This window comes from Carcharodon carcharias, chromosome 2, assembly GCF_017639515.1.
Source record: "Carcharodon carcharias isolate sCarCar2 chromosome 2, sCarCar2.pri, whole genome shotgun sequence".
Lineage (NCBI taxonomy): Eukaryota > Metazoa > Chordata > Chondrichthyes > Lamniformes > Lamnidae > Carcharodon > Carcharodon carcharias.
The window spans coordinates 69,866,604-70,010,782 of NC_054468.1; the positions used below are offsets into that span (position 1 = coordinate 69,866,604).

Genomic DNA, 144,179 nt, shown 5'->3' on the forward strand with positions numbered 1-144,179 from the left:
TTCATTCCTCTGCTTTAGCCTAAACTAAAGACATAAACCTGAAACACACAAATCTCATATTTGTAACATTCTGTCAAATGGAATCATCCACACAAGCAGCATAGAGGGAGACCTGAAGAATAAGACATGAATTGGAATGTCCCAAGGATGATCCAGGATGGCCCCACTGGTTTATTGATGCCTCCCTTCAGCTTCTTATTCAAGCTGTTTGCCCAAGGAGGGAGGACCTCTTCCTCGGGAAGGGATGGGGATACCACTCCAGCAGAGTCAGCGAGCCTGGACAGAGATCACAGAGGATGTCAGCAGTCATGGGATCATCTCTTAAAGCTTGGAAGAGAAGCTTTGTGCTGTAAGAAGGTTAATGACCACATGCAATCCACTAAAGTAAGTGCACCACACATTGTTTACCCTATCACCTTCCATGTGGCTAGGCATGAAAGTAACATCGGTAGAAAAGGCATGTACACTTGGTCACTGATAACAGCCAGGCAGTAGCACTGGCTGCCAGGGCATGTCAACCTCTCGGTGCTGTGCCCCAGTCCGTCAGCGTTGACTCTTGCACTACTGCTACAGAGTGACATTTCTGTGGCACTACCATGGACAGTCAGTCTGTCACCAGGCATTGGCCACGCTTTTGTCTGGCAACTAGTAATGAACATTCATCTGCCTACAAGAGAAGATAATGCATAACGTGAAGGAGAAAAGATGGGTGAAAGCATCTCTTTCCTAGCAATCCTGATGTTGATAAAGGGAGACGCTCTGGAACTAGGGCCAGAATTTTACGTCCTGTGGGTGGGCACAAGCCTGACTCGTCCAGCTGCAAAATAGCGCGAGCTGATGTCGGGCAAGCATCCTGACGCATCGTGCACTCGCATGACATCTTGCTCAGTGGGAATATGCGGCAGTCAGAAGCACGTCCACCAACAATTAAGAGGGCAATTAAGCCCATTATGGAGGCACTTGAAAGTGATTTTTCTTGACCCGTACTGTTTTACGGTTGGCGGATGGGCTAATTGGCCAGACACCCTTTACAATTTTGTTCAAACCTCGACCAAGGGCGGGATGAAATCTCTGTGGGGAAATAAAATAAAGAGATATGTGAGCACTGTTTTTTTATGGGAAATGCTTTCTGGTGCTTGATTGTGCTGCATGGACATATTTTGCAGTATTTTTGTAGTTTTGTTTATTCTGTGGAGGTCTGCAGCTCCCTGGGAGCTGCCTTCAGGGAGCTCACTGGAAGTGCTCACCAGCGCCCGCGGTGACCTCGGCACCTGCCCTCTTCCTGCCCCCACCAGCAGTGCCGAGCCTTTCTCAGCACATGTTTCATGCTGGCAGGCTGTTAATTGGACAGCCAGTGAAGGGGGACCGTTTCTTGTCCGTTCCTGGGCCTGCTGATTGTACGTGTCCGATAAGCGAAAAATTCAGGCCTAGGAGGCCAGAGACAGGTCAGTTCATTGCTGTTGGTGAGATGGAAGTGGAGGCCTGAGAGAGTAGTAACCTAATGGATTGGCACAACAAAGCCTCTGGCAAATATGAGGCATAATGTTTATATCGCCACCACTGGTTAGAATCTCCACACTCAGTGCTGTGAAGGAAGTGGCGGAATGCACATAACCCTCTAATCACTCTTCTCTCTCACGCAGGTCAAAGTCAAGATCAGCCAGCTGTAGTGATCAAGGAACACCCGTTCACCTCTGGGAAGAGATGGAGACCTCAAAGGGTGCAGCATCATATCATTCCCCAAAAAACCCTCCACCTGTGCAGATAATATCATGTGGATAGGTATTTGTGCATGTGTTGCTTCGGGATCACAACTTGGTGAGCACAGCATTGATGTGCTTGAGCAGCTGATGGATGCTGAGACAACTCACACTCAGAAACTGTGGGAGGCCAGGGCAATACTAAACTTCAGACTAATGACATGCCTCTGGAGATGTCAATAAGGCAGCAGATACTGGACCTGCAACGTGAGTTGACAGAACATCTGCCGGAGCTTCCAGCAGTTATGTGCAACCATGCATGAGCAATGGAGGAGCCATCCAGGCAATGAGTGAGCCACACTTCTGGCATTTGGGTGCACAGTTACCTCCATGTCGAAAGTGGTGAACCTCTTGGAAAGCCACATCCAGCAAAACCACATAGCGGGTGTCAGAGATGCACACAGACCTGTGTTCCTTCACCACCTCCATGAGTTCTACGGATCAATAGATGCCAGGGTTGTGGGATGGGGGGTGGTGATGAGGAGGCTAGAGTGACCATTAGGTCCTTGCTGGGCAGAGAGGGACAAGTGTGCCATGAAAGGATTGCAGTACGGCTCCCTGCAGCTTCTGAGGGCTCCTTTCAGGCTCTCCTGGCATGGATAGTGGGTCCTTGCCCCCACTGTCGGTGACATGATCACCTCAACAGGCAACGATGGCAGATGTGGCTCCTGCACCTTTGCAGGAGGCACCCAATGTGCCGGGGCTGTCCAGGCCTCAGGCAGCCGGAGGACAACTGCCAGCAAGCGAGATGAATAACAATAGGTAGTGTTTCACATAAAACAATGAAATTTCTCCATAATCTGAGAGTGAATTAAAATTAACTCTAAAAGAATGGGAAAATATTCCAGTTTAAATTATTTGGCCTGGTGTTCTTATAATTTTCTTATTATACAGATGAAGACATAATATCACTGTTTCTGATCAGTAGTTAACCCACATGTGTTTGTTGCGGATGGACAGCGTGCTGTTGTAGGGGTAAAACACAGGTCATCTCGTGCCTAGCAGTGAGAGCCAAGTTAGCCTGCTCCCTGCTGGCTGCCCTTTCTCTGCAGTGGGCAGGCCCAATATGTACCAAGCTGAGTCCTCTGGGATCATGGAACAGGTCATGTTCAAAGTGACCTCAGGAATACTGTCCAAAACGGCTAGATGTGAGCACATGGCGGAATATGCAGAGGAAGTTGTCCTTATGTCCACAACCCCTCAAGCAGTCATTTGGTGTGGAAGGATGGAATACGTGAAACAAATGGAGTGTCCAAACCTACTCTGCTGATAGCTCTAGTTTAAATTAAAACTTTCACTTACACGGACATGGGAATATAGAATTCCAACTGAAGTACTGAAACAAGAACAGGTTGTTGTTAAGTATCTGCATGATGTTCTGGAGGAAGGAAAGGGAAGCACAAGACATATAGAATGTCAATGTCTTTCCCTGTACTGAAAGAAAGGAGACTGGAATGATTACAACAACAAGAGGGAAAGTTCTTTATGTCGTGTTGCCAGGAAAGCAAACACATGGTTAAAAGATTGCAAGCACAAACTGCATATGTTTACCCAGAGAGTCAGTGTGAGTTTCATGCTGTTAGATTAACAATTAACATTGTCCTCACACTAGGCCACTGCAGGAGAAGTGTCAAGAGCAGGGAAAACTTCTTCATATGGTCTTTATGAATCTTACAAAGATTTTTTGACCTGGTGAGCAGAAGGGCCTTTTTCAATTGTTGGAAAGATTTGGTTTCCTTTCAATTTGATTTGCTCCTTCCATAGTGGAATTTTTGTTGGGCAATCGTATTTAGGGTTAGAAAGCAAAGTCAGGTAAATGGGGTTAAGGCAAAGTTCAGCCATGACCTAATTGAGTAATAAAACAAGCTTGAGTTGCAGAATGGCCTACACCTGTTCCTATGTTTCTATATCTATATATTTATGTATATATATTCCAATTTATGAAATTTATAATCCAGTACAATGGTAATCAATCTGACAGTTTGCATTAATCTCAGGAAGGCAGTGATCTACAGAGGAAATAAAAACAGAAAATGCTGGAACTCATGAAAGGTCATCAAGCTGAAATGTTGACTCTGTTTCTTTCTCCACAGATGTTGTCTGAGCTGCGGAATATTTCCAGCATTTTCTGTTTTCATTTCAGATTTCCAGCATTTGCAGTATTTTACTTTTGCATGGAATGAAAAAGCTGTGTTCCCCATAAGATGTTTCCATAGCTAAAACTATGCTAGAAACTGCTGAACTGCTGTCTAGTATCAACTGAATTGGATAGTTTATCTCTAGATAATGAGCTAAGCTCGAGCACTGGAAAGGCAGCAAAAATATTTGGCCAATTGACTAAATCTGTGGAATAATAAGAAATTAACATTGAGCACCAAGATACAGATCTATTTAATATGTATTCTGAGCTTACTATTATATGGTAGCAAGCTGAACCACCTACAACAGGCATGAGAGAAGGCTAAACTCTTTCTGCACCTGCTGACTCCATCATATTCGGAATATCAAATGAGAAGATAAAAAAATTCCTGATTTTGGGATGAAGAAGCTAAATTGCCAAGTTTAATAACTTTTCTCAAAGACACCCCTCCATTGGATTGGTTACCACTATTGGAGTGGAAGATGGGAGTATTCCAAATGATCTTTTGTATGGAAAACTAACAGATGCTTCAAACCGACTGACCGGACCTGGACTCAGGTTCAAAGATATTTCGAGATTGATACTGCAAGCTGGGAAAATATGACTAATAAGCAATCTTATTGGAGGACTGCGCTACATTAAAAAAGATTTGCATTTATCTAGCGTTTTTCATGACGACCATCTCAATGTGCTTGACAGCCAATTAAGTACTTTTGGGGTGTAGTCACTTTTGCAATGTAGGAAATGCAACAGCCAATTTTGCACATAGCAAGCTCCCAAAAACAGCAATTTGATAATGACCAGATAACGTGTTCTTTTGTTATATTGATTGAGGGATAAAGATTGGCTGATACATTGAGATAATTCTCTTGCTTTCCTTTGAAATCGTGCCAGCGATTTTTTTACATGATCCAAGCAGGCAGATGGGGCCTCTGTTTAACATCTCATCTGAAAGACCACATCTCTGAAAGTGCATTAGAACTATACTGGAGTATTAGCCCTGATTTTTGTGTTCAGGCCCTGAAGTGGGATTTGAATCCAGAACTGTGTAACTCAGAGGCAAGAGTACTACCAGTTGAGCCACAGCTGACAATGAGAGAAAAAAAAGTGTAAAAAGACCAGACAAGAAAGCACATTAGATCTCAAGAATTAATACTGTATATAATTCATCATACACCCTTGTGGTTTGTGCCTGCAGAATCTGTGGCAATGACTGGTGCTCACGAATTGCACCCTTCAGCCGTTTACAATGCTGCAGGCATGACAAAATAATCAAATTGGGGGCTTACACCATCTCCTTTTGAGATGGATAGTAGCCATGAGTTTCACCTACACAGACTTTAAATAAAAACAGGAAGCGCTTTTTTATTTCAGATCTCCAGCATCCGCAGTATTTTGCTTTTACTTTTGTCTTTAAACCTGGCCATTCTACCGTACTCTGCCAATCCAAATAACATACTACTGTCAGATGGACATTTTCATTCATGCTGATCATGTGGAGAGTGAATGCTGGAGCAGTAAGAGGGGCGTGACTGCTGTGTGTCTCCCAGTGTTATTGGGTATAAGAAAAAAAGACAGCCAGTAAAATTATAAAGGAGAGGGTACTGAGATGTAACTTGTGTTGCAGATTAATAATAATAGCCAGAGCCTCCCTCCCCTCCAGTGGAGGTCAGCAGGAGCGTCAGACTGAGTGAGAGAGAGGGTACAGATCAGTGGGAGCAGGACTGGAGCAGAGGAAGTAGGAGAAGAAGGAGGAGGAGGAGAGGTGGGAGGCAGAGCAGAAGCTGCTCCCAGGCAAACCGTATTCGGCCCCGCTCAGGGTAATAATGATTCACAATGAATCAGAGAGACCCCTTGATACATCTGTTTGCTGGCGGGTAGGTAACGGCCGGACACATTATATATTTAATGGGTTTTGTGAGGAGGTGAGTTAATTGAGCGACATGTCTAATGTTTTGAAGCTTCATTTATTTTTTTTATTTGTTTCTTCCGCCCCCACCCCGCTCTCCCTGTACAAGGTGCACTGTTTATTTTCTGTGTAAAATGTGTTGTTCTTTGCTGATCCCTCGCTATATGAGCAGAAGCCGGTTTATATTTTATATTTATTTATATCATGGCAGTGGGTGTGTGTTGGCAACTATTTAGTTCTCACCTTTCAGTCACCCGGGGGGAGGGGGGATTGTGTTTTTTTTAAACTGCAATTGTTTTGAAGCCGGGTTTTAAACACTTAAGAGGTCACCTCCCTGAGATTGTAGCCCTGGGAGAGCAGGCCTCGCCAGTCCCCGGCTCTCTCCTGGCGGCTCTCCCGCTCTGGGAACACACAACCTGGGCTGTCAGAGGCTGACCGATGGCGGCGAGCTGAAAACCTGGTAACTCTTCCCTGACACTTCAGCATTGGGAGGAAAAATAGCTTCAGTTTAAAATTAGATATGCCTGGTAGTGATGCCGTCTCTCTCTTTCTCTCTCTCCCGTTTAAATTATTCTCACAATTTGACAAATGACAAGAGCTAAAGCTATGGTTTCCTATCCTCGAATTTCTTCCATAACCCATTTGGTTTAACAACTCAGGAGTTTGGGGGGGTGGGAAGGCTTCTCATTTTAAAGCAAGGTTCTGTGACACAAAAAAAAACTGCACTGTTTACTCTTAATTTTCAGTAGTAGCCTCTAAACTGCCATTGAAGGGAGTGAAACTTACAGCAAGGTTTACATAAACTGCAAGTTATCCTGTGTGTCTGATTTCAGATTCTTCTAGCAGTTATCTTACTTCCATCAATATTTAATGTGAATGGTAGAATAATTTATTTGACCTAGTTCAATTATGGTAGCTTTGAGGCTAAGCTGTACATATTTTATATTCTATCTGTCTCTGCTAGCTCCCCCACATGCCCTTTCCAAGCTCATCTTGTCCATGAGATCCATCTCCTGCTCCCTTGACCTTATTCCCACTGAACTGCTGACTACTTGACCAACTTCCCTTGTGGCTCCTATGTTTGTTGATGTTGAAAACGGTTCTCTCCTGATGTCCCCCTCTCCTTTAAATCTGTGATCATCCCAAAAAACAACCCTTGACCCCATTATCCTTACAAACTACTACCCCACCGTCAACCTCTCTTTCCTGTCAACTACTTGAACATGTCACTTCCCAAATCCCGGCCTATCTTTTTTAAAAACTCCATGTTTGAACCCCTTCAATTAGTTTTCTGTCTTCACAGTAGAGAAACAGTTTTTATCAAAGACATGAAATTAATCTCGCATGACTGTGACAAAGCTAAACTATCCCTCCTCGCCCTTCTGCAGCCTTAGATACAGTTGATTACAACCACCACCTTCAGTGCTCCTCCACTGTTATCCAGCTGAGTGGGATTGCTCTCTCATAGGACTAGGGCTAGGACTTGAGAGCAGGAGTAGGCCATTCGGCCCTTCAGGCCTGTTCCGTAATTTGATAAGATCATGGCTGATCTGATTGTGGCCTCAACTCCTCTTTCCTATCTGTCCCCACATAATCTTTGACTCTCATCCTATCAAGAATCTAACTAAATTAGCCTTGAATTAATTTAATGGCCACAGACTAACAATCCTCTGAGAGAAAATAATTTATCTTCATCTCTGTCTTAACCGGGAGACCTCTTATTTGTAAATTCGTCCCCTAGTTCTAGTCACCCCTTTAACAGCAAACATCCTGCTGGCATTCAAGCTGTCAAGTCCCCTCAGGACCTTACATGTTTCAATAACAATCAACTCTTGTTCTTCTAAACGCCGATGGGTATAGGTCCACTCTTGTTTAACCTTTCTTCATAAGATAAGCCCCTCATCTCTGGAATGAGTCTCCTGAATCTTCCCTAAACAGCTTCTAATGTCATCATATCCTTTTTCGAATAACAAGACCAAAACTGTACACACTATTCAGATGCAGTCTCACCAAGTACAGCTGCAGCAAAACTTCCCTACTTTGATATTTCATTCCCTTTGCAATAAACACTAATTTTCCATTTACCTTCCTAATCAGTTACTGTACCTGCACACTAACCTTTTGTGATTTATGCATCAGGATACGGAGATCCCTCTGTCCAACAGACTTCTGCAGTCTCCTCTCCATTTAAATATTAAACTGTTTTTCTGTTTTTCCTGCCAAAGTGGACAAGTTCACATTTTCCCACAATATACTCTACCTGTCAAAGTTCTGTCCCCTCACATAACTTAACCATATCCACTTGTAGGCTCTTTACCTCTTCTTGACAAATTTCTTTCCTACCCACTTTTGTGTCATCAGCAAATTGAGCTACCATATATTCGGTCCCTTCATCCAAATCATTAATGTAGATTGTAAATAGTTGAGACCCCAGCACAGATCCCTGTGGCACACCACTAGTTATAGCTTGCCAACATGAAAATGACCAATCTATCCCCACTCTCTGCTTCCTGTTAGCTAACCAATCTTCTGCCCATGCTAATATATTACCCCCGACACCATGAGCTCTTATTTTGTGGAATAATCTTTGATGTGGCACCTTATCAAATTCTTTTGGAAATCCAAGTACTTCACATCTACCTTGCATGTTACTGCCTCAAAGAACATAATTCGTGTGTTTATGATAAATTAGATAAACATAGTTTCCCTTTCAGAAAACCCTGTTGACTCTGCCTGATTGCATTATGATTTCCTCCCTCCCTTTCACCTCTTGATTTTCAAGTAACTTTAGGAAGTTTTTTAAGTCTTCTACAATGAAGACAGATTCAAAATACCCATTTAACACTTTTCTCCCCCCTCATCTTGTTTTCCCATTATTAGTTCGCCAAAATCACTCTCCAGAGGACCAATGCTTACTTTAGTTACTGTTTTACTTTTTAAATACTTGTAGAAACTTTTGTATTTTGAGCTAGTTTTCTTTCATAACTAATTTCTAGCTCATTATTATTTTAGTTATTCTTTGCTGGTTCTTAAACTCTTCCAATCTTCTGACCTTCTAATCTTCGAGGAATTTACAGTGTTTCTTTCAATTTGATACTATCCTTATCTTCCTTAATTAGCCATGGATGATACATCCTTCTCATAGGGTCTTTCTCACTGGGATATAACTTTGCTGAGAGTTATTAAATACCTCCTTAAAAGCTTGCCACTGCTTTTGCATTGTTCTATATTTTTAACATAGTTTTCCAAGTTCACTTTAGCCAACTCTGCCTTTGTACCCTTATTAAGGTTTAAAATTTTTATTTAGGTTTAAAATACTAGTCTTAGACCCACACTTCTCAACTTCAGGCTGAATTTGAAATTCTATCATGATATGATCACTGCTGCCTAGAAGTTCCTTTACTATGAGACTATTGATTAACCCTGTCTCATTGCATGATACCAGGATTAGGATAGCCTATTCCCTGGTTGGTTCTAGAATGTATTGTTCTAAGAAGTTGTCCCGAATGCACTCTTTGAACTAATTTCCAAACTACATTTTCCAACCTGATTCTCCCAATCTATATGTAGATTAAAATCACCCATGATTGTTGCAGTACCTTTCTTACATGCACCATATATTTCTTCCTGTACACTCTGTCTTACAGTATAGCTACCGTTAGGGTATCTGTAAACTACTCCCACAAGTGACCTCTTACCTTTCCTATTTCTCAACTCTACCCAGACTTATTCTGCATCTTGCTCTTTTGCACTAAGGTCTTCTCTCACAACTGAACTAATGTAATCCTTAATTAACAGAGCTACTCAATCACCTTTTCTGAACTTCCTATCTTTTCAAAATGTGAAAATGTCCTGTTTCCCTCTGCTCTCTCCTGGTTCTATTCTTATCTGTCTAATTGCAGCACATACAATGTTATTGTCGCTGCTGCACCATTAATCCCCTTTATTTTGTGGGTACATGCTGCTCCTTGATGACATCAATTGAAAGCACAGCATTGGTTTTCACATGTACGCTGATGACCGTTCCACCTCACCACCACCACCTCTTTCGCCTCTTCCACTGTTATTAAATTATCAGACTGGTTCACCGACATCCAGTACTGGATCAGAAGAAATTTCTTCCAGTTAAATATTGGGAATACTGAAGCCATTGTTTTCTTTCCCCGCTCTAAACTCCTTTCCCTAGATGTTACTACATCTCTCTTGTCTGGCAACTGTCTGAGACTAAACCAGACTGTTTGCAACCTTGGAGTCATATATGACTTTGAGATGAGCTGCTAACCACATATTCGTGCTTCACCTAAAAGGGTCATTTTCCAATTCTGTAATGTCATCTGGCTTTTCCCCTGCCACAGTCCTGCTGCTGAATCCCTCAACCATTTTTTTGTTACTTCTAGGCTTGACTAATTGAACTCACTGCTAGCTGGCCTCCCACATTCTACCCTCCATAAATTTGAGGTAATCTAAAGTGCTACTGCCTGAGTACTAACTTGCACCAAGTCTTGTTCACCTATCACTCCTGTGCTCATTGACCTGTGTTGGCTCTGACAGGCAATGTCTTCATTTTAAAATTCTCATCCTTGTTTTCAAATCTCTCCATGGCCATGCCCCTTGCTATCTCTGTAATCTCTTCCAGCCCTACAACCTTCTGAGATATCTGCACTCCCCTAATTCTGGCCTCTTGAGCATTCCTGATTTTAATTGCTCCACCATTGCTGGCCATGTTTTCAGCTGTGTAGGCCCTGAGCTCTGGAACCCCATCCCTAAACCTCTCCACCACTTCACCTTACTTTGCTTCTTTTAAGACACTCCTTAAAATCTATCTCTTTGACAAGCTTTTGATCATCTGACTTAATATCCCCCATTATGTGGCTCAGAGTCATATTTTGTTTTGCATTGCTCCTGGAAATCGCTTGGATGTTTTAATACATGATAGATGCTATGTGAATATAAGTTGTCGCAATTTTATTGTTCACAGTAATTCAGAACTGAGTTATTGTTACTATATTCTGAGGTGGCATTAGGACCATGCAATTGCACAGGTCCCCTAGCCAGTTAAGAACCCTGATTTGAGCGGCTGCAATGACACCTCTGCAATAGGAAAAGATGATGTCTATACATCCAACCGTTTTCTTTCCATCACATTTGGTTGAGCCTTAAGGTATAGAGGTGGTGAGAGGAAATTTGTATGATATATAAATAATTAGGGATTGACAGCATTTGATTTGATTAATGAGAGAAAGGGGAGATGTTTTTATTCTTTCATGGAATGTGGGCATCACTGACAAGGCCTGCATTTGTTACCCATCCCTAATTTTTTTTTTTGAAAAATTTACTTTATTCATAAAATATCTGAAAGAACATTACAAAACATTTCTAAATGGCCATCACAAAAAGTGCAATCAGATTCAACTTTTACACATGGATCGCGAGGTGTTTCAATACAATCAATGAATATTACAATCATTTCAATATGGTCATTACAGACAACTCCAGTACCATTGCATGATCGGCATACATCATCTTGCACTCTGAGGTGCTTCAATACAATTATGATACATTAAGTATTCACTACATACAATCTTTGTGAGTTGTACAGCCCCTCGGTGCACTATGGCAGAAAGGCCTTAGGCAGCGACCCTTCCCCATTGTGCCTTTGCAGTGGCTGCCCCAAGCTTTAGTGCGTCCCTCAGCACATAGTCCTGGACCTTGGAATGTGCCAGTCTGCAACACTCAGTCGGGGACAGGTCTTTGCACAGGAAGACCAATAAGTTTTGGGCAGACCAAAGAGCGTCTTTCACCAGTTGATGATCCTCCAGCTGCAGTTGATGTTTGTCTCGGTGTGTGTCCCTGGGAACAGCCCGTAGAGCACAGAGTCCTGTGTCAAAGCACTGCTTGGGATGAACCTCAACAGAAACCACTGCATCTGTCTCCAGACCTTCTTTGCAAAGGCACATTCCACAAGGAGATGAACAATGGTCTCTTCCCCACCACAGCCACCTTAAGGGCAACCTGCGGAGGAGGTGAGACTCCTGGCGTTTAGGAAGGATCTGACGGGGAGGGCCTTTGTCACCACCAGCCAAGCTACATCTTGGTGCTTGTTGGAAAGTTCTGGAGATGAGGCATTCTGCTAAATTACTTTGACAGTCTGCTCGGGGAACCATCCGACAGGATCCACCTCCTTTACCCATCCCTAATTGCCTTTGAACTGAGCGGCTTGCAAGGCCATTTCAGAGGATAGTTCAGAGTCAACAACATTGCTGTACGTTTGGAATCACATCACATGTAGGGTAAGCATGGCAGATTTCCTCCCCGAAAGGAACCTTGAACCAGATGGGTTTTTACAACAATCAATGATAGTTTCATGGTCACCATTACTGAGACTAGCTTTATATTCCAGATTTATTAATTGAATTCAAACCCATTTGCTGCCATAGTGAAATTTGAATCTACAACCTCAGGGCATTTGCCTGGGCCCCTGGATTAGCAGTTTAGTGACATTACCATTATGCCACCATCTTCCTGTGGGGGAGAGCAGAGGATTTTTAGTTCTCTTATAATAGTTGTAACCAGGGGACATGCAGCAGCCACCAACCTCAGCACTTGAATTCTTGCTTGGCTCAATATCCAGCAGTCATAACAACTGGATTTCAATGTGTGCAAATCTGAGGTGATTCATTTTAGATTGAGAAAGAATCAAAAATGGTTCTTTCTAAAAGACAAAAAGCTAGAAGCAATAGAATCCCAAAGTGATGTAAGGGTCCAAGTGCATATATCATGAAAATGTCATGGACAGATATAGAAAATAATTTTAAAATGCTAATGGAGTGCTGGCCTTTATATCTGGAGGGCTAGAATACAACAGGGTTGTGGATAGGGTGGGGTGGGGTGAGGAGTGGAAGTCATACCTCAACTCCACAAAACTCTAGTGAACCATACCTGGAGCACTGTGAGCAGTTCTGGGCAACACTCTTTAAGAAGAACATATTGGTCTTGCAAGGAGTGCAGTGTATATTTTTGGAATGAAAACTGAATTCTAATGGTTAGATCACAAGGAGAGATTACACACATTTAGGCTTGTATTCTCTGGAATTTAGAAGAATAAATGATGATTTAATTGAAGTTTTCAAAATATTAAGGGGAACAAATAGGGCAGATAAAAAGAAACTATTTCTGTTGCTTAGGAAGTCTGGGACTTTGGGGGCATGGTCTAAAATTAGAAGCAGACATTTCAGGAGTGAATTTAGGAAATGCTTCAACACACAGTGTTAGAAGTTTGGAACTCTCTTCCGTAGATGGTAATTGATGCTAAATCAACTGTTAAATTCAAAGCTGCGATTGATCATTTTTTTGTTCATCAAAAGTATTAAGGGATATGGGCAAAGATGGGTATATGGAGTTAGGTCACAGATCAGCCCATGATGTCAGTGAATGGTGGACAGACTTAATGGGCTAGGAGTCTTCTGTTCCTATGGCTAAGGCAGTGGGAGAAGAAGAAGAAATTTAGCTGTTACAAGCTGTGAGCACTTGACTGCTTGGACAATACATAAGATTTTGCTACAACTGAAGCACAAAAATCTAATTTCTCATTTATAGTACATCATATGTACTGACGGTGTTTGAAGTTCTTTTTATAATTGTCATTTACTTTTGTGTCATCAATCACTGATCATTTTGTCATCTGTATTTATATTATCTATTGCAGACATGACTTTTCATGACATATATTTGCAGATTCAACATTAAATGAAGTACAGAAAAACTGCGGATGCTGGAAATCCAAAACAAAAACAGAATTACCTGGAAAAACTCAGCAGGTCTGGCAGCATCGGCGGAGAAGAAAAGAGTTGACGTTTCGAGTCCTCATGACCCTTCAACAGAACTTGAGTGAATCCAAGAAAGGGGTGAAATATAAGCTGGTTTAAGGTGTGTGTGTTGTGTGTTGTGTGTTGTGTGTGTGTGTTGTGTGTGTGTGTTGTGTGTGTGTGTTGTGTGTGTGTGTTGTGTGTGTGTGTTGTGTGTGTGTGTTGTGTGTGTGTGTTGTGTGTGTGTGTTGTGTGTGTGTGTTGTGTGTGTGTGTGTGTGTGTGTGTGTGTGTTGTGTGTGTGTGTTGTGTGTGTGTGTTGTGTGTGTGTGTTGTGTGTGTGTGTTGTGTGTGTGTGTTGTGTGTGTGTGTTGTGTGTGTGTGTTGTGTTGTGTGTGTTGTGTTGTGTGTGTGTGTTGTGTGTGTGTGTTGTGTGTGTGTGGTGTGTGTGTGTGTGTTGTGTGTGTGTGTTGTGTGTGTGTGTGTGGAGAGAAGTGGAGGGGGTTGGTGTAGTTGTAGGGACCAAAAAGCAGTGATAGATAGAAGCAGATCATCAAAAGATGTCTCAGACAACAGAACAAAAGAACACATAGGTGTTAAAGTTGGTGATATTATCTAAATGAATGTGCTAATTAAGAATGGATGGTAGGGCACTCAAGGTATAGCTTTGTTTTTATCTCTGTGTTTAATTGACTGCCACTGCTGTTCAAGAAATGCCTACCTCCTTGAAGAAGTTCTGTTCGTCTCTACGACAAGATTTCCGTATCTCTCTTTTGCCTTGCTCACCTTCATTGCTTTCCATTTCTCTCCTGGTGTTTGACAAGGTGTTTACTAAAACCCACTTTCACAGCCATATCTCCTTTCTCAGTGACTGTCTCCGTCTCCAACTTACCCCACGTGGATTTCAACTGAAATTCCACCTCATGTTTCGAACCCACCCAGGATTACAGGTAACACCGGGACATAAAACGTTTCTCGGACAGCTGTTCCCGTTACATTCTGAGATCCACACTCAGTGCCATGCGCCGCCATATGAACACACTCGACCTCTCCCTCCAGCAGCACCGCTGTACCCTTTTTCAAAGCTGCGCGTGCCCCCAGTTTCATTTTATTCTTCGTCTCATCCGACGCCTCAACAAGAAACTTTTTCTCTTTCTCTCAAGTGCTAAGGAACGCAAGCTGCAACAACTCATCGACACCAACACCCATCTAGGACCCTCCACTCCTGCCTGTCCCTCCGTCCCCACCCCATCTTCCAATCCCAGCCACAGCCGTGTATTCACTATACCCCCGACCTTCCCCCTCTCTGATGCTGAACGTTCAGTGCTCAGCAAAGGACTTAGTTTCATACCCTTACGCCCTCACCTCAATGAATTTCGGGCTCGGCATGACGCTGAACTCTTCTTCCGCCGTCTTCGTCTCCGGGCTCACTTCTTTGGGCAGGAGTCCTCTCCCAGTTCAACGAATCCTTTCACCCACCTCCAATATTCTCCCTCCACCTGGCCCCTCCCTCTGGATTCTTACCTTCTCTTGATCTTTTCATTGAGAACTGTCGGCGCGACATTAGTTGTCTCAATGTCTCTGCTCCTCTCACCCATTCTAATCTCTCTCTTTCTGAACTTACTGCACTCCGTTCTCTCAGGTCCAACGCTGACATTGTCATCAAACCCGCTGACAAGGGTGATGCTGTTGTCTGGCACACTGACCTCTACCTCGCAGAGGCTGAGCGTCAACTCGCAGACACTTCCTCCTACCTCTCCCTGGACCATGACCCCATCACTGAACATCAAGCCATTGTTTCCAGGACTGTCACTGACCTCATCTCCTCTGGGGACCTTCCACCCACAGCTTCCAACCTGATAGTTGCCCAACCTCGGACGGCCCGCTTCTACCTCCTACCCAAAATCCACAAACAGAACTGTCCCGGTAGACCGATCATCTCAGCTTGCTCCTGCCCCACAGAACTCATTTCTCGTTATCTTGACTCCCTTCTCTCTCCCCTTGTCCAGTCCCTTCCCACCTACATCCGTGATTCCCCTGACACCTTACGTCACATCAACAATTTCCAGTTCCCTGGCCCCAACCGCTTTCTCTTCACCATGGACGTCCAATCCCTCTACACCTCCATCCCCCACCAGGATGGTCTGAGGGCCCTTAGCTTCTTCCTCGAACAGAGGCCCGAACAATCCCCATCCACCACTACTCTCCTCCGTCTGGCTGAACTTGTTCTCACACTGAACAATTTCTCCTTCAACTCCTCTCACTTCCTCCAAATAAAAGGTGTGGCTATGGGTACCCGCATGGGCCCCAGCTATGCCTGTCACTTTATGGGGTATGTGGAACATTCCTTGCTCCAGTCCTACTCCGGCCCCCTTCCACAACTCTTTCTCCGGTACATCGATGATTACTTCAGTGCTGCTTCATGCTCTCGTCGGGACTTGGAAAAATTTATTAATTTTGCTTCCAGTTTCCACCCCTCCATCATTTTCACGTGGTCCATCTCTGACACTTCCCTTCCCTTCCTTGACCTCTTTGTCTCAATCTCTGGTGATAGACTGTCCACCAATATCCATTACAAACCTACTGACTCCCACAGCTACCTTGACTACAGCTCCTCACACCCCGGTTCCTGTAAGGACTCCATCCCATTCTCTCAGTTCCTTCGCCTCCGGCGCATCTGTTCTGATGATGCTACCTTCAAAAACAGTTCCTCTGACATGTCCTCCTTCTTCCTTAACCGAGGTTTTCCACCCACGGTCGTTGACAGGAACCTCAACTGTGTCCGGCCCATCTCCTGCGCATCAGCCTTCACGCTTTCTCCTCCCTCCCAGAAACATGATAGGGTCCCCCTTGTCCTCACTTATCACCCCACCAGCCTCCGCATTCAAAGGATCATCCTCCGCCATTTCTGCCAACTCCAGCATGATGCCACCACCAAACACATCTTCCCTTCACCCCCCCTATCAGCATTCTGTAGGGATCGTTCCCTCCAGGACACCCTGCTCCACTCCTCCATCACCCCCTACTCCTCAACCCCCTCCTATGGCACCACCCCATGCCCACGCAAAAGATGTAACACCTGCCCCTTCACTTCCTCTCTCCTCACCGTCCAAGGACCCAAACACTCCTTTCAAGTGAAGCAGCATTTGACTTGCATTTCCCCCAACTTAGTCTACTGCATTCATTGCTCCCAATGTGGTCTCCTCTACATTGGAGAGACCAAACGTAAACTGGGCAACCGCTTTGCAGAACACCTGCGGTCTGTCCGCAAGAATGACCCAAACCTCCCTGTCGCATGCCATTTTAACACTCCACCCTGCTCTCTTGCCCTCATGTCTGTCCTTGGCTTGCTGCATTGTTCCAAACTGGACGAACAACACCTCATCTTCCGACTAGGCACTTTACAGCCTTCCGGACTGAATATTGAATTCAACAACTTTAGGTCTTGAGCTCCCTCCTCCATCCCCACCCCCTTTCTGTTTCTTCCCTCTTCCTTTTGTTTTTTCCAATAAATTATATAGATTTTTCTTTTCCCACCTATTTCCATTATTTTTAAATAATTTTAAATCTTTTATGCTCCCCCCACCCCCACTAGAGCCATACCTTGAGTGCCCTACCATCCATTCTTAATTAGCACATTCGTTTAGATAATATCACCAACTTCAACACCTATGTGTTCTTTTGTTCTGTTGTCTGTGACATCTTTTGATGATCTGCTTCTATCTATCACTGCTTGTTTGTCCCTACAACCACACCAACCCCCTCCACTTCTCTCCCCCAACCCAAATACCACCCCCCCACACACACACACCTTAAACCAGCTTATATTTCACCCCTTTTCTTGGATTCACTCAAGTTCTGTCAAAGGGTCATGAGGACTCGAAACGTCAACTCTTTTCTTCTCCACCGATGCTGCCAGACCTGCTGAGTTTTTCCAGGTAATTCTGTTTTTGTTTTAAATGAAGTACATAGCATTTAATCTTATTATTCTGTGAAGTATAGGCACCCCAAGCCAAACCTTTTGCAAGGTACCTCTGCAAGCAAATGTCACTTCTGGATATATTTGTTGTGAATAAGCTACAGTCTATATAAAACTATCAAAACATTTCACAATAATTCTATCTTGTTTAAAGGTGGGTGAGGGAGATAAGAATGATTTCCTGACTGGCTATGATTATCATTTGTTGTAACATAATCATAGTGACATCTTATGTAAAGTGCCCCAACTTAATTTCTTTTGTATAGCTCATGAAAGTTATGGCGTAAAGTGGTTATTTATATTTAAAATGCGGGCATGAGTGAAAAATAGTACCACTACTTTCCTTCATACTTATGCCACCTGTTTTTCCTAAAACTAGTTAAGACAAATTCAACCCCCACCCAGCCCTTATATTGGCAGTGGGCTTTTGGCATAGCACCTGCTGGTGATTCTATGGTGATGCTGAGTGAAAAGTCATCTTTCTTTTTAGGAGTAATACAGGATTAGTGAATGATGACATTTATAACAGATGCACAATAAGGATAAATAGGTGCCCATCAGCAAGGAAAACTTAATGTCTCAAGAATATGCAATTCCCTGATTACAAGATTTAGAGTTGGGTTCATGATCATGGCTGCTGTTGACTTCTGAAAGTTCCACTTTCCCTCTCACTTCCCCCAAGCAAAGCAATTTCCTCAACCAGTCGACCCATCTGCAGCACCATGCCAGTGCATTGTTACTCTGCTTCTCTTGTCCAATAATCTTTAAAATGTTAATTTTCCTTCTTGACCTCTGATAGCCTAAGCTGTTGGCTCTAAATTGAAGATGACCTAGAAGAACAAATGTAAGGAGACTAGAGTGAAACTAACAGCAAGAATCATGAGAGAGGGTTACTGTTTAGATATTTGTGAATATCTAAATATTCATAACTATGCAACGATGGACATCAACACACTAGTTGAAACAAGCAAAATGGAGAGAAAATATGTAGTGCCAGCTGACAGGAAATTGAGAATCCTGATGGCTAGGAGCTTTGTAATTATGGCCCTCATAACCGAGTAATGGATTTTACTTTTGGATTTGATGGGCAAAGTCACCTTGCATGTAGGTCATCTTGTTTATGATGATTTACTGTATCCTGTTTTTAAACACACATCTGCATTTGTTTGAAATTATTACAAGTAACCAGTTTATTATGGTTTCAATTGTCTGACAATTTCACATCTCCGGATGCAATTTATTAGCATCTTGAATAACTTCAAATGCCAAGTATTCAATTTACATGATTTGCTTAAGCCCGAATTCCTGCTGCTTTCATGAATGAGTCATGAGCTACTCGCGCTTTTAGCTCCATATAGCTGTCTGTTGCATGGCAAAAGAATTGAATCAGTGCAGAATTTTTGAAGTCTTGGTGATCTTTAACATACTATTTTGCCCAGATGCACCCCTGATGCACAATGAGCAGTGTGATCTAAGAGCCTACATTTCCCCTGAATATTGTCTATTGCAGTATTTAATCTTCCAAATGTGATGGTGTGAATCTAGAAAAAAACCTATGTGACGCCACAACAATTTTTGTAAGTAATTATTTTTTGCTTGGATATTGCATTTTTGTGTCAATTTCTGCTTCTTCCTCTCGCCACACCTTCCCTGTTTTTTTTTTTGAAAAGCACTGATTCCCTGCTGATATACCATTCTGGTCCCTTGACCCAATGATATTCTTAGCTGAGAGGTTGACTGTCAGAAGGCAAATTGACCACTTTGATATTGCAGCACAGCCTGGTCTATACTTGTCCTCACTCATGAATACCCAGGAGGAATTGCTGGATAGTGTTGAACAGTGGGAATTCTGACCAACTTTTCTTTTCTCTCCGTTCTCCTCTCTAATCGTATTGTACTGAGGCCAATTCTATTGCTGGTGCCTTTGCCTTGATTGGAATCAGTTTACTTAACATTGGCTGTGTCATTCAATCCTGAGACCTTACTGATCTGGATGGCTCAAATACTTGCTTGAAGCATTGAGGGAGCTATTGTCATGCTATAACTGGAATTACTCATTTAGTTTTCCAAGGTGTTAAACCAGTTCTGCAGTGCACAAGAAGAAATGTGATGTTCATTGCAATTGCAGAGGAGTAGCCCTACAATAAGTTTTTTGCTTCCTTGTTAACGTGCCAAAATAGGTATTTGAGTCAGGCAGCAATTGCCAGGAGGTTATTTAAATTTAATTGCATCAGTTCTGTTGAAGGGTCATGAGGACTCGAAACGTCAACTCTTTTCTTCTCCGCCGATGCTGCCAGACCTGCTGAGTTTTTCCAGGTAATTCTGTTTTTGTTTTGGATTTCCAGCATCCACAGTTTTTTGTTTTTATCAAACTAAATCATATTGGGCAAGATCTTACCTGTGTCGGGCAGGCTGGGCAGGAGCGGGTGGGGGCTGATGCGGAGCCACTCACTGCCCACGATCGGCTGTGCGCTGCTATTTTACATGGGTAGGCCAATTAAGGTCTGCCCAGTGTGACGCACAACCGGTAGCACTGTGTTACCTGTGCAGGTGGGGGAGGAGGGAGAGTTGGGGCCTGTGCTCTTTTGCACATGCGCACGAGAGAACGCAGCAATCTCCTTGAAGCACGGAGCTACCTCAAGCAGATTAAGTTGATAGTACAAATTTTTAATAAATGATCTGAAAAATTATTTAAACATGTCCCCTCGTGACAGTGGATGAGCTGGGACATGTTTGTGATGTGTGCAAAAATTAATTAATTTTCTAAAACCTTCAGGGAATCTTATCCCGCCTGTGGATGAGGTTTCCTGAAAAACGCAAAGGCTGCTCGGGCTCTTCGCCTGCTCTCCAACCTTAAGATTGGGCGGTAGTATTGATAACTACTTTAATTGTTATTTTAATGGCCTTAGTAGGCCATTGACAGTTTGGGTGTGCAGCTGCCTCCAGCGCACGCGCGCTGAATGAAATATCTAAATGACGTTGGGATGCACGCCCGACGTCATTTTGCACGCCAGCATGTCGGGTCATTATTCTCACTATAAGCAATCCGTTTGTTTAGCATTTAGCATTGATATTTTTACTACAGTCAAGACACTATATAAATAGTTGTTAGATTGTTAACTTATTCTGGTTTGCTACTCATTGCTAAATCTGGTATAGCCTGCTTTTTTATTGATCTGTACATTGACCCAGATAATTGTCCCTTTGCTACTTGAACTGTTCTTCCCCGAAGTCAATAGAAAATTGAAATATCCCATTATAACCATGCAGTTTGTGCTACATGCTTCTCTGTCTGCCCGTCTCTCCTTTGTTCCTCTCACTACGTCACTACTATTTGGAAGTCTCCCATCAGAGTCTTTGCAGCCTTTATTGTTTTTTAGTTCTATTGGCTGCATTTCAACAGCATGTCTTTTATCAAAATTGCTACTTTTCCTTTCCCAATTTTCCTGCCCTTGCTATAACTGGGAATATTTGTCATGCATTCATGCTCGTCTTGTAGTCAGGTGTTTATAATGGTTACTGCATCATATTCTGTAAGCTGACTTTGTGCTGTGTTTCATTTATTGTGCTATAGGCATTTATATGCAGTATTCTTACCTTGGGCAGCTATCTTCTTGATGTCATCGCATTTGCTATATAAAGCTCTGCTCACTTTGGGGTTAACAGGCTTGTTGCCTTCATTCTTTCTGGCAGAGCCCATTGTGGTCCTGAAATTCAGAGTTGAGAGGGTGTGTGTACTACATTTTTAGTATTTCTAATGTATTCTCTGTATAGATATAGTTGCCTGAGTTTAATGCCCAATTAAAATCAATTTTGGGATGCCTTTGCAGTTTGTCATAGCTGAAGCCTGGACTTCGGTCAAATTATTTAGTCGGGGTGGGGGGGGAGATAAAAACTCTGTAAAGCTGCCCAATCTCACGATCGTGATGAGTTAATGGTCCAAAAACTCATGTGACTGTTCAATAAATGGTGCCTCAGTTAGTTAGGCTGGTTCATGTGTTTTTAATTTTCATGGTTAATTTGCATAGCATGTTGCTGGAGGTAAAAGATGAAAATGGCCCTGCAACCTCTACAGGGCATCTGGAATCTGAACAAACAGTACAAGCAATTGTGTAACTCCATAACTAACCAGCTTGAAGATTCTGAAATTAACAGTGCAGGACAGTGAATTCAATGTTGCAGATTACAATGTTAAATAAGGTATAGAAGGAGAAATAGTGGGAAAGAAAGTTGAACTACCAGAGAGGATAATTCTTGAAAAAATTCCAACAGTTAAAACCCAAAGGAATGACACTCTGTATTTTAAAGGATAATTTGAGTGTCAGATAGGTTGACTGACTGTGATTAACACATCATGCCTTTAAAAGGGTACTTAGACTAAAATGGGCAAGCCCAAACTTTCTGTGGCAAGTTTACTTTGTATTTACAGTGAGATGCAGCATCTGCACGCCTTTCAAGGCATTTGAATGAAGAGGCATACAGAGAGATGCAGTTTTTGCATGTTCAGCGGCAGAGCAGCACACCTCTGACAGAAATTCCTTGCTTTCTGCACTTAATCGCACATCTGGCCTCAGCTTGAGTTGCTGCAGCATTTGCACTTAAATACCTGGACCAGTTAATAACTTCTGGCTCAAGCTGGAGTGGCATGCAAATAGCACCACTCCATAAACTTTTGTTTAATTCACAGTATTTAATGCCCTAAAAGCTGTTTTTCATTTGAGTAGTGTTTCATTATATATCATGGCAAGTTTACATACAAACATATGAGTTAAAAGCAGGAGTGGGCCATTTGGCCCTTATAGCCTGCTCTGCCATTTGATAAGATCATGGCTGATCTGCTTGTGACCTCAGCTCTACTTTGCTGCTTACCCCCTATACCTTTTGACTCCCTTGTCAACCAATAATCTGTCTAACCCAGATTTATTATTCAATAGCCCTGCCTCCACTGCTCCCTGGGGAAGAGAATTCCACGTACTAACAACCCTCTGAGAGAAAAAATAAATCCTCATCTCTATCTTAAATGGGAGACCCCTCATTTTTAAACTGTGTCCCCTACTTCTAGCCTCCCTCATAAGGGGAAACATGGACAAAAGAGCTGAACTCCCGAGGTGAGGTGAGAGTGACTGCCCTAGACCTCAAGGCAGCATTTGACCGAATGTGGCATCAAGGAGTCCTAGCAAAACTTGAGTCAGTGAGAATCGGGGGAAAGCTCTCTGCTGGTTGGAGTCACATCTAGCACAAAGGAAGATGGTTGTGGTTGTTGGGGGTCAGTCATCACAGCTCCAGGACATCACTGCAGGAGTTCCTCAGGGTAGTGTCCTCAGCCCAGCCATCTTCAGCTGCTTCATCAATGACCATCCTTCCATCAGAAGGTTAGAAGTGGGGATGTTCGTTGATGACTGCATAATGTCTAGCACCATTCGTGACTCCCCAGATACTGATGCAGTCCGTGTCCAAATGTCAGGTCCCCTCAGGATCTTGTATGTTTCAATAAGATCACCCCTCTTCTAAGCTGCAATGGATACAGGACCAGCCTGTCCAATTTTTCCTCATAAGATAATCCCATTCACCCCATGATTCAGTTGAGTGAACCTTCTCTGAACTGATGACACAATTATATCCTTTCTTAAGTAGGTAAACCAAAACTGTGCACAATACTCCAGATGTGGTCTTACCAACATTCTGTACAATTGTAGCAAAGCTCCTCTACTTTTAAGTTCCATTTCTTACAAATGAGAAACAGAGATTGCAAAATATGATGGTACAGTAATCTACACAGCGTCTCATATCGGATTTTTTTTGCAATGTGCTTCTGACCTCAAAGGATAAACTGTTTCCAATGATTACACAGTTTTTCAGACTGCTCAATGCTATTTAGGATCTACTTTTGACATCTATGTGTGGAATTTCTGCAGAGTTGTTATCAATCTCTAATCTCAATTCTGTGAGAAACAGTAAAACAATGACCATTTACACCGTTTCTCCACAGATTTTGCCACATTACTATGGGAGATTGGTAGATTTTTGTTTCCCAGGATTTTTATTTCTTGTCATGAGGATTTCGTTTCAGGCATGCTAATCTTTATGGGGTTTCATAAACAGTTTGATTTTAAAAATACCAGAAAACACAAAAAAACCATTAGACCAGAGTTTGCTGTAGCAAGGCATCTGCAATTCGTTAGACTGTACCCTTCAGTCAAAATTGTTTTTCCACTAAGTTGCTGGAAGTGTAACTGGTAACGGTGCAGCAAGGGAAACAGGTCACCTGGGACCTGAGTGATCAGAGCAACCAACAGGGTTTCTCCTTTAACCAATGTGATTTTTAAGGATTGAGAAGGAAGCAGCAGAAGGACTCCGAAGGAGGTGTAGCTTTGGGTGAAACCAATGTCCGCTCCATCAAATGGAGATGGAAAGAACAATTTGATTGAGAGCACAAAAAAAGACAAAGGAAAATTACACTTTATTACAAAATTTTAGAAATAGACTTTTAAAATCTCCAACAATTAATAGCTGAAGGACTGAGAGTCCACACTTGTAATTCATTTTCAGAGCCAGAGAGGTTGTTTGGAAGTAATTAACAATTATAATATTATTAAAATGGTACTTGCACTACAAATAACGACTTGCCTTTCTGTGGTGCATTTAATTTGTATCTACCACACAAGTGCAGCAACTTCATGATGTTCCGTGGTGGAACATACAGTGAAATGATTCTTCGTAAAGCTAATCGCAAAATAGCACAAACTGGACAGCAGCTGTTACATATAACTGCGCATCTGCTTCTTGCCAAAAATTGCCGGATCATCAATGCATAAATAATGCTGAGTGCCATATACTTTACCATTATTTTGGCAGTGAAATCTGACCCATCATAGAATAGCAAAATTAACATAAACAAGTTAGGAAAGCGGAGAATTTGTGAGTTAATGAAATAGAGAAATATTCTGTTCGGAATTCATTTCTTAATCAAATTCATTATGGTTAGTGTCAGCAATGTAACTTTGGCTACAATTGTAGAGCTTTTCACTGTGTATCATATACTGTTTATACCTTCCTTTCTCACTGCTTCTTAACCTTCAGAAAGTGACTACCCTTGTTGCATTGAACTGTCCTTGCTAATCCTGGACCCATTCAAATTTCTTCAGTCTTTGATCTCCAGCTCCTTTTAAATTCTGCAGTCATTTTCAGTTTTGAATCTTTTTATAATCTTAGTCCTTTTTAATACGTGGCTTATGCCTTCTGACATCAGTATCTCACATTTTGCTTCAGCCGGTTTGAGGTGGCTTTGGAGGCTCAACACTTTTGGACCTTAGTCATCCCTGATTTAATTTGGTGTTGATGAGCACCATTTTGAGACCATATAATGCATCATATGAATTAAATCATTCTCTATTTTAATCATATAATTAAATTTCTTGATCATTGAAATGCATTCATATTTATTAACTTCACAAAGTATCTCTGATTTGAATTGTATGCTTTTCAAATCACATGCTAACTTTTGATTAACATTAAATTTCAAGCAGATTTTTATATACAGACCATTTAAGTTATAGCGCACATACGTTTGCTTTTCAGAATTGCGTCTAAATGTTTATCAAATTAAACCCAAATAGAACCTTCTGAAAAACTAGTTCTAAATATTTAAAACCTTGCACTTTTGGTCTATAAAATATTACTTATATTTAACCTTGCATCCCCATAAAAGATCGTATGAAATCGGCAATAGAGTAGGCCACTTTCTTGCCCGACTCCCCTTGACTACCTTGCCAATCAAAAATCTGTCTAATTTTGCCATGAATATATTCAACGATGCAGCCTTCACTGTTCTGTGGGCAGGAATTTGAAAGGAGATCTGTCTTAAATGGAAGATGCCTTATCTCTAAAACGTGCTCCCTAGATTCTGCCACAAGAGGAAACCTCATCTTGGCATCTACCCTATCAACCTCCCTCAAAATCTTTTATGTTTCAATAGATCGCCTTTCATTCTTCTAAACTCCAGTGAGAATAGGTCCAATGTATTGAACCTTTCCTCACTGGACAGATTCCTGGGAACGAGGTGTTGTCTTATGAACTTTCTCTGAGCTGTTTCTAATGCAAGGATATCCTTCCTTAAGTGAAGTGACCAAAACTTTACACAGTACCCCAAGTGTGGTCTCACCAATGCCCTGTACAGACTTCCCTACTTTAATGCCTTATCCCACTTGTATTAAAGGCCAATATTTCATTGGCCTTCCTAATTACTAATGCTAACTCCTTATAATTCATGTACCAGGACATCCAGATCCTTCTGTACTGCAGCATTCTGCAGTCTCTCTTTGAAATCTATCACTGTAGCCAAATTTGCTGATGATGCAATATGGTTGGTCCTTTCATCCAAGTCATTAATATAGATTGTAAATAGTTGAGGTCCCAGCACTGATCCCTGTGGCACTCCAACCTGAAGATGACCCATTTATCCCAACCCTCTGTTTCCAGTTAGTTAGCCAATACTTTATCTATGCTCATATATCACCACCAATACCATGAGCTCTTATTTTGTGTTGTAACCTGTTATGTGGCACCTTACTGAATGCCTTTTGGAAATACAAATACACTACATGCACTGGTTCCCCTTATCCATCTAGCTTGTTACATCCTCAAATAACTCTTATTGTTAAACACTACCACCTTCAAATGGATTCTAGAATTTTCCCAATGATAGACATTAGACTAACTGACCTATAGTTTCCTGCTTTCTGCCTCCTTCCTTTTTTGAATAGTGGTGCTACATTTGTGACTTTCCAATCTTCTGAGACCTTTCCAGAATCTAGGGAATTTTTGGAAGATTACAATGAATGCATCCATTATCTCTGCAGAAAATTCCTTTAGGACCCTAGGATGCAGGCCATTAAGTCTTGGGGACTTGTCAGCTTTTAGCCTCATCAGCTTTCCCAGTACTTTTTCTCTGGTGATTGTAATTGTTTTAGCTTCTACTCTTCCCCTTTAACCCCCCCAAGTTTTCTGCTATTCTTGGGATGCTTTTTTGCGTCTTCTATGTGGAAACAGATACAAAATATTTGTTCAAAATCTCTGCCATTTCTGTGTTTTCCATTATTAGTTTCCCAGTCTCACCATCCAAGGGACCAACACTCTCACTGTACTTGTGGAAGTTTTTACTGTCTGTTTTTATATTTCTTGCTCATTTTCTTTCATACTCCAACTTCTCTTTATTTTTTTGGTCATCCTTTATTGGTTTCTAAGAATGATTCCAATTTTCTGGCCTACCACTAATTTTGTGCAGCATTGTACATCTTTTCTTTCAACTTGATACCATCCTTAACTTTCTTAGCCACAGGTGGTGCATCCTTCTCATAGCCTTTCTTTTTCAATGGAATGTATTTTTGTATTTCCTTAAATGCCTACTGCTTCTTCCCTACCTTTTAACCTATTTTCACAGTCCACCATAGTCAACTCTGTCTTCATATCCTTTTTATTTGCCTTTATTTAAGTTTTATGATGTGAATTTCAGATGCAAATATTTTCACCCTCAAACGGAAAGTGAAATTCTATCATGTTGATACATAGAGGTTCATTTATTAATCCTGTCACATGACATGGTCTAAAATAGCCTGTTCTCTGGCTGGTTCCAGAACATATTGTTCTAAGAAACTCCTGAGTACACCCCACGAATCCACCTCCAGACTACTTTAGCAATTTGATTTGTCCAATCCATGTGGAGATTAAAGTCACCCGTGATTATTGCAGTACATTTTGTTAAAGCTCCCATTATTTCTTGATTTATACTCTGTCCTACAATGTAACTACTGTCAGACAACCTATTAACCACGCCCACAGTGACTTCCCTTTGCTATTTCTTATCTCCACCCAAACTAATTCTACATTTTGATCTTCTGAACCAAGATCATTTCTCACTACTGTACTGATTTTATCCTTGATTAACCCACTTCCGTCCTTCCAAAATGTCAAATACCTTTTGAATATTCAGGTCCCAGCCTCAGTCATTTTGCAACCATGTCTCTGCAATGCTTATCATATTATACTGATTTATTTCTATTTGTGCTATCAATTCATCCATCTTGTTGTTCATGCTGTGCCCATTCAGATTAAGAACCTTTAATTTTGTTTTTTTTTCTCCATTATTCCCTACTCTAACCTCATTTCCTGGTGCACTTTTTATGTTTGTACGCTCTGTCCCCTCCTGTCACACTCCGGTTATCAATACCCTCCTTGCTACCCTGCACTGTTGCCTTGTCCTTTCACTTTAACTTTCCAAATCTTCTGTTGCTTGAACCCACCCCCTATTATTTCCTTTAAAACCCTCTTCAAGCAAGATCAGCATCCCAGGAGTTCTATTTTATATTTACTTGAAGTGCCTTTTTGGTGATTATAAACTCAAAGTAGTATTAATTGGCAATTTTTGTGTTGGAAATTTATATTTATTTGGTGCTTTTTTTAAATTCAGTAATTTGATAGGATTAAAATGTAAAATGAATTAGATATATCTCCAGATATTATTCCCACCTACCCATGAAAAGTTAACTTTACTTGGGAAAAGTAATTGATTGGTGCTGTGAGTTGGGTGTTGAACTTTGACCAGTGACGTTTGAATTCAAAACCTGCTTAGACTAGTGAACAGGTAATTTATCACCTGACTTTAATGGGTCCTACGTAAAATAAGATCAGGTAATCTCAATCTAGCTTCTGATGGACTTGGGTCCACAAAACAAAAACTGTTAATTTTGTATTAAAATAGGAACTTGATTCAGAGGTTGCAGGATGAGTAATATGGGAAATGCAAAATAATCACACTCTTGTTGTTAGAACAGAGTAACATGAGCTCCATTCTAATCATGTGATCACCAATGAGAAAAGCTAATACTGGAAACCCTTAATGATGCCCATTTCCTAGTTAACAGTAACAACTTACATCTTGATCAGGGACAAAAATAATTGACTTGAGTACTTTACATCGAGTATGATCTTTGCAGTACATGCAATGTATTTTTTTTGTAGCAAATGTAATTTTGTTGTTTCAGTTGTGGATCTGAGTTGCGTAAGGAAGTGAACTATTGTAATGAGGGGCAAATGTGAGAGGGTAAAGAGAGAAGGGGTTCTACTGCACATCTACTCAGGCTTACGTTTATTTACATGACAAAGCTATAAATACTGAAGTTCATAGCTGATGACAGTAAGCTGGCTTAATTGGAGACCTCATGTTAATTTGCCTTTAAAACTTGACAATAAGACACAACAGCTAGTTTTCATCTTCCTCCTAAATTCTGTGGTAACAGGATTCCCCTTATGAAGTTTTATTTGAAATCAAATGTGTCCTTTTTAAAGCTATTATGTTAAGTCTACACTTAAGGCTGCACATGTGCATGCAAGTATGGTTCCTGTTATATCTAATTGTGAAAAGGCTCTTGTCTTCTGAAGCACTGCAACTATATTATTCAGTTCAACATTTTTAGACACATGGTAGAGAAACCTTGCAAGTTCAGGCTACGATTCTAACTGGCAGTAACATTTTTTTTCTCCCTGATTTTTTCAATCTTCAGTTTTCACTCCGTTTCTGAAGGTAATGAGGTATGGCTTTCAAAGATATTGGAAGGTCTCCAGTACCAAATCAGCTGCTCTTCACATGGGAACCTGCATAGTACAGCCTGTCAATGGTTACTATGAACAGCATTCTAGCCAGGTCTAATTCTTTTTATCACGTAATACCCACACGCATTCACTTTCGGCAGGCATCACAAGATAGCATGAGGTTGATGTTTTCCTTTGTCTATTCAAGGGGCACTGAACCAACTATTGTGTCCCAACTCCGGTCCTGGCTGAGGTTAGTTAACATTATCAAATCCGAAGTCTTCTGCTTTGTGTGGCACTTTGTAACATATACCATAATATATAAATATACTCCGTAACATATTCTGTGTACCAGGCATTGCCAGAGATGCTGTTTCCTATATTCATTTTTAAAACAAAAAATATTTCATTCCGTCAGTTACTGAAAAAGTTGGTAATAGGGGAGATCATCTAATCTTTTCTCTTCCTCAACTGTTTTCCACTTTGAACCCCAAAATGAAGAAACTATGGAATTTGTGATTAGTCAAGACCGTAAATGTGAACGGTTTAACAAATTGATGATTCTTACTTGGGTTTTCCAAATCTCTGTTCTAACTAACAATATAAACCACTTTCATACAGATACAATGAAAAATGCATTTTAAAAGCTGAAACAGTTGTCAGTACTTAAAGGGATTCTTCAGGAAGTGAATAAAGGAAAACAAGAATCAGTTTCTCTCCTTTAATCCTTCCTTCCTTCCTTCCTCTAGTTTTCACTGAAAAGTTGACTGGTTATGTTTTTGGAGAGAAAATAATTGAGATTGTCTATAGCATGGTACCCAACAAAAAAGTCAAAAAGTCAGTTTCCTCCTAGCTTATGACAATATTTGGATGCTGCAGTTGGTTTTTGGACCCCAGGTTTTAGGGAGGAGGAAAATCAGCTATCACTTGATTTCTTATCTTTAAAAAATATCTTTTCATTGAGCACATCAATGTAAAATGCTGCATGCAAAACCTGATTTAACTAGCCAGATTATAGTAACATAATAGCTAAATGAAAACTGGTGTATATGCTCACCAATTACCCACATATTCTTATTATGGTATATTTTTATTCTCTTCTCTCTTTGGTTGGGAGGAATTTCAGATGCATACTGTGCCTCACCATTTTGATTTCCAGAATGTTGGTGTCTGAATTCCTTGGTCTCCAGAAAGTATAGAATTCCAGATTTTTCTGCGGTAACTAAAATATCTTGCTTGAAAGACAGTTGAACCTAGCGCATTTGTGATACAGAGGAAATGTTATTGAGCTGTTTACTTAAGAGCAGTGGTAGACCTTTATGCTCGTGAGATTTAAGGGCATAATCCTGTTCATGAATGAAATGATTTCCCATATTCTTAAACAGGCAATTTGCCTTCTGTAATTGAGCTTGGAGTTGCCATTTTTTTTGAAGTTTTTTTCATATATGATAGACTTAATTAGAACCTGTTGTTTGATTCATTTGAAAGGACTTGAAGCTGTAATCATGAATGTCAAAATGTGCCTAGACATTTGTAAATGTTTATCTTCCATGCAGTTTGTAATTGTTTCATTTTTAAGGTATTTTTCTTTTTATCTGATTTACATTAGGACAAAAAAAACTTAACTTTCCTGTTCCAGAATAAATCGGCCAGTGTCCATTCATTTGCTTGAAGAAAAATCAATCCTGCTGCATTTTATTTCCTGCAAGGTCCTTGTTTCTTGAATAATTGCTTAACAAATACTTTATTTTCTGCCTCCTCTCTTGTTCCTGCTATTAGAGAAGTTTACCAGTTTTTAATTTTAAGTGAAATATCCTTCTGTTTAGTTTTAATTCTTGGATTTAAGATAATAAACAGCACTTTATAATGCAGTTACTGGTATGCAAAAACATTTAAACTACCTTTAGCTTTTTTGATTCAAGTGCTGAGGAGTCATGTGTTCACTTTTAATCCTGCAATTTGTTCTGCATTTTAATACACAGAGTTTTATTAGGTCATGGCCATAATCGTTACATTGTACTTTTTCATTCCCCTAATCTGACTACTTTGAGAGTAGCAGTATACGATGTGTCCAACAGCTTAAACAGAACGTGATGAAAGAAGAAATACTTTTTTGGACAGGATGTCTGTTCAGCATTTACTTTTAAGTTTCTTTTCCATGTAGTTTATAATCTTTCATTTGTACTGAAGTTTTTAAAAGCCTTTAAATTCCCCTATTTACATGAAATCCCGTTTCTGTTAAGTAAACTTTGTTTAGATTTTCAGTTCGTCATCACTTAACAAATCTGTTGTATCTAATAAAATGTTCTGACCTTGTTCCGGTTTTATGGTCAATAAAACTGCAATATTCTAAATTGCGCACATATTAAAAATTATTAATTAATACTAGTGAATATCCTATGACCTTGTTTGTATTTAGAGGGGAAAGTTTGTCTTTTAAATGTTATATTCTGTAATAACTGGTTACAGTGTCTGTGGGATAAGTGAGAATGATTGGTGTTAGAATTACAACATTGACTTCAACGTCCTGTCACCAACTCAAGAATTTTACTATATTTTAGATGAGTTAAGTACTATTTCAGTAGTACACAGATATTCTACTATTTCAGTAGTACTTAAGATATCATTGATCTTGAGGGGTATTTCATGCTGTATCATTCATCAGTGTTTCAGAGGAAGATGAGTTCCAGGCTCCCTTTACCAGGATGTGAAAAACTGCTGACTATCTATTTGTGAAGTTCAATATTTTTACAGATATCAGTCTTTAATTTGGATTATGCAGCTCACCCAAAAGACTAAAGATATTATCCACTGCACCATTTAAGCCTTCCATCCAAAAGGATCCTGCTTTGATTCCAGGTCTTGTTCATTGAGACAGCAATCTGAATACTACAATTTCTCTCTGACCTGTTGGACTAAGAAGAGGGAATAATTGCATATTCCCATGGGTAAATTTTAATCAGGTTTTGAATTTTTTTTACAGTTCCAGTCAAGTTTTTTTTCCTTGAAGGCTCCTGACTCTTCCAAAAACCATTTTTTGCCCACAAATGCAACTCCGAACAGAATTTGGATTGTACAATCTGACCAGGATTCAGTTAGCTGTTTTTATGGATTTTTGTTCTTCCACTTCCAATGCTTTACAGTCAATAAATTTTTCCAATTTTGTAAACCAAGTGGTCAGATTTTGAGCATTTTATTAAGGTAAAATAAATATTGAAGTGTGGTTTTTGAAAATTGGGCTTTGTCCAAGCGGGATAAATTAGCTTTTGAAATGTCTAGTGTAGCTTTTGTTTTATGTTCTAGTATTCTAGTGTACTATACAGTAAGTGAGACTGGGGTTAGGGGGTGGGGAAGAGAGTTTTTCATTTATAATTTGTTTTGGGAGAAAGGTCAATGCCTATGAGAAATTTGAGGGAGAGAGAAAAGTCAAGGCCAATGGGAAGGCATACCCAGTTTCTTTCCTCATTCGTAGTAGTTTTTCTTCTTTTTAATATTGGTATCCATTCTTACTGTGGTCACAGTTCTCTCAAAATTTGACCTAGTGCAGATTTGCAGATAGATTTCCATTTTTCCAGATAAAAAATATATTATTGCTTAACAAAACATGACCTATTGATTAATGGAAAGAAATAGAGCTTAATCCTGATTGATAAGATCTAATCAATAAGATTTCAGTTTTGATGTGAATTTTATTTTCTGTTTTGTAAATACATGATTGTACTGCATTTTGTTTTCAATGTACTTGTGCTCACTAGCTTTTCCACTCCGATTCATCCTTAATCATACTCTCTACATTTTTCTTTGTATAATCTTTTATGGTCTTTAAGTTGTTCCATTAAATGTACCACTGTACCTCTGACCATTTCTAGTACCTTGAATTCTAATCTGAAAATAAATGTGAAATGCTGTCCGACACTACATATACACAAAGTAGACCTAATGCCTCTACAGGTTACATCGATTATCATTCTCTAGTCAAATACATGATTTAAATTTCTTATGCTGTAAGTGTCTTTACATAGTAGGCTTTTGAAACTCAAAGCCCTTGATATATAATTTAAATGATTTAGGAAATCATTCACTACTTGTAACAGCTTTCATTTTGGTAACTTAACACTCATTTGTTCAACCCCCAAGTACAAATGAAAATTAGTTATGTTACAGAGGAACTCACCTGGATGCTGCACATTGTGTGATTGACTTCAGACACTTAAGAGTCTTCCTCTACTGCATGCACATTTTTGTTTACTGCTACAACACAGTTGCAGCCACGATAGCTGTTTTGTTTTGCTCTTGGGTACTCTGTCTAACTCACTCTAGTTTGTTCACCTGTACCCTGAAATACCAACCTTCTGGTTAATTACCTTCTTTAAACGGAGAATTTTGGCTTGATGCACGGATGGCTTTAGCTGTTATGTGGATGGTGTGTGAAGTCTTCTGTATGTACAGCCTCAAATAACCCAGAAGTTGTAATTGTTAGTCACTCCACAGTTTAAAAACAAATTACTGTATTGAAAGATGAGTGGTGCAAGATATGCTACTTAAATATTCAATGGTTAAGACCATAATGATAAACAATACTTAATTGTTCTATGGTTAATCTTTCATTGTGATTCTGCATCTGCCTGCTCTTTATTATCTAGTATTACAAAATCTCCATGATCAGCCATTTAGGGGGAAACTTCTTTCCCTGGATGGATAATGGAAATTGGAGTCACCTAACTTAGCACTTGTATGTATAAAAGAGCAGTACCTTAGGTATGGGAATGAAGATCATTTCAAGTGAGAAAGTGAACTTAGCCTTGGGTTGTGATTTCTCTCTTGCAGGAGGTGACAGTTGCCAATAGGCAAAGTTACTGTACAAAGCATCTCATTGTGCATTGGTTCACTTGGGATTTTGTCCCATGAAAATTCTGCCAGATAACTGGGAAGGCAGACTGCAAGTAGAAGTATCTACACAAGATTGAGTTTAATCTAGTTCTTTTGATTTTGTATCAAGGTAAAAACTGCCCATTTGATTGCCTATGCATTTGTGTATATATAAACTTGAAGTCTAACTTGATTTTTGTGTTAACCATTTTTGTGTGGAAAGGGAGCTGATTGTTCTTTGTTTTTTGCTGCTGAAGTCTTTGTGTAAATGGCACTATATAGCTACCTGAACCAGTACAATAACTGAAATTGTTGTGTCGAATGTATTCACTCCTATTAATTGGTATTCTTTTTCTTCCTCATTTTTGCTCAGCTCTTCAGCTTTTTCCATTGTTCAGATGTGGCTAGACAGGGACTATTGATATACCAGTTAAATAATGTGTAACATTGCACATCTGCAAAAAATTTACAGTGAGATTTCTTTTGATCTTTAAGGGGAACTGATAAATTGAAAAGGAAAACAAGATGATCACAAACCAAGGGTTGATCCTGGGACCATTCAAGTTTCTATGCCTCAATACCATAGAATCACAGAAAGTTTACGGCACAGAAGAAGGCTACTTGGCCTTTTGAGTCTGCTCCGGTCAAAAAAGCAAGCTACCCAACCGGATCCCACTCTGCGGTATTTGGTTCGTAGCCCTGCATGTTACTGCACTTCAGGTGCACATCCAGCCACCTTTTAAATGAGATGAGGTTTTCTGCCTCTACCCTTTCAGGTGGTGAGTTCCAGACCCCTACCACACTCTGGGTGAAAAGCCTTTTCCTCATTTCCCCTCTAATCCTTCTAACCATTTTAAATTTATGCCCTCTAGTCATTGATCTCTTCTAAGGTAAATAATCCCTTACCATCCACTCTCTCCACGCCACTCATAATTTTGTACATCTCAACCAAATTTCCCCTCAACTTCCTCTGTTCCAAGGAGAACAACCCCAGCCTATCCTCATAGCTGCAGTTTATCAGTCCTGGCAACATCCTTGTAAATCTCCTTTGTACCCTCTCTAGTGCAGTTATATGCTTTCTATAATGAGGTGCACACAGCATTCAAGTTGTGGCCCATTACCTCCCTGCTCTTGGATTTTAAGCTTCGGTTAATAAAGGAAAGTATTGCACATGCCTTCTTAACCATCTTATCGACTTGCTCTTCTGCCTTCAGGGATTTGTGGGCATTCACTCTGAGGTCTCTCCCTTCCTCTACACCTCTCATTATCTTCCCATTTATTGTGTATTGCTTTGCCTTATATGACATCCCCAAATGCATCACCTCACACTCTTCTGGGTTAAAGGTCACTTTGCTGCGTAACTGACCAGTCCATTGCTACCTTTCTGCAGCCTGCAGCAATCCTCCTAACTATCAACCATGCGACCAATTTTTGTGTCATCTGCAAACTTCTTGATCATTCCTCCTACGTTTATGTCCAAATCATTAATATATAACCACAAAAAGCAGGGGACCTTGTACTGAGCCCTGTAGAACCCTACTGGAAACAGTCTCCCATTTGCAAAAACATCTGTCAACAATTACCCGTTGTTTCCTGCCACTGAGCCAATTTTGTATCCAGCTTGCTACATTCCACTGGATCCCATGGGCTTTTTTTTTTTAAGTGGTCTGCCATGTGTGAACTTGTCAAAAGTTTTGCTAAAATCCATGTGGACCACATCAACTGCACTACCCTCATCAACTCTCCTTGTTACTTCCTGAAACAGTTCAAACAAGTTAGTCAGACGTGACCTTTCCTTAACAAATCCATGACTATCCTTGATTAATCCATCTCTGTTTAAGTGACGGTTTATCGTAGCTCTCAGAATTGATTCCAATAATTTTCCCACTACCGAGGGTTGGACTGACTGGTCTGTAGTTATTTGGTCTACCCATCGCTCCCTTTTTAAACAAAGGTACATAGTTAGCAGACCTCCAATCCTCCATCACCACACCAGTGTGTATATGCCACTGAGCTATTAGGGAATAAAACAACATTATGTTGGTGGCTACAGTACAGGTGGAGATATGCTACTTTATGTGAAATTATCATTCTCAACACTGTTCTCATATTTTGGACTAAACTGGACCATTTTGTTTTGGCAGCTGTGGGGGGACAGTAGGAGCCATTTTAACATGCCCTTTGGAAGTAGTGAAAACCAGACTGCAATCCTCATCTGTCACTCTCTATATCCCAGAAGTTCACCTCAGTACAATAAATGGGGCTCGTGTGAGCCGAGTGGCTCGTGTTTCTCCTGGCCCTCTGCATTGTTTAAAGTAAGTACTGCATTTTCCAATTTGTAAATATTGTCCTTGGTCTCTTCATTTACATATTTTTAAAAGAACATTTTAAATACAGTATATGAAATGTGACCACACTTATATGTAGAATAGGTGTGTGTTTTCTTTGTTTTTCCCATGCCTATTTTCTCCTGCCTTTTTCTAAAATATGTTTAATTACTTACTGGGGATACCTAGTACCCTCTGATACAAGAATCAAGACCACTTGAACTTAGCCTTGATGGGGAATGTCAGCAACTTTTTGACTCTAGACTTTACAACTGAATTTAATCCTGTCCTTCGACAAAGTCCAGTAGGACTTTGCTCAGGAATTGGGAAGCCTGGTTTCTTTATTTCTTCCCCTCTGTTACAGCCACAGCCGATGTTATTTTCTGAACAAGCTACTCCCAGAGGGAAACTTGTCTTAGTGATCATAAAGTTTTTTTTTGTAAACAAGGGGAAAACTACTGATTCCAGAAGCGTAGAATCCCAGTAATGCTTTGAGGATTTTAAAATTAAAAGATTTACTAACAATAAAAAAAACTTAAGCAAACAAGTTTAAAATTACACAGTTAAAACAGTCCCCCAGAAAAAAACCTACTTGGTCAGAACACACAAATAAACTACTTGGCAACAGTTCCCTTTATAGTTCCATAAAAATCCAGTAACATTACCCAAGGCAAAAACTACTGTTACTGTAGTAAAGTATGCCTCAACGATTTTCTCACTCTCTTTCACTCTGCTGTTGAAACCCAAGGAAGTTTCAGAAACAGACTGCTTTCTGAAAACAAAGACTTTTCTGGCTTGGATCTGGATGGCAGTTTCGAATTCACAACTTCTCTCAGCGCAGAGCTGGCCTCAGAACATCTCCCCCATACAACCAACTACCACTCATCTCAACGTTTTTCCTTAAAAATCCTTTTCCCCTCTCTTGGACTACATTGGCCTAAGCACCACTTTGAATTCAACTTTTCAAAAATATAAAAATCTTTCATGTTTGCCTATTGCCTCCACTTTCGGATCAAATAAAACTTTATAATCTTCTCTTGTTTACTGATAAACCTTTGTAAGTTGTAAAAGTCCTTTGTCACTTCTAAACTACCCTTGGAAATTTAACAGCTGAAAAGACAAATTCCTACCTATCACCTAATGCAAATTTTAAAACCCAACCTATTTACCCAAACATTCAACTTCACCATAGCGCCACATTACAAATGCATGTATCTAGCACCTTTTACTTTTCATCTCTCAGTTCCCACAGATAAGTTGTTTTTACCGACCTACCTTCTCCCCCACCTCCAGTTTAATTAATCATGAACACACATATAGCTGCCTTTACAGAATACCGCCATATTACCAAAAATATTGAAAAAGATAACATCCATCTTCACACCTCCCTTATGCAATACTTTCACGTAGTCATCTTACTGTTCATGTTCTTCCTTATTGATGTGAAAATCTAATTCATAAGTTTTAGAATATAACTTTTCATTTTAGGATTATAGCATATAGGCTGAAGGCTGAAGTGTCAATTGTAAGATAATTGGAAATACTTGCCATAAAGATATTATCCAGGGTGGAGCTTTGATTAGAAGATTCTTCTGTTTAATTTGTATGTTTGCTGACAGGAGTAAGTAGTTCAGTTTCAGAACAGGCCAGATAGGCAGTTGAAGTTTTGGTCTAGCCAGAGTTGGGAGAGCTAAAGACAATAAATGTTAGTCACTTAGGTCTGCACTTCAAGCACAGAAAATACTAATTTCATTGTTCAATGCATGGAATGTGGGCAGAACTCTATCTCAGTTTGGATTTTGTGAGGAGGAAAAGCACTGGATGATTTGCTCTAGCTGGCAGCTAGTGGAAGAAATCTACAGTGGACTTCAGAGCTTTGTAGCAGAAAGCAGTTAGCAGAGCTGGTTTGGACAGTGGGAAGGTAGTTGGGTACCTTCTGCCAACCTGAACCACCTGTTTGAGGCAGGTAGAGAGAATATTTTCTACCAACATCTCTTAAGCTTCATTGTTCCAGCTTTAGTTGGTGCTGTCTTTCCTTTTCAGGATTTTTAAAAAAACTGGTAAATATTCTGTTCCAAAAATAGCATTGTCATTCTTGCACCCAGTTGCCAAACTTTGTTTTTACATAAGTGGAAGTACACCAGAGACCATAATTACATGGCTTATCATTGGATTTTGAGATGGTCCTCACATGTAGCTTTTAAAGCCTCAATTATTTTTCTGGCATTTACCCTTCCACTGGCCTTTCATTGTGTCTGCTGTTTTAATTTTATGTTGTCCCTTACCTGTCTTATGGCTTTTTAAAAAAAAAAGTTGTTTTGCCCCTTAACAATATCAACTGGTTCAATAATACGCTAAATTACTTTTGAACGCCTGCTACTGATCTTCTGTTTTACCCGTTAATAAATTTGCCTAGATTATTGTAGATAATCTCTGTCTCATCCTGTTGAAGTCAACCTGACTAAATTAGGATTTTTGGCTATTTTGTCTTTTCCTTTTTAAACGCAACATATTATGTTTGCTAAACAAAAACAAAAATACCTGGAAAAACTCAGCCGGTCTGGCAGCATCTGTGGAGAGGAGCACAGTCAATGTTTCGAGTCCGAATGACCCTTAAACAGAACTAAGTAAAAATAGAAAAGAGGTGAAATATAAGTTGGTTTGGGGCGGGGGGGAGGAGAACAAGAAGAGCTGGATAGAGGGCCAGTGATAGGTGGAGATAACCAAAAGATGTCGTAGACAAAAGGACAAAGAGGTGTTGAAGGTGGTGATATTATCTAAAGGAATGTGCTAATTAAGGGTAGAAAGCAGGACGAGCAAGGTACAGATAGCCCTAGTGGGGGTGGGGTGGGGGGAAGGGATTGAAATAGGCTAAAAGGTAGAGTTAAAACAAGGATGGAAATACACTTAAAAATAATGGAAGTAGGTGGGAAAAGAACAATCTATATAAATTATTGGAGAAAACAAAAAGGGGGGGGAAATCGGAAAGGGGGTGGGGATAGAGGAGAGATTTTATATTATGATTGCCATTAGATACGTGTTCAAACACTTTTTTTTTCTGTTAACTATATCTGGTTCGTTGTTCAATCGAATGGCCTGCCCTTAGGTTGGCTCTAATACTGCAATGTATTACTGTGCATTAAATTTTATCTGCTGTGTGTCTACTTATTTTACCAGTTGGTCTCACCACTCTCTTTTCCCCCCTCCCCACCCCCAACCCCCACAACAAAGTCTATCCCTATCTTCATTATTTATTACATATCTTAACTCACAGTAATTTCAATATACAATATTCATCTATGTTCCTTGCATCTGCACATAGCTTCTTTCATTCCGATCATTGATTAAAAACAGTGAAGAACAATAGGCCCAGTAGCAATCCCTGGGACAGACTTTGGCAGTCAATAACTGTTCAGCTAAACTGCTAATGTTATGGGAAAGAGTTTTTTTAATCATTCATGGGATGTGGGCTTTGCTGTCTGGGCCAACATTTATTGCCCATCCCTAGTTGCCCTTGAGAAGGTGGCGGTAAGCTGCCTTCTTGAACTGCTGCAGTCTATGTGGTGTGGGTGCACCCACAGTGCTGTTCAGAAGGGAGTTCCAGGATTTTGACCCAGCGACAGTGAAGGAACAGTGATATACTTCCAAGCCAGGATGGTGGGTGACTTGGAGGAGAACTTCTAGGTGGTGGTGTTCCCATCTAACTACTGCCCTTGTCCTTCTAGATGGTAGTAGCCATGGGCTTGGAAGGTGTCCTATAGACAACATGCACACACACACATGCTATGGAGATGTATTCGGTTAGGCTTTCATAACCTAAGAGGTGCAAGCATATTGCAGAAAAGTTTTGATAATTTGGACTCACTGGCTTAACACTTGCCTGCAGCTGGCTCATCCCTTGATTTCTGTGATGGATTCAGTTAATGTTTACCAAAACATTAAGTGCAAAGTAGTAAAAAAAAAAAGGCAAATTCTGCAAGTCTGGTTTTATAGAAGTGACAATTTGTCAAATCAAAAATGGTCACTTACCCTCTTGGTTAGGAGATGGACCGAAAACATTAAAATGCAACTACTGTATTTATAGCTGTTAGTTCTGTATCGCACAGATATTCCTTTTGGAATATTGTTTAAACTATACTAGCCTGGATTTCACAGGCAGCAGCAAAGGAATGGTGCTCAGTGTTCATCTTGCTGACCAGTTCCCACAAAGTTTTAAGCAGCTTTAAGAGTGTAGACTTCCTGTCATTGGCATCTGTTACAAGGGACCTGTGGCATCTTTTGAGCAGGGCAAATAAAGGAGCCTCTTCAACCAATCGAGTTGAACAATTCCCAATGAGACATGCAGAGTTCAAACTAGCAAGTGTAGAGCAGGAAATATAAATTAAGTGTAAACGGTGTACAAGAAGTGCAATAAAGATTGGAATACGCAGACGGGATTAAGGGGAGAGAGATAAGAAACAGACAGAAAAAGTGAAAATGAAGTTATCTTTTAAGTTGCCAATGAGTTTTCTTCTGAAGGAATGGTGGAATTTTATGACCCAGAAAATGCAGCTAGCCGTTCAAAAGCCCATTGACTTCGGCAGGACTGTAATATTCCACCCAAAGCACTCCACACATCTAAAATTAGTTTTTCAGGGTCTGATAGGTTGTTCAGCTGTGATTATCACTTATCACACAGTTTAAAACATCACTTAATCCTGAATGCACCAGCCCTTACCTCCTTCAGTTGTTTTTATTGTGGAACCCGTGAGGAAGTTCGGGCCATTACTGTCATTTCAATACTCAATACTGAGTCAGTCAGCGAGGAAGTTCTGCTGTGGAGCTTCGGCTTATCTCTGACGACAACATCTAGACTCCTGTGTTGACTGCGGGTGTGCAGACACCAGAGATTCTGTCCAATTTGCTCATAATACAGGTGAGCCTCACCCTTTTTATTACAGCAGTATCCAGGCCAGTTGCTGAGGGAAACTTGAGAGACAATATAACTTTTTTTGTTATGTATTATTCACAAGATCTGAAAAGGGCCTTGTTTGTATACTATTTATTTCAAATGATTAAATACTCTTGATTAAATGATTGCACTCTTAAATGTAATTGGCTGTTCCCTAGGTTGTATCCGATCAAAGGCTGTGATTTTGCAATGGTTATTTATTGCCTATTTTCTTGCAATTTGCCGGCCATTTTCCTGAAGATGATTTTTTAAAATCCTTTCATGGGATATGGGCATCGCTAACTAAACCAATATTTATTGGCCATCCCTAATTGTCCTTGAGAAGGTGTTGCCTTTTGAACCACTGCAGTCCATGTAGTGTAGGTACACCCATATCCAGGGTTTTGACCCAGGGACAGTGAAGTCAGGATAGTATGTGGCTTGGAGGGGAACTTGCAGGTGGAGGTGTTCCAATGCATCTGCTGCCCTTGTCTTTCTAGGTGGTATAGGTCTTAGGCCTGGAAAGTGCTGTTGAAAGAGCCTTGGTGAGTTGTTGTAATGCATCTTGTAGATGGACACACCGCTGCCACTGAGCATCAGTGCTGAGGAGAGTGGGTGTTGAAGGTGGGTGGATGGCATGGCAGGCAAGTGGGCTACTTGGATGGTGTCAAGCTTCTTGAGTGTTGTTGGAGCTGTACTCATCCAGGCAAATGGAAAGTATTCCATCACACTCATGACTTGTGCCTTGTAGATGGTGGGCAGGCTTTGGGGACTCAGGAGATGAGTTACTTGTCTCAGGATTCCTAGCCCCTGATCTGCTCATATAGTCATAGTATTTAAATGGCTGGTCCAGTTCAGTTTCTGGTCAATGGTAACCCCCAGGATGCTGATAGTGGAGAATTCAGTGATGCTAGTGCCACTGAATGTCAGGAGGAGATGGTTAAGTGTTCGCTTGTTGAAGATGGTCATTGCCTGGCACATGTGTGACACGAATGTTACTTGTCACTTATCAGCCCAAGCCTGAATGTTGCCTAGGTCTAACTGCATGTGGGCACGGGCTGCTTCAGTATCTGAGGAATCATGAATGATGCTGAATATTGTGCAATCATCAGCAAACATCCCTACTTCTGACCTTATGATGAAGGGAAGATCATTGATGAATCAACTGAAGATAGTTGGGCTGAGGAAACTACCCTGTGGAACTCCTGCAGTGATGTGCTGGAACTGAGATGATTGACCTCCAACAACCGCAACCATTATCCCTTGTACTACCTGATTCCCAGTTTTGCTAGGGCTCCTTGATGCCACACTCAAATTCTGCCTTGACATCTTGAGCAATCACTTTCACCTCACCTCAGGAGTGCAGCTCTTTTGTTCTTGTTTGGACCAAGGCTGTAATGAGGTCAGGAGCTGAGTGGCCCTGGTGGAACCCGAACTGAGGATCAGTAACCAGGCTATTGCTGAGTAAGTGCCACTTGCTAGCACTGTTGGCAACACCTTCCATCGCTTCAACAGTAGACTGATGGGGCAGTGATTGGCCAAGTTGGACTTGTCTTGCTTTTTGTGGACAGGACATACCTGGACTGTTTTCCAGATTGCTAGGTGATGCCATTGTTGTAGCTGCACTGGAACAGCTTGGCTAAGGGCACAGCTAGTTCTGGAGCACAAGTCTTCAAGCAAGAATGTTCTCAGAATCTTTACAGTGGAGAAGGAAGCCATTTAGCCCATCGAGTCTGCACTGGCTCTCTGAAAGAGCATTCTACCTAGTTCCACTCCCCTGCCTTAACCCCATAATCTTGCACATTCTTTCTTTTCAGGTAGCAATTCAATTCCCTTTGGAATGCCTCAATTGAACCTGCCTCCACCACCTTCTCAGGAAGTTCATTCCAGACTCCAACCTCCCTCTGAGGGGAAAATGTTCTCCTTGCATCACTTTTACTCCTTTTGCCAATTATTTTGAATCTGTGCCTTCTAGTTCTTGATGTTCTCTTAAGTGGGAATAGTTTATCACTATTTACCCCGCCATACCCCTCAGGATCTTGAATACCTCTATCAAGTCTCCTCTCAGCCCCCTTTTCTCCAAGGAAGACAGCCCCAATCTCTCCAATCTATCCTCATGGCTACAGTTCTTTACCCCTGGAATAATTCTTGTGAATGTCCTCTGTACTCTCTCCAATTCCTTCACATCATTCCTCAAGTATGGTGCCCAAAACTGGATGCGGTACTCCAGATGAGGCCTAACTAGCGTCTTATACAAGTTCAACATGACCTCCTTACTCTTGTACTCAATGCTCCTATTAATAAAGCCTAAGATACTATATACTATATTAACTGCTCTCTCAACATTCCCTGCCGTCTTCAGTGACTTGCGTACATATACACCGAGGTCCCCCTGTCCCTGCGCCTCCTTTAGAGTTTCTCCCTTTATTTTATACTGTCTCCCCATATTCTTCCTGCCAAAATGTTGTCGGAATCCGTTGCCTTTGCAGTATTTGCAATCATGTTTTGTTTTAAAGGCATAACTAGTTTTCTAACACCTTGTCCAGTAGCCAGTCTTCATATCTGCTGCTAGAAAATGTTTGTCAGTGGACATTCAAGTGTGGGAGGGATGGCTATTCAAGTGTGGGAGGGATAACAGCCAAATTCAGTGCTGTCCTTGCCCAACCTCCATATGCACCCAGGAGTTACCAGGTGAGGAACAGAAGTGGAATTCAGTTTGCTTGGCTAAGTATTGCATTTCTTTCAGATTTCTAAATCAATTGGCTGAAAATTACATAATCAACATCTACACCTATGACAAAAGCAACTACTGCAGATGCTAGAAATCTGAAATAAAAAGAAAATGCTGGAAATACTCAGACAGCATCGGGAGAGAGAAGCAAAGTTAACATTTCAAGTCAGTGACTTTTCACCAGAACTGGAAAAAGTTAATTAGACATGGAACTTGCTTTAAGCAAGTACAACGCCTGGAAAAGCTGGGGAAGAGTGGGGGGAAAGAACAAAAGGAGAGGTCTATAATGGGTAGGTGGCAGGAGTAATTAAATATCAAAAGTCATGATGATGCAAGGCAAAGGCAGATCGTATTGGACAAGTAAAGAACACAAGATGGGTGTTGTGGAGCTGTAGATGATATAGCAGAATCATCACCATCAATTGCTGTCCAAAAAGATGGAACAGTCGTTATGATCTAAAATGATTGAACTTTAAGTCCAGAAGGCGCAAAATGCCGAATTGAAAGATGAGGTACTGCTGTCGAGCTTTTGAGTTTCATTTTAACAGTGAAGGGGGTCAAGGGTAGACATCATTGTGGGAGTGGGCAGAGAATAAAAATGGCAAATGCCCAGAAGCCCAGGTTCATACTTGTGAACAGAGGTATTTCACAGTGATAGCCCAATCTTCTTTTAGTCTCCCCAAACTGCAAAGTTATATCCCCTTGATACAATTGTTGCATTGCTACACAGTGTAGTTCTCTTCTCTGGCTCATCTGTAATGGTATAACTAAATATTTCCCCGAGTGCACTGTTTCTCAATTAAACTTGGTCACCCTCTGCTTTGAAACCACTTCAGTTTTAGAATCTGAAATTCAACTTTTGTGCTTGATGCACCATTTCACAGAAATTAACTTCTGGCTAGTCCCTTTTTCTCACTTGCTCTCTCTCTCTCAGCAGTCCACATTTTCATTACATTTTTTGAAATTGGTAAATATGTAATGAAACATAATTGTGTGTTTTTCCTTTGACACTTTGCTGCATAATGGCCTAGAGAAGAATTCTATCCTTTCCAAGATTAAATTGGTAATTTACTAGTTGGATTCTGGATCTTGTACCAAGTTTCTTGAAGTGTTCTAAAGTTAGGTGCAGTAGTAACTTGCATTTCAATTAAAAACCTGCAAGTGGAATTTTGTTGAGCATTGTGAGATTCAATTGGTGCCATTTTGGAGTGGGCTCTCCCCACTCCCCGACCTCCGAGTTGCAGCTTCTTTCCCTCTCCCCATTCCAACTTCCTTCCCCTCCCAGATCCATCTCACCGAACCTCCTGCTCCCTGCCTCACTCTCTTGCCACTTCTTCTCCTGGACTTGTGTTCACATTCAAGATCCAGATCCAATCCGCAGCTCACAGTGAGAGTTTAGGAGAAGGAAGTGGCGAGCGGGAGCATTTAAAAAAAAAAATCATGGATTTTAGCAGCCCCAGCTCGGCATTTTTGCACCACTTCGACAACGTTCAATCTCCGGCTTTGGATCGGATCTGGATGTTGAATGGGAACGCAAGTCCAGGAGAGAGAAGCGGAGAGTGAGTGAGTCAGGGAGGTTCGGTCAGAAGGTGGGTTGGGGAGGAGGAAAAAGGCCGCAGCTCAGGGTTGGGGAGTGGGGAGAGGCCACAACTCAGAGGGTTGGGGAGGGGTGGACCTGTAGCAACCAGGAGGTTTGGGAAGCAGGATTGGTGATGAGCAGGAGGTACTGTAAGTAGAAAGTTACATTTTTATATTTGTAAACTTATTTTAAAAGTTATTTCATTTACCAATTTAGGAATTTAGCAATGTAAAATATTGCACTTTAGAGAGTATGATATTTTAATATTTGTTTTTTTTCTGATAAGGAAGATCCTACAGAACCTAACTGCAGTTTTAATATTGAATCCTATGGGAATCAATGTTTCGCTTAAAGCTGTAATTTTCAGGAATTCAACCACAGCTTTAAGTGAGGACTAACTGTGCTGTAAAACTTTCCAGTGTGTTTATTGATTTATTAATTGGTTCTAAACTATAATTCTCTGAAATTTTCTTTCTTAAAAAGGGCTTGAGTGGATTATGGTGTTGATCCCTTCAAGAATGCATTGCCTTTAGACATCCATATCCCACTTCATTTTTGTTTTGGATCTATTTCAAACTCAGAGTTGTGAAAATGTGTCATTGAATTTGACCAGTGAGTACTGTACCACAGGATTTTGAGTTTGTGCTTGGTCTGAGCTGGCTGATCTTTGCAGGATTAGCAATAGGAATTAGTTAGGGAAGGGAATATCAATACGATTTCTGCACTTGATAGTCATCCAATAATCTTTGGATGTGGTCATTTAGGTGAGGACAATTTGGGCACACCTTTAGTCTCCATAGGCAGCTTGTTAACACTTGCTTTATAGGCCTATATGTGAATAATAACTATATTAGTGAGGAACTAGATGGCAAGTAACAGCTGTGTAATTGTGCTCTATAGGAGTCATGCCTTCAGGAGAAGAACAAGTACAGTCGAGTTTAAAATCTTTAATCGACTTCCTGCTGCAAGCCAATAACAGAGTTTCATGATTTCCAGTGGGGTGTGCGGGGATGGAGTAAACAGGCACGTAGTTCTGAAACCAAAGTGCATTGAAAATTGTTCAGTCGCAAGTCTGTAGATAATTAACAATAAAAGATTAAAAGGTTAACCAGTTTGGTCCTTCACTCCACCCTCAGACAGATTTTGTGGACATTGAGAATCTCTAATCTCAACAGACATCACTTTAATTCTTCTATAAAATGCTGAAACACTGACCGCTAATATTTGCCTTTTTTGTCTGTTTATGCCTAGTCCTATTTTTGCATCCATGGGAGATATTCAAATTAATGATAAGTGTTTATTTAATTAAGTATCCATTGATTGCTCTTTAATGCCTATTTTCCCAATTTAACTGCATTAAAATGGACGTGGGTTATATGATGCAGTTTACTGTGGGCAACTGAGGTCATGTATTTTGGTGAAATCCCAGGAATGTGAATATAGACCTAATGGGAAGATACTGAAGGGTGTCGAGACCTAGGGGGTCTGAAGACAAAATTTCCTAAGAGTGGAAGTGCAGGCATATAACATAGAAAAAGATCAGCAGCATTCTGTGTTTTATAAATAGGATGGTGTACAAGAATGAAGAAGTAGTTGGTGTGTACAGAACATTGATTAGGTCATGGGTAGAGTACTGTGCCATTTTCAGCACCTTGCTATAAAAAGTGGTATTAAAGGTTGGCAGCGAAGAATCATCAGGATGCCAAGGTTGGAAAGCTGTTGTTAAGAGGATATACTTCGGATAATGAGATTATTCCTACTGAAAAGGAGAAGGCTAGGTGAGAGGTTTTTTAAAAATGTATGGAGTTTTGGTAGTGAATAGGGAAAGATTATTTTCTTTGGTTGGTAAATTAGTAATGAGGAGTTGTTTAATTTTAAAAATGGATCATAAAAGACAGGTTAGGAGTTACCTCTCTGTGCAGAAGTTTTCTTTATTCACTCATGATATGTGGGCGTCACTGGCTAGGCCAGCATTTATTGCTAATCCCTAATTGCTCATCCTTAATTGCCCTTGAGAAGGTGGTGGTGAGCTGCCTTCTTGAACCGACGCAGTCCATGTGGTGTAGGTAAACCCACAGTGCTGTTAGGGCAGGAGTTCCAGGATTTTGATCCAGCAATAGTGAAGGAACAGTGATATATTTCCAAGTCAGGATAGTGTGTGGCTTTGGAGAGGAACTTGCAAGTTGGTGGTGTTCCCATGCATTTGCTTCCCTTGTCTTTCTAGGTGGTAATGGCCATGGGTTTGGAAGGTGCTCTCTAAGGAGCCTTGATGAATTCCTGCAGTGCATGTTGTATATGGTACACACTGCTGCCACTGTGCATCAGTGGTGGAGGGAGTGAATGTTTGTGGATGGGTTGCCAATCAAACAGGCTGCTTTGTCTTGGGTGGTGTTGAGCTTCTTGTATGCTGTTGGAGCTGCACTTACCCAGGCAAGTGGAGAGCATTCTATCACACTCCTGACTTGTTCCTTGTAGATGGTGGGCAGGCTTTGGGGACTCGGGAGGCGAGTTACGTGCTGCAGAATTCCTTGCCTCTGACCTGCTCTTGTAGTTACAGTATTTATACAGCTAGTCCAGTTCAGTTTCTGGTCAATAGTAACCCCCAGGATGTTAGTAGTAGGGGATTCAGTGCTGGTAATGCCGTTGAACATCAAGTGGCGATGGTTAGGTTCTGTCTTGTTGGAGATGACCATTGCCTGGCACTTACTTGTGTGACACAAATGTTGCTTGCCACTTGTCAACCCAAGCCTGGATATTGTCCAGGTCTTGCTGCATTTGGACATGGACTGCTTCAGTATCTGGGGAGACACAAATTGTGCTGAACTGTGCAATCATCAGCAAACATCCGCACATCTGCCCTTATGATGGAAGGAAGGCCATTGATGAAACAGCTGAAAGTGGTTAGGCCTAGGACACTACCCTGAGGAACTCCTGCAGTGGTATCCTGAGATGATTGACCTACAACAACTGCAACTATCTTCCTTTGTGCTAGGTATGACTCCAACCAGTGGAGAAATTCCCCGATTCCCATTGACTCCAGTTTTGCATGGGTTCCTTGATGCCACAGTTGGTCAAATGCTGCCTTAATGTCAAGGGTAGTCACTCTCACCTCAACTCTGGAGTTCAGCTCTTCTGTCCATGTTTGAACCAAGGCTGTAATGAAGTCAGGAGCTGAGTGACCCGGGCAGAACCCATACTAAGCACAGTGAGCAGGTTATTGCTAAGCAAGTGCCATTTGATAGCAACATGATGGTTGCAGTTGTTGGAGGTCAATCATCTCAGGATACCACTGCAGGAGTTCCTCAGGGTAGTGTCCTAGGCCTAACCACTTTCAGCTGTTTCATCAATGGCCTTCCTTCCATCATAAGGGCAGATGTGCGGATAGCATTTGATGACCCCTTCCATCACTTTACTGATGATGGAGAGTAGACTGATGGGGCGGTAATTGGCCAGGTTGGATTTGTCCTGCTTTTTGTTTGATAGAGCATGAGATAATTTGTCAAATAGTGGCTGAGACAGGAAACATTGTATCGTTTTAAGAGAAAAAATGAATAAATATTTGAAGCAAAGAAAGATGCAGGGCTTTGGGGATATAGTAAGCTAGGCTAATCGGTCTTGAATTGCTGTGAAAAAAAGCCATTGCAGACGGGATCATTCCAATTGCCTCCTTATATATTGTAAACTTTCATGGTTAAAAGTTTAGTTTGGACTGGACCAAATTTAGAATTGCTAGCCATCATGTTGTTCCAACTAAGCAATGACCTGGTTTCTGAACTGCGCAGCATCTTTTTTAAAAAAAAAGGTATATTGCATACTAAATTCAAATGTACCCATTTTTTTCTGACTATAATTTTCCATTTTAAAATTTTTCTTCCCAGGATGATTCTGGAAAAGGAAGGTCCCCGTTCTCTCTTCAGAGGATTGGGACCTAATCTTGTAGGCGTTGCACCCTCTAGGTAAGCAGTCAAACTAAAACTTACATTATTTGCTGTAAACTTTATCTGGGAATGGTGTACCCAGCCTTGGCATTTGTACATTGCTCATTCAGTGGTTATGTTAACTTGTTGGCTAAAGTGAATATAGTTTTTCTGACTATCTTAGTTTGGAAAGCGATTGTACATTTTTAAATTTGCTTTTGAAGCTTTGTGTTTAGAGTAGTTTGCATTTTGTAGAGAATAACCACAAAATAGTTCAGTAACAAGTATAGAGTTACCTAAATAGTTCAGACCAATCCTATAAACAAGGATTCTTAACATGAAATGAAAATATGGTATGTAAATGATGTGTTCAAGTTCATTTTTTCTTTAACAGTTTCTTTGAGTGGGGTTAGTGGAAGAATCCTACTTGAGTCTCTTTCCTGCTAATATTTTGTATATGTCAGTCTGGTCATAACTTGGGGCTGGGGGGTGAAAAAGGACAGAATGAGAATTTAGGAAAAAAACTAAAAGTAAAGAACCTGATGTGACAAGAAGATTAGAAAAAGAAGAGAACAAGGAAGACCTACAATTAAATGTTGAACTTGTATGGTTTTCTTGCGATTTTGTGCTGTATGACACAAATAATGGTGGCACTATTGCCTATTCTAATGCAGTTGGTTAGTGTAATAAAATGTCATAGTCATTACAGTGCAGAAAGAGGGCATTTGGCCCACCAAGTCCATGACGGAGTAATCCATTCTTGGTTAAACATAACCTTCCTGCTTTTATACTCGATGCCTCTATGAAGCTCAAGATCCCACATGCTTTGCTAATTACTCTCTCAATGTGTCCTGCCACCTTCAAACATCCATGCACATGAACCCCCAGGTCCCTCTGTCCCTGCACGCTCTTAACTGTGCCATTAAGTCTATATTGCCTCTCCCTATCTCTTGTGTCAAAATGCATCACCTCACATTTCTCTGTATTAAATTCCATTTGCCACTTGCCTGCCCATTTTGCCAATCTATGCCCTGTTGCAGTTGATTGGTATCATCCTCATTTGTTACCTCCACAAGTTTGGTATTAATGGCAGATTTTGAAATTTTACGTGGATAAAAGGAGTAGCCCTAGCAGGGAACCTTGGGGAACATCATCCACCAGTCTGAAAAATGACCATTTGCCACAACTCGCTATTTTCTGTCCTTAAGCCAATTTTTTATCTAAGCTGACATTGATGCTCCTATTCCATGAATCTCTTATTAACCAGCCTTTTATGTAATACTTCATTGAATGCTTCCTTAAAATCCATCTAGACAACATCTATTGCATTCCCTTCATCAAACTTCTCCATTATGTCAGCAAAAAAATTCAATTAGATTAATCTAGCATGATCTGCCTTTTTAAAATCTATGCTGGTTTACCTTAATTAAGTCAAACCCCTCTCAAGTGCCTGTTGATTTTTTTTCTCTCTAATTATCGCTTCTAAAACTTTACCGTCACTGATGTTGAACTGACTAACCTGAAGTCACTAGAAATGTCCTTGCACTCTTTCTTGAATGAGGGAATGACATTTGCCACTTCCCAATCCTCTGGCACCTCCCCTGTATCTGGGAAGATTAGAAGGTAATGGCAAACCATTCCAACATTTCCATCCCCACTCCCCTCCCTGAGATGCAAGCCATTCAGACCAGGCAGCTTATCCACTTTAAGTAGAGCCAGTCTTTCCAGTACATCCTGCCTATTAATTTTCACACTCTGCATTGCCTCTCCCATTTCCACTTCAAATGTAAATATGTAATGATTTTCTTTTTTCTTTGCACTAAAGAATATTCATAGATTTCCACACTTAAATATATCAATGTTGTGTTGTTAATTAGTGTCTCATCTTCCACCTATGAGTAGTCATTCAAAATGACTAAGTAAAACTATACTGAACCATTTGCTAGTTTCATTGGTATACACCAGACAATTTCTTAGAAAGTTAAATTTCTAATTTAATTTTCAAAAATTTTCAAAATGTGCCTAAGAAGATTAGCTCAACTTTTAAGTTTCTAATCGAGGGGGTGCAGAGGAGATTCACTAGGATGTTCCCTGGGATGAAACATTTAAGTTATGAAGAGAGATTTGATAGACTTGGGTTGTTTTCATTGGAGCAGAGAAGACTGAGGGGCGAACTGATCGAGGTGTACAAGATTATGACGGTCATGGACAGGGTGGATAGGGAGCAGCTGTTCCCCTTAGTTGAAGGGTCAGTCACAAGGGGATATAAGTTCAAGGTGAGGGGCAGGAGGTTTACGGGGGATGTGAGGAAAAACTTTTTTACCCAGAGGGTGGTGACGGTCTGGAATGCACTGCCTGGGAGGACAGTGGAGGCAGGTTGCCTCACACCCTTTAAAAAGTATCTGGATGAGCACTTGGCACATCATAACATTCAAGGCTATGTGCCAAGTGCTGGTAAATGGTTTTAGATAGGTAGGTCAGGTATTTCTCACGTGTCGGTGCAGACTCGATGGGCCGAAGGGCCTCTTCTGCACTGTGAGATTCTGTGAATGGGGGCAATTAGCAGAAACTTAACTCGATCTGAAGATACGACCAGTTTTGCAGGCAAAATGAATTTTAAACCAGCGTTATAGATCACTGGAACTCTATCTATGTAGTTTGCTGGTTTGTCTTATTCCTTGTGCTGATAAAAATAGCAGGAACTCTACCCTATTTGTTATATAACTGACTACGAAAACAGAGTTAACATGGTGTAGGTTCCTTTTCGATGTAGTGTAAATGAAGGATGTAATTTAAGAGAGAAATTGTCTCCGTTAATTTATGAAATAGATTTAGGGATACCTATTTTCTTTATATCCACATTACATTACAGACTTTGAAAAATAGTTGATTAGCTTTATTTCCATGCTATTCAACTGAAATGTCAGATGGAGCACTTAAACCTGTTGTAAAATTAATACAAATGCGCTTAATGGTGTGTTTTTTTTTTTCAAAATAATGTTCATAAAGCCTTACAATAGCACAGGTAAGCATATGGCTTGTTGAATTTGCCTTTTGTGACTAAAAGCAATATTGAAAGGGCTAATTAAATTGTCCTGAGTATGGCCTATCTGTTCAACAAGAGCATTAGTAAATACGGACGAAATGTTGTAAATTACTCACAATAGTAATTTATTAACGCAAATGCAAATATGGAACATCTGTTAGCATTCAAAGTGCCACCTTTCTAAAGCTTGATAGATGTAATCTACTTACTGTTCTGAATGGGAATTTTTATGAAGTAATACATTTTGCTAATGATTTTAGGAAAACAAAATTGCTGTGACCTTCTGTGTTCTGTGGTTGTTGGGTTTAAGAATAAAGACAATGTGAAACCATTTATGCACAATAGCTAGCTGAAGGCTTTTTATTGCCACTTAACAAAAGCTTTAACATGTTATTAGGAAGATTTTTTTCTTGATCAATGCTTTTTTTAATGCCACATTCTGGAAATTTTGTGAGCTCAAAGGAAATAACCAACTTGGTTGGAATCCAAAATACATCAGTTCTGACTTTGATTCTGAAGAACTGAGTGAGTAAATGTATCATATTACAGAGCTATATGGAACCAGCAAGCTCCTTGGCTTGGTATCTGGCCACTCAGCTGCTTTTGGCTCAGATGGTCAAATTCTACATTTTGGATCTCTGCACCTAGGTTTGAAAGAAGATTTGCTGAAGATATTGAATTGACCGTTGAGAACTCTGGAAGTATACCACATTTTGGACCCTTCATTCACTTTTCCAGAACCACTTCATCCAATTTGGGGTCGCGAGGAGTTGGAGCCTATCCCGACAGTCAATGGGTACTAGGCGGGGTACACCAGGACAGGGTGCCAGTCCATCACAAGGCACAGACTCTCACTCACCCAGACAGACACACACACTGGGGGACAACTTAACGTAACCAGTCCACCTAACCAGCACACCTTTGGACATTGGGAGGAAACCAGAGCACCCAGAGGAAACCCACACAGACACTGGGAGAATGTGCAAACTCCACACAGCCAGACACCGAACACCCAAGGTCAGGATTGAACTGGGGTCACTGGAGCTGTGAGGCAGCAGCACTAACCACTGCACTATCGTGCTGTCCCTGATTATTCCAAGTAAAATGCAAAATTCAGCAGATATTTTGCAAAGTGTCCACATGCAAAATATTAACTAGTCTGTTCTCTCTGCAGTTACTGATTGACCTCAGTGATTCCAGCATTTTCTGGTTTTAATATTGATCTTTATCATTGCCATTATTGAAAAGCTGTCTTCCAAAGCTGCGGTCTTAGTCTGGCTAGTCTTGAGAGAGTAGCACATCTACCTACAAGGACTAGGAGCTTGGAGAATGTCTTAGAAAATCGAAGGCTAAAAATGTATCCGTTGTTAAGTGGAAATTACTCTCCTTTTTGGAGGGAGAAAGTTACAAGTTATTACTGTTGGTAATAATGGTAGGATTCCTTATAAGCTGTCAGATAAATTGTACGTGTTCCCTGTTGGATCTGTAAATCCCAGTTCTTTTTTAGTATTTTTTAAATCTGTGCTAGGATGGTGTTGGTGACACAAATGTGGCCTTAATATTCCCTAGGCAAGGGAAGGAAAATATAACCGTGCTTCTATCCTATACAATTATTTTGTAAAGTTTATAGACATCAGATGAGAATAGGATTGAGTTTGGCACGCTTCAATGAAACATGACTGTTGAGATAGTAGAAGGCTGCAAAAGCTGAGAAGTAGAAAAAATTGAATAAGAATCAGATGATAGGACTTTGGGTCATGATAAAGATCCTGCACCAATTCTGTAGCACTGGCAAAAGATGTTATTGTCTTCTCGCATATCCTTGTTAGATGCTGTATGGTCAAATGCAGCTAGTGTTCCTTCTAAGCTGCACAACAACCCTCCAGTTCTGTGCAGGTTGCTCACAAGCTGGCCCTTTGAATTACCACACTCGTGCGACAGGCAAAAAAGTTTAAAAGGGACGTGTAGTTAAATTGCCTGCATATTCAAAAATAACTTGAGCATCATATCAAATAAGCTGTTTCCCCCATACATTCTTATGAATTTAAGATGATTGTATGCATTTTTGCATTTTTTCATCTAGTTTTTGTTTATGGGAAATGAAAATTCTGAATGAGAATAAGATGCACAAACCTTTTCCAAAAAGGTAATGCCATGTAGAAAATGACAGAAGTTTTTACCATAGTTGTATTTAAATCATTAGTACACTACTAGATTTACGGTATAACTTTTCACTAGCGTAATCTTACACACTCTCTCTTGTAGAGCGATTTATTTTGCTGCTTACTCCAGTTCTAAGGAAAAGTTGAATGCTGTCCTGGAACCAGATTCCAGCCAGGTGCATATGGTCTCAGCTGGAGTGGCAGGTAAGAGTAAAATGTTCTGCTACTTTCCTAATGTTTTAAGGAATAAACTTAACAGTATTTATAGGGAATAGTCTTGAATTTAAAATTAATTTATAAATTTCCAAGTTTGTAAAATTAGGGGAACTTTAAACCTGAATGACTCAAAAATGTTGTCTATGCAGCTTTTGCCTGTATATAAAGTATCATGGCAGTTATGATCATCATTTTATTTCAGCATTTTCTTTGAAATTGGAGACTGATGTCTACATGGATACGCATGGGAAATTTATGGGGCAGTTTTTAGTATTTTAATTTTGTAACCCACTTCGTAAAATGCTTTCCTAATATAGAGATCATTGTGCGATTGAAACATAATGCGAAAAATCAGCTTCCATGAAAATGTTTTGTCTGCAGAATGTTATTAATTATCTCATACTAGAGAATGAAAGACTAGCTGCTTAAAACACAACTTCCAATTTGGTTTTGGGGACAATTGAACTTTTTAGAAGCTGCTTCATAGATTTGCATTGGCTGTCAATTTTTCAAACTACATACTTAATAAATGTATTTTAGCAGGTTGCAAAGTGGGAAATTGACTACTTCAATAGACAAGATTTAAACATCCTTAGCTATTTAAATTAATAGCCCCTGTTACATATAATCTTAGCCAATCTCCCTTCCTCCCACCCCCCACCCCCACCCCTTGCAGTTTTCAGTGAGATATACTTGGAAAAAATGTTATCGCCATAATCCATTCAACAGTTAAATTATCCAACAGAGCTACCTCTATTAGTATGTTCAGAAAATGCATAGTATAAGGAATCCAAGTCCCATGATTATTAAATTTAAATTCAAAGTTACTATTAAAAGCCTGAGCACTCGGAGTGGATATGAAATGACGTTTTGGTTCATAAGGATCAGTGTTTTCACTAAACTAAAATAATTAGACAGAAACACCTGTCTTCATAGGCAGATAAGATTTTTCATAAATTTATTTTGTCCTGTGTAAAGTTAATCATTTGTATGATTACATCATAACATGAACTTAAAACTGTAACACTAAGAAAAGGGATAACCACAACTAAATTTTTTGTGTGACGTCACTATGTATACCACATTTTAACTGGACTATTTAACAAAAGGGTGGAAGTAATTTTAAAAATAGTACGGGTGATAAACTGACACTGGACGCTTGCTGATTGATGTTAGGTGGCAACAATGTCAAAGTTGCTTACCGTACTCATGACTTGAAACTATCTTTCAATTGGTACTGTGGTTCACAAATTATACTGAAGATAGTCTATAGTTTAGTAGCTTCTCCCACATCCTTCAAAAATGAATAATGAAAATTAGGCATTGAGCTTTTCCCAATTTTACTTACCGAATACATTTTATGTAGCACTGAGCCTCACGGACCAGGAAGGTCCCAGATTTGATCCCTGGCCTCTTCTGAATTAATTGCTCACACTCTGGGAAACTGTGCTGCTACAGTTGGATTGGAGTAGAACAGTGAAATATTTAACTAGGTTCCTAATCTTAATTCCGATCCCATGAATCCTTTTAAAAGGCTTATGTGTGCATAGGGCAGAATAATTATTGCCTGTTCTGCCATCCCACTTCACGCATTGTAAAACAGCATAATAACTCACTATCAAGTCTCTTCCCAAAAGAATGACCACTTAGTCAACATTACCAAATGATACTTGGCATCCCTGCAATTATACGGCAGCATGTGTCAGTGCATCAGAATAGGGGAAGATAGAGCTTAAAGGAAAAAGAACCTGAAGAATCAATCATGGAAGAATAATATATTTTCATTTGGTATCCAGTTAATTCATCTCTGACCCTTTACTTTTTAAAAAAAAAGTTAACACTTTTTTAATGGCATGAAGGCATAAACTGTGGTGTAAAACTATGAACAATACTGCAAAGCTTTTAGTAAAATCCAGGAAATTATACTGAAAATGTTGTTTTAGCAGGATTAATAATAAAAGATTCATTTTTCACAGAAAATGACTAGTAATGCATGGATGTGGTGTTGTTTTCTGTTTGTTTTGTCGGCCTAAAATTGTTTGTTAACCACATTAGAGAAATATCTTGAAACCTAAAATTGTGCTCAAACTTTCATGGTGGAGATCAGTCACAGTGGATTCCTTGTGATGTGAGGATCTGTCTTCAGGTTGGATGGCCTTTGTTCCCTTTAACCTCACTGGTTAGTTGATATTTTCACACATGCCTTGCATTACAACACAATTATTTTTATTTTGACAGAATTGTGGGAAACAACAAAAATCATGTAAATGCAAAAAACATAATATAGATTTTTTTGGGGGGTTTTTTCAATTGTTATCTGGGGTAATAGCCCAGAAGCCCAAGTGACCATGTATGAAAATTGCTAGAGGAGAAGGTTTGTTCCAAAGTTTGTGGGTAGTTTGGAAAACCTGCTGAAAAAGAAAGGTAAGCAAGATGTTTTGCAATAAAAATTTCAAACGCAAAATGCTAACCTTGTCACTTTTTGGGAATTGGAAATGTCTTTTTTCTATATTTGCACATACAGGTTATTGTATTTTTTTGATTATAGTTTAAAATAAGTACTTTCATTGATCGGTGTGTCTGCTTGAATGATCAGGATGTGGCTACTGTGCAAGTTTGCAATGGTGGTCATTAAATTCTCACTTGCACATATAAGTTACTGAATTAAATAACTGACGTTTTTTATGCAATTGTATTTTGAGTAGCCCATTCCAGGAAGTTAGAAATCAAATGTAAAGGGAATTAAATTTGGAAGGCTTTTTTTTCTGGGGAAAAGTAATCTAAAATTAGAACTATAAAACATGGTTGAAGTATATGATAGGGTAGATGGAACATGACTTCGGTACAAGATGTCAACTGATCATTGAAATGCAAGGAAGCACCTTATTCCAATTAAGTGCACATGATTGCGCCTGATTAACAATAAAAGGAGCTAACTAGGAAACATTATACTTGATATTAACCCTTTTCCAAAATTTCTCCTTTTTAAAAATTCAAATGGAACCTCGCTTTCTCCATTTACTGTTACTACATAGCCCTTTGAAAAGAAAATTACAAAGCTAACTGATGGAATAGCTTAGCTTGCTGACTTTTCATCTCAAGACTTTTGTTTCAATCTAGTTCAGGCTAGTGGTATGAAAATCAGGACGAGAACATCAAAAATGAGAAAAGCTAGAAGAGCTCTTTCCCATATGCTTTTCAAAATGCATAAACTTTTGTAAAAGTAGAGATATATACAATATGAATATTATCATTAGATTATGCCCATTAATAGATTTGTTACTTGGGGAAATGGGGGAAGAATGCAAGGTCACAAATGTTAGCTTGACAGCTCAAGTTGCAACTGAATATTTAATGAGCCTTTGTTTGGATCTCTGTGTTTGTCAATTTTCCTTCTCCCTCGCAACAGTTTTGTTTGTGTCAACCCACCTAGAAAACCAGTTTTCTAACCTCCTCTGTGAAGATGCTGACTTGAGATAGGACATAGTTCCAGACCATTAGTGTTTTACGCAAATGCTTAATCTAGTACGAGCATGAACAGCAAACATTGGAAGACTATTCATTTGTAGAGGCATCATGATATCCTTGCCAACATCCCTCAGAGCACCTTCCAACAGGGGCCACTGGACAGCACTGAAGTGAGAATCCAGGCTGATTTCAACCCCATCCTACTCCCAGTTTGGAGGCATTGACAAAATTACAACATTTCCTATCGTGCCCTGGATTAGATCATCTGACTCGGACTGAATTAGGGGTCAAGCCAGTAACCTTACTGGTCTGTTTGGCTCACTACCAAGCCACTCTTTTTATTCTTTCATGGAATGTGGGTGTTGCTTTTAAGACAAGCATTTCTTGCCCACCCTAATTACCCTTGAGAACCACCACCTTCAACCACTGCAATCCACAAGGGGGTGCAGTGTTCCAGGATCTTGACCCAGCAATGATGAAGGAATGACAAATGTATTTGGGAGATGCTGTCAATGATGTCTTCATTGATTGCTGCTGTGCATCTTGTAGATAGTGTATACTGCAGCCACAGTGTGCCAGTTGTGGAGGGAGTGAATATTTAAGCTGGTGAGTGGTTTGCTGTGTCCTGATGGCGTTGAGCTGCTCGAGTGTTGATGGAGCTGTAGTCACCAAAGCAAGTGTAAAGCACTTCACACTCTTAACTTGTGCCTTGTAGATGGTGAAAAGGCTTTGGGGAATCAAGATGAGTCACTCTGCTGAATACACCAGCCTCTGACCTACCCTTGTGGCTGCAGTATTTATATGACTGGTCAGTTAAGTTTCTGGTTAATAGCGAACCCCATGATGTAGTGGGAGGTGGGGGTGGGGGGTGGAATTCAATGATGCTGATGCTGTTGAATGTCAAGAGGTGGTTGTTAGGTTTTCTCCTGTTAGAGATGGTCCTTGCCTGCCACTTGTGTGGTGTAAATGTTACTTATGACTTAACAGCCAAAGTCTGAGTATTGTTCAGGAGAGCAAGAACTGCTTCATCATCTGGGGAGTTGTGAATGGAACTGAACAGAGTGCAGCCATCAATGAAAATGTCCACTTCTGATTTTATGATGGAAGGGCGGTCGATGATGAAGCAGCTGAAGATGTTTGGGCCTAGGACACTGTCCTGAGAAACTCCTGAGACTGAGCTAATTGACCTCCAAGAACCACAACCATCTTCCTTTGTGATAATTAGGGCTATAGCTAGTGGATAGATCCCCCCACCTTCTTCTCTCTCCACCCCCCCCCCCACCCCTGCCCCCATTCCTACTTTACTAGGACTCTGATGCCACACACTGTCAAATGTTGCCTTGATGTTAAAGCCAGTCACTCACCTTATGGTGCATTAGACTCACCTTATGATAGTGCATTAGACTCAACAAGTTGCAGACAGTGTTCATTTTTACCATGTTTCTTTTGTTTTCATACTTTAATTGTGGAAGGTGAATGAAGTAATGGTGCCATGAATTTCTAAGGAAAATATTTTCTCAGAATTCAGTCCTTTTGCTGGGGTGAGAAGGCCAAGTATACTTAATTCTGTGAATAAATAGGAAAAATATTTAATGTTCTTTCATGCTCTGTTTAATTTACTTTTGTGTAAAATAGTTCTTGTTTAGTGCATCATAAGACAGTTAGTATAGTAAAGCATACTAAGGTTTTTGAGATGTAAAACAGATGCATAGTATTTGGAAAAGTGATGTCAGTGTTAGTCAAAAAAGTAAACTTTTGAAGCAGCTTTTGAAGGTTTGGAAGGAGAGGAAGGAAGCAGAGGGATTTTGGGAGGAACTTACAGAATGTGTAGCAAAAACCACTGTAGACTATGCCACTGAAATTGGAGTATGGAAGGAAAGCAATGCCACTGGAGCATACTGTTGGCAGAGATAATAAAGAGAGGGACAGGGGCATGGAGACTGTCTAGGTTACGTTGGATTTAAACATTTTAATGATACCACACAGGTCGGTAGTATGATCCCATTGTTCAAATTGTGCTTCAAAGGTCTGAATAGTGAGAATATACCAAATTTATAATCTCAGGACGTGCATGAAAATGGCTTGCTTGTGAACCCAGTCTTTGGGCTGAATTTTGGACCATTAATAGATCCCTCTAATCAGCTCAGTGTTTTGAACAGCTCAGGCTTAAAATGACAAAAAAAAAACAATATTTAGGGTAGACTTTTCCTTTGGATATAATAACTAAATAGACGCAATTCGATCAAATCATGTTTATCGATCGTCAAATGCCAGCTTTTGCTTTAGAGCAATTTCCAGAAATGCAGCTGGCTGGAACTGTTTTTCGTAAATATTTATTCCCGTTTGATTCACAGAATAAACTGATTTCTGTCATTTGTGCATTGTACACCCACACTGAGGCTCAAAATTGAATAACCACTCTTGCTACTAATACTCGTAGAATCCTAGTTCAGCCAAAGGAGAATACTTTAAAAGTATTTTTACAGCTAACAGATGCAACCTTGTCTGGAAAACTTTTATTTTTAATTCTCTATCTTCCTCCCATGACAGCATGTCTTTATTCACAATCACTAGAAGATAAGTAGCCAAGGGTGGACCAATTGCTAGTTATTTTCTCCTTGACTGTGTGAAAGATCATAAAATGTGAGAGGAGTTGCATGAACAGGCTGTATCTTATGGTTGTAACACAATTCATTCAAAACTCTTGAAGTGGACTATCTTTGCCATTTTTAGTGAAGTAGTTGGTTCAAACACAGAACATTTCTTTAGTATAAAAGGAACATACTGCAGATTCCTAATCCCTGAAACAAAAACAGAAAATGCTGGAAAAACTTAGCAGGTCTGATCTCCCAAGAACCACAACCATCTTCCTTTGTGATGGTGAAACAGAATTAACATTTTGAGTCCATATGACTTTTCTTCAGGGCGCAAAACATTTCTTTTTACTTATTCACATTTAAAATTGATGCAATCGCAGACAGAAACTAAAACAAGACTTCAGTTTACCCACAGCACAAAAAATACTGTTGCAAAACTACTTTCATTCTCGTTTGAATTTGTCCGTAATTTGTATTCAGGAGAATCTAACATGGTTTCTAACCTGAGTATTGTTATGGTATTTGTTCTGTTTTGTCATGTTTCTTTGTTTTAGGGTAAATGCTATCCCATGGAACTTGCACTGGATTCTTTGAATGGGCAGATTCCCCATAGAAATACACTGACACTTCTGCACTATCTCCAGGGTTCTGTCAATATAGTAACATGAGGTTGGGAGAAATTCTGCAAACATTCAAGTGTTTTTGACAAAGAAATGCAAATGTTTAGAGTAGTTACCATGTTGTGTTATATGTTCACATAAACATGTTCAAACTGATTGTTTCATTTTCGTTTTCATTCCAAATATCTTTTCTGTAGAGATGAAATAAAATCTGTCTTGTGAGAAGAGATTCATTAATGTAGCTCCATTGATGCTCATTACTATTTAACATGTCCTATACTGCTTGGTGATTGTTACTTATGCACTGCACAGTCAAAGAAGATTGTACTCTCGATTATAAAAGCATTGGAGATCATCTTAGATTTCTTAATGGTTATTTGTAGACTTCTAGAAATAAAAATGTAATATGTTAAGGCTCCTGAAGTTGTAAATGTTTTTCTATTGATTTGCTTTCTCAAATTTGCTACATCCTGACTGTAAGACAAGGTTAGCATTTTTACCTGTTCCACAATATTAACAAATAACATTGTCTTTTTTAATAGTGTACTACCGATGGTGATAATTTTGTAAGAGTATTCCATTAATGGTATTTTGCGATTTTAAGCGACCTTGCTATGCTGCAAATAGCAAAAATTCAGTACTCCAATGTTTAAGTATAAGCTTTTTCATTATCACATTTTGGCCCTGTTTTTAATTCACAGTCGTTCAAGAGGGGGGAAAAAACTCAGCTTGAATGAGACTTGCAATTAATTATTTGAGTTCTACCAAAAGGTACAGTATTGCAAGTTCATCTGATAAGGTCACTGCTTGTTGTTGTGATACAGAAAGCCTGTGTCTATTTTAGGCGCATACTGTACATTTCTCCCAAGAAAAGAGTGAAATCCTGTCATCCCATGCTACACATCAGCAGGTCACTTCCTACCGTCAGTGTAAGCAGAAATAACGACTAGCTTTAACCCTGTGAGTACTGAACTGAGCGCCTATTGCAGCCTATAGTGTAATGTGAACCAGTAGTATTTAATAGTTATTCCAGGTTCTGAGTACTGTTTGTCATTTTTTTAAAATGCACTACATACTTTCATTTGATGTCTTGTCTATATGTGAACACTTTAGAGTATGTATATTAGTTACATTGCACCAAGCCACCATTTACAACACTAAATTCATCAGCCTTCAGAGTTCAGAGATAATTAGTGAAGATCATCTCATTGGGGGCTTAAGTGCCTTGCAAAATTCAGAAGAAACCAGTTCCAGGAATCTCATTACAAATCCATGTCATTTTAGGGAAGGAAACCAGCCCACCTGACCTGCATGTAACCACAATCCCACACCAACCCCACCAAGAGCTAACTCTCTTAACTACTTGCTAAAGTAGCCTACCAAGCCTCTCCATTAAATCAGTAAGCTGAAAAGGATAACCACTTCAATGCACGGACTCCAGTGGTTCAAAAAGAAGGCCCAGTAACGCTAGGGATCAGCAATGAACGCTGGCCTATATAACTACCTTTTGTTGATTAAACAAAAGCAAAATACCATGGATGCTGAAAATCTGAAATAAAAACAGAAAATGGTGGAAATACTCAAGTGTGGAATTATCTGTGGAGAGAGGAACGGAACATTCCAGGTCTGAGACCCTTCATCAGATGGAGTACCTGATGCATTCTGTTTCTCTCTTCACAGATGCTGCCAGATCTGCTGTTGTGTTTCTAGCATTTTCTGCATTTACTGATTTGAGCATCCTGTGAAACATTTAGGTGGAATATGTGAATGGTGTTTCTTATAGTCCTATGTAGCAGACTTTCTTTATTATACCAATAACGAAAAGCAATAGGTGGTCTATCGATCAGGTGGAATGCCTTGATCCTCATCAGTGGTAACCGTGAAACTATCGATTGTCATATTTTTTTAAAAACTACATCTGGTTCACTAATGTCCTTTTAGGGAACAAAATCTGTTGTCCTTACCTGGCCTGGCCTACATGCGACTCTAGACCAACAGCGATGTGGTTGACTCTTAACTGCCCTCTGAAATGGCCTAGCAAGCCACTCAGCTCAAGGGCAATTAGGAAAGGGCAACAAATGCTGGCCTTATCAGCAACACCCACATCCCATGAAAGAATTTTTTTTTTAAAGTACGTTTAATTAGTTTGAGAACCCTAAGCTTACTACCTCCCAGTTTCTTCCGTCCCATCATGAACATATTCTGAACGCATTTACTAAGAACTACAATAAGTAACAAAGTAGTATAGCACTTCCCAGCAGAAAAATGTTACTTAATGCCACATTGGTGGCAGGGGTCTGGGAGCGGTAGGTGGGGTGTAGATTTAAAGCTAGTGCTACTTGATACCCAAATGAAGGCGAGTTCAAGTCACAGAATTGACTGGCTGGCATCAAGTAAATTCAGGAGGAAATTGTCTGTTGGACTGCCTTATCTTGTGAAATGAAAAATCAACAGTCAAGACTTTTCAGATATTTATTTATAATTGGAGCTTAAGCGTTTATATAAAGAAACACTGTGTAGTGTTGTCTTGTCTATTTTACAAATAGATAAAACAAGATTTTAAGTTAATTTCTCAACAGTAGTGTACAGTACATTATATGTTAGCTTAAAGCCCATTTATAGGTCAACCTTTTTCTTTTGACATTGAGAATTGTTTGTGGGTTGAATTGGCATAGATATTGCTAAAAATTATGGCAGAATCTGTCTACATCGTCCTCACCATTTGAGGTGCTTTTGTTTTCCACTCATTTTTCACACCAGTGACCAACACAGCTGTGGAAAGTGTCAGGCACCAGCAAACGTTTTCATGCCCTCCTCCTCTGTCTAATTTTCTTCACTCCATTCCAGGGGATGTTGATATATGTTAGTTCCACAGATGTCAACAACCCTTTGCAATCTTGCCTAAGTTGTCATTCATCAGTGTCAGCCTACACAATGAATGTCAATAGGTTAATTTACCATGCGTGGACGTGTTGAGTTGCTTTTATCCTCACCCAACTTACATGCAGCTCCCACATTCTAACCGGTTCAGTGGCAAGAACATTAACTAACTTAGTTCAGTTGACTGCCATTCTAGCAGATATCAACTAGCATGACACAAACCTGGAGCCTTGTTCATGGTTTAGTACCACACAGGTTAGTGTCTTTACCTATTGTGCTGTTAGAGGAGCTCACCAAAATGTTAAAATGAAATGTGAAATCAAAATATTCAGAGTTCGTGTTAATAGGATTTATTGGATTTTGAAGGATTAGTTTAGTTTCTGACTTCCCTCTAACTATATTCAGACAACAATATTTTTGTCATTTAATGTAAAAAGTAAATGATGGAAGTCTGTGGTACCTGCCTTTCATAAATAATTTTCTTTAGTTAACAACATTATTGCAACATTTTCCTATCTCTGGGAAAATTGTTCTGTTCGCCATTTGTGATGATGCAGAAATACATCCAGAAAAAAGGTAGTTCCAATCTTGCTATGACCAAAGCAATTCCCACCACCCCCCACCATCTTTCCTCCAACCCCTTGTGTGTGACTAGTGTTTCTATTCTGGAAGACAAGTAAAATTTACTTATGCATGCATATTTCCATTTCACAATGTCAGTCATTCTTAATTTGCTATTTCAATAAACTTGAGGACATTTGCCAGTTTGAAAAATAAACCATCACCAAATTCCTAATTTGCCAATGTGCATTTTATATGCAGCAGATATTAAAATGTGGATTTACTTGAATAGATCATTTAAATCAGCTGAGTTCAGTGTTCATAGTCCTGGTTTTGAGTATTTGTTATTTCTTCCCAGGCTTTACGGCTATTACAGCCACCAATCCCATTTGGCTAATAAAGACACGCTTGCAACTGGAAGCACGGTAAATAAGACCTTTTTGTTGAATATAATACTACTTAGTATTTATTGGGAAAACTAAAAATTGTTAACACACTACATGTATTTTCATAGAAAGTAACATTGTTCCTTTTTAAAAGTGTTAAACGAGCGTTAAAGTTCCACATAGAGATAACAAACAATTTTTTTTAAAATAATGTCCTCAAATGTGCTTTGACTTGCTTTGTTGTATTAAATATGAGACATGGCCAAGTACCTAAGCCTTTGTACATGACACTTTTTTTATTGCAATGAATTCTAGCTATGCCTAGTTTTCCCATGTGACATTATTAACAATAAAACGTAAGTCATTTAAACCCGGGTCAGAATTAATTGAATGCTAATGCAGGACTTGCTGTAGATACAATCTTTTTGAGCACCAAAGCATCCCAGCATTTACATCCAATTTCCAGTGGGCTGTGTTAACTTAGAAATATTTTTTATTTAAATGCCCAATTGTTTGAGATGCAAAGCAATTGAACCAGAAGAGAGAGAAATAAGCCATTAAAGTAGAAACAGAGGTTAGGGTGTGTAATTCAAATAAGTGAACTTTATGCAAACAGAGTATAAAGGACAGCTTGAAGCAATTGTGGCAAAATCAACTTGGCAGGGTAGTCATTAATGAGACAGGACTGGCAACCAAATATACCAGATTTATAAGGATGGGAAAGATAGGACAAATGGTTGATGGGGAGGAGTAGCCTTAGGATGAAATAATTTCAATGATAAGAGAGGATATAATGAAGGATATGCAGGCAATGGCAACTCTATGGGTAGAATTGAGAAATAGAAAAGGGTATAAGACTGCAGTGGGAGTTGTTTGTAGGCCTCCTGGTAGCAGCTGTGAAGTGTGTAGGTTGTAAAATTGCAGCAATTAGACAAACATGTAGTAATGGGGGATTTTAACTTACATACAGATTAGGAAAAGCAGACTAGCACAAGTCAGAATGGTGGTAAATTTCTTGTGTTTCTGGGATAGTTTTCTGAATTAATATGTCATAGAGCCAACAAGTGGGCACCAGATATTAGATTTGGTAATTATTTAATGACCTAGCTTTAGTTAACATCCTAATAGTTCATGAACATTCATCTTGATAGCGGTTATAACATAGGCCTGAGTTTTTCAGGTGGCGGGCGAGCTTGGTGGAAGTGGGCTTGGGCAGTCGCGGAGCCAATCACCACCTGCGATCGGCTCCACACCGCCATTTTACGTGGGCAGGCTAATTAAGGCCTGCCCAGCATCAGCGCTGAGCACGATGGGTCACGTCTTCTTGTGCGGGTGGTGGGAGGTGGGAGAGTTAGGGCCAGTACTCTTTCGCCCATGCGTGCGAAAGAAGGCTTCAATCTCCCTGAGGCACGGAGCTGCCTCGGAGATTGAATTGCTACTGAAATTATTAAATAAATGGTTTAAAAATTTAATTAAACATGGCCCCTCCTGTGACTATCACACACGAGATGAGACATGTTTTTATATTTTGGAAATTTTTTTTATTTAATTAGTAAAAGCTTTAGATAACCTCATCCCACCCTTGGATGAGGTTTCCTGAAAAATGCAATGGCCGCTTGGCTGTTTCGCCTTCCCGCCAACCTTAATGTTGGAAGGGAAACGAGAAACCTCCGTTAATGGGCTTAATTGCCCTCTTAATTGTCGGTTGGCGTGCTTCCGAGTTTAGTGCATGCCCGCCGACTGAAATATCTCACGAGAGCGTGATGACTTCAGGACACTCGCCCGATGTCTTGTGCTATTTCACGCTTGAGCGGGTCAGGGGCGTACCTGCAAGCCGAGCGAAAAATTCTGCCCCTAGATTTTTTTTAGCTACTTCATGTTTCTCCTTTTCAAACACGATGTTAAACTTTATGGGCAGGATTTTTCAATCAGCGTGTGGGAGCAGGCCCGACAAACCGACACGTAAAATGACGCGCGATGGCCTCAGGCGTGCATCCTAACATCATTGCGCTGTCTGTCGATGTTTCATTCAGCGGGCGCATGCCAGAATCAGCTGTGCACCCGCTGATCTGTTAACGGCCTATTAAGGCAATTAAGGAAGTGATTAAGGGAATTGGTAACGCTGCCCATCCAACCTTAAGGTTATTAAATTTAAAAAAATGTATGGACAGAATTTTTATCTTGCACGTGTTCAGGCGACTGATTCTAATTGTGCATTTTTTTCTGGATTTTAAAATCACCCTTTATTGCATTTAAATTCTTCAGCTCCCTGAGGCAGCTCTCTGCTTTCAGGGAACAGTCATTCCACACTCCCTGCACCCAAGCTGACTTCAGTGCTCACCCTCCACCCACCCCCACCCCGGCAGCGCTGAGCCTTTCAGCGCACATTTCACACTGGCTGGTCATTAAATCGTGGTTAGAAGCCGATTGCAGCCGGGGGGTCTGTTCCCTGGCCGCTCCTGAGCCTGCCAATCACAGGCACCTGCCGAACTAAAAGTCCTGCCCTAGATTTAAGTAAGGCTGGCTTCAATGCACTGAGACAGAGAGTGCCAACAGTAAACTGGGCAAATCTGTTAATGGGCAAAATGACAGAAGACCTGTGAGAGGTGTTCAAAAAAGAATTTCATTTGATACAGAACCAGTTTATATACCTAAGGAAAGAGCTCTACTTATCAACAAAGGCAGTCATGGAAGACTAAAGGGGTAAGAGACAATACAAAACTAAAAGAAAAAGCATACAGAATACAACAAAAAAGTACAGATCCTAGCAACTGGGCAAGATATAAAGGATGACAAAAGATTGCAGGAGCTAGGAAAAGGAGTATTAAGAGAAATTTGTCAAAACAATTTTCACGATTTATATGGAAAAAGAGAGGGTGTTCAAGAGCAATGTGAACTCCTTGAAAACTGATAGCAGTGATATTGTCAATGACAATAAGGAAATGGTGGTAAGCTGAATATTCAAATTGCAGGGGTATTAACAGCAGAAGAAGAGGTCTGCATGCCAGATGCCCCAAAGAAATTTAATATTGAATCGGGGTCAGAGATATGCCCAAATTAACATAAGCAAAATGGCAGAAATTAATGGCATTGAAAAATGACAAATCTCTGAAAGCAGATGCTTTCCATCCCAGAGTTTTAAAGGAAGTAGGTGGGTTTATGCCAAATTGCATGTGCACATTCAATGGAAAAAATGAAATCACATGATACTGACATCACATTGTGAGACTTTCCCTTGAGACAAATACTCTCCTCTGTCAATTATTCCTTTCCCAGAATGCAAAAGCAACATGGTGTTTAATTTCCTTGTGTCGACATTGAGTTCATTCACATAAAGGCACTCAGTTCATTGTCACATGCACAGGCGCACATGATTATAATAGGGCATTCCTATACTAACTTTAGCTGCATCTACTTTCTATGTACACAAAGAATAACTAATAGATGAATCATAGTCCAGATCTGGATCTAAAGGTCAAAAGAGCTGTTGAGAAAATATGAATATATTATCAGTATTGCAAATTCTAATCCACCAGCTTCAGAAGTATAAACAAAGTTATTTACTTTTGTGGTGAAACAAATTCCAGATGTTAAAGGGAAGAAACTGTCATGTTTCGTTGCAGGTGGTGTTGGGTGAGGGGTATGAAGGAGCGGTGGAATTGCCATACTTGTCTCTGATATGTAATCATGCGTGTCAATGATTCCCACTCAGATTCATATAAAATATTATATTAACTAAATCTTTCTGTAAAAATCAGGGTTGTATTTTCAGTTTTCCTCTACATAAGCACACTTAATGCATTTAGGTGTTTATATTATAAATGGAACAAAGGAAAAATTACTTTTTATTCTAGGCCTTTTTTTAAATGAATACCCACTGAGTTGTGATAACCTGTTATGTGATTTCTTCAATGAGAGTCTCTTTTATATGACTGTATTTGGAGAAAAAATGCAAAGACAGAAAATCTTGGCATTTATATAGTATCTCAGGCTTTCACGTTAAATGCCCTCCAAATATTAGGGGACTACACCGAGCCGTTACATTTAAACAATCAGAATTTTAAATAAAATGATAACCAAAGCTCAAACAGAGAAACATCTTTTTCTTTAATACTGGGAAAATCCTACTGACAAAATTTAACTAATTATCACAAATGAAAGACATATTATGCTATGCACTTTGTGTGTTACAATGTTTTTAAGGACTGATGAAGTTGCCTGTTTTGATATTTGGAAAGGTTTGATCATCTGCTCAAGAATAGCCAGTTCCTAGTACTATAATTTTAGTTCTATCAGAAGGTATTGGAAAAAAAAGTAGAAATTTTTAAATTGGAATTCTCTCTTCGTCCTTTTTTTGTAGGAACCGAGGTGAAAGGCGAATGAATGCTTTTGAATGTGTGAGAAGAGTCTATCACTCTGATGGTATCAGAGGCTTCTACAGAGGAATGTCTGCTTCCTATGCAGGCATCTCTGAGACTGTGATTCATTTTGTAATTTATGAAAGCATAAAGCAAAAACTGGTGCAATCAAAGACCTCTTCAAATATGGATGCTGAAGAAGATTCTGTAAAATATGCTTCTGACTTTATTGCCCTGATGCTAGCTGCTGCAACATCTAAAACATGCGCCACCAGTATAGCATATCCTCATGGTTAGTATTTTTTTGTGTGTACCTGAAGCTTTCAGTTTTATTTTGACGCTTTTCCCAGTCCCTTCTAGATTTTATATACATGTTCAAAAAAAGATTGCAGTTAAACCTAGGGTTATAAAATATATTCCAATTGTCAGGCCTTCACGTCTCCTCCATCCATCCTTCCTGCCTTCCTCCTATTCCCATATTCGCCCGTTACTACTTGTGCCTTGGTGGGGAGCTATCTTTGACTTGTTAAGACAATTTCTGCATGGGTATGTAACAAACATTAGGGGCAGAATTTTACTTTCTGTGGGCGGGTGCGTGCCCGACCCAGACAGGTGTAAAATCGTGCAAGATGACATTAGGCGAATATCCCGTATCATTGTGCACTTGCACGATATTTTGCCCAGCGGGCACGCACGGCAGTCTGAACCATGCCTGCCAACGATTAAGCCCATTAATGTCACAATTGTCAGCGATTCTTTTTTTTTCCATGGCCTGTTCAACCTTATGGTTGGCAGATGGGCCAATTGGCCAGGCAGCCGATACATTTCTGATGAAAACTCATCCAAGGACAGGATGAAATTTCCATTTGGAATAAGATAGAAAGAAATATCTGGGGACAACGTTTTTAAGGTATGCTTTCAGGTGCTTGATTGTGCTGCATGGACACTTTTTGGACTTTATTTTATTATTTGGTGGTGTGCAGCTCCCTGAGGTAGCTGTCTGCCTTCAGGGAGCTCAGAGGAAGCGCTCACTTGTGCCCACTGTGAAGTCATCACCCGCCCTCTTCTCGCTGGCAGCACTGAGCTTTTCAGCGCATGTTTCACACTGGCTGACCATTAATTAGCCAGCCAGCGTGAAACCATGGTTGGAGGCCCATTTCTCGCCCACTCCCTGGCCTGCCGATCGTGTGTGCCCAACAAAGGAAAAATTCAGGCTTATGGAGCCACAACTTGTTCGTTGCATCAAGCCCATTTTCCACAATAATTATATAATATTGTACTTTATATGGTCCTAAATTAAGTGTTAAATATCAGCCTACAGTAAACTATACCAGTGAGCGAACTGTGCACCGATGAGGGAATCCCCACCCGAGGCTGCCCCCTCCTCCATCTGGATCTTGATCAGAAATGCTGAAATGAGATTATTAGGAGTCAGTAACCTAAATGTAGATTTAAAGTCATTGCCTTATATTTGACATCAATTTATGTCACCTATACATTTTCAATGCTTTTCAACATCGCGTGAAACATCGGATTATCCAGAACTAATGCAGTGTTCTGTAAACCACATTCACAGATATACAACCAAACAGGCTTTATAAATGTGAAAGGTGGGACAGGGCATACACTCATAGGAAATAGATGAGATTGAGTGGCATTGTGGATTTGAACATTTTCTTTCGAAATTAGGAATTGGATTTCTAGCCCGGACTGAAATGAGAGTCTTGAGTGGCTGTGAAGGTCCCAGGTGAAATAAAACCGGACAATGGCGCTGTTAAGATGCATGGTATTTTTTGACCACAAATTAACTCTTTAAAATTTCTTTAAAACAGAGGTCATAAGAACTAGGCTACGAGAAGAAGGAACAAAATACAGATCGTTTTTTCAGACATTTTCACTAGTAATATCTGAAGAAGGTTACAGATCTCTCTATCGTGGTCTTATCACTCATCTGGTCAGACAGATTCCAAACACCGCTATAATGATGGCCACCTATGAGCTCGTAGTTTATCTGCTCGATGGATAATGAAAACGCTGATTTAATGTAAGAACATGGAAGACCAAAGGATTTGACTGGACCAGAAAACCCCAGACAGATTTTAACTCTGAGAAAGATGAGTCAATGTGAAAATTTAATCTGCTGAAAACTTAATCTACTGTTAAATCTCAATGTCTGATTCCTGAAGAAAATCTGCTCTGATCCAGAGGCTGGCATCGTCACCATGGCAATCACTTAAAAAGACAGAATCACTTCTCTTGGCAGGGAACTGTTGAACAAATCTAAATTTTACATTATCTTAGTTCTCTGTTTCTTTATGTACCATATTTCATTATTGCATCAGTATTATGATTTTTTTCCCCTAAAACTTTGGTAGTTTAATACCTTTTTTAATCGTAAGAACACAATTCTTTACAGCCCCTTCGCTTAGGTAAAGCTATGTGCAAAACCAATCTACTGTTATTACCATGCACATTTTTGCCAATAATATTGGAAGCAGTCCATAATCAATGGTAGTTGATGCCCTCACCACATATTATCAATAGCAATCTTTATTGATCAGAAAATGAAAACTTAAATGTTTTAAATTCTTCATTCATTGTTCAATATTGAAATCATGGTGCTAGGGTTTATTTTACAAATTTTGAATAATGTCAAAAATACATCACTTCCAATCTAACCTGGCCAAGAACTTCACTTGGAACTGCAGAAATTGGTGGTCTTGTAATTTCCCTAAAGGAAACACAGTTTCACAGAGTAACACTGATGTAAGTCAGTTACTTTAATACCCAACTATGCAGAGATCTAATTGAACTTGATAAGTGCTCCACTGATGATTATATACTTTTTAGAATTGGTTTACTTGGCATCTGAAATATGACAGTAATGAATGTAAAGCAAGATAATTTGAGATTGATTTGTTTAGTGTTCCCTTTAAAATGTTGCATGGACTTATTGTGGGATATATGTTGGCTGTATTAAGAATCGTTTAAGAAACAAATCTGCTGTAAGAATGATTGCATTATAAGGTAATCAGCCTATAGATACCTATGAAAAGGATGTTAATGTTACAAATGGAGCGGTTTGAAGAAAGAAATGAAATATAATGTAACATATACTGGAGTAAGTGCGAATTTTATGCTGAAGTGGGTGACTTTGCCTAGAAAATTTCCTCAAGCACTTTGTGGCCTTTCTGCCTTGTGGATTTTGTTTATTCTGATTCATAAATTGTAAAATTTTAACAGAAAATCTTTCACAAAAAGCCTGGTAGCCTAATATTGTTTCAGTTAAGAGTTGTGCATTGTGCATTATGCAGTATTAATCGCTTCTGGCTCCATACTCCATTGTATAATTTGTATTTTTGGTTTTTGTTAGTCCAGGACATGATTTAGCATCTGCAACCTACGTTTTTGCATTTGTTGAAACCTTAACAAAATGTTTTTTTTTTTATTTTGAAATCTCATTTTGCCTTGAGCTGTTTTCTCTGATCATGATGTGGACCTTAAGAGACCGTGCCACGATCTCTCTATATTTTGATAGATTACAGTTTTGTTTATCCAAATCTTTATGGATAAACAGGGCTGTTGAGCTGGGGACAGAAACTGTTAAACATTTTTAAGTTCAAGAAATAGAAGACTAAGTGCACTGTGTGCAGGTAAAATTGAGATAACTGAAGGATATGTGACAATTTATGTGCAACTTAGTGAAAACATTTTTCAATATAGCTGATGGAATTATGGGTGTGTTTGGCAAGTTGTACTGGAGCAGAAGAACTTTATCAATTTAGACATCTGCACCTATTTGTAAGTGTAAATCTATTTTCAAAAATATTAACCATCCAGAATCTCAAACGCACAAGACTCGTGTTGAGCTATATTGCCTAGGACTTATTTTTTACAAAATATTTTAATGGTTATTTCTCATTACTGAGTATGTCGTATCCTGGAAGAATCTGGTTTGCACTAGGGCTGGGATTATGCAGCTTCTCTTTGTCTAGCCATTATTTTTAATTTTACAACAATACCAATAATTATCTGATCACTCAGAATTTGAAATCCTCAACTATATCTAGGGTCAATATGCCAATTTAGTAAAAACTGATACCTAGCAACAATATTGCTGTCCAATTCCAGTCCTAAAGTATGCTTGATCCTTTTGTGTAGTGCATCCTTGGATGTAAATAATGTATGTACGTACTCTGTACAATATCATTAATTCTTGAGTCCTTATGTGCTTTGGATGCTTTTGCATTGCAAAGAATTAAAACAGAATATTAGCAAACACTACTGCAATTTCATTAGTATGCAGTATATATGGTATTCCAGTATGCTTCAAAATATAGTAAATTGTCTTTCACGCATAAATATATTTAACCAGCTAGAAGAGAACATATTTATGCGTCCACACAAATATGCCTCTCATCCAATATTGTTTCAGATTCACCAATATTTGTATGTTCATTTTAAAGAACAGCTTGTATTAACGTACATGACTCAGATTTATCCACCTTAGTTTTAATGTCCATGATTATTGTTCCCATATTTGTATAGAATCATAATTCCTTCCTGTATTAATAGATGTTGGTCTGAGTAAAAGAATGTTATGTGTGGGTTTATTACTAAATTTTGGTTAATTTCATTGGAAATTTTTTTTGGTACTTTTGTCCAAATAATTGAAATTGAATGATAAGGCAATCCCAAATGAATTCTACTATTGTGAGGAATAAGCTATTGTATTTTTCTCAATTAATTTGAGGGAGAGAAGACCAGATTAAGCTTAAAAGCTTTTGCTGATAAATTAATAGTCAGATACAGATACAGTTTGTCTGAAGTTTTATCTGTCCTTAGTACAGACTGTGAAAGAAACTATGCAGTTTTTTGTACAGATGTTGGAAAAATCAAACTGGAGGGGGAAGGGGAGGTGGTGACTGCTCTTGTAAACTGATTACCTATTTGTTTTTGTCTTTTAATGAGTTCCTTTGCCCATATCACTTGAGCATTTCACAGAACATTTTTCTGGATAAAAGACAATTAGCAGACCTGGTCAATATTTCACCTTCGCCCTCCAAATCCCTTGCTTGAACGAGGTGATTCATGCCAGTATATGGCTTCGAGATGTTTTGCTCCTCCTCTGACTTGCTCAAGTGCCCATTCTTAGTCTCTTAGGTGTGGTTAGTGAGTTTGAGTGTATTGATGGTTCAAGGACCTATTGCATCACAGTTGAGCCTAATCCTGACCTTGTTTGATTCCTACATATATATATATATGGTCAGTAGTGGGAATTCCAGCTGATTTTATCCCTTCTATTCCAGGACAGCTCTAGTGCTCTCACCACCATCCCAGTTGAGTTGAACTAAATTAACAGATGGGGGAGCTCAAACCCAAGATCCTCCTGGTCTATTCAACCGTGTAGTCTATTATATTCACAAATTATATTCCTCCCATTAAAGTACTAACAGTTTCTCCCTTTTTGATATATATATCTGGGGCATTCAACAAGATTGGGCATAAAAGTAACTAAATTCGTAAGTTCTCAGTAAAGATTTTTTTAAAAAAGACCTTGTATCATACAATTTAGTTTACTTTTGCTGAAATGGGGAACGATGTTAAATGTTGTACTCCCTTTATTCACTTGAGGCTAAGCTGATCGAGTGATTCTTCAGTTCTGCATGTGTTTTCTCCTCATTTTTAAAGGTAATCACTCTTTTAGTTTATGAATACACTTCAGCTGCCACTTCCAGGTTTCCTGTGTTAGGTATAATTTCAAATGCTCTGAATGCTATTAAATGTTTTGGGTATAGGATTAATATTTCTATTATTTACAGGAAGCTCCTACTGTATGAGGTAAACAACTGATCATATATGCAGCTTGTAAATGTTGATTCATAGCTTATGTGCTTAAAAAGCTCTGAATATAAATGGTAGTAATATGGGCAAGCCATTAGGACACTTGAGTCTACATATTTAAAACTTTTACAATTGTTCGATTCAAGTTCTTTAATCTAATTGAATAGAATTAATCTGTTAATCATACATTTTGATGGCCTTTTGTTCAAAATAAGTTATTGTTAGAACATAACCATTCATTTAGTGACTAACCCATTCATAAATGTTACTAATGTCCACAAATACATGCTCTACAAAATGTGATTGCATAATCCATTTTTGAAGTGCCCTTTTCGACAAATTAATGTTGAAACAAGCCAAGCATTGATTTTCTAGAGTAACTATTACCACCTTAGTTACTTGATCATAATAATGAAAACATGGGAAATGTGGGTGGTGTAAAACTCAGTAACTTTGGGCAAACCAGTTCTCTACTGGCAGTCGGACGACCAACATTTCAATTCCAGTCTTGCTAATCTCCATATGATGATTTTTCTTTACCTGTTCTTAGCCAGGCAACTAAGATTAAAAGCTCCTGGGAAGTGGTTAAATGCTCTATTACATGAGTTGCAAAAATTATTTGGACCTGTTGCTCAGAAGCATGTTTCTTGTCAGCTGGTCAGAGCAGAGCACTGAAAGCAATGAAAAAGTATTAATCGTTGATCATGCTTTCTGTTCCAACTGAAGAGAGAGGTATAAGAGCTTTGGATCGAAAGAAGGGAAGATTAAAGTTTTTATGCATATTTGACAAAAAAGGAGGAAGCTCAAGAGGCTGTAGCTCGTATACTGTCAGTGTCCAAAACAGATACAAGTTGTAATGTATGTAAGCAAGTGCATATATATTTTGATTCGCCTAATTTTTTTTCATCTTTTGTAGCCCAGGCTTTAGATACTGATTTTCAATAAAATATAAATGAACTGCAAATGCATCAAACAACTTCATAAAGACTGTAGTCTTTAGCAAACATTCAAATTGTTTACAGTTAATTTTTTTCAGATTTCTTTGCTTAACATTTATGGATGGTTGCCTAGTTTTTTAAAAATTGCTGTAAACAAACAATAGATATGATCATGTGATTGCACTGTGAATTTTTACAATGTTAACCATCTCATTGTGACTGTATTGCAAAAGAAAATTATATTACACTTGTTTAACGTTTTGCGGAGCAAAAGCAGTTTTAATTTAAAGCTTACTGTAATTTAGGTGACATTTCTGTGATGTGGACCTTCTTGGTTGTGCCCAATAGCTGAAAGGCATACTTTGTATTGAGTAACAAACCTGCTTTTTTTATATATGTTAAAATGTTAGTTACACATTAGAAAACATTAGCAGAACACACGAGCCTATAATTAGTTTGATTTGAACATTATTTCAAATGATGCTAATTTCTGCACAAGACAATGAAAACATGGATTCCAACAGGGACAATTGTGGCATATAAAATTGAGAGTTTAGAGAGCTCTTCTATAGTACAAGATCCTCCTTTTGTGTTCATAGAATTCACACGTCTGTCTACATATGTTATACTTAGCAAACCTCTGATAGTAAAGGCCAACGTCTAATGAATCCTCATGGTTTGATTTTCCCTTCCTCCTCCATTTGTTTACAATCACAAGACTGTAAAATTTGAGGCAGCTTCTGACCAATGGATGGAATTTTCTTGCTATTGATGGTTATTTGCTGATTCATCTATGAACCCTAAAATGTTATGACATCAGTCTATCAATCAGCCATCCGTCGCCCACCACAAAAAAATTGTCACGTAGAATAGAGGTGAAGTGTGTGTACTTGAGATATGCTCTGCTTTTCCAAAATACAGTCCTTAATAACAAAAAAGTTGAATCCTACAAATTGTGAATGTTTCATGTCTCAATATTTTTAGCCTTTTATAATTATTTGTATAATAAATCCCCTTAAGTTCTAAATTATCTTTAATTCTGAAGTGAGGAAATAGTCTCCCAAGCTCTCCATGTGCAACTATTGAAAGCCTTTATTTGTCAACCAGTTACTCAAATTTGAAATGTAGGAAACCATGAGGACAATGTGACCCAATGGAAGAGATTATTATTAATGTGGCACTCTAATAAACTAACTCACAACAACTTTCTCTTTGCATATATAGTTTTAGCAGTTACTATTTTGTGCATATTTGTGTATGTTGTGAAATGTTAATAAAGTTGAAAATAGATGCTTCAACTACTGTTTAATTGGTGTGGATTTTTGTTTGTGTTTTGGCATCCAAAATAAGGGCTTTCCCTAATTTTCCCCAATTCTAAGAATTCACATCAAATGAATGTATGGATGGCGATGAATTACAAATTAAAGACAAGTTATTATGTACAGATTCTACATGGATTAAATCAAGTGTGAACAATTTTGCCAAGACTAGACCTTGGTTGTTTTTGTTGCTTCATTTCAAACTCTTAAATGGCTTGTTTGACTAATTTATAAGAGATTGTCAGATGCCAATATGTGTTTTGTGACACTACTCTTCAGCATGTTTTAGTTTGTGTATTTTTAATGCAACTTTGAAATCAGCATTTCCTTGTGTCTTATTTGATGTCACAGAACAAGGTTAGATTGTGGAAGACATTTAAGAATGAGATTGCCTTACCCACACTGTTTAAGGATTATTCTGTCCATCTTGGAAATCTAAAACTACTAAAACCTTGTTTACTGTCTCTGCTAGAACTTGCCAGCAGCATTGAAAAGATACACCAGTTCATGGTGGTCTAAGCTACATTTTGATTACGGACCCACCCGAAGCATCAATTGCTTCGAACATTTGTGGAAAATGGCTACAGCAGAGAGGATTTCATGTTACCCTTTAAGGAAAGTGTGTTACATTGTAAGATATGACCGGCTTTGGATTCTCCAACAATATGCTATGTAAATGCATATACTGTAAACTACTGATATATGACTGATTTTAAGATTTATTTTTACCTTCTGCTTCCAGACAATTTCAAGGATCTGGATATAATTTATTTTTATTTTCCCAAGAGTGGACCTTTTTTTCTGTTGCTGAATTTCAAGACTATTGTAATTGGAAGTTATTGAAACTAGTCATTAGATGTCAATATAAATGTCATGATTTAATTGGCGGGATTTTTCATTGTATAGCATTGAATATTATGAAACTTGTTTGACTATACAACATAGCAAGTGGTTGCATACGAGTTGTAAATTGAGAGATTTAATGGAGTAAGATAACACTAAGAAGCCATTGTAAATTAAATTGATATGCACCAATATTTTCTCAATAGATTGTTTTCAGAGTGGGAATTTATGCTCCGCTCCATCTTTAAAGCTGTTGATATATATTTCTAATTTCCCAGGGTGGCCAAGTGAACCATTATGGTGGGATTATTGTCTTTACTATTTTTTTCACAGTGGAATAATAGGATTAATTAGAACCAAAAGTCCTCACTTCACAGACCCTAGCTCTACCATTGTTCAACAAGTCACAAACTCATGCAGACCAGCAAGATCCAACTGTTCCTCAAGCCACCAAAATAAACCATTTGAAATGTATTTGGGATGCCTGGATTGTGGAGAACAAACTGGGCAAACCTCCCACTCCTTATTACTATGCAACATGTTGGTAAATGGTGGGAGTGGTTTGGAAAACATGAACTTGCATTTTATGTAGGACCTTTCATGATCTTTGGATATTACAGGTGACTGTAAAGCACCTTGGGAATGTAGACATTGTGCACTGTAAGGTCCCATAAACCTACACAGCAAGGACACAAATGACCAGATCACCTGGGGTTTTTTTAGGTATTGGATGAGAGAGAAAAAATATCGGCTTCAGCACCAGGGACAACTTCTTGCTCTTTAAATAGAGCCGTGAAATCTTTTGCATTTGCATGAGGGAGTGGATGATACCTCAATTTAACATCTCAGCCAGATGATGGCACTTTGGATGGAGTAGCACTTCCTCAGTACTGCTTTAAAATGTCAACCAGTTTCCAATCTCTTGTGTGATTTGATCCCACAACTGCCTAACTTCTGAGGTGAGAGTGCTACCACTGAACTAAGGCTGACATTAAAATTGATTGAGCTCAGCTGTTATGTTCGTTGCTGTCAAGTCATATGAACACGCTTGGGTGAGGTACTGAGGGAAGCTATCAACTCTGGAATCAGGCCAGTTGTAAATGACTTAAGCTCTGGATGAGAGAATGGTTGTCTTTAAAGCATCAATCTCTGATAGTATTTCCCCTTAACTCATAGTTTTGTAGAAATTTTAAAGGCACTAAAATTTATTGTGGAAAAATAACTTCAGCAAATATGATTAAAGCATGCAAATATTGTTTAAAAAAATTCATGCCAAATTTACATTTAGTACCATTTTCTACCAAAATTTATTGTATGAGATATTCAATTTTGATCTAGTGAAATAATAAAATTAACACTAATTGCAGCAGCATTAGTTTTGAAAGATAGTTGTATAATTTCCTTCTAATTATAATTCCAATGTAGTGGAATATGGATCCTTACCACTTTTAGCCATGGGGTGGCAGTGCAGTGAGGTGTTCCTTGGTAGGACAGAGAGCAGTTGTGTAATATAATAAGAACAGTTTAAATGAAGGGATTTACTCTAATCAAAATTGATAGAAGAGCAGAAAGTTAACTTGTTAGAAAGTCTAGGAGCCAATTCACCAGAATTTGATTAATGGTTAAATGATTTTGTGATTTATAGGCAATTTGTGACTCAAGCCATTTATAAGTCTGCTTTGTAAGATGATAGAATGTCTAATAGACATTCTCAATACAGTAGATGAGAATTGTTAAAACAATGCAGAACTAGCACTTAAGACATTGGAGCAGGAGAAAACCACATTGCATGCCGAGCTTGCTCCACCCTTCAATATGATCGTGGCTGATATTGGTTTCAATTTCACTTCCTTGCCCACTGCCCATATCCCTTGATTCCTCGAGAAACCAAAAATCTGTCTATCTCAGTTTAAATATATTGAATGATGGCACATCCACAACCGTCTGAATTGGAGAATTCCATAGATTTACAATGCTTTGAAGAAACTGCCTATGTTTAAATTGGGCAATTTTTAAAATCTGCTAACTAGTATTAACCATTTTCCATTTCTACTGCAGTCAATTTCAAAAATTGATACAACATATTAAATATCCTGGATGCTTAAAGCAGAAACAGATGTTCATTTTGGTAGTTTGCATCTTGTTAGGGATTACCTTGTATACTTAAATTATCTCTATTTGGCAAGTTAGAATTTGCACTGCCCAATGATGAATACTGTAGCAAAGTAACTAGCGCCTAACAGGTCCAAAGTATAAGGTAGCTATTCTAATCTTTCACTTTTGCTGTAGTATAACCATCACCATCTATCCTAACAACTGGACATCACTTCCCTTTTATTTTTCAGCTTTCTAGCTACACCCACCTGAGGAATATGCAGAACAATTATGTACTCCTGAAAGGAACAGTTGAATATTGATAAATTATTTTTGTAATACATGGAACAGCAGCAATTCTGTTAATATTTCAGTTCTTCTGAATATAATGAGCATTGAAGATGAAGGAGATTTCACCAACATGTCTGCTCAAAGCAGTGAGCCTGGGCAATATTTATGCAGGATAAAGATGTGGAATTACTTTTGTCTATTAATCCATGGAACACATCAAATTTTAAACATAATTTTGACAATGCTTAAAGCCAGAGATACATAATACGCATAGCACCTGTGTGAGGGTCTGTGATAAATTAGGAAAGCAAAAGATTGTGGGTACTGGAAATCTGAAATAAAAACAAAAAAATGTGACGAACACTCAGCTCTGAAAACATCTGTGGAGAGAGAGAGAAACGGAATCATCGTTTAACATCCATGACCTTTCATCAGAACTGTTCTGTCCAATTCAACAACATAAAGTACCAACACATTCACAATATTGCACAATATCCTCCCAAGAAATGAAGGACAATCACTAGAACTTTACTGTACTCTTCCACTATACCAATAATGAAATGTTGACTATACTTGCAGCTTTAATGAAAATTTAATTGCACTTTTGATATAACTGCATTTTGTGGTCCTATTGCCATGGCTATTTTGAGATGCCAGTTCTTTTGCAGCTATTGATTAACTTTCCTAGGTTGATACCTATGTGGCAAATCTACACATTCCAGTCTTTCTCATTCTTATAATGAAGATTTTTCATCCCATCAAGCCAGCTCTTTTCATAAACCTTGCACCGTAGAACTTACAGTCTCTCAACACATGCATATAATTGCTTGGGAACAAGTCCAGACATTGGATGACAGAATCCAATCAGCTGTGGCTGAGATGCCCTCCAAAGTCAAATAGCTGTTGAAGCTCATTGACTAGGTTCACGCTAGAAGAATGGCCCTTAGTTAAAAGGTTGAAGTTCTGATGATGTAGGTCGTCAACTTTAGCATAGGAGGGGGGTTAATTGGTGAGAAAATAATGCTGGAAAGCAATAACTTAAGTGTAAATAGAAAATGCTATAAATACTCCGCAAGTCAAGCAGCACCTTTGCAGAGAGAGCCAGAGTTAATAGGCAGAACTTTCTGGCTGACGTGGGTGGCGGAGCCCGCAAGTCAGCTCTTAAAATGTTGTGCGAGTGTCCCAACGTCAGCGCGCAGCATCGCAATATTTCAGTCAGCAGGTGCGCTCAGCAGTGAGACACTCGCCCGCCATTAATTGAAGGCCCTTAATTTCCCAAATGTCGAGGATTTTGAGGGGCCTGTGCAAACTTCGGGTCGGCGCACGGGCCCACCGGGCAGGTGAGTAGGAGAGTTTTTAATAAAACTCATGCACTGGCGGGATAAGTGGACTCAGAGGGGTTGTTCGTGTTTTCCACAAAGTTTTAATTGCAGAAAGTGTTTTAAAGTTGCCTGTTTGATTGTTAACAGTTCACATCAATTTCCAAGAGCTTTTTGTGTACTTTGAAACCAGTCTGCAGTCAGTAATCTTTATCAGGCCTGTAGCTTTCCGGAGGCCTCCATTTAGCCTGGGGGTATGGGTTCTGATATCTCCAGTGGAGGCAGCTCCCCTGAGGAGGAAGGGAGGGATAGAATACGGAGGAGACCAGGACAGGACAATCAGCATCCAGTGGAGCCCCTTTGGGAGGCCAGGCACAGGCACAAGGGGCGCAGGGCCAAGAGGTTGTCCAAGATGGAAGGGGTTGCAGAAGACGCCACTATCCTGCTGCCAGGGTTTACAGGCGGCAAAGCAGCTACCTCAATATGACTGATGTGCAGTGCCAAAGGAGGCTCCAACTCTCTAGGGAGACAGTCAACTATATCTGTCAGATGATTGGCCCTGAGATATTTCCTAACTGTATGGGTGGACACCCCTTGCCAGAGGCTCTGGAGCTCACAGTTGCCCTCCACTTCTATCCTTCTGGCTCCTTCCAGGGCTCGGTGGGTGATCTTTGTGGTGTCTCCCGATCAGCTGTACACACTTGTGTTAAGCAGGTTACAGATGCTCTGTTCAGATGGGTATTGACCTTCATCCACTTCCGCTGTGACCAGGCAAGTCAGGCACAGTGAGCCAGAGGCTTCGCGGCCATTGCTGGCTTCCCCCGTGTCCAGGGCGCAATAGGCTGCACACATGTAGCCATCAAGGTGCCAGCAGGTGAGCCCGGTGCCTTCGTCAACAGGAAGGGCTTCCACGCCATGAACGTGCAGATGGTGTGTGACCACAGGATTCTACAAGTCTGTGCAAGATACCCAGGCAGCTCCCACAATGCCTACATCCTCAGACACTCCCAGGTGCCAGCGCTCTTCAGTGGTCCAGCCCGGCTGGATTGATGGCTGCTGGGTGACCAGGGTTATCCCCTCAGAAGGTGGCTCATGACACCTCTCCGCCATCCAGTATCAGAAGCTGAGGAGTACTACAATAGGAGCCAGAGCACCACAAGGCTACTGGTCTTCTCAAGATGCGCTTCTGTTGCCTGGACCGCTCAGTACTCCAGTACCCCCCAGATCGCGTCTCTCTGATAGTGGTAGCATGCTGCACTCTGCACAATTTTCCGCTGGAAAGTTGACGATGAAGACCTTGACGCAGTGGATGAGTCTGCACATGATGAATCCAGTGTGCCTCAGAGGATGAGGAAGCACAGGGCAATAATGAAGGGCAGCACGCCGACCCACTACTACACCAAGGAGACAGGGATACCCTGGACAATTTAATCCAAAGAACCTTCAGCTAGCTCCACACACATGGATCAGCAGGACCAGCATTACCTGGCACTTCCACACGTGGTACTTAGGTGCTACATCTTCCACCTCATCAGCTGCAACTGAGGGCTTAGTACAGAAACATCAATGTCCACTCAAACACTCATGATATGTATGCAAAAAAGTGGACTTTATTATGTCCAAAAAAACACAGACTTCTCCATTGCAATAAGATGAATTTTGTTCCCTATTCTAAGGTCAACACAAAATCACCAGTGACATAACCGTGGAGTGCCTAACATGCCTTATGCTTTTGTTTGCGGGTGCTACGTCTAGGTGTCGCCCCATCGTTTGGAGTGGCTTGTGAGACAGCCTGTTGACACTGCTGTCCTGTTGGCATCGATGACCTTGGCAGACGTCCTCTGGCCCGTGGAGCCTGTGATGGCTCCACCTAGGAGGGAGTGGCCAGTCCCAGAACTGGTATCTCCCCAGTTGTTGCAGCCTCAACAGAAGCAATGCTGACTGGCAGAGGGGCAGAGGAGCTGCTGCCCTCCTCCGGAGTGCCCTGAGAGGAGCTAGCAGCGACGACAGGCAGCTGCTGCCCTGACGTGATGTCACATTGGACCTCCCTGCTCATCGCAGATGGATGGGCACCGAGCGGCAACACTTGGTGCCCAGAACATCTCCCACTTTGGGAATGACTACCCATGGCCATTACCGCTGTGAGGGCTTGCAGGTCAGCGCGTAACCCAATCAGAAGATTTTCCATCTGATCGAAGCCCCTCTCCATGAGAGTCACCAATCTCTCAGTGGAGGAAGCGTGAAGCTCTGTCCTGAGGTTCATGCCTTCATGTGCACTCTGCTTGGACTCCTCCACTGCAGAGACCAACTGAAGCATACCCTCTTCCCATCCTGCCAGATGCAAACGCGCTTCCTGCCACTAGTCCTGCAGCTGCTGCCTTGGTGACAACTCCAGAGGCACATCATCAGTGCCGGACTCAGCATGTGCCTGGTCCCCTGCAGCCCTCTGGCTGTTGACGCCATTGGCATTCTCTGTCCAGCCATTTCCTCCAGCAATTGTGAAGTGCCCTCTCCACTGTGACCCGAGACACTAGCTGACAGTAAATTCCCCACCAAGGTGCATGTGTCTGCGCTGGTGCCTAGATGGCTGAAATGATGTGCCACAAGTTGCATGTGTTGGCCCTCAGGTGTGGAGGGGGTGCTGTGGTGTCTTTGGGCGCGGCCATGTGGTGCTGATGCTGAAATTAACAATAAGGACAGTGCATCAGTTAGCATTCAGTCAGTAACACCTTTCATCCCTTTCCCCTCCAGCCTCATAAGTCGCTCGTCCATCAAGACCCTAAGGAGACGAACATTGGTGGGGTGGAAAAGAGTCAAGAGGAGCCCCAACCATTTGACGCGCATACAGGCAGGCTGGTCAGATGGCCTCAGGAATGCCACATGGCATGTTATATGCCGTTGGAGTGGGGAGAGTGCAGAGGTACCTGACCTGGATGCATGCTGGCCTGGAGAGTTGCGGGGCTGAGGGAACATGGCAAACACTTGCTACATTTGCCGTCGATCACAGGAGATTGACAGGTCACATTATTGGCTTTCATTCCGTAAGGAGGGGCAAAGACCGGGTGGGCAGAAGGCAACATTTCCCCTTGGTGCAGGGTTGAGTAACATGGCGGTATTTATTTAAGTTGAGTGCATGAGGATGACAGGTGAGGTGCTGAGGACCTTTTGGACAGAGTAATGTGGGGCGCACTGGCTGAAAGGGTGGTGGAGGTACCAAACCCCCTCAGATGCAAAACGTCTTTGGCTGTGCAGCAGCGATGCCATGGCATGTTAGGCCATGGGGATAGTGGTCACAACTGGGATAAGGTGACTTTGGAAGGTGGTGGAGGCGCGAATCCTCAAGGGAACAAGGGACCTTTGTGTATGACCCACACGTCATAGTGTCTCAGTCCGTGAATGAGCAGTGTTGCAGCATTAACGATTGCAGCAACCATCAGTGGTTTGGATGGTGGGCAGACAGAGTGGATGGGACTGTGGACCTCAAATATCTGGCTGCTGGACCGCAGCCTCGCTGCCCCTGGCCTTCCTGGCCTTCTGCCTCCTCCCCAGCTCCATGGCCTGCTCCTCAAATGTTGTGAGGCACTGGAGCAGAATGTGCCTAAATCCAGTCCTCTGGCGCTCCTGCAGATTGTGCTGACTATTTGCCTGCAGAACAGAGAAGAGGATTTATTTGGGCTGATCATTCATGTACTCTGTACACGCACGCAGCACCCCAACCACAGTGGCGCATCTGAGGCCTCCAGCAGCTCCTGTCCACACTACTGGTGATCAGTCCCCAGAAGATAGTACGGCTGCTCCCAACCTCCTCCCCCAACGGCCACCTTGGACACATTCAGCGTCCATCACTTTGAATCGCACACGGGTCTTAGCGCCCATGGCAAGGAGGTGCAACTAGGTGCGGCGCTGATGCCAGCAGATGGCACTTGGCCACGATACCTTGAGGCTCCCCTTCCACCATCTCATCACCATCAATAGGACATGTGTTGGAGTTCTGAGTATGTGTCTAGTTGCCTCCCCTGCAGGTTGCCCCCAGACTACTCAAATGCCACAAACACCAACATATGATGCGGGGAGAACCCATCTTCTCCTCAACCACTAAGGCTGATGAAAGCATGGTCAGTACCCGTTTGCCCACCCAGCGTGTGCCAAATGCCCAAAACAGTAATGGCAGTAAGACGGGAGTGGGGGAGGAAGCTCAAGGGCTAAGGCTACCTTCTGGGTCAAAAGGCCAAGGCTGACATGGCACTCACCCTTCCAGAGCACAGCAAATCATTGAATCTCTTGCAGCACTGCGTGCCTGTGCACCGCACATCATCATGAGCACTCATCGTGTTACCAACCTCCTCCCACGCCTGGCTGGTGACATGGGGACCCTCCTCCTCCCATCATCCGGTTACAATATATTCCGATGGCTGGACACCTCTTGGAGGAGGACAGCAAGGCATGCATCGGAGAATCGAGGGGCAGAGTGGCCCCCTGCTGGCCTTTCCTGCAGCCTGCCCCCCTCCTCCTCCTCATGCTCCTCTGGAACCACAGCTCCCTCCCTCTCTCCATGAGTGTCCATGGTGCACTGCCTCAAGCAGGCTGCCAGCTCCCCATTGGAACCGGCAGTCTGCGGCTGCTCGCCCCCGTGACTATTTTCCCGTTCTCCACGAGAGTTGCTAACCTGCTGGGTGGGCCTTAATTGGCCCATCCGCGGAAAATGGTGGCATGCCCGTCAAAGGAAAAATTCTGGCCAATGTTTCAGGTCAGTGACGTCTCAAATGGACTTCAGAAACCCTGTTTAAACACACTGCTTGTAATGCCAAGCATTATTGTATTCAAATACATACATTAAGTTCTCACAGCTGTAACAGAGCAACACCAACAGTAACAGTTGGACTGCAACTCCAAACTGCAGGGAAGTCTTTTTAGCATCCATACACGTCAAGTGATTCTATCACACTAGCATAGTGGAATCCAGATAGCCCATTTTATAATTATTGCCCATTCATGAAATTACCCATCCATTAAAATACCAGTTAAGAAAGCGTTCTGCTTTACTGAAGAGTAAAAGTACACCATGAAACGATTCTTAAAAGATTTTGAAATATCTATTATTTTAATTTACTGCTTAGCTAAAGTCAACAAAAGATAAAGGGATCTCCAGCATCTTAAATTCTTCCTTCTCAGTGTAAAGGATAAAACAGCAGAAGCATTGAGTCATGTAAAACACAATATGATATCAAAATTACTCATATGGTGACTAAATAAGTTTAGTTGCAATTTAGGACAGCGCAGTCCATGATTTCTTACCAGCATTTTGAGGATTGAGTTCCCTGATTCTGTCAATTTTTCAGTGAAAGCTATAAATCAATAATCTTGATCATATAATTCATTTTTCTCAGTACCACCTTTTTTAAAGCATAAAATGTATCGGTATAGAAGCAAGTGCCTGGTGTTAGACAGATATGCGAATTTTTTTTGTTTCTAGCTGTCCAGGAAGGTGTCCAGTGGGAAGTTTGTAGCAATGGGTCCGGTTCTTGGGTTTGGCAGAACAGGTTTGAGAGGTCCTGAAGAGCAATATGGGGCTCCTAAAGTTTGACTACACTGACAAGTTGGTCCTGGCTTTTGCAACACTAAGGTGGGATTCCTGGTCTTTAGTTGCGCTGTAAGACTGTGGTGGGGGTGTTTCTGGATTTTTAGCAGAATGGGATGGTCCTGTAGTTTAACAACACTGAGGTAGGAAACCTAAAATGTGACAGGATTAGCTGGAGAAACAGGGGTTTGACAACGGTACAATAGGAACCTAGGGGTTTAGCAGCATTAGAGGGGTTTTTAAAGTTTAACAGCATTAAATGGGTGTTCATATAGTTTAGGTAGCCTTCAGCCAAGGTTGAGGAATCAGTTTCAAGGACTCATCAATGTAAAATTGTCACTATAATCATGAGGAGGGAGATTGGGAGAAACTTCTTTACACTGAGCATTACATGGTTTATGAAAGAATAGTTGAGGCAGAGGTTGTTGTATCTTTTATCAGAAAAGTAGATAAATGTATGAAGCAGAGGAGAAAACGAGACTATGCAGACAGCTCAAGGCAATGGCAGGTGAATCCAGAGCAATGGGAGACAATCTTAAAATTAGACCATACCTTTTAAGAGTTAAAGCAGGCAATATTTTTTCACACACAGAGCATTTGAAATCTGGAACTCTCTCCTGGAAAGACTAAGGATGCTGAGACAATTGGAACTTCTAAGACTGAAAATGATAGAATTTTGTTGGACATTTTAAAAAATACATTCATGGGATGTGGGCTTCACTGGCTGGGCCAGCATTTATTGCCCATCCCTAGCTGCCCTTGAGAAGGTAATAGTGAGCTGCCTTCTTGAACCACTGCAGTACATGTGGTGTAGGTACACCAGTGCTGTTAGGAAGGGAGTTCCAGGATTTTGACCCAGTGACAGTGAAGAAACGGCAATATATTTTCAAGTCAGGATGGTGACTGACTTGGAGGGGAACTTCTAGGTGATGGTGTTCCCATCTATCTGCTACCATTGTCCTTCTGATTGGTAATAGTCATAGGTTTAGAAGGTGCTGTCGAAGGAGCCTTTGTGAATTCCTGCAGTGCATCTTGTAGATGGTACACACTGCTGCTACTGTGCATTGATGGTGGAGGGAGTGAATGTTTGTGAATGTGCCAATCAAGTGGGCTGCTTTGTCCTGGATGGTGTCAAGCTTCTTGAGTGTTATGGGAGTTGCGCTCATCACTCCTGACTTGTAGGTGGTGGACAGTCTTTAGGGAGTCAGGAAGCAGATTACTTGTCGCACTATTCCTAGCCTCTAACTTGCTCTTGTAGCCACAGTATTTATATGGCTAGTCCAGTTCAGTTTCTGGTCAATGGTAACCCCATAATGTTGATAGTGGGGTATTCAGAGGTAGTAATGCCATTGATTCTTGCTTGATGGAGATGATCATTGCCTGACAATTGTGTGGTACAAATGTTACTTGCCACTTCTCAGCCCAAGCCTGGATATTGTCCAGGTCTTGCTGCATTTGGACATGGACTGCATCAGTATCTGAGGAGTTACGAATGGTGCTGAACATTGTGCAATAATCTGCGAACATCCCCACTTCTATTCTTATGATGGAGGGAAGGTCATTGATGAAGCAGCTGAAGATAGTTGGGCCGAGGACACTAACCTGAGGAACTCCTGCAGTGATGTCCTGGAACTGAGATGACTGACCTCCAACAACCACAACCATCTTCCTCTGTGCTAGGTATGACTCCAACCAATGGAGAGTTTTCCCCCTGATTCCCATTGACTCCAGTTTTGCTAGGGCTCCTTGATGCCACACCCGGTCAAATGCTGCCTTGATGTCAAGGGCAGTCACTCTCACCTCACCTTGGGAGCACAGCTCTTTTGTCCATGTTTGAACCAAGGCTGTAATGAGGTCAGGAGCTGAGTGGCCCTGGTGGAACCCAAACTGGGCATCAGAGGGCAGGTTAATACTAAGCAAGTGCCGCTTGATAGCACTGTTGATGACCTCGTTACTAATGATGGAGAGTAGGCTGATTGGGTGGTAATTGGCTGGGTTGGATTTGTCCTGCTTTTTGTGTATGGGGTATACCTGGGCAATTTTCCACATAGCCAGGTACATGCCAGTATTGTAGCTGTAATGGAACAGCTTGGCTAGGGACACAGCAAGTGCTGGAGCATAAGCCTTCAGTACTATTGCTGGAATATTGTCAGGGCCCATAGCCTTGGAAGTATCCAGTGCCTTCAGCCATTTCTTGATATCATGTGGAGTGAATCGAATTGGCTGAAGACTGGCATCTGTGATGCTGGGGACCTCCGAAGGAGACTGAGATGGATCATCTACTCGACACTTCTGGCTGAAGATTGAAGCACATGCTTCAGCCTTATCTTTTGCACTGATGTGCTGGGCACCTGCATCATTGAGGATGGAGATATTTGTGGAGCGTCTTTCTCCAGTGAGTTGTTTAATTGTCCACTACCATTCACGGCTGGATGTGGCAGGACTGCAGAGCTTAGAAATGAGCCATGGTTGTGGGATCACTTTGCTCTGTCCATCACTTGCTGCTTACACTGTTTGGCACACAAGTAGTCCTGTGTTATAGCTTCACCAGGTTGACACCTCATTTTTAGGTATACCTGGTGTTCCTGTTGTTCCAATGATTAGTTTAGTTTGACATTTCAGTGCAGTACTGAGGGAGTGCTTCAGTTTGGGAAGTTCCAGCCAAGGTCTTGTTGTCCCTTTTTGAAAAAGGGCAAAGGAGTTCTCTCCGGTGACCAGGCCAATTTTTATTCTTCAACGAATGTAACTAAAAATTGATTATCTGGTCATTATCTCATTGATGCTTGTGGAACATTACTGTGCACAAATTGGCTGTTGTGTTCCCCACATTACAACAGCAACTACACTTCAGAAGTAATTTCTTTGCTGTAAAGCTCATTGGGAAATACTGAGAGCATAAAAGATGCTATATGAATGCAAGTTCTTTCCTTTCTTTATAGTTATAGCAAAGACCTGACCCATACACGGGCCACTTAGGCTTTGCTATACACTTCATTTGGTTCAATGTTACAACAATTACTTTAAAAAAGTACTTCATTGGCTTTAAGGTGCTTTGGGATGACATGAGGTCATGAAAGCCACTGTATAAAAGCACCTGTTTCTTAACTGCTGTTTGTGGAATCTTGCTGTGTAAATTTGGTTGCTGTATTTGCTTAAATCGCTACACTCAAAAGCAATTAACTGTAATATGCAGTGTTTTGAGATGTTTCTGGGAGATTTGATTAGGTACTATATAACACAGAAAGAAAATCCAATAAGAGCTATTTCTATTGTCTGCCACTCCAGGGCTATACAACATAACTCCTGATGTAATATGGTCACGTTAGGAAAGATGAATGATTGCTAAATCACAATTGAATTCTAATCCTTTTGAAGTTTATTTTTGATAACTTGTTTTTTTGTTTCAGTTTAGGTGTAAGTTTTGCTACCCTGCCTTGCATTCTTTAAGGTGAACTTAAGATATATGGTTGATTTTCTTTTCCATTTTGTAACATTTGTATATGAAAAGGCTGTGCTGTATTTTAACATATCTCACTCCACAAGAGTCAGTGCTTGTTCTATCATTCCATATTCATTTTGCTGAAGGTAAAATGTAGATTATGTTTTTGACTTTGTTTCATATGTAGTTGTAAAGCACTCTTTTTTTTACACATCATTAATATTTCACACTTTATAGTAGCTGTTTCAATAATGCATTTTGTTTGACAAGAAATGAAGAATGCCAAGAGCAATGCAATTGTAAACATTAGTTTAAAATGGAAAAATAAAATGGAAAATAGAAAGCCCTAATGCTTGATGTTGAGACAGCAACAGTATCGAATCACATGTCATGGCTGGGTAAGTTTTAAACCATAGGCAGCCATTACATCTCCTTCACATTTTCTGTTTTATATATGGAGCACAAAGAGTGAGTGAGCGTGGACTTCATTTAAAACAGAGAGTGGGTGAGTGTATGGACTTCATTTAAAACAGAGCAGGAAGACTTCATTTAAAAAGAGCATGGAGAGCAGCTGATTGGTGAGTTGGATTGGTGAGCATTTCTAGTCTTTAGATTAAAATTAAGGTCTATAGTTAGCGTTTAGATCTCTAGTCTTTATTTTCTCTTTCTTAAAAATATCTTCTTAAATATAAGATCGATAACTGGTGCAAGTAATTAATTTCAATAAAGCGTAAAGAGCAGGGATACTAGAGTAATTAATTAATAAATTCAATTAAATAGGATAGTGATGGCAGGATGGGTGATGTGTTGCTGCTGCAGCACGTAGGAAGTGCTGGACACCAAGGTGATCCAGAGCAAACACATCTGTAGTAGGTGTTTGCAGCTCGAGGAACTTTGGATCCGAGTTAAGGAGCTGGAGTCTGAGCTGCAGACATTGCGCTACGTCGGGGAGGGGAAAAATTACCTGGACACTTTGCTCCAAGAGGCAGTCACACCCCACAGGTTAGATAATACGAATTTGGTCTGTGACCTGGGACAGGAGGGTGTGACTGCTGGTTAGGCAGGTATGGGGACCCAGGGGGTAACATTCAAGGAGCCTCAGCCCCTGAAGTTGTCCAATAGTTATGAGGTCCTAGCAAGCTATGTGGACGAGAGCAGGGAGAATGAACGAGTTGACCATAGCACCATGGTACAGGGAGCCATTCAAGTGGGGGGAGGAAATAGGAAGGTAGTAGTGGTAGGGGACAGTATAATTAGGGGGATAGATACTGTTCTCTGCAGCCATGAGCTTGAGTCCCAATGGCTGTGTTGCCTGCCAGGTGCCAGGGTTAAGGACATCTCCTAAGGGCTGGAGAGGAACTTGGAATGGGAGGGGAGGGATCCAGTTGTCGTCGTCCACGTTGGTACCAATGACATTAATAGGACGAGGAAGAAGGTTCTGCTGAAAGAATTTGAACAGTTAGGAGCTAAATTAAATAGCAGAATCTCCAAGTTAATAACCTTGGGATTACTACCTGAACCATGGGCAAACTAGCATAGGGTAAATAAAGTCAAGGAGTTAAACGTGTAGCTCAAAGATTGGGTGTGGGAGGAATGGGTTTCAGTTCATGGGGTACTGGCTTCAGTATTGGGGTAGAAGGGAGCTGTTCTGGTGGGATGGGCTTCACTTGAACCATGCTGGGGCCAGTGTCCTGGCAAATCAAATAACTAGGGCTGTAGAGAGGGCTTTAAACTAAAAAAAAAGGAGTGGGAGGGTCTGGAGAGGGGATGAGTAGGCTTACAAAGCAAAAGAATATGGCGGCATTGCAGGGTAGCTACTTAGATAATGTTACCCAGCGTGTGACAGAAAAGGACAGTGTACAAACATTAAAAAAAGCAGCAAATAGGGTCAAAGGGGGAAAAAATGGTAAAAAGGCACAATTCATGAAAGCTCATAAACTCATAAAGGCTCTTCATTTAAGTGCGCATAGTATTCAGAACAAAATAAATGAATGAACAGCATAAAGAGAGATTAATGGGTATGATCTTATAGCCATTACAGTGATATGGTTATAAGGAGATCAAAGCTGGGAACTAATTAAACAGGGGTATGTGACTTTTTGAAAGGACAGGCAGGAAGGAAAGGATGGTGGGGTAGCTTTGTATGTACAAGATGGAGTAAGAACGATAGCAAGAAATGATCTTGGGTCATCCATATGATTGGAGGTAAGAAATAACAAGGGGAAGAAGACACTGTGAGAGTAGTCTTTAGGCCCCTTAACAGTAACTATGCTGTCAGACAGAGGAGTTTAGCATTCAATTTGAGAGTGAGAAACTTAGTTTGGAAACATCTGTATTAAACTTAAGGGTAATTATAAAGGAATGAGAGCAGAGTTGGCTGGAGTGGACTGGGAAAGGAGTTTAGCAGAAAAGACGGTTGGCGAACAATGGCAGACAGTTAAGAAAATAGTTATATCAATGACATGGATGAGGGAAATGAATGTACTATCGCCAAGTTTAAAGTCAGCAACTGTCGTAATGTAACTGACCAATAGACCTGATTAAGATCATTTACTTCCCCTAGAAACTCTGTAATTTTGTCTCTGTCAGGAGTTCCAATTTCTTGGATGGTATACATTTCATAAATATTCCCTTGTCTTCTTCCCCATTAAAGTTATTGGACTTACAGAAACACTTTGAAATGTCCAATCTTCCCTTTTCCCACACTGGAACCACTCTGTGCTCCCTGTTGGGCAGTCTTGTCATCTGTGCTGTTCCTTTGCACCGCTGCCTAAATACCTCAAGTTGGCTACTGTGGGGTTTCCTGCCCTTTTGCCCATTTTGGCAGGCTTTTAAGTAGGCGGAGCCACTGCCCTTGGGCCTACTCAGTTAACAGAATCATCTAGAACCCCAGTGTTGTGACAGATTATAGTCTGATTTATCTCTCTGAGTTTGGCCTACCTTGTGTATTTGAGTGGAGGCAATGGTGTACTGGTATTGTTGCTGGACTAGTAATCCAGAGACCCAGGGTAATGCTCTGGGAACCTGCATTCAAATCCTGCCATGTCAGATTATTTCTTACCGACCTATATTGCCTAGCTAGTTCTTGTGTTTACAGTGCATTGAAAGATTAACGTATTTGTGACCATATTGCCATTCTGAAAACCTCTTGGAATTTTTACAGACCAAGGATGATCTCACTCTGGAGAGAGTGTTTTTTTTTTATTCATTCATGGGATGTGAGCATCACTGGCCAGGCCAGGATTTATTACCCATCCCTAATTGCCCTAGTTCAGAGGGCATTTAAGAGTCAATCATATTGCTGTGTGTCTGGTGTCACAGGTAGGCCAGACCAGGTAAGGATGAAAGATTCCCATCCGTAAAGGGCATTAGTGAACCAGATGGATTTTTACAACAATCAACAATGGTTTCATGGTCATCATTAGAATTTTAATTCCAGATTTTTATTGAACTCAAATTCCACCATCTGCCATGGCAGGATTTGAACCCAGGTTCCCAGAGCATTACCCTGGGTCTCTGGATTACTAGTCCAGCAACAATACCAGTACACCATTGCCTCCACTCAAATACACAAGGTAGGCCAAACTCAGAGAGATAAATCAGACTATAATCTGTCACAACACTGGGGTTCTAGATGATTCTGTTAACTGAGTAGGCCCAAGGGCAGTGGCTCCGCCTACTTAAAAGCCTGCCAAAATGGGCAAAAGGGCAGGAAACCCCACAGTAGCCAACTTGAGGTATTTAGGCAGCGGTGCAAAGGAACAGCACAGATGACAAGACTGCCCAACAGGGAGCACAGAGTGGTTCCAGTGTGGGAAAAGGGAAGATTGGACATTTCAAAGTGTTTCTGTAAGTCCAATAACTTTAATGGGGAAGAAGACAAGGGAATACTTATGAAATGTATACCATCCAAGAAATTGGAACTCCTGACAGAGACAAAATTACAGAGTTTCTAGGGGAAGTAAATGATCTTAATCAGGACTACGACAGTAACTGACTTTAAACTTGACACTGGAGCTGCTGTTACAATTCTAGTTGATCATCGCAACTGGCTTCAGTCAATACCCCTTCATCCATCAGATGGTAAATTGTAAAGCCTAGGTGGTACATAATTTCCAATAAACAGTTGCATAAATACTACTCTTTGCTACAAGGAGTGATACATCGTAGATTCCTTTTATATTGCTTATAATTAATGCATACCCTTATCGAGTGGAAATATAGGCATGTTACTGGGCATTCTGGTTAAAAAAAAGCAGATCACAACCTGATTTGAACAATTGGATTCCTTTCATGGAAGAATCTTCAAAGTTCTATGTAGAACTAGTAGATTTTCACCCTACAGCAGTTGGTGAGGTTTATTCATTGAGCATTGGCTCACTTTCCCTCACAAAGACACCATTCACTAGACCCTGAGTGAATATTGAGATTGTGGAATGCTCAGTTATTTTCAATGCTAGGCTGGAGGATACGGATACAGAAGGCACTGTAGCAGACAGTGGCCATCCACAAGAAGAGCTTTTGGACTGGATTGACTCTTTCAAGAGGAAGGGAATGAAGAAGAAGTTATCAGACTGAGTGATCCATTGGAAGATGACATCTTAGAGGTTGGTACCTTATTTGAACCTACTACCGAACCAAATGAATTTGCTATTTTTTTTGATGAGTTATCTATGGTTACTGCAGCTGAGTAGCATTCAGATCTTTGTCCCACTGAACCCACCAATGCAATGTCTTATATATCGCTGGTTAATCATGATAAATTGTCTAGGGAGAACAAAATGCTTGATTGCATGCTTAATTCTATAGAGGATCACACTGCCAGAGAGTTGGTAGCACCTGTTCCCATGAGTGAAAGTAAATCAGCACCCATATATCAGCTTCATCCGAAAATCTTCTTCCCACTGGAGCTGTCTTTCAATGCAGAAACTGAGGCAGAACCTCCAGAGCTTCTACACCTTCAGAATCCTGTACAGGAAATTTGTCTTCATATAGTCCTTGGGATTCATCCCATTGTTAGAAAATGATGTTGCCATACCTTCTTATCCTCAAAAATTCCTCCCATTGCCCACGGTGAAGCAGACTCCCCAGTGGCAGATTAATAGTGCTCAGCTTCATATTTGCTCCCGACCTCCCCCCACCCCCCAAACACCCCACTACCCCCAGGACCCGAAAGGTGAAGCCAAGAAAATACACAAATTGATCAGTGTTCCTTCACTTGTAAAAACATACCTGTACGAATAATTACCTCATTGAAAATCAAACATGGAACTTGCTGATGAGAAAAGCCAAAAACCAAGGACAGATTATACGTAGCGAGAGAGAGGATGACTGCAGGTAGGAGAGAGAAGCTAACTAGATGTCCACTTGAGCATCAATATGTCTGTTGGTATAATTTTGTTCAGAAATGGAGACAACAGACTGGAGCCCTGCTCCGGTGCCAACAGTTTACTGAGGCAAAACAGCACTGACAGCACATCTGTTACCTAGGAGACCCGAGAAATATTGCGCTTTACTGAGACCTCATCACTCACTGGAAAATCTCATAACAGCGTCACTCAGTGGAAGAGCATGAGCTGCTGTTGTGGTTTTAGGCAGGCCCATGTTACAATCATTTAAATTAAAATCAAATTAAAACTTTACTCGAGGTCAATGTTTCAACCGCTGACAAAATTGGCCAAGGTTTTACTGAAACTCCTCTCCCCATTAAAGCTTGCTGATTATTAAGAGAGAATGGGAATGTGTGGAGTGAGGCTCTGGGACTGCCCAACATCTTCCCTCCAACATCCAACCACAGTCTATTTTCCCATCCAGTTTCTGGTGTCTCTCTGCCAAGGAATGATTCTGAAAATGTGACTATAAAACCAGCTGATACGATGTAGCCTGGAGCAGTGCCAGGCGAATCTTTCTCTATTTATTTCCTGTCATTGAGTCTAACTTGGCATTATTAAGGTAAGAAACTAGCCATAAGCATGCATGTGTACTACAATTCCTCCTATACCAGCATGGTGAGCTGGTACTTTTTAAAACCACCTCATAGCCATACCAAAATTTAAAGACATGCAATTATAAAGCGTCTTTCACAACCACCAGAAGCCCCAAAGCTGTACAGCCAATGAAGCATTTTTGAAGTGGGAATGTGGGAAGTGCCACAGCCAGTTTTCACCCAGTAAGTTCTCACAAACAATGTGATAATGAGCAGAATCAGTTTTGTGCGATGTTGATTGAGGGATAAATATTGGTCAGGACACCAAGGGTAACTCACCTGCTCTTCTTCAAAATAGACTTATGGGATCTTTTACATCCAAAATTGGCATTTCTGACAGGTCAGCAATTCCCTGGAATATCTGTCTGGAAGGGAGTGGGACTTGAACCCATAACTGTCTGATCCAGAGCCCAGACTGCTAGCACTGGAGCTACCAGCTCATACCTTTAACCTGTGGCTTTGGCTATTCATTCAAACAACCAGCTCCCTACTTCCATTGGTGATCTTGGGCTGAGGGGAGTGACGGACTTCACTATTGTTGGGCAAAGCAAGTTGGCTCACCGTGTGCCCCCCCCTTAGCGGTCTGCTCTAGGCTTGTTAGCAAGTGGTACGCCTTGTATCAGAGAGAGAGAGTATGTGTGGGAGGACAGGGATTTATCAAAATAAAGGGAAAATATAATTGCTGCAGCAGCCTGGTTGAAAAAGGAGCAATTCTTAGCTATCTCTGAATATCATTTCTGAATATTTCAATCTCCTTTCAAACTTACTTTTCTAAGCATCACTTTCTTGGTGAAATAACTTAGTCTTGCTTTTTAGTTTGTGAAGGTTTTACAGGCACTGAGGCAGACCCGCTTTGTAAGATAATCATTTGGCAGTAAAGCAAGTGCACCTAGAAGGTGTTTTCTTCGGGTATGTTTTTGTAGCTGATCAGAGGCAGAGATATTGCCTAGACCATCCCGGGTGCCTGTCATTCCTGTTACACACAGAACTCAGTCCCAAAAATAACAAATTTACTCAGCACTTCTCTTTTTAACTTTGCAAATGCAGCATCAGGTCGCGCACCCAGTTTGAATGTTTTGAAACTCATTCATTTTGGGGTCACCCTGTCGTTTGGGGGCCCCATGTGCTTCATTGCAAATCTGCCCCTGAGCCTCACACAGAGAAAAGTGTGGAAATATGACCACTGCCTATAGAAAGTGAATGTCTTTTCTAAAGCACCATTCGGAAATCATCTCTTCATCGTTTTGCAGCTACATCTACAAGAATTTTGTTGCTCTTCTTCTCATTGTCCAGACTCATTAGAATCTCAGATCTTCAGTATATTTTCATCCTCAATGCAGCAGTGAATGATAGGGCTGTGAAAATCTTCATAGGGGTTAGAGATGTTTTGTCTTCTCAGGTCTTTCCCCAGTGTGTGTCGAGGGAGCAAAAGATTCCTGAGCGAGTCCTTGTTTCTTCTCTTCTAGATCAAGAGAGTTCAAGTGCTGCTATCCTTCAGCCTTCTCTCTTGGACCAGTATTTCTTAGAAAAAGCTCCACAGCCCTTATAGTTCAGCAGTACTGAAGTCTACACTTTGATTACCACCAGTCCTGCAAAGCTACTGTCCTATTTCACTGATCATAATGTCCTTTAAGGAAAAGAGGAATGCCTGCATGTCTCCATGACATCTTCCCTAAGAGCTGAAGACACTGTTAGAGACTGGATCCCTAATAACAGTGACTTTTGGGGAGCGGGGAATAGAGAGTAGGAGGAGGAATTGTGTAGAATCTGTAGCAATAAAAGAGGGTTAAAGAAATACACATGGGGACTAAGACCTCACACTATATTTTTCAGAAAATCAATATACATATCTTCATGGCTATTTCTAAAATTTTAAAAACGGGCCAAAGACTTTTTAAAATGGCTGAATCTATGTCTTTCTGTGACACCTGACCAAAAGGAGCTATCTGGCAGTTTCAAAGAAACTTACATCTTGTTGACACATTGTGGGCTGCACAGGGCAAATTCAAAGAGAAATATGTCTTTCTGTGACACCTGACCAAAAGGAGCTATCTGGCAGTTTCAAAGAAACTTACATCTTGTTGACACATTGTGGGCTGCACAGGGCAAATTCAAAGAGAAATATCTGCATTTCATAAGCCATGCTGACCCACCAGAGTCTATTCTGCCAAGACAAAGGACTCCGCAGCTTTCCTTTCAATTCTTAATGGGTGAGACCATTAACTATGTCAAGGATCCAGATAAGGGATATATATCTCTTGTCAAAAGACAGTGTGGAGAGGTGGGAGTCATGTGACATGAATCTCTAGCTGGTGGAACCAGTTATGCTGCCTTATTGTACTGCAAACTCAGTCTACCATTTTACCATCTACAAGTGCCTCACAGAAAAGGGGCCCTGCCCAGAGTGAATACCTAGCCCCAGCTACACTGTTCCTGCTGGAACTTCTGTACCATTTCCTATAAGACTGATTCATCCCTGCATGCCTACCTCATCGTATGAAGTCAGCTCCACCAGAAAAGAGAATTATACAGCATTGGTCATCCCAGTAACCTTCATGAAGGAATATCTTTTTGCACTTTGATTCTGGACTCTGGACTCATGTGAAACAATAATTCTTTTCTCTGTGGTCTTTGACCTGTAATTCTTTCTTTTTTCTATCCCTCTTTTACTGTATGAGTGCACAGGAGACAACATAGTGACCCTCCTTCCCTAGTTTGAGAGTGTGTAAATAAATTAACCCTTTAAGTTCACCTTATCTCAGGTTTGCTGTGGAGTTATTAATAGAAAATTGGATTGTACCAAAACTGAAGGGTTGGAAAATATACCACCACTTTTAAAGTGGGAAGCAAATTAAAAACACCTTTCTGTTCATGGAGGGTGCTGAGAGGGGAAATCAGGATTGTTTAAATTAACCCCACCCCCACCCCCCCCCCTCTCCTATCCATAACAAACATAATGTAAGTAGTTTAAAGTAAATGCAATCTAAATAGTTTAACAAGTAGTTAACATTGTTGGTAAGAATTTGATAGAATACTTGGGAGGTGTAATCTAATGGGCAATGAGTGATGTAACAGTGTCATCAGCAGTCATGTGCTAGACATTTGAGAGAGAGGATGGAATACTCTGTACTCATGAGCAATATACCTACTCTGTAACCTATCTTATAAAGAGTGTTAATAAACCAAAGTACCAGAGGAAGACTACAGCCTCTCTAGATAAGGTAGGCCACACACACCAGATACCAGCAACCACACCACCAGTATGTGAAACAGTTGGAGTCACACCTAACACAGAAGACGATGAATGTGGTTGTTGGAGGATAATCATCTCAGTCCTGGGATATCGCTGCAGGAGTTCCTCAAGGCAGTGTCCTGTGCCCAATCACCTTTAGCTGCTTCATCCAAGATCTTCCTTCCATCATAAGGCCAGGTGTGGAGATGTTTGATGATAATTGCAATGGTCAGTTCCACTTACTATTCCTCAGATATTGAAGCAGTCCTTGTCCATATGCAGCAAAGCCTGGACAACATTCAGGTTTGGGGTGATAAGTAATAACATTTGTGTCACACAAGTGCCAGGCAATAACCGTCTCCAACAAGAGAGAGTCTAGCCACCTCCCCTTGACATGCATCAGCATTACCATTGCTGACCACCCCACCATCAGCATCCTGGAGGTCGCCACTAACTGGACTAGTTGGTCAGAGGCTGGGTTTCCTGTGGTGTGTTCTTAACTCCCTAAAGCCTTTCCACCACCTATGAGGCACAATCAGGAATATTCTCCACTTGCACGGAGGAGTACAACTTTAACAACTCTCAGGCAACTCCCCACCATCCAGGACAAAGCAGCACATTATACTGGCACCTCATCCATCACCTTAAACATTGATTTTCTCTCACCACTGCTGCAATGTGACTGCAGTGTGTATCATCTATAAGATGTACTGCAGAAACTCACCAAGGCTTCTTCGACAGCACCTTTCAAGCCTTTGATTTCCAGCACCAAGACAAAGGACAGCAAGAGCATTGAACCACCATCATCTCCAAATTCTCATCCAAGTGACACACCATCCTGACTTGGAATTATATCATTGTTTCTTCATCATCACTGGTCATAATTCTGGAACTCCTTACCTAATAACATGGGTGTGCTGTGGGTATGCCTACACACATACAGTCCGCAGCAATGCAATAAGGCACATCACCATTACTCTCTCAAGGGCAATTAGAGTTGGTAAATAAATGCTGGGCTTGCCAATGACCATCAAATAAATAAACTTTTTAAAAGTGTGATCTCATCAAAGTCCCATATAATTGCATCAAGACTTCCTTACTCTTGTACTCCAATTACCTTGTCATGAAAGCTAATATGCTATTTGCCTTTTGAATTTCTTGCTATACCTGCATATTAACTTCCTGTGATCTGTGTGCAAGGGTACCCAAATCCCTTTGAATCCCAACATTTATTGGCCTCTAACCTCATACAAAATATTCTGTTTTTCCATTCTTCCTACCACAGTGGATAATTTCACATTTCCCCACATTATATTCATCAGCAACCTTATTGCCCAATTAGTCCTTATCCTTTTGCAGCCCCTTTGCTTTCTTCTTGCAGCTTACTTTCTCATCGTGCTTTGTACTGTTTCAACAGAGTGTGTAACTCTTTCAAGTACAAACCCATTTCCATCTGTTTCAGATGAAATTACATTGTTTCATAGTTTGCCATTGTGAGATTTGAACTCTTCGATCTTGGGGTTCCAAACCCAGTACCATAACCACTTGGCTATTTAGGCCAAGCTCAAAAGCATGGTCAACTGCTATCAGCTCTTTTGAGTACAAACCCATTTCCATCTGTTTCAGATGAAGTTACATTGTTTCATAGTTTGCCATTGTGAGAGTTGAACTCTTGATCTTGGGGTTACAAACCCACTACCGTGAGTCCCCTCCCCCATCCCCACCCCCTTTCTGTTTCCCCCTTCTTTTTTTTTTTCCCAATAAATTATAAAGATTTTCCTTTTCCCACCTATTTCCATTATATAAAATAAAAAAAAAAATAAAAAAAAAATAAATAAAAAAAAAACCCACTAGAGCTATACCTTGAGTGCCCTACCATCCATTCTTAATTAGCACATTCGTTTAGATAATATCACCAACTTTAACTTTAACACCTATGTGTTCTATTGTAGTATTGTTGTTGACATCTTTTGATGATCTGCTTCTATGACTGCTTGTTTGTCGCTACAACCACACCAACCCCCTCCACCTCTCTGTCTCTCTATCTCTCCGCCCCCCACACACACACCTTAAACCAGCTTATATTTCAGCTCTTTCCTGGACTCGAACTCAAGTTCTGTCGAAGGGTCATGAGGACTCGAAACGTCAACTCTTTTCTTCTCCGCCAATGCTGCCAGACCTGCTGAGTTTTTCCAGGTAATTCTGTTTTTGTTTTGCACTACCATAACCACTTGGCTATTTAGGCCAAGCAAAATCAAGGCTGACATTCCAATGCATTACTGAGGGAATGTTACACTGTTGAAATCTTTCGAGTACAAACACATTTCCATCTGTTTTCAGATGAAGTTACATTGATTGCCATGGTGAGATTTGAACTCTTGATCTTGGGGTCATAAGCCCAGTACCATAACCACTTGGCCATTCAAGCTGTTACAAAACATTGCGCGCCCATTGTGTGGCAGAGTGAATGTGGAGAGTGGTGACGTGAGCAGCCTCTGCTGGCAGCAAAGGCCTACTGCACCTGATATTCCCAGGCAGTCTCCCATCCAAGTACTAACCAGGACTGAGTCTGCTTAGCTTCTGAGATCAGACGAGATCGGGTGTTTTCAGACTAGTAATGCCGTAGGCCTCATCGTGCTTTGTATCATCAGCAAACCTGGATATACTATAATTGGTCCCCTCATCTAAGTCATTGACATAGATTGTAAATAGCTGTAGCCCAAGCACTGATCCTTGTGAAAATCCACTAGTTAAAAGCTGCTACCCTGAAGCTAACCTGTTTATTCCTACTCTCGTTTTCTAACATATTATGTGGCACCTTATTGAATGAACATAAGAATGCCTTCTGAAAATCCAAATACACTACATCTACTGGTTCCCCTTTACCTAATCTGAGTTACATTCTCAAAAAACTCTAATAGATTTGTCAAAAATGATTTCCTTTTCATAAAACTATAAACCTGTTGAATCTGCCTAATCATATTATGATTTTCCAAGTGCCCTATTACCATGTCCTTTATCTAATTTCCAAATCTACCTCAGCCAACTGAACCCTCATACTTTCTAATTGTCATCCAATAAGACGGTCACTCCGGCGCCGGAATCTAACTTGAAATTGGTTAGATGGCTGCTTACTGAGATGTCCATGTTTCAGAAGGAGGATCCACATTGTCTGGTGTTGCCCAGGAAGAAGGGCTTTGTGTCTTCCATGTCAGTGACTTAGACTTTGTGGATTGCTGTCAGACTGTCTGCGGGGTCTGGGGGGCGTGACTGGCATAGCCTGCTGAAGTGTCCCTGCTTGTGACAGTGAAAAGCTTTTAGAAGCACTAGCCAAACATTGGAGCTTCCTATGGGTGCGCTTCAGCCCCCAGTGCTGCACAGTCGTTCGCAGGGTGGTTGGGGTTTGGCTTACCCTGGCTCGGACAGTCCCTGTACTGTGGCCGGATGTGGTAGACAGAGATGTGGCTTCTGCCCCATGAAGTGCTCTCACCTCTAAGAATTGTCCGCTTTGTCTCACAGCTCAGACAGCCCGACTAGCTGGACAGCCTTGTAGAGAGTGAGGCCTTTCCTGGCTTGGAGAATGCCGCCCTTAATGATTCTGTCTTGAATGAGCTCTGATTTAGATCTATGTATTCACATCCCTCTGCCATGCAGTAAATGTTGTTGATATAGGAATCAACAGGCTCCCCAGGCTGCTGGACTCTCCTATTCAAGTTAAGGCGTTCCAAGATCTTGTTAGATCCCAGGTTGAAAAAGAGGTCAAAATATTTTAAAACATCTTCAAACTTAGCAGATGATTTATCTATGGCTTGCCTGGCAAAGATACCATCTGCAATTGGCCCAATTGAATAAAGTAATGTGCTGACTTGTTCTCCCTCCTACTTTTTATTTAATCCTGCAGCTTTGCTATATCTGAGGAACCTTTTTCTCCAGTAATTCCAATTGTGAGATTGGTTTGGGCCATAGGTAAGGCTCATTGGGGGTAGCAATTAAAAATTGTGATCCAAGATCAAAAAAATTTAAAGTGTGGGTGTCCCTTTCAGAGATCAGGGGATTTCAAAATTGCACCGCCGGTATTTCTGAGAAGACTTTTGCGCACTTCAGACTTTTGGCATGACTTTTAAAATGGTGGCAACAGACTGGGGGGAGGAAAATGCTGTGAAATGGTCATGGGCCGGGTCACAACTGTGGGCCAGTTGAAAGGAGGTGGCTTGCCGCAGGTAGGTCCAGGTCGGGAGGGCAGAAGCCTCACTGGCTGGGAGGCCGAAAATTTTGCGAGGTACTTGGGCTTTCATTTAAATGGGGTTTTCTGCATGCTTGATGGTATTGTATTTATTTTGTTGCACTCTGGACCTGGGGGCAATGTGGAGGGGACGCCGAGTCAGAGGCCCATCTAGCGACGAACGTGCAACTAAGTTTTCTGCCAGAGTGACTTTTAAACGAAATAGCGCTTAGGACTGGCTTCGCTGAAACTTTAAGAAGATTGTATCTCACCCTGCAGGCTGCTGGCTGCTAGCGCTGCTTTGTTGAAGCTGCCTCCATAGGGACCCAGTAGGGACTTCAGCTTGAGCTTAACTTCTGACTTTTTTTCTGCTGCCAAGATCTTCTGTCTCTGGAGTTTTTCAGGTGAGTTTTCTCAGCTTCTTGCTTGTTGAGTGAGGTTTCTTTTTTGAGCAGAAATTTGTTGCTGGTGCCTTTTCCTTGATCTCTTCAGTCTTATTACAGAGGATGTGGAGTTTGATCTCCAGCTGTCACTATGTTTTGTTGGGCTGTTATTAACCATGGTGTAGGCTGCTTAGACACCATTAAGCAGACTTGTAGAAGCTACCAAGAAGTCTTTATTAACATTACTGAACACTATGTATTTACAGTAGAGTGCACAGTATGGAGAGGAATCCATGGCAAGTCATTACGTATTGCTACCTAGCTCTACATTGCTGACCTAAGCTCCAGATCAGTTGTCTTCTTACATCATTGGTGGGCGGTACTGTACTCAGCTCCAGGTTAACCTGTAATGTACCAGATCCTCCTACTACACCTGTGACCCCATCAACTCCAGCTGGTCAGGCTGAGGAGGATGTACCTGCCCCAGAGCAGGAGACTCTTATCAGGCCGGGGCCCTCCAGGCCTTGGGCCTTGAGAGGACGTCTGCCAAGGTCATCTGGGACAACAGCAGTCGGCAGGTTGCATCCACCTCTGCTGCGGATGTTGAGGATTCACCTAGATGTAGCAGTAAGGTTAGAAAAGTTAAGTACTGAGAGCACTATGGTAGCAAGGGTGTTCATTCACTGTGTATACTTTGAACATCTGTGGATATATTTTGCTATTCTACCTCAAAGTCTCAACTAGTGAATCGCTCTTCCATGTGATGCCGAAGTCATCCAAGTGTAACAGATGCCCAACCTCCTCAAGTGTCTCCCATCGTGTCCCTCAGGCCGCTGTTGTCTCACTGAATCTCAGCTTAGTTAGTTGCCTTTACGTCCACAGAGCAACATGAACAAAGCCAGTTGCTATATGAAATGATGGTTGGACAATGCATATGTAAGATTTGTACCATAGAATCTTATAATGTGGTCTCATGAGTGTAGATTTTGAAAAATTTTTGTGATCCTGATGCTGCTGTACTGAAGTCTACTCTCTGTGGATGTTCTAGGTTTTAAATGCGACTTACCTTGGAGGCATTGAAACCAAGTGAACTTTTCAATGGCCTCCATGTAATGACTGTCAGGTTTGGGTGTGGGTTATAGTTCAAGTAATTGTCAGGGACCTTAGCCTTTCCTGCCAGCCTGCAGTGTTAACTTACGACCAGGTGTACAATTAAACATTACCCTTATAATAGTTCCTACGGTCCACCTGCATGATGCAGCGCAATGGACCTAATTAGCACTTGGTGACTCTTGAACTGCTTGCTTGACGGCAATGAGTATGTGATGTTGTAGGTGTGTGCCTAGCCTCATGATACATGTGAGGATGCTGGTTTGCACCTGACGGTCTGGCTAACGTGGTTCGACTAACTATCCTAGCTCTCATAAGGGCAATCGACATGGTTTTCTGATTGTGACAGTGCCATCAGTATCCTAGGCTTCCTAGTACATATCTCAATCTGCTGGAATGAAAATACGGAGGCCTTTCAAGGGATCAGAGCAAAGCTCCAGTACATCTGCTAAGTAGTCTTTAGCATAAATGAAGTTACTAAGTGACCTTTAAATGCAATATTGTGACTGACTGGGCCAGGTCACTCCCAGATACCAGAGCAATGCTGGGCATGAACTTGGAAAGCTCCTGATGAAGGCAGGGTCATGCGTGTTTGTCAATGATCAGGCGATGGTTCAGCTGAAGCTGTTTGTGTGCACACAAAGGTAACCAGACTCACATGCTCACATCCATGATTGGGAGTGACAGATCACAGTGTCCTGAAGAGCAATCTCATCCTTTGGGGATGAGGCCTGAATATTATTCACGCATGAGAGATGGCCTTTGGAGAGATGTCGCTGTCCGTATTTAGATTAGTCCTTAGATGATCAAGCGATAACCAGTGATTGATGATTGCCTCTTTGAGGTGCCTTACAATGCTCCAGGATTACTGCCATGAGTACATTGATGTTTTCAGTGGCACTCCTGCCTCTTGAAAGCTGCCATAGCCAGTGAAATGGTGCAATGCTTGAAAGGACTGCACCATGTCTACTTGCTTCAGATTGAGTGCTGGTGGAGTTCTTATCCAATTACAGAATGACCACATGCTCCAGAGGCTGCCTAGCCTTCCAAGGATGAGGCTATTATTATGCAAGATTGTGATTGCTCATTCTGAGAATGATGTTCTTCATTGAGATGTTGAGGATACCAAAGAATGTGTTAATATCAATCCTACATCAAAGGGAAAGGTTAAATGGGCTCACATGAGCTAGTCTTCTTCATTGCCTTGGTACCTTGTCACTATAAGGGTCTCACAGGAATATCTATCTTGTCTGGCTAATGCAATGGCCTCTTCCTTTGAGGCGTCATCATCCTCACCCTCTTCAATGTCATCCCTTTCAATGTCCTCCTCTTCAGGGGAGCTGTTCTGCCCTTATTCCTGACATTCCATCCCCAGGTCCCCGCCTTGCAGCTGAAGTATCATTGGTAGCTGAACTTCCCCCACACCTACTGCCTGCAGCCACCCCATGCATGGCAGTGCATTCATAAAGGGGGCTGGATCTGGATGAGTACCATCAGGCGCTATCAACCTCAGTCAGGGCACTGTCAGGCTGCCTCCTTTGGAGTAGACTAGAGCCCAGCCTTATACTATTTTAATGGCTGCGTAAACCCTGATCATCCCAACTACAATGCTTAGGGTTGTCAGGAGCATGTTGCATATGTACTGTAGCCATAGCCTCTTAATAATTGTCATCCTTCTGACTTTTTCACGTTCCTCTGTGAGGGACAAAGAGTCAATCATACCAAATCAAAATTTGGCTCAAGCCTGAATGGATTCTCACAGGAACGTGTACCACGAGTTAAGGTGCCCAAATCCTTCAATTGGCATTTGAGTTTTCCTAACAATGTCTCAGCCGAGCTTTGCTCTCCATGTCCTGAAACGGTAATTAGTTTGGTGGCCCTTCAATCAGCCCAAAGTGCAGTAGCCGACTTCTCCCACAAGCCCTCAGACCCTTCCTGGGGATTATTTCCAAGATTATTTTTCAACTGTGTCATTCCATCAGTTGTCAAGATGGTGCTGCTCCAATTCTATTTTGAGAGCATCTTCCAACTCCCTCCTGTCACTCCTAAGTCCCCTCTATTGTCCTCGAAGCTCATCTTGTACAAGTTTCCTTCCCTCCGATCATTCTTCTGCTTCCCCCTTTAACCCTGGAGCCCATCGTCATATTAAAATCCCTGTCCACCCCTCGAACTGTTTGCTGTCAATGTCCCCATACCCCATGTCAACTTCACCCCTCCCTATGTAGAAGTCCTATGCATAGTGACCTACTGGGACCCCACTGAGCCCATTGACTGCCCCCCTCTTACTTGCCAGTTCCCCATTTACGGGCTACAGATGCCTCTCCTGACTATGACAGTGCCATCTGCTGCCCAGTACCAAGCCACCAACCCCAGGAACCAAATGTGTGAGGGGCTGACTATGCCTTGCATACCATGCTGTGCATGACCGACACTGCACAGACAGGCTATCCCCCTCCCTGGATCAGGACTAAGATATGTGTGCTAGGCATAGTCCTGTAGCATATTCCACACTGCCCCTGGACTTCCTTTACATTCTGCCCCTGACAACATGGTTCACTCTGCCCCAGCACTGCCTTTAAATCCTGGCCCCAACACTGTGCACCACCCCAGGGCTGCCTTTAAATTCTAGCCCCGTTGCCGTGCTGTGCACTGCCCCAGAACTGACTCACACTTATCCAGCACCCCCCCCCCGGCTTTTCCTTTAAGCCCCTCCTCCCAAGACATATATCTCTATTCACCCCTTCCCTCCACGGCTCCAGTCACCATGCCCCCTCCCCGCACCACCCCCCACACCCCCTCAAGTCATGTGTCTTTGTCACTCTGTCCACCCTTTCCCTCCCAGGCTCCAGTCACCCCCTCACCAGTCATAAGAGTCTGCCTTCCACCCCTTCCCTTGCCTCTTTCCAATCACACTCCCACCATCCCCCCTAGTCAAGCATCTGTCTTCCACCCTCTTCCCTTCCCATTGGTCTTGCCTGAGCAGCCTTGGCACGGGGTTGGAGCAGCTGTGAGAGCAGCACAGGGAAAGATAGGCAAATGCTGCATGTACAAACCTCGAAATTATGAGTGAAGTGCACATCACCAAGTGCACACCACTTATATCCAGTCATGAATCAGACCGGGCTGATTATCTGCTGGCGGCGCAGTCAGGTTTGGAATGTGGACATGATTCCAATGAGCTGGGTCTTTAATGAGCATTTAAGAGGTGCAAAGGGATGCAAACGCAGCTCTCAACATGGAGCAGTGGGAACTCGACCCACCAGGAACGTTGGGAGGGGAAAATTCCAACTCATTTTCCCACCAGCAGAAAACGGACTTTTGCCATCACTCCAAACTTTGTGGCCCCGTCCGCCACGATTCCCACCTTTGGCAGGACCGGAAAATCTGACCCTTGACCTAAAAAGACCTATTCCTTATTTGGTTGCTCAACATACTATTCTTAAAAAAATCTGTCTTCAATGCATCCCATTAACTTGTCCTCCAAGCTACTTTTGACATTTTTATTTTTTGCCCTGTATGAAGATTAAAGTCTCTCAGGATTATTACATTAACCTTGTTACATGACCCTCTGGTTCTCTGATCCATATGCTGGCAAACATTAAGGTTGCTGTCCGGGGGCCCATAAACTATTCCCACGAGTGTTTCCTGGCCTTTATTATTCCTTAGTTGTATCCATCCGGATTCTATATTCTGATTTTCTAAGCTAGAATCCTTCCTCCATACTGCCATTAACTTTCCATTATTATCAGGGCTACTCTTTTTCCATTTTGCCTATCATTCCTAAAAGTCAAGTATCCTAGAAAAGTTAGTTCCTGACCTTGGTCATCCTGCAATCACGTCTTAGTAATGACTAAAAGATCAAACTCAATTATCTTCATTTGTGCAATTAGTTCATCTAACTTTGCAGGGGAGGCGATGGCATAGTGGTATTGTCGTTGTACTAGTAATCCAGAGATCCAGGGTAATGCTCTGGGGACCTGGGTTTAATGGTGGACTTTGAATTCAATAAAGGTATGGAATTAAAAGTCTAATGATAATCATGAAACCATTGTCGATTGTTGTAAAAACCCATCTGGTTCACTAATGTCCTTTAGGAAAGGAAATCTGCCGTCCTTACCTGGCCTGGCATACATATGAATCCAAACCCACAGTAATGTGGTTAACTCTTAAATGGCCTAGCAAGCCACTTAGTTGTATCAAACTGCTACAAAGTCACAAAAAATGAATGAAATTGGACTGATTACCCAGCATCGACCTAGGCACCAGAAATGACAACAGCAAACTCAGCCCTGTTGGCCCTGCAAAATCCTCCTGACTAACATCTGGGGGCTAGTGCCAAAATTGGTAGAGCTGTCTCACAGACCAGTCAAGCAACAGCCTGACATAGTTATCCTCATGGAATAATACCTTACAGATAATGTCCCACTAGCAGGACAGGCCCAGCAGAAATGATGGTGCAGTGGTATACAGTTGGTAGGGAGTTGCCCTGGGAGTCCTCAACTTTGACCCCTGACCCCATGACGTCTCATCAGGTCAAACATGGACAAAGAAACCTCCTGTTGGCTACCACGTACCACCCTCCCTCAGCTGATGAATCTGTGCTTCTCCATGTTGAACACCACATGGAGGAAGCACTGAGGGTAGCAAGGGTGCAGAATGTTCTCTTGGTGGGGGATTTCAATGTCCATCACCAAGAGTGGCTCAGTAGCACCACTACTGACTGAGCTGGCCAAATCCGAAATGACATAGCTGTTAGACTGGGTCTCCAGCAGGTGGTGAGGGAACCAACAAGAGGGAAAAACATACTTGATTTCATCCTCACTAACCTGCCTGCTGCAGATGCATCTGTCCAAGAAAGTATTGGTAGCAGTGACCACCACCCAGTCCTTGTGAAGACCAAGTTCCGTCTTCACATTGAGGATAGCCTCCATCGTGTTGTGTGGCACTACCACTGTGCTAAATGGATTAGATTTTGAACAGATCTAGCAACTTAAGACTAGGTATCCATGAGGCGTTGTGGGCCATCAGCAGCTGCAGAATTGTAGTCGAACACAATCTGTAACTTCATGACTCAGCATATCCCCCACTCTTCTGTTACCATCAAGCTAGGGGATCAACACTGGTTCAATGATGAATGCAGGAGGGCATGCCAGGAGCAGCACCAGACATACCTCCAAATGAGATGTCAATGTGATGAAGCTATACCACAGGACTACTTGCCTGCCAAACAGCATAAGCAGCAAGACATTGACAGAGCTAAGTAATACCACAACCAACAGGTCAGTTCTAAGCTCTGTGATACCACAACCAACAGGTCAGTTCTAAACTCTGTAGTCCTGCCACGTCCAATCGTGAATGGTGTGGACAATTAAACAGCTCACTGGAGGAGGAAGCTCCACAAATATCCCCATCCTCAATGATGGGGGAGCCCAGCACATCAATGCAAAAGATAAGGCTGAAGCATTTGCTACAATCTTCAGCCAGAAATGTTGAGTTGATGATCCATCTCAGCCTCCTCTGGAGGTTCCCAGCATTAGAGATGCCAGTCTTCAGCTAATTTGATTCACTCTACGTGATATCAAGAAACGCTGAATGCACAGAATATTGCAAAGGCTACGGGCCCTAACAATATTCTAGCAATAGTACAGAAGACTTGTGCTGCAGAATTTGCTGCGTCCCTAACCAAGCTTTTCCAGTGCAGCTACAACACGGGCATCCACCCGACTATGTGGAAAATTGCTCAGGTATGTCTTGTACACAAAAAGCAGGACAAATCCAACCCAGCCAATTATCATCCCATCAGTCTACTCTAGATCATCAGTAAAGTAATGGAAGGGGTCAACAACAGTGCTATCAAGAAGCACTTGCTTAGCAATAGCCTGCTCACTGACTCCCATTTTGGGTTCCACCAGGGCCACTCAGTTCCTGACCTCATTACAGCCTTGGTTCAAACGCGGACAAAAGAGCTGAACTCCCGAGGTGAGGTGAGAGTGACTGCCCTTGATGTCAAGGCAGCTTTTGACTGGGTGTGGCGTCTAGGAGCCCAAACAAAATTGGAGTCAATGGGAATCAGGGGAAAATGTCTATGCTGGTTGGAATCATACCTAGCACAAAGGAAGATGGTTTTGGTTGTTGGAGGTCAGTCATCTCAGTTCCAGGACATCATTGCAGGAGTTCCTCAGGGTAGTGTCCTCGGCCCAACCATCTTCAGCTGCTTCATCAATGACCTTCCTTCAATCATAAGGTCAGAAGTGGGGAGGTTCACTGATGGTTGCACAATGTTCAGCACCAGTCGTGACCTTCAGATACTGAAGCAGTCCATGTCCAAATGCAGCAAGACCCGGACAATATCCAGGCTTGGGCTGACAAGTGGCAAGTAACATTCGTGCCACACAAGTGTCTGGCAGTGGCCATCTCCAAGAAGAGAGAATTCAACCATCACCCCTTGATGTTTAATGGCATTACCATCACTGAATCCCCCACTATCAACTTCGTGGGGGTTATCGTTAACCAGAAACTGAACTGGACTAGCCCTATAAATACTGTGGCTTCAAGAGCAGGTCAGAGGCTAGGAATTGTGCAATGAGTAACTCGCCTCCTGACTCCCCAAAGCCTGGCCACCATCTACAAGGCACAAATCAGGAATATGATGGAATACTCCCCCACTTGTCCAGATGAGTGCAGCTCCCACAACACTAAAGAAACTCGACACTGTCCAGGACAAAGCAGCTCACTTGATTGGCACTACATCCACAAACATTCACTTCCTCCATCATCAACGAACAGTAGCAGCAGTGTGTACCATCTACAAGATGCACTGCAGGAATTCACCAAGGGCTCCTTATAAAGCACCTTCCAAACCCAAGTCCACTACCATCTAGAAGGACAAAGGCAGCAGATAGATGGGAACACCACCACCTGGAAGTTCCCCTCCAAATCACTCACCATCCTGACTTGGAAATGTATCACCGTTCTTTCACTGTCGCTGGGTCAAAATCCTGGAACTCCCTTCCTAACAGCACTGTGGCTGTACCTACACCACTAAGACTGCAGCGGTTCAAGAAGGCAGCTCACCACCCCCTTCTCAAGGGCAACTAGGGATGGGCAATACATGCTGACCCAGCCAGCAAAGCCTACATCCCGTGAATGAATTTTAAAAAATTCATTGGCATGAATTTTGTGTTTGTAGGATGCACACGATCAGTGGGCTCAGGGATAGATGAGAAATGCTCCCTTGACCACTGACAAAGGCTCAGCACTGCCAGCGGGGACAGGAAGAGGGTGGGCACCGATGTCACCCCGGGTGCTGGTGAGTACTTCCACTGAGCTCCCTGAAAGCAGACATCTGCCTCAGGGAGCTGCAGACCTGCAAATAACAAAAGAAAGCACAAAAATGCTGCAAAAATTGCCCATACAGCACAATCAAGCATATCTCATAAAATGCTGTTCTCAGATATTTCTTTCTATTTTATATCCTAACGGAGATTTCATCCCGCACTTGGATGAGATGTGAACAAAAATGTTTAGTCCACCTGGCCAATTGGCCCTTCTGCCAACTGTAGGTTGGATGAGCCATGACAAATTGCTTACAATTGCACTGTTAATGACTTTAATTGGCCCTTTAATTGTCGGCGGGCGCTCTTCCCACTGCTGCTTGCTACCGAGCAAAATATCACACGAGTGTGTGATGATGTTGGGACTGTAAAATTCTGCCCATTATGAATGCTTTGTGCATTCAGATAAAGCACCGTTAATTTCAATATTTTACCGTTTTCACCTGATATGGACTTTGTCGTTAATGCCCCTAATACTGTTACTAAACTTTCTGCCCCTTCCTGACACAATCTACTTGATTTTACCCAAACCAATACTCGGCTCTACAGGCTTAGCTTCTCCCTTTAGACTTTAAAAATTGCCCTTATCTGAACCCTCCCTGCCCCCTTTTTAGATTAAAACAGAGTCCACCACATGGTGATGCAGAGAGATACCTCAACAACTCATGGGCAATAATACTGCTTTTATGTATTACACAAGTGAACCTCTGGCCACTAACTTGACAGCAGATTTTCACGGTAAAATTGATTAATGAATGTCTCTGTGAAATCTGCCACCATAACAGAATAAAAGCAACTACCAGAAAGCATTGCACAGACGGGTACGTTTTAAAAGAAATTTACTGTGTTACTATACATGTCTAATGATTAAAAGGAGTTTGTATGTTTTTCATTTTTTTGGAATTTCGTTTTAAAAGAACTATATAATTGTTATTTTGATAGGTGTATGTTGAAGTATGTTGCATTGGTTACGCAGATTAGGGTCAGTAAATTTCTTAAAATCTGGTCCCACATACATGACTAAACAAACATGAATTATGTAGAGGTTCCAAGTGCATTTACAGTATAAACCAAAAAACAATCGCTGCTGCAGAGCCCTATAATTATTTAATGGGATCTCAAAAATCACGATCAGATTTATTCCCATTCCGTCACCACAGAAATAGCCACTGTCAGTGTAACTGCCACCTTCTCATAGTTTTGCTTGAGTTTTTAATCAATAAACTATTCTAAATGTAGTTTTTTTTTACAGTGACAGATATTGGGTAGTGCATTCAAAAAAGTGACCCAAGGGCAGTGCAGCCCCACACTGCTCCACAAGCTGAATTACTGCTGATTTGAGGAGGTATGACATGAACCTCCAGGCAGACCTTCTCAGGAAAGTGAAATCTTAGTCAGGGTCCCCCAGGGCCATTCTTCTGCATTTCCCCGCTGTTCGCTTTGATGGCCTGAAAGTAGATGATTCATCCTCTCAGTTGGTCATTGCATTTGGAAAATCCAAGTGAAAATAACTAACATCCAACTGGCCAGCTGCCTGCACATGACAGGCATAAAAGAGACAGTTGGCTGGCTTTTGGCAGGTGAAGATTGGGTAGTCTGAACAGTCCCACTTCTCCAGGCCCCATAAAGGAAAGTTTTTTCACTCATCTCTAAGGCTCCTGCTTCTAGTCTGGCATGTTTCACTGGTTGGAGTGACCACAATGGTGCAATAAAGTGGTTGGGTACAAATTCTACTTTGTGCAAAGTTCTTTTGATTCTTCCAGTCATTGTGGTTGGTGGAAGGATGGTGACAGAAGCTGTGGATGAATTCCATGTGGGCAGAGGGAGAACAAAAGGCAACCTAGGAGTTAGACTTATCATTCCAGCTGTTCCAGTGCAGTTACAACACTGGCATCTTCCCATGTGGAAAATTGCCCAGGTATGTCATGTCCACAAAAAGCAGGATAAATTCAACTCAGTCAATTGCAGTTCCATCAGTCTCCTCTTGATCATCAGCAAAGTGATGGAAGGTGTTGCTGACAGTGCTCTTAAGCGGCACTTACTCGGCAATAGCCTGCTCACTGATACTCAGTTTGTGTTCTGCCAGGACCACTCAACTCCTGACCTCATTACAGCCTTGGTCCAAACAAGGATAAAAGAGCTGAACTCAAGAGGTGAGGTGATAGTGACTTGAAGTCAAGGCAGCATTTGACAACTGAGGTGTCAAGGAGCCCTAGCAAGATGGAAGTCAATGAGAATCAGGAGAAAAACTCTCCACTGATTGGAGTCATACCTCAGACAAAGGAAGATGGTTGTGGTTTTTAGAGGTCAAGCATCTCAGTCTTGGGACATCAGTGCAGGAGTTCCTCAGGGTAGTGTCCTAGGACCAACCATCTTCAGCTTCTTCATCAATTACCTTTCCTCCATCATAAGGTCAGAAGTGGGGATGTTCGCTGATGATTGTACACTGTTCAGCACCATTCATGGCTCCTCAGATACCGAGGCAGTTCATGTCCATATTCAGCAAGACCTGAACAATATTCAGGCTTAGGATGATAAGTAGCAAGTAATAATTCCACCACACAAGTATCAGACAATGACCATCTCCAGAAAGAGAGCCTTGACGTCGATGTCATGAGCATCGCTGAATCCTCCACTATCAATATCCTGGGGGTTACCATTGACTAGAAACTGAACTAAGCTAGCCATATAAATACTGTGGCTACAAGAGCAGGTCAGAGGTTGGGAATTCTGTGTGATTAACTTACCTCCTGACTCCCCAAAGCCTGTCCACCATCTATTAGGCACACGTTAGTAGTGCAAAGGAATACCCTCCATTTGCCTGGATGAGAGCAGTTCCAACAACACTCAAGAAGCTTGGCACCATCCAGGACAATGCAGCCCATTTGAATGGCACCCAATCCACCATTTAAACTTTTATTTCCTCTAACACTGATGCATAGTGACAGCAACCTTGCATTGCAGCAACTCACCAAACCCCCTCTGGTAGCACCTTCTATACCCACGACCCCTACCACCCAGAAAAACAAGGGCAACAGATGCATAGGAACATCACCAGCTGCAAGTTCCCCTCCAAGCCACATATCGTCCTGACTTGAACCTATACCGCCATTCCTTCACTGTTGCTGGGTCAAAATCCTTGAACTCCCTTCCTAACAGCACTGTAAGTGTACTGGCACCAAATGGACTATAGCAGTTTAAGAAGACAGCTCACCACCAACTTCTCAAGGGCAATTGGAGATGGGAAACAGACGCTGGCCTAGATAGCGAGGCCCCTATCCCATGAAGGAATAGATTAAAAAATTAGGTTTTAAGTTTTTTGCATGACAAATTGCTGAAAGTATTGCAGCAACAGAAAAAGAGCATCTGCGGCAGTGTGTGGGGCTTTGAATCCCCTTAACCCAATAAGATTGAAAGGTTGTGAAATTAGCTGTGTCAGGACTGAGAAGAAAGTATAAATTAGAATGGGTGAATTCAAGATCACAAAGAAAAATAAAGAGAGGGACAGAAAGATTTGAATAAAAGAGAGAATAAAAGGTAAAAGGAAAATAAATAAAAGCCTTACATTTAAAATTTTATATTTTTAAAATCGCCAACTAAATTGCAAACTGAGAAATGAGTCTGCACATTAATTTTTAATAACAAAGGCCAGAATTTTCCAGCCCGTCACACCGGTGGCATCTTCCAGTCCCGCCGACGTGAATGGAGATTTCAGTGGCTCACCAGCCCCGCTGCGGGGGAGCCCACCACAGGACTACAGGAAAAGAGTTGGCTCGTAGTATTTAACATTTAACATGTCGTCAAAACTAGATTTAGATCGAAATAAGCAAGGCTTAAATTTCTGTGGTGAATTTACTTCATATCCTTGCAGAAATACAGCAAATGTACTCCATTTAGTTCATATCAAAAATGATGAGCCAGGCAGTGAGTCACCATTTTGGCAGAACTAATGGCAGAGATGCTCATCTTGGCCAACTTTAGATTTCTGTGTTGAACTGCACATCCGCCTTTTCCTGATGTTTCTGTAACATTTGTGCATAAATACACAAGTTTCATTAGTCTTCTCGTTATTTATCAGCAAAGTGTGGTTTATTGGTTTGTCAAATTGGGACAAATTTGCTGTCCTTTGCTAATTATTTGTATAGGTTCTGAATTCCAATTTAATCATAAAACACAAACATGAGTATTAAAATCTTCCCAATTTTACTGGAAATAGAAATGTTCTTTTAATAAGGTGCTTGTTAATTAGATGATGTATTTTAAGCGCCCTGGCAACTAGCTGCCAAGACAAAAAATCTAATCTAATGCTTGTGCCAATCCAATGATTGTATACGTATTCAGGCTCCTCCTAATATCAATTTTAACATCATTTCAATTACATCACACTGCTGCTACTCTATTTGTTGTGCCCACCACATAATGATAAGATAACTCTAAGAAAGAGATTCTTCTACCTGAACCTCAGCTAAGAACAGTATGTCAGATGTCTCAGCTTCACTAAGGACATTCTCACAGAAATCCGCCACCTGCTGCAGTCTCAACTGCAGCCTCAGAGCAGGTATCTTTTCCAATGCCTGTGAAGGTGACCTTGGCTGTGGCTCTCATCTCCAGAGCTGTCTATAGTTCCACAAGGAAGGTTACTGAGGTTCTGCATTCTGCATTTCATTCTCTCTTGCTAGAGGGCAAGAGCAGAGCGAGCACCCAGCTTTCTTAGAATTGCAGGCTTCTCCATGCTACAGGGGAGCCATTGACTTCACATAAACCATGACAAGCCACTTCTGAGATGGACTTCAATCAAAAGGCATTCCGTTCCTTCAAAGTCTGACTTCTGTGTGACTATACGCAGCAAATCATACAGAAAAACATCTATTTTTCTGCCAGCAGGAGTGCTTAATTTGCCATAGTCCAATGCAATCTTCATTTGAACCACCACAATAAAACAAAGGGTGGGGCTACTGAACAACAAGAGCTATCCAATAAAAACAAAAAAACTGCGGATGCTGGAAATCCAAAACAAAAACAGAATTACCTGGAAAATCTCAGCAGGTCTGGCAGCATCGGCGGAGAAGAAAAGAGTTGACGTTTCGAGTCCTCATGACCCTTCGACAGAACTTGAGTTCGAGTACAAGAAAGAGTTGAAATATAAGCTGGTTTAAGGTGTGTGTGGGGCGGGGGGGGGGGCGGCGGAGAGAGAGAGAGAGAGAAGTGGAGGGGGTTGGTGTGGTTGTAGGGACAAACAAGCAGTGATAGAAGCAGATCATCAAAAGATGTCAACAACAATAGAACAAAAGAACACATAGGTGTTAAAGTTGGTGATATTATCTAAACGAATGTGCTAATTAAGAATGGATGGTAGGGCACTAAAGGTATAGCTCTAGTGGGGGTGGGGAGAGCATAAAAGATTTTAAAATATTTAAAAATAATGGAAATAGGTGGGAAAAGAAAAATCTATATAATCTATTGGAAAAAAAAAGGAAGGGGGAAACAGAAAGGGGGTGGGGATGGGGGAGGGAGCTCAAGACCTAAAGTGGTTGAATTCAGTACTCAGTCCAGAAGGCTGTAGAGTGCCTAGTCGGAAGATGAGGTGTTGTTCCTCCAGTTTGCGTTGGGCTTCACTGGAACAATGCAGCAAGCCAAGGACAGACATGTGCGCAAGAGAGCAGGGTGGAGTGTTAAAATGGCAAGCGACAGGGAGCTTTGGGTCATTCTTGCGGACAGACCGCAGGTGTTCTGCAAAGCGGTCGCCCAGTTTACGTTTGGTCTCTCCAATGTAGAGGAGACCACATTGGGAGCAACGAATGCAGTAGACTAAGTTGGGGGAAATGCAAGTGAAATGCTGCTTCACTTGAAAGGAGGTGAGGAGAGAGGAAGTGAAGGGGCAGGTGTTGCATCTTTTGCGTGGGCATGGGGTGGTGCCTTAGGAGGGGGTTGAGGAGTAGGGGGTGATGGAGGAGTGGACCAGGGTGTCCCGGAGGGAGCAATCCCTACGGAATGCCGATAGGGGGGGTGAAGGGAAGATGTGTTTGGTGGTGGCATCATGCTGAAGTTGGCGGAAATGGCGGAGGATGATCCTTTGAATGCGGAGGCTGGTGGGGTGATAAGTGAGGACAAGGGGGACCCTATCATTTTTCTGGGAGGGAGGAGAAGGCGTGAGGGCGGATGCGCAGGAGATGGGCCAGACACGGTTGAGGGCCCTGTCAACGACCGTGGGTGGAAAACCTCGGTTAAGGAAGAAGGAGGACATGTCAGAGGAACTGTTTTTGAAGGTAGCTGTGGGAGTCGGTGGGTTTGTAATGGATATTGGTGGACAGTCTATCACCAGAGATTGAGACAGAGCAGTCAAGGAAGGGAAGGGAAGTGTCAACAATGGACCACGTGAAAATGATGGAGGGGTGGAGATTGGAAGCAAAATTTATAAATTTTTCCAAGTCCCGACGAGAGCATGAAGCAGCACTGAAGTAATCATCGATGTACCGGAGAAAGAGTTGTGGAAGGGAGCCGGAGTAGGACTGGAGCAAGGAATGTTCCACATACCCCATAAAGAGACAGGCATAGCTGGGGCCCATGCGGGTACCCATAGCCACACCTTTTATTTGGAGGAAGTGAGAGGAGTTAAAGGAGAAATTGTTCAGCGTGAGACCAAGTTCAGCCAGATGGAGGAGAATAGTGGTGGACGGGGATTGTTCGGGCCTCTGTTCGAGGAAGAAGCTAAGGGCCCTCAGACCATCCGGGTGGGGGATGGAGGTGTAGAGGGATTGGACGTCCATGGTGAAGTGAAAGCGGTTGGGGCCAGGGAACTGGAAATTGTTGATGTGACGTAAGGTGTCAGAGGAATCACGGATGTAGGTGGGAAGGGACTGGACAAGGGGAGAGAGAAGGGAGTCAAGATAACGAGAAATGAGTTCTGTGGGGCAGGAGCAAGCTGAGACGATCAGTCTACCGGGGCAGTTCTGTTTGTGGATTTTGGGTAGGAGATAGAAGCGGGCTGTCCGAGGTTGGGCGACTATCAGGTTGGAAGCTGTGGGAGGAAGATCCCCAGAGGAGATGAGGTCAGTGACAGTTCTGGAAACAATGGCTTGATGTTCAGTGGTGGGGTCATGGTCCAGGGAGAGGTAGGAGGAAGTGCCTGCGAGTTGACGCTCAGCCTCCGCGAGGTAGAGGTCAGTGCGCCAGACAACAACAGCACCACCCTTGTCAGCGGGTTTGATGACAATGTCAGGGTTGGACCTGAGAGAATGGAGTGCAGTAAGTTCAGAGAGAGACAGGTTAGAATGGGTGAGAGGAGCAGAGAAATTGAGACGACTAATGTCGCGCCAACAGTTCTCAATGAAAAGATCAAGAGAAGGTAAGAATCCAGAGGGAGGGGTCCAGGTGGAGGGAGAATATTGGAGATGGGTAAAAGGATCCGTTGAACTGGGAGAGGATTCCTGACCAAAGAATTGAGCCCGGAGACGAAGACGGCGGAAGAAGAGTTCAGCATCATGCCGAGCCCGAAATTCATTGAGGTGAGGGCGTAAGGGTATGAAACTAAGTACTTTGCTGAGCACTGAACGTTCAGCATCGGAGAGGGGAAGGTCAAGGGGTATAGTGAATACACGGCTGGGGTTAGGATTGGAAGATGGGGTGGGGACGGAGGGATGGGCAGGGGTGGAGGGTCCTAGATGGGTGTTGGTGTCAATGAGTTGTTGGAGCTTGCGTTCCTTAGCACTTGAGAGAAAGATAAAAAGTTTCTTGTTGAGGCGTCGGATGAGACGAAGGATAAAATGAAACTGGGCGCACGCGCAGCTTTGAAAAAGGGTACGGCGGTGCTGCTGGAGGGAGAGGTCAAGTGTGTTCATATGGCGGCGCATGGCACTGAGTGTGGATTTCAGAATGTGACGGGAACAGCAGTCTAAGAAACGTTTTATGTCCCGGAGATACCTGTAATCCTGGGTGGGTTCGAAACATGAGGGGTGGAATTTCAGTTGAAATCCACGTGGGGTAAGTCGGAGATGGAGACAGTCACTGACAAAGGAGATATGGCTGTGAAAGCGGGTTTTAGTAAACACCTTGTCAAACACCAGGAGGGAAATGGAAAGCAATGAAGGTGAGCAAGGCAAAAGAGAGGTATGGAAATCTTGTCGCAGAAAAGAACAGAACTTCTTCAAGGAGATAAACTTGTCCTCACTTATCACCCCACCAGCCTCCGCATTCAAAGGATCATCCTCCGCCATTTCCGCCAACTCCAGCATGATGCCACCACCAAACACATCTTCCCTTCACCCCCCCCATAGGGATCGCTCCCTCCGGGACACCCTGGTCCACTCCTCCATCACCCTCTACTCCTCAACCCCCTCCTATGGCACCACTCCATGCCCACGCAAAAGATGTAACACCTGCCCCTTCACTTCCTCTCTCCTCACCGTCCAAGGGCCCAAACACTCCTTTCAAGTGAAGCAGCATTTCACTTGCATTTCCCCCAACTTAGTCTACTGCATTCGTTGCTCCCAATGTGGTCTCCTCTACATTGGAGAGACCAAACGTAAACTGGGCGACCGCTTTGCAGAACACCTGCGGTCTGTCCGCAAGAATGACCCAAAGCTCCCTGTCGCTTGCCATTTTAACACTCCACCCTGCTCTCTTGCGCACATGTCTGTCCTTGGCTTGCTGCATTGTTCCAGTGAAGCCCAACGCAAACTGGAGGAACAACACCTCATCTTCCGACTAGGCACTCTACAGCCTTCTGGACTGAGTATTGAATTCAACCACTTTAGGTCTTGAGCTCCCTCCCCCATCCCCACCCCCTTTCTGTTTCCCCCTTCCTTTTTTTTTCCAATAGATTATATAGATTTTTCTTTTCCCACCTATTTCCATTATTTTTAAATATTTTAAAATCTTTTATGCTCTCCCCACCCCCACTAGAGCTATACCTTGAGTGCCCTACCATCCATTCTTAATTAGCATATTCGTTTAGATAATATCACCAACTTCGACACCTATGTGTTCTTTTGTTCTATTGTTGTTGACATCTTTTGATGATCTGCTTCTATCACTGCTTGTTTGTCCCTACAACCACACCAACCCCCTCCACTTCTCTCTCTCTCTCTCTCTCTCTCCGCCCCCACCACACACCTTAAACCAGCTTATATTTCAACTCTTTCTTGTACTCGAACTCAAGCTCTGTCAAAGGGTCATGAGGACTCGAAACGTCAACTCTTTTCTTCTCCGCCAGTGCTGCCAGACCTGCTGAGTTTTTCCAAGAGCTATCCTATGATGACAGGGCTCATGATTTCAGTGCGCTACCTCACCCATGTAGGCAGCATGCGTACAATGAAATCCCTGCTGCCACACAAAATGTGATGAAGCAGATCTTTGACATGCTGAAACAATGCTTCCACTGCTTGGAGCCGGCAATGCTCAGCACAATGAATGTCAAGACTCAAGGTGGTCTGCTGCATGCTGCACAACCTCACCCTCTTGAGGGCACAGCCCTGTTGACCAGCTGAGGAACAGGGGCAAGAGGAAGGGAGGAGGCAGCCAACACAGCTCCTTTCAGCCTGGCTGTCCACGAGCGACTAACTGCAACCCTAATTCCCCATTCACCAACTGTCCCTCTGTTACTGATCATTACAACATTTGCTTGGTCACAATCCAAAAATAAAAGCCAGCACAAAACAACCCAATTTATAAATCAAACCATTGTACATAAACATCAATTATTCACCCATGGGCCTGTTGCAATGCTCCTACACAGTTCTACCTGAGTAGCTGTAGCATGACTGGCAAAAAGTTGTTGCCTTTCAATGGGGTGACTCAGATACCCTTGCAGGACAACTCTGAGCAACTTTGGCCCTAGCAGATGCTGCTTTGGACTGCATCATCTCAGCATGGGAGAAGCAGACTGACTGACTAGCTGACAGACAACAGCAAGGGAGCTAGCAGGACTTGGAGTCCACATCCTCCAGCTAGCTGGCACCTGCATTAGCTTTGCATCCTGCCTGACTGCAGGCCACACTTGCCCATAGGCAGACTCTGTCTTTAAGTTATCCTCTAAATTACCCACAACGTGAGCTGATAGCTGCAAGTGTGAAACCAAATGACAGTGTTTCATCTTCATCACTATCTTCCTGCTCTTTCATCTCTTTCCTTTCTACGGTTGCTTGACCAGGATGCAGTTCCTGGGTATCTGTAAAAAAAAAAGGGTGAAGGGTAGGGTTGAGGTGAGGGGAGGGGATGGGGCACGTAAGAGTCCCATGCTTATGCCATCCAGAGATGTAAAATCTGGAGAGATTGTGGGATGAGGAGGAAGTGGGATGTGAGAAGAAGGGTTGGTATGAGGATGCTGTCATCCTCAATTGAGTTGGGCCTGTTGCTGGTCACAGAACCAACTATGTCTATTCCAGTAATGGTGAGGACTGTTTCACTTGATCATGCCAAGCACATGCTCGTGTTTCCTGCCGCTTAGGTGTTTCTGCCTCTGGCTGTATTCCACCTTATCCTGTCGAAGAGAGGGAAGTGTGATAGTGACGTGGAGTAAAGGGTTACTGGTTAGGTTAATTAGACAATGATGTTGATGAAGGTGTACGCATGGCATCAGGGTCAGATGACCAAGAGGCTCCAAGAAAGCAAGACAGAGCTGTCTGTGTCCAGAGATTAACTTACCATAAGGTCTTGGATGTAAATGGTTCTAAATGAATAGTTTCCAGAAAAACTAAACACTGACTACCTCCAAGTCACACATAGATTAAGTGAAACCTCATCAAAAAAAGTGAGTCTGCTGCATGTGGCTGCCATGGTTGAAGAGAGGCAGTATCTACAAGCTGTGAGATGCGGGTGTGAGGCTTGCAGCTGTACCAAGTACGTGAGGGTGAGTTAAGGCTATCAATGTGACATATGAGTTGCGATGGATAAAAATTGATTAAGGAGAGATGGTGCATTGAGCAGTGAGGCTAATGCTGGGATATGGCATATAGAGATATATTTACTGACTTTAATGACTCATGTGAGGAAATTGAACTTTTTGTGACACTGTATCCAAGTCCTTTGCATTTGACTCCTGCATTGACTGCCACTGCCACTCCCACTACCTCCACACAGTGTGTCTGGAGGCCCCTTGGGACCCTGTGGATTGATCTCTCTCTTCTTTAGTTCCTCCACCAGTGTCCAGGGCAGCACTAGAGAGCCTTGGAGCACACTCTCTCACCTAATCAGGTGTTTCCTGATCAAACGCTCTCCAAAAACAGTTCCAATTTCTGCTCAAGCCTCACTTTAAGAGTTGCATGCTGGCTTGCGTAGTATGGGCTAGCTTTAAGTATTGCAAGTCTTACATAAATGTGAGCCCTTAGCTAAGAGGAATACCATCACTCAGCAGCATGTTTAGCACTGGCTCCACGCAACATTCATAGAAATTAGCAGGCAACATTAAGTTGACATGTTGTCTGCATCAGAAGCAATAGGTGAATCTTGATCTTCATCACAATCCTTGTGCCTGTTTCCAAAGGCTATCAAATTTTTCCCTTTAATGTTTTAAAATAAGCTACTAAAACTGATCAGATTAATCAAATATTTGCCATTGAGGTTAAAGCAGTTAATTAGTTGGGCATTTCCACGGACATTCATAAACCACCTGAGGATTTGCTCTCCTGATTTATTTCATCAGAACTGCAAGATTGAATTGTTGCCTTGTAATTCCTTGCTAGTCATCTAAATCATATTCGTTATACATGCATACAAGTTTAATTCATCCTTTACACTCAGGAAATCAGGAATAGTGAGAAGCCAATCTTTTAACATTCCAAAAAAACATAATTCTGGACAAATATCTCGAAGCTAGTTTGATAATATTTTGTACAAAAACTAACAATCATGCCAAACTGCTTGTTTTTCTCTTCAAGTTTCTTGTTCTTACTGATGTTTTTGCAATTATAGTCATGCACTTCCTCACGGATTCTCCCAATCAGTTGACATAACTTCAGTGGAAGATCAGCGGACAGCCCATTTATGCATTAATATCAGTCTTCTGCAGCCAAGGTAGCCCCACTGGTAGAATCCTTGTGGAAATTTTAGCATGTGATTCTCCAGCAAGCTGAAATGTTGATATTGTGGGCTGCTGGAGTAAATAGTTGAATATATTTATCTAATTTTATTTTTCCACCCCTTTCTCCCTTGCCCTCCTCTTTCAAAGGTATTGACTCTTTGCTGAAGTATAGGTTGTGTGTATCACTGACTTTCAAACACACTCTCCAAGTGACAGTTATTCATGTGTGAGCTTTGACATTATTGGCCTACGGTGGTGGCGGGGTGGGGGTGGGGTGAGCGGGTTGGCGTGGGGGGGTCAGGGGGGGGGCTGCATCATGGCTGAGCACAATCCTATCTTTAGCTGACATCCATGTGTACATTTACCACACAGCACAACACTGGAGGGATGATTAAAGTTTGAACTGAGGCCTTTGCACTGCTCATATTTTGCACAACTTAGAACAATTAACTCAGCACAGATTGGGGATCAAACCTGGGATCTTCTTTGTCTAAAAGCCCATTTTAGCATTGATTTAGGAATTCTTTGGGCAGGATCCAATCAAGCGTAAAGTGACATGCGATGAAATCAGGCAAGCGTCCCAACATCATCAATATTTTGGTCGGCAGCCGTGCTCAGGAGTCGGCAGCGCGCCCGCCGACAATTAAGAGGCCTATTAAGGCCATTAAAAATGTAACTGAATTAAATTTTTCGCTGCCTGTCCAACATTACGGTTGGCAGACAGGCGAAAAGACTAAGCGGCTTTTCCATTTTTTGCAAAACCTCATCCACAGGCGTCATTAAATTTTTTTTTTAAATCTCATCCTAATTTCTAGCATGTCCCTGCTCATATGACAGAGTCTCATGAGGGGACATGTTTTTTAACATCTTAAAAATCTTTATTTTTAATTTTCAACACTCTTCATCTCCCTGAGGCAGCTCTGTGCTTCAGGGACCTTTTCCAGCACACACCTGTGCGCATGTGCGAACTTACACTCTCGCCCTCCTTCCCCCACCACACAAGCAGTACTGGGCGGGCCTTAATTGGCCCGCCAATGTGAAATCACGGTCCAGCCCTGATTGTGGGCAGCGGTCAGCTTCCCGACCGCTCCTGCCCACCCCCACCGAGACCACCCGACAAGGGAAAAACCCTGGTCTTTGTAATTTCATTAGTACGCTAATTGTATTGAGCTATTGGAGTTAGTTTATGCTGCGGTTTTGGAAGAAAGTGCTGATAAAGATTGCCAAACCACTGGAATAAATTAAGCTGGGTTTATTTTTATTTTAGGAGACTTGCAGAAGCTCGCTACTTTTTTCACAAATATCTATTAGAGTCACTGACGGCAAGTGAGGCTTACAACTGCATAAATCTCACTGAGCAACTGCAGCAATATCTGTTGGATGTTTACAATCCTAATTCTGAATACTTTTGTTACAAACATATTGAGGTGAAAATGTTCCCATGCTGTCATATGGTTTAAGGGCTGATAATCAATGAATAATTCCTCCAGTTAAGCAGTTCAGAGTTGTTTTGGGTAAAATACGGCTCAATTGAATGGAAGTATGCAAAATAAGAACTCAGCCTTAAGTGAAATAGTTATGTAGTGAGTTGAGAATTCAGTAAGTGCTTGGCTCCACCTCTGCTTCCACTTAAATTGAAGGAGAATTTAATTCATCACTGCAGTTCTGTTTTATCAAAATATATATAAATTGTGATTTTCATTTTAATGTTCAAATGAAATATATTTTCTGTGCCTTTTATACTTTGCTCAGAATATTCATTTCATATTGCACATTTAAAATAACATTGGGTCAAATCATCTTTTTACTATATTGTCCGGTCACTGTTATTGTGAGGTAAACTATGTCACCAGAAGTTTATGGGAGATACCAAAGCAAACCAAAGATTGAATTGAAGAGCCTCTTGGTGAACCAGTGAGCTTTTCCCTGCAGCAGCTGAACCACGCAGAAGACAAAGTTGGTAAGTTTGTTGGAATTCAGAGGAACAGAGTCAAATAACCTTTTAATACAGAGATAAAAACAAAAAAACTGTGGATGCTGGAAATCCAAAACAAAAACAAAAACAGAATTACCTGGAAAAACTCAGCAGGTCTGGCAGCATCGGCGGAGAAGAAAAGAATTGACTTTTCGAGTCCTCATGACCCTTCGACAGAACTTGAGTTCGAGTCCAAGAAAGAGTTGAAATATAAGCTGGTTTAAGGTGTGTGTGTGGGGGGCGGAGACCTTAAACCAGCTTATATTTCAACTCTTTCTTGGACTCGAACTCAAGTTCTGTCGAAGGGTCATGAGGACTCGAAACGTCAACTCTTTTCTTCTCCGCCGATGCTGCCAGATCTGCTGAGTTTTTCCAGGTAATTCTGTTTTTGTTTTAACCTTTTAATACATTCACTCTCAATTCTGAAATGATTCAATGTGACAACTCTTACAGGTGACAGTTGTTATATTTTATTCAGTATAAGTAAGTCTTGACAATATCAATGCCTGAGCAGCAGTATTAAAGTACAAAAGTACTATCATTACATTCTGGGTACAGGCATGATCTCCACACAATAATGACAAATGGTCATGCACACACCAGTGCACCACTCAATATGACACATATACGTGTGGTCCCTCTGCTCGTCCTTCTGCAAAGGTCCATCTTCGGGGTGATTCCAAACCTCCTCTGTCAAATATACTCTTTGCTCAAGGAATCCCTTCTTATAATTTCTTTACACAGCAAAGCCATGGAGACCAGTTTAACCCAACTATTACCTAACTATTATTTGAATGGCCCAATTGTAAAAGATGTCACCATCTATCTGCCCAATCCAGGTCAGAGTCTCATGATCTCTGACTTCCAACGTTCAGACTCCTATCAGCTCGTAAGTGTTCTAATGCCAAACTTTCTACCTACATCTGGGCCTCTGGAATTCTTACTAAGGTCTTATATGTCTCACATGGCTGGATGCTGGTTCCATACTCTCTTAGATTCCTGCTGAAGTTTACCTTTTTACTATTTGGTTCCTTTCAAAACCTTTGGGCCAAAAACATTTGGACAATGAAGGCCTAATACACAGTTTCCCATCATATCAACTGTTTTTACCCAGGGCTTGTTACAAGCAAAAACAAACTTAGTTCAGTATAACAATGAAATTAAAGAAATGTATAGTCAATCACAGTGTCTAAATTAGTTTCATTGATTAGTCAGCAAACATGATGCAGGGATTTCCCAGGATTCTTACAGCTGGTCTGACCTGGAGTGAAGTCGGGACGCTACATTTGGCATCAATTATCCTAGGCTAAGGAGATAAAAAAATCAAACTTCCCGCTCCTAATTTTTTTTCCAGGGTGTTGATGTTACACTCATTCTCTACCATAAAGAACATATTCATTTGAAGAATGGCCACTTGCAAGCAACACTAAAAGGTGTTCTATGGAACCATATCAGCATGCAAAAAGAAAGGTTTGTATTTCTATCACCAACCACTTTCAAAATCATTGGGTGTCTCAAAGCATTTTGAATAAAGTACTTCCTGAGTGTGGTTACTGTTGTAATGTAGGAAATGCAGCAGTCAATTTGTGGAAAACCAGTCCCACAAACAGCAATGTGTTAATGACCAGATAACCTGTTCCTCTGATGTTGATTGAGGGATAAATATTGGCTGTGACACTGGATAACTCCTCTGCTCTCCTTCAAAATAGAATAATAGAATCACAGAATACAGTACAGAAGAAGGTCACTTGGCCGTTGTGTCTGTGCCTACTCTCTGAATGACCAATTCACCTAGCACCATTCCCCCGCCATCTCCCTGTAACCTTGCACATTCTTCCTTTTCAGATAATAACCCAATTCCCTCTTGAATGCCTCGATTGAACCTGCTTCCAACACACTCTCTGGCAGCACATTCCAGATCTTAACCACTCACTGCATGAAAAAGTTTCTCCTCATGTCCCCATTGCTTCTTTTGCAAATTACTTTAAATCTGTGCCCTCTCATTCTTGATCCTTCCTCCAGTAGGATACATTTTTCCCTCGTTGCTCTGTCCCAATCTGTCAAGATTTTGCATATGTCAAATCCTTTCTTAGCCATCTCTTCTTCAAGGAAAACAATCCAATCTTCCCTAATCTATCTGAAGTTCCTCATTCCTGGGACCATCCTCGTGAATCTTTTTTGCATCCTCTCTAATGCCTTCACGTCCTTCCTAAAGTACGTTGTCCAGAACTGGTCACAATACTCCAGTTGAGGCTGCAACAGTATTTGAAACAAGTTTAACAAAACTTCCTTGCTCTTTGCACTCTGTGCCCCTATTAATAAAGCCTAGGATGTTGTATGCTTTATTAACTTCTCTCTCAATCTGTCCTGCCACTTTCAATGACTTAAGCACACATACACCCTGGTCCCCCTCCTCTTACACCCCTTTAGAGTTGTACCCTTCATTTTATATCATCTCTCCATGTTCTTCCTCCCAAAATAAATCACTTCACACTTCTAAGCATTGAATTTCATCTCCCACTGGGCTGCCCATTCTATCAATTCTGTCCTTTTGAGGTTCTACACAATTTTCCTCACAGTTCACAATGTTCCAAGTTTCATATCATCCGCAAATTTTGAATAGTGAATTTTGAAAATAGTGCCATGCAGTCGTTTATATCTACCTGTTCTCACATATCTTCAGGAAGGAAGAGGGAAAAAGAGAGAGAAAAGCACTGGGTGTCATCAATCTTGTTCAATAATGGAAGACCATTGCAGTCAGGCCTCATCAGCTGTCCTTAAGAAACATCCTTCCATAATTCCAACCAAGCACATTTCTCAAAGAGTGCCCCTGAATAATGAATACCCTTGACAGGCTTTTCCCTATAACCCAAGGCACTGAGGTTAATGATAGCAATCCCACTGCTTCATTCCCAAAGCCCCCATTCAGTACAGAAAAAAATCATTAGATTAGATTCAACAGGAACTGAGGGAAAATAATAAGTAATTCTTATTTATGTGCCAGAATTTATAAAGCATCAACTGGGTTCCACCTCCATTAATACACTGATTTCAATGCAACTTTTAGAAACATAGATGCATAGGCAGAATTTTCCGCTAATTGGGCGGCACGTGCCCAACCTGAACGCATGTGAAATTACGCAAAATTATGCCGGGTATGCACTCCAATGTCATCGCACACACGAGCAATATTGAGGTCAGTGGGTGCGCACAGGAGTCGTAGCCATATCCGCAGACAAATAAAGGGCCAATTAAGACTATTTAAAACCCTGTTGTCCATGATTTTATGTGCAATTTTGTGCTTGATGCACGGGCAAAACAAGCAGGTGGGCAGCTCATTCTTAACAAAACCTCAACCGAGGACAGGATGAAATGTACGGGGTGAAATATAATGAAAAAAGATATCGGGGACTGATGTTTTTTGAGTTCTGCTGTTAGGTGTCAGAATGTGTTGCATAGACATAGGCATAGTTTGTTGCATTTTTTTCTTGTCATTTAATCTGTCCAGGTCTGCAGCTCCCTGAGGCAGCTCCGCAGCAGCTGTCTGCCTTCAGGGAGCTCACTAGAAGCACCCACCCGCACCCTCACTTTTGTCGCCGTCTGCCCTCTTACCAACACCATCGGTAGCACTGAGGCCTTCTCAGCATGCGTTTCATGCTGGCTGGCCGTTAACTGGCCAGCCAGTGTGAAATTACATTCAGGAGCCGATCACAGGCAGAAGCGCATTTCACATCTGCTTCCAGGCCTGCTGACTTGGCGCACACGGCAAGCATGAAATTTAGGCCATAGAAAGGTTATGGTGCAGAAAGAGACCACTTAGCACATCATGTCTGCGCCACCCAAAAAGAGAGAGAAAAAAGAAACTAGCCATTCATTTTTAATCCCACTTTCCAGCACCTGGTCATAGCCTTGCAGGTTACAGCACTTTAGGTGCAGATCCAGATACCTTTTAAATGAGTTGAGCATTTCAGCCTCAACTACCGATTTAGGCAGTGAATTCCATTTTCTATGGAAACATGACTGATGGCTTCTCCCAAATGATGTACCAGAAAGTTAATTAAACTCTAGCATTCACACCTATAACAATACACCACTGAATTCAGCAGCAAAGTCATTTGTTTCTTCAACAAGTCAAGGGTGAAGAGAGTCTTTTATACCCTTGTACACTGGTTTGTGAAACTTGCAATGCAGCGAGAGAACAAATCTCAACAACGTCCACTTTTAAATCGAGGATTATAAACCGTTGCCATCTCAGTTATTTTTATTTTAATATCTAGCCACTTATTTTAGCCATTAAGCTGGTATAAAGTCAATGTTAGTCCCCATTGTGTAGTGCCTGCCTATAATGTATTTTGAGAATGCTAGCCCAGAGCCTCAGTAAAAGTGTACTTTGAAATCCTAAGTTTACCCACGTTACAAAATACCTATAAGTGCAAGATAAAATAAAAGATAGGAAAAACAAGCATGGATTATATTGTTTACTATGTGCATAAAGAAAAACCTTGTACTAAATTGTTCATTGACAATAAAGGTTTGATAAAACAAAATTAATCTTAAATTTACCTTTGTGCAAAAAGAAAGAGAAAGACTCATTGTCCAATTTTTAATGAGAAATTTGTTAAGAATTAGTTGTGGTCACACATGTGGGAAGACTGCAATCTCTATAAATTAATCTAATGATTTCTTTACACATAGTGCACAAAGAAAATGTTTCCCTATTGAGGATTAAAAAGGAAACATTATCCACTGTAAGACCTTGAGTTGTGTCTTTGAAATCAGTCCCAGTTCTGTCATTCATCAGGGGACACAACTATAACCTATAACATATTATGCCATTAATACCTCAGACACATTTCTGACAGAAAGATGAATTGAAAGAGACAATTGCACCCATAGTGAAATGCTAAAAGCTCCACAAGCTCTGTTTGAAGGGTTTGATGATTGTCTGAATACTTAATGCAGGTATCTGAGTTTAAAGCTTGAAAGAAATAAATCTATTTAAAATGGTTCAAACTTTGGGAATTCAGTTTGTAACTGTCCCCATCACTATCACAATGAACTTGGTGCTAGGACCACTGTTTTTTTATCTCTGTTAATGACTCAAGCTTGGGTGCAAGGCACTATTTCAACATTTGCAGAGGACAAAACTTGGAAGTATTATGAACGGTGTGGAGAATAATGATAGACTTCAACAGAACATAGGCTAGTGGAATGGGTAGTCACATGGCATATGAAATTTAATGCAGAGAAGTGCAATGTGATACATTTTGGTAGGAAGAACTAGGAGAAACCTATAAATTAAAGGGTACAATTCTAAAGGGAGTGCAGGAACAAAGAGACGTGGGGGGTATATTTGCATAAATGGTGAATGTAGGGCAGGTTGAGAAAGTGGTTAAAAAGACAAATGGAATGTTGGGTTGTATAAATAGAGGCATAGAATACAAAAGCAGAGTTGTTATGACAAGCCTTTATAAACACTGGTTTGGCCTCAACTTGAGTATTGTGTCTAATTCTCATCACTCTTTTAGAAGGAGGCTTTAGAGAGGGTGCAGAAAAGATTTATGAGAATGATTCTAGGGATAAGGGACTTCAGCTTTGTGGATACTTTGGAAAAGCTGTGGTTGTTCTTCATAGAGAAGAAGAAGTGAGAGAAAATTGATAGAGGCTTTCAAAATCACAAGGGTCAAGACAAAATAGATAAAGGGAAAAACTTTACTCATTGGTGGAAGGGTTGGGAACCAGAGGAGAGTGCTTTAAGATGATTGGCAAAAGGCCCAATAGCAACATATACAAAAGGTTTTTATGCAGCGAGTGTTTAGGATCTGGAATGCACTACTTGAAAGTGGTGGAAGTAGATTCAATCATACCTTTCAAAAGTGGACTGGATAGCACCTGAAGAGAAAAAAAATTGCTAGACTATGGGGAAGGGGTGGGGGGATGGAACTAGCTAAATAACTTGTGCAATGAGTCAATACAGAAATGATAGGCTTAATGGCTTCTGCGCTCTAACCGTTCTAAGATTCTAAGATTCTTCTATCTCACTCTTAAGCATTCAGTTACAGGAAATAATTTGTTTATATAGCATATGTATCCAAGAAGAAACATCACAAAACATTGAAATGACTAAAATGGCAAAGCAACGTGGATGTGGGAAATATGAAATCTAAACAGGAAATGACAGAAATACTCAGGAGGCCAGGCAACATCCATGGAGAGAGAAACAGAGTTAGAAATAGCTAAGTAATTAGTTAAGGCTAATCCTGTTTTGCTCTCTCCAGAGCTGCTGCCTGCTTGCTGATTATTTCCAACATTTTTGGTTTATATTACTGAAAATAATTAATTGCTATAAAAGGCTCTGAATGCTGCTATGTGTTTGTCTTCCTCACTTTTTGGGCACAGGGGTTGCCATCTGTGACCTCCCTATGCCAGTTTTGTTGGAGGTGGGCAGCATGCAAACTTGGTGCTCCAACCTCATTACCATGTTTGTAGTGTAGGGCTGAGCAGATTCTGCGCTGTTGGCATCCTCTTCCTGCTGCCAACTGTCTCTGTTCTCAGCAGGTGCCTGAACAGTGTTGTGCTGAGAGAACATAGTGCATGGTGCCTGTTCTTCTTAAAGGCAAGCTGGCCCCCTCAAAAGGGAAGGTGCACTGAAGAATATTGCACAACTTAATTGAAGGCAAAGTGAACACCAGAGCAGAGAAGGTTTTCAGGATGACGGAAAAGGCACTGGAGGCATTAGTGGTTCAGGTGTGCAGGAGGAGAGAAGCCATGGTCCTTTTGTGGGGGAGAGGGTAGGAGGCTCACAAGGCACCTTAGAAGTGAGCGAGAGCAGGCGGCCAGGAGAGTCAACTCCTGGAGATTGAACCCAAGTACCTAGCGGCAGTGTCACAGAAATTTCATGACCTCTTGTGGGTGGTCAACATCAGTGAGGAGGTTTTACTAACGACACCACCAACCTCTCACACTCCTCAATGCACCACACCCCCATCACTCACACAGTAGCGTTCCCTGGCACTCAGAACTCATGTCCAACATCCAGATACTCCACTTCAACTTCATATGCCTAGCACTGCTGCCAGCCTTACACCCACCTTATGTTGCCCTCACATACCTCCAGCTATTCAGCTTTGGCAGATATATCACCCAAACACAGCGCTATACAATCATTGACATTCTGCCCTTTTTCTTTCAGGACAAGGTGGCATGGAATACAAGGGAGCAGGGCAGAACCTGTGAGAGATGAGGATGCCTGTACCTCCTAAGCCCTCTGGAGGAAATGACAATTAACATCATGATGCCAGCATCATATGGGATCCCTGGGAACATTGAGGTTGATAGTATGTTTCTGCTGCCCCTTCTAAACTCCCAGGCTGTTGATAGTGTGATCATAGGCTTCCTGTTTCCCACCCCACAACTCCTTCCCTCTGACCAACCATCGATTCCTGATTTCCAGCCTTCAGACACACAAGAATTGCCCTGCCACTGCAGCCCATTAGAAAGAGAGAGAGCAATCTCTCAGCACTAATGAAGAGGCCCTGTCACTCAGATACTGGCACTGCATGTACCTTGGAGGCTAGTATAGAGTTGGGATCAGCACGTATTGAGTTATCTGGGCGTAAGTGGTCTGCACTCAGGCCAGGAGAAAAGGTTGGATGAAAATACTGTTGATGTTGGAAGTCTGGAATAAAGTCAGAAAATGCTGGAAAAACTAAGCAGGTTTAGCAGCATCTGTGGAGAAAGAAACAGAGTTAACAGCCCAAATCTACTTATCGATGTTTCCGATGCAGAGTTCCTCAAAGTAGTGTTCTCAGCCCAATCATCTTCAACTGCTTCATCAATGACCTTCCTTCTATCATAAGGTCAGAAGCGAGGATGCTCTCTGATGATTGCACAAGGTTCAGCACCATTTGCAACTCCTCAGATACTGAAGCAGCCTGTGCTCATATGTAGCCAGACCTGTACTACATTCAGGCTTGGTTTGTTAAGTGGCAAGTAACTTTCATGCCACACAAGTGCCAGACAAAGACCATCTCCAACAAGAGAGAATCCAGCCATCTCCCCTTGAAATCCAAAGACATTACCATCACTGAATCCCCCACTATCAACATCCTGGGTTTACCATTGACCAGAAACTGAACTGGACTAGCCATATAAATACTATGGCTACAAGGGCAGGTCAGAGGCAGGGAGTTCTGTGGAGAGTAACTCACTTCCTGACTCCCCAAAACCTGTCCGCCATAACAAGGTGCAAGTCAGGAGTGCAATGGAATAATCTCCTGGATGAATGCAGCTCCAACAATACTCAAGAAGTTCGACACCATCCAGAACAAAGCAGCCCACTTGATTGGCACCCCATCCAGTTCCTTCAACATCCACTCCACTGGCGCACAGTGTAGTATGTACCATCTACAAGATGCACTTCAGCAACTCACCAAGGCTCCTTTGACACCACCTTCCAAACCCACGAACTCTAATACTTAAAAAGGACCAAGGGTAGCAGATGCATGGGAACACCACCACCTGCAAGTTCCCCTCCAAGTCACTCATCATTCTGACTTGGAACTACATCGCCGTTCCTTCACTGTCGCTTGGTCAAAATCCTGGAACTCCCTCCCTAGCAGCAGTGTGGGTGTACCTACACCACATGGACTGCAGCGGTTCAGGAAGGCAGCTCACTATCGCCTTCTCAAGGGCAATTAGGGATGGGCAACAAAAACACTGACCTAGCCAGTGACGCCCACATCCCATGAAGAATAAAAACAAAGTAAATGCTGCATCCGACACTGATAAGACTAAAAACTGCAGGGTGCTAGGTGGGAAGGGTAGCAGAAGGTTAGGTTGGTAGGTGGCAAGGGGGGAAGGGTGGCAGGTAGGTAGGGTAGCAGAGGGCTAAGGTGGCAGGTGGGTGTGTGAGCAGGTGGATTGGGGAACGGTCGAGTCAGGTCGCGGTCTAGTCAGGTCAGGTCAGTGGGATAGTTGGGTGGTGGGGGTTAGTAAATCTGGGTGAGGGGGTTGTCTGTTCGGAGTTGGGGGGCGGCTAGTTGGGTGGTGGGAGTTAGTCAGGCCGGGGCAGATAGTCAGATCGGGTCAGATCAGGGAGAAGTCAGGAAATCATGGGAGGGTGGTTAGAGGTGTTGTTTATTGGTGGGGGGGGGGGCGGGTGGGGGGGGGAGGGTGCGGGGTGTGTTGAGGGAGGTGTCGGAGTATTTCATTATGAGTGATTGGAGGATCAATTGTAAAGTTACCCAGGAGTTAGGCTGGGATTTTACTGTGTAACATGCAAGTCAGAACTGTCCGAAGTCTCAGAATCTTTCTCAGAGGGTCCTAGGGAGCAAGGAAATACCCACTGGAATTTCAAACTTCCCAGGCAATTCCCAGAGTCAGTCCGTCAGGATTTCCATGATCCTGACGCGCATCTTGGGCCATATGTCTGGTCCCTGACTACCCAGAGGCTAGAAGATCTGGTCCAATGTTTCTGGGTGATGAACTTTCATCAGAACTGGAAAATAAGGTTTGTTTGCCAGCACAATGGAAGGCAAGGTCACAGAAGATTTCTGCTGCAGGGGACCTCAGAGGGGTGAAAAGCGCTGGAACACTTGATGGCACATTAATGCCTCTGCGTTGCTTGAGTGGGCAGAAAAGCAAGAGGCCTGACTCCAATCATATCAATGTGGCTGCGCCTGAACCATCTCAGCTGCAGAGGAATGGTCACTTTATACAATGTTTCCCTACTGCACAGGTGTTTCCCTCGCCCACCTCCCCTCACCTCCCCTGGAGGTGCTTGTGCGTTACCTTCAATCGCAGGGTCACCTCAACCACAGGGCATCCCTTACCCCTCCCTCAATGTGCTCAACTGCAGGGCAGTCCTTGCACCACCCCCCTGCCCCCCTCAAGTTGCCTCAGCCTTGAAGTCCAACAGGTGACCCGGGCGTGTGCTCTAAAACATTACTGTGTACTCACCTCCCGGTTCCCCTCAAAGTGCAACCCGCCAACTGCACACCTTTATATGCTGTGGTGAAACACGTCGGTGTGCAATCCAGTGGCGGGGGATAATTCTTGTGCGCTGGGCCTGTAATGATATGCAGATATATTATAATGATGTTCCCGAAGTCCGATGGTGGGAATGCGGCCCGTATTCAGTGGCTGGAGCCAATGATTGATTGCAATCTAGTTTCACGACATTGTGAAACCGACTTTTGGCCTTCTTGTCATGTTGTCCGTTCACGCCATTGAACACGCCCGACGCCAGTGGGCACGATGACTCTGCCCATTCTGTCTGTACTAACTCCTTGGAAAGAGCTCCCCAATTACTCCGACTCCTTTGCTTTTTACCCATAGCCTTACAAGCTCCTCATTTTCAAGTATCTATATTCCCTCATTTTCTAAGTATACACTGATTTGTGGGAATACAGTGCAGGAAAATCCACACCCTGATCTCTAAAACTCTTTAGTAAACTCATTCAGTTCATGAAGGTGGTTAAAATAGTCTTCTATTTGGATTAGATAATTTTCCTGGTTACACATCAAATAATCTCTCCAATATCAATATCTAACACTGTACAGTGAATTAAGTCAAACCAATTAGAAAGATTTCCAACCTGCCTCCAGAAAATGTTCCATACAGTTGATTACCTTGATGTGATCTTGCTAGGTCTTTACAGTTCTTGCAGCTTTTCACATTGTTCTTCCTATTCCTGTTTTTCCAATCACTTGGTCTTCTCCTCACATCCACTTGCTACTTTTCCTCACTGCTGACGAAATACCTTCACAACTTAATACACGGAGGTGTATAGTAAAGCTGGCAATAGCAGCCAAAAGTGAGAACACATTGGGAAAGACAAGCAATTGAAGTTTTAGATTACATTTCCTTCAAAAAGCAAAAAAAAAAATCTCTCATTTGGGAGGACTGAATGGCTAGTAATCAAAGCTAACTTGAAACATTCTGGTCCAATTTCAATATTATCATTACCACTCATTTTTAGCTTGTACCCCATCTGTGCTGAATTGTTTTATCTCAGTCAAGCAGGAGCAGGGTATTACAATTAGCCTCAGGATCCTTCAGCTAGGAAGGAGGCATAGCCAGGGGTGCAGGTAGTGATCAGCCAAAGTTGCCCACCTTTTTCACTAACCAGTGGCTTCTGCTGGAATTGTACATAAATAGACTTCAGATGAGGATGGAATTAGACCTGGCTTTGAAGGCTCCAATGGAAGAAAAGCCAACTGGACCTCCCGTGTTAGGAATCACACATAAATTACAGGCACGTGGGGAGGTACTGGCTGTCAAAACCTGAATAGCCAGGTGATGAAGAATAGCATACTGGAGCCTAGTCTTTTAACAAGCTTTTAGTTACAGGGACACACATTGCATACTACGTACCTCCAACCACACAAAACCCGTCTTTCAGTCTGCTCCTTTTTGTATGAGCATCGGTGAGTCCCTATTAATACTCACAAACTGAATTCAGTTCAAACCCTATTGATATACAGTTAACACTGGCAGGCTAATGGCAACCATGGCAATGGGCTAACACCTTCAGGAGTGTTGAGAAGTGAGACAATTACTGGTTTGAAAATATTTTTAGGCCTTTTGAGGTGACACTTTAGAAGTGAAGCATAAAATATCCAACATTTATTCAAAGTTATCCTTTGCTGTCATTTTTCTCCTTGCCATTGAGTAGATGTACAATTCACTTATAAAACTCAAGGACAATGAATAACATACTCACTCTTCCTGAAGCCACAGTGGAATCAATAAAAATGAAGTGCAAAGTCAGAGTCTATCAATAAAAACATGAATGTTTTATTGTCCACCTGTCTTTAGGAATTCATGCAGATTGTCCATAGACAATAGCTTGATTGTTACAGAAGTCCATCAGGGCTGACTACTAAAATAAAAAGATATTTCACCTCAGACACAGACTGCAAAGTAATGAACATTTCAGGAGACTGCAAAACAGTTGGACAACTGGGCATGTTGTACAATCTCCTTGCTAAATCTGGCCATGGAGCAGTCACTGGTGAAGGCGCTCACAGCCCCTTGCAATGTCAGCATCTCGATTTGGACCAGTCTCCCCCATGGTTCTCTTTCTAGGTTTTCTTACTTCTCTTGAAAGGTTCCATGGCTTTTATCTAGTATTTTTCCCCAAAGTACCTCTCCAGAGTTCCTGTTCCAACTAATAGTTCCTTCTCTTGTTCTGCAGCAGGATTGTAGCAATGGTTTGAAGCCTCACTCCAAACCCGTCACCCTTCCCACCATCAGTAAACAGCACAGAGACAAATCTAGGCCTAAGGTCAAATAAATATTGTAACAAACATTGTATCATGGTTCATTGATTATTGTAGGTTTGTGGAATATTAATAGTTTTTTTTATTAAAATTGGTAACTTATTTCAGTAATAGAATGTTCTAATTAATTACAGCTTTCTCTTCAGCTATTCTGTGTAACCAGCTCAGTAACTCTGATTCCTTATTCCTTATGTGAGGAAAGCTTTCTACCATAACTATTAAATGGCTTATTTGGATAACATTTCTGATAGGATGAATGTGATAATCACACAGTCACAGTTATGACTAAATACAGGAAACTCCCTTCTTTTTCAGTTGTTGGCTCAGGCAGGTCTGACCCACAGCATCACAACCTCCACCACAGGTAGGGCATAGGAGGCAGGTTTCAAATCCACCTCTGCTGGAATGGGGATTGAGCCCCATGCTGTTGGCACCAATCTGATCCACATCAGGGATCCCAGTTACCTAAGCCAACTCCCTAAGAAGTCTGAGTTGCTGTGGCAATATTCATTTTTACATGCATGCTGTAGTCTGGAGCTATGTTAGAGGCACCGACATTCTTTCCATTACATTCTGCTCCCAATAACTATCATTGGTATATGTTAGAAGGATTTACAAGTTGATTCTCAACCTGTATGGCCACATTATGAACACACCTTCCATCAAGTCCTGGAATGGGACTTGAACCCAGAGTTTCTGACTCAGAAGCAGGCATGTTACCCATTGTACCACAAGACCTCCTTTGGAAAGTTCCTAATTTGGACAATATCATTTGTAACGGGGCCAGTTCATCAGAATAACAGAGAAAGTTTTTAGGATTTGTGGTGTTGTTACTTTGGTTTGGAGCCTGGTCTGCACTTGTGTAATTTCTAGCACATATGGTTGGGTAGCAATCAGTATTTGCTGTTGGTTGTTCCCTTCCTTAGCCCAGTAAAGCTCAGATTAATTGTAGTGCCTCTCCTGCAGTCATAACAGAGTAAACAAGACCACCCCATCACAACCCAGCCACCGCCCCCCCCCCCCCCCCGCCCCCCCTCCCCCCCCCGCACCCCCCCCCCCCCCCCCCCCCCCCCCCCCCCCCCCCCCCCCCCCCCCCCCCCCCCCCCCCCCCCCCCCCACCCACCCCACCACACACACAGTGGTTCAGCAAGTTAATTTATTGGGAAGCTGAGCCATACAGACAAGGAAGGTGCCAGGATTAATCCCAGTGGCTTTGGAGTTAGAGGCATTACTACTGACCTCAGTGCCACTGGGGTGGTGTCAAGGAAATCGCCATGTTCCTGCTTTTGGTTGCTACCCCGCAAATCCCAGCTGCAAGTGTTTCTGTTAGAGGTACTCACCCTCACAGGTGGATGTACAAGATGCTATGGCACTAATTTGAAGAAGAGCAGGAGTGTTATCTCCCATCATCTCCTGGCAAATATTTATTCCTCCATCAGTATTACAAAAATAGATTACCTGGTCATTATTACTTTGTTGTTTTTACGAGCTTGTTGTGTACAAATAAGCTGCCATGTTTTCTACATTACAATAGTGACTACACTTCATAAGTACTCCATTGGTTGTAAAGCTCATTGGGACATCCTGAGATCATGAAAGGTGTTATTTCAATGCAAGCCTTTTTTAATGTAATATCCCATCAACCTCTCCCCAACCTGCCATCCCACAATAGAATCACTGACAGATGCTGATTGCCAAATTACCAGAGAGTGACCTATGCCCATCGAACTATGCCCCAGTAAATAGACAGTCCTTTAAAAGAAGAGCAATAAATATAGAAAATTGGTGAAGGGAGAAAACAGAAAAGATATTAAACTTTAAACTACCTCAGTATTTATTGTTCAAATCTACACTTGATTTTTCCTCTGAGTTTTCTTTTTCCCATTTGATTTAGTTTTATTTTTTTACCTGAAGACTGTGATACCTGCATAAATGTGGTTCCATATTACTAAAATGGCTAAAATGTTTGACTAAGTCACACAATGAGTGCCAGCAGTACTTGACGTTATCCTCACATCACGCCACACACAATTTAGCAGTGATAACTGGATAGCAATGAAAAGCAGGATCTATACCAACTGTTCTTATCATTTTCCATAACTACCAGGGATCTAACAAAATACCTACACCTATTAAGGAGGAAACAATTCTACTCATGTGAGCCCAGCATGAGGCGGCTGTTAAGAATATATTGCTAAGAGAAGTTAGCAGGGAGTTTGCTTGATAGGTCTACTGGGGAAGGAGGAAGAGAAGAAATTAATTTGCATTTATATAGTCTTTCCCGCAACCTCAAAGTTTATGAGCACTTTATAGCCAATTAAGTATTCTTGAAGTGTAGTCACTGTTGGAATATAGAAAACATGACAACCAATATGTGTATGGCAAGGCCCCATAAGCAGCACTGTGAAAATGACTAGATAATCAATCTTTTTTCAAGTGGCATTGTTAAGGGGTAAATAGTAGCCAGGACACAAAGCTTATGAAGGCATAACTCTTTCTCTTCCTGCAAACTGAGAGAGGATAGAAGGGTCAGAGATACAAGTCACAGATGGGAGCCCGATTTCGAAGTGAAACCTTACTCACCTCAAGCCCAGAGTTGGTCAGAAGCAGAAGGGTGATCAGGAAAAATTAAGCAAACCAGCTAACAGGAATAGTGTGAATCACATAAATATTTGAATAAGAACAGGAGATTTCTTTTGGCCAACATTTATCATACAACTAACCACCACAATAGACTATCTGGTTATTTAGCTCCATTGCTCTTTATGGCACCTTGTGTGCAAATTGGCTGTAGCGTTTCCCAGCATTATAAGAGTGTCAGATGTCCAGCACCAAATGAACGGAAATTTCCTCAATTAAATATTGGGAAGACCAAAGCCATTGCCTTTCCTCCTTACCATAAACCCTAGTCCCTAACCATGGACTCTATCACTGTCCCTAGCAAGTGTTTGAGGCAGAACAAGACTGTTCACAACTTTAGTGTCATATTTAACTGCAAAATGAGCTTCTAACCACACATCTGTGCCACCACTAAGACCACAAATTTCAACCTATAAAACATCACCCAACTCTGCCTTTGCCTCAGCTCATGTGCTGCTGAGACCCTCATCAAAACCCTGGGTGCCTCTAGACTTGTAGTGATTATGGTTCAAAGGTATTTCATTGGTTATGCTTTAGGGCATCCGAAGGATGTGAAAAGTATTTTATAGGTGCAAATCCTTTCCTTTTGTTCTTGTCTGATGATGGCAACACTGCATTACATTGATTGCAGATTCTATCCCCGATTAAGCTGGTCTCTTTATCTGGCTGTCCAGTAATCTTGTTCCACAGTTTATTTTTGTTCTGATTATTTAATTTTGAGTTAATGAGCTGAAGACCTCACTCCCAATTGTCTTGCATTCAATAACATTGTTACTACTCTATCCCCAGTCAGTTAGCTCAGTTCAGTCTAATTACTGCTGCATTTCTCACATTATAATTATTTCAATTGTGTTTATTTTCTAATTCGTTGTCTCAATTTAAGACAATGTAAGAGGAAACAGGTGCAACAAAGCACAAGAAGATCCCTGAGGTGTGGTAAAACATTATAGACTAAAAGTTCAATAGCCGCTGAAAACAGGCATAGGATCACAAAAGGAAGACTTCCATTCATATAATGCTTTTCACAACCACCAGGTATCTCAAAGCACCTTACTGCCAATGAGATACTATTGAAGTGTCATTATGTAGGAATATGTTGTTATGTCGGAAATGCAGCAAACAATTAGCATGCAGCAAACTCCCACAAACAGCAACGTGATAATGACCAGATAATCATTTTCTGTGGTGTTGATCGAGGGATAACTGCTGGCTAGGGGATAAGTAGAATATCTCCCCAGTTGTTCTACAAAATACTGCCATGGAATCTTTCATGTCCACCTATACAGACAGACGGGTCCTTGGTTTAACATCTCGCCTGAAAAACAGCACCACTGACAGTGCAGCACTCCATTAGTACTGCAATGGAGTATCAGTCTTGATTTTTTGCTCTTGATACAGAACACTGGCAGAGAATGAAAGCATTATGACTGCTGCCAGGATAATGGGCATTCACCAGCTTTATGTGCTGAACATGGTCGCACACTAACTGCACCTTGAATGGAGTGG

The 144,179-nt window shown here is 41.6% G+C and overlaps 1 protein-coding gene and 1 pseudogene across 2 annotated transcripts; one reads left to right on the forward strand and one right to left on the reverse strand.

Moving 5' to 3' along the window:
* Positions 1 to 5,523: 5,523 nt before the first annotated feature.
* slc25a36a (solute carrier family 25 member 36a) lies at positions 5,524 to 77,905 on the forward strand. Of its 2 annotated transcripts, XM_041212605.1 has the most exons (7): positions 5,524 to 5,777; positions 36,192 to 36,362; positions 49,493 to 49,570; positions 54,843 to 54,943; positions 65,440 to 65,506; positions 69,828 to 70,117; positions 71,658 to 77,905. In XM_041212605.1, exons 1-7 carry the CDS (start codon positions 5,737 to 5,739, stop codon positions 71,849 to 71,851), a joined length of 942 nt encoding a protein of 313 aa, XP_041068539.1. In that variant the 5' UTR covers positions 5,524 to 5,736; the 3' UTR covers positions 71,852 to 77,905. The 2 variants fall into 2 exon arrangements, with proteins under 2 accessions (XP_041068539.1, XP_041068549.1); XM_041212615.1 differs by lacking the exon at positions 36,192 to 36,362 and having other exon boundaries at positions 5,525 to 5,777.
* Positions 77,906 to 103,217: 25,312 nt separating this feature from the next.
* Positions 103,218 to 103,336, reverse strand: LOC121275524 (annotated as a pseudogene).
* Between the last annotated feature and the right edge of the window lie 40,843 nt (positions 103,337 to 144,179).

Coding starts and splice junctions, on each gene's coding strand:
- slc25a36a (XM_041212605.1), top strand. CDS start 5,737: ATGAATCAGAGAGACCCCTTGATACATCTGTTTGCTGGCGG. Junction 36,363..49,492: donor GGCCCTCTGCATTGTTTAAA/GTAAGTACTGCA, acceptor TTTTCTTCCCAG/GATGATTCTGGAAAAGGAAG. Junction 49,571..54,842: donor GTAGGCGTTGCACCCTCTAG/GTAAGCAGTCAA, acceptor TCTCTCTTGTAG/AGCGATTTATTTTGCTGCTT.